Source organism: Myxine glutinosa, chromosome 1 (assembly GCF_964187855.1).
Source record: "Myxine glutinosa chromosome 1, kmMyxGlut1.1, whole genome shotgun sequence".
NCBI classification, from domain to species: domain Eukaryota; kingdom Metazoa; phylum Chordata; class Myxini; order Myxiniformes; family Myxinidae; genus Myxine; species Myxine glutinosa.
Window position 1 is genome coordinate 328,767,205 of NC_136261.1, and position 119,437 is coordinate 328,886,641.

Consider the following 119,437-nt stretch of genomic DNA (forward strand, 5'->3'; position numbering starts at 1 on the left):
GGTTCAATATCAATTACGAGTCTGACAGACAGCTGGGTCTGGTTTCACACCCTCTATGATGTTACGTAACACTCGAGACACCTCCTGCCCCGTTCAATCAACACTCAACCCAATCAAAGCCAATGGAAATCTGAGGCAACAAACCCGGTTAGTTAGTGTATATAGGGTCTTCAGAAAGTATTGATGCCCCTTGACTTTTTTCACATTTTGTTGTGTTGCAGCCTGAATTTAAAATAGATTAAATTGAGATTTTTTTTTTGGCACTGATCTACACATTATACCCCACAATGTCAAAGTGGATTTTTGTTTTTTAGAGATTTTTACAAAACAACTTAAAACAAGAAAGAGCAATCAGAGATTTCAGACCCTCGCCAGGACATGGTTGTGTGGTGTTTATTAGCTGCTGTGTTTGTGTGGTTTATTGATGATGTAGATTTATGTTCAATCCAACATGGCTGCCAAACCACGTGACCAATGATGTCATCAATATAATTCTATATCAGTTTTTGTGTAGATCATGCTCAATAAATTTCAAACTGATCGGATCAAGTGTTCTACTAGTCTAATTATGATGTCATAATGAAGGCACTGATGACATGATGAATATAATTATGTTGTTCCCCATTGGGAGTACTGGACAATGAGACGTGTTTAAATTTTTTCCATGGAGCGGTTTCGGAGATATAGAGGTGCAATTAATTTTTCCAGGATGGCACCGGTGCCATGTGACCTATGACATCATAAGTATCATTTGAAAAATCTAGAGGAGGAGGCGCTCATATGATGAAAATTTCTTCGCAATCAGACCAACAGTTGCTGAGAAAGACACGTATACGTAAATTAAAAATGCAATTTAAAAATGCAGACACGTATACATACGCCACATGTACTCACGTAATCGATCGCTTAACCCTGCGTTTCGCTTCATGGGTGCAAGATAATGAACACATGCATGTATACAGTAATGGTAAGGACTACACTGGAACATTTACTGGAGAAAACAGTTCTGATGACACTCTTAAAGTGTTTTTAGATAAAGTTGATACTGTGGTGCTGTGTACACACGACTCGATTGCCAGAGAGGTAGGCCACAACGCGTGGATACAAACGAAAGTACTTTATTACACATTCGCTCATCAGCACTGGGTGGGCTCGACCGTAGAGCCCGCATATATGTCCCGAGGCCAAGCCTTTCCCCCGGGCGTGGCCGATCGGCCGAAAGGCGGGGCATGTATTTCAGTTCCCCGCCTGGACGCTCGCGCCACCCACTGGTGCGCGGAATTATTGACCCTTGTGCCCACCACACGCGCCCCCCCAGAATTCCCACGCACCTGAAGGGTGAGCTTGCGGGCAAGCCGGATGACCCGGCCGAAACGCCCCCTGGCGATGCGTGCAGGGCTGGGGGGTAGCGGGACGGCGGGGCTGGGGGGTGCCGGGGGGCGTCCTCGACGCGGAGGCAGAGCTGCTTGCGGGGGGTGGTCCAGATCGAGGTGGGCCGGCCAGAGGCGGTCCACGGAGATACGATCCGGGGCACCGCCGATGTCCACGGTGAAATGTTTGTCCCCGGTCTCCAGCACGTGGAAGGGCCCGTCGTACGGGGGCCGTTGGGCGTCGTGCCGGACGAAAATGTACTCCGCCGTGCGAAGCTCCGGGGCAACATGGGAGGATGGGCAACCGTGGTGTGCCGTTGGCACCGGGGCGAACTTCCGGGCGGTCTCCTGCAGGGTGGAGCGCTGTTGCGCCGCGGACCAAGGAGCCGTGGAGTCGGGGATAAATTCGCCCGGTACCCGCAGCGGTTGTCAGAAGACCAGCTCCGCCGAGGACACGCGCAGGTCGTCCTTGGGCGCCGTCCTGAGGCCCAGCAGGACCCAGGGGAGCCTGTCGGCCCAGCTGCCGTCGCGGAGGCTGGCCCGGAGCGCGGCCTTCATCGAGCGATGAAAGCGCTCGCACAGGCCGTTGGCCTGGGGGTGGTAGGCCGTGGTGCGGTGCAGTTTGACGCTGAGCCCTTGTGCCACCACGCCCCAGAGCTCCGAGGTGAACTGGGGGCCGCGGTCGGACAAGATGTCCGAGGGGGCACCGAACCGGGCAACCCACGTGGCTATGAAGGCTTGCGCCACATCAGCCGCAGACGTCACCGCCAAGGGCACGGCCTCAGGCCACCGTGTGGTGCGCTCCACCATGGTGAGGAGGTGGGTGAACCCCCGAGAGGGGGGCTGAGGTCCCACCAAGTCGACGTGGACATGGTCGAACCGACGCTCGGGCACCGTAAACGGGGCCAACGGGGCCTGGGTGTGGCGGTGGGCCTTTGCGCGCTGGCACGCGAGGCACGTCCTGGCCCAGTCGCGGACGTCCTTCTTGAGGCCATGCCAGACGAACTTCTGGGAGGCCTTCGTGCCCGGGTGGGACAGGCCGTGGATGGCATCGAAAATCGGGCGCTGCCAGCCAGCGGGCACGATGGGGCGAGGCCGGCCGAGGGAGACGTTGCACAGGAGGGCCGCGCCCACGACGTCGAACGGCACCTCAGTGACGCGGAGGCCCGTGACGGCGGTCCGCAAGGCCTGGACGCCGGTGTCGGCGGTCTGGTCCTCCGCCATCCGGGCATAGTCGATCCCGAGATGGACCGCATGCGCGACGGACCGGGAAAGGCAATCCGCCACCGGGTTGTCTTTACCCGCGACGTGACGGATGTCCGTCGTGTACTCGGACACGGCAGAGAGGTGACGTTGCTGCCGGGCCGACCATGGCTCGGCGACCTTGGCCATCGCGAACACAAGGGGCTTGTGATCAACGAAAGCCGTGAACGGGCAGCCCTCGAGCAGATGGCGGAAGTGTTGGACCGCCAGGTGGAACCCGAGCAGCTCGCGGTCGAAGGTGCTGTACCGGCGTTCGTACGGGCACAGCCGCCGGCTAAAAAACTCCAGGGGCTGCCAAGCACCACGCACCCACTGCTCGTGCACCGCGCCCACCGCGTAGTCCGACGCGTTGGTGGTGAGGGCGATCGGTGCATCGGGCGCCGGGTGCGCCAGCATGGTCGCGTTGGCCAAGGCCAGCTTTGCGCCTGCAAACGCCGTGGCCATCGGCTCCGACCAGGCGATGTCACCTTTGCCCGGCTTCCCCCGGAGGGCCTCGTGCAGGGGGCGCAGGAGCTGGGCGACGCGGGGCACGAAGCGGTGGTAAAAATTGACCATGCCCAGGAATTCCTGGAGCCCCTTGATCGTGCGGGGGCGCGGGAAACTCTTGACAGCCTCCACCTTGGCCGGTAAAGGGACGGCCCCGTGCCTGGTGATGCGGTGCTCCGAGAGGTCGATGGCGGCGACGCCGAAGCGGCACTTCGCGTGGTTGATGATCAGGCCATGCTGGCCCGGGCTTTCGAAAAGCGTGCGGAGGTGGAGCACGTGCTCCTCCCGGGACGCGCTCGCGACTAGGATGTCGTCCAGGTAGACATAGATGAAAGGTAAGTCACGCAAGACGCTGTCCATGAGCCGCTGGAACACCTGGGCCGCATTCTTCAACCCAAAAGGCATCTGCAGGAACTCAAAAAGGCCGAAAGGGGTGATGACAGCCGTCTTTGGGACATCGTCCGGTCGTACGGGGCTCTGGTGGTAGCCCCGGATGAGGTCCACCATGGAGAACACGGTCGTGTTTGCCAACCGGGCGGAAAAGTCTTGAATATGTGGGACCGGGTAGCGGTGGGGGGTGGTGGCATCGTTGAGCCGGCGGTAGTCACCGCACGGCCGCCATCCGCCGCCGGGCTTTGGCACAATGTGCAGAGGAGAGGCCCATGCGCTGTTAGAGCGCCGTACGATGCCCAGCCGCTCCAGCGTGGCGAACTCCGCTTTTGCAACGGCGAGCTTCGTTGGGTCGAGGCGGTGCACCCGGGCGTAGACCGGTGGGCCAACGGCGGGGATATGGTGCTCCACCCCGTGTTTGACGGCCACCGCTGAAAAGGTGGGCCGTGTGAGTGCTGGGAAGCTGGCGAGGAGGCGGGTAAACTCGTCCGCTGCCGGAAGCGTACAAACCAACCTCGCCGGGACGGAACCACTCAGCAAGCCGCTTGGCAAGCTCCTCGGTGAGCCGCTCAGCGAGCTGCTCAACGAGCCGCTCAGCGAACAAGCGAGCGAGCTGAAGATTTCGGCCTGGACGAGACGTCGACGCTTAACGTCCACCAACAACCCATGCGCACAAAGGAAATCCGCACCGAGCAGGGCCATTGGCACACTGGCGGTGACGAACGACCATTGGAAATGCTGCCCTCCGAACCGCAGTGAGAGGCAACGCTTCCCGAATGTGCGGATGGGTGTTCCGTTGGCGGCAAGCAAAGCGGGGCCCCGGCCCGCGGCTTGCTTGTCGGACGCAGAGGCAGGGAGGACGCTTACCTGCGCTCCCGTGTCGCACAAAAAACGACGAACAGACAAGGTGTCCATGATGAAAAGGAGGCTGCCGGAATGGCCGACGCTCATGGCCACAGGTGAGCGCCGGCCCGGTCATTTCCCGACCCGTCAAAAGAACACGGCGGGCGGCACATTCTAGTCTTGCGGCCGAACCTGGCATGGTAGTAGCACCAGGTTTGCGGCGGCGGTGGCGGCCGCGACCGCCGTGCCGGCGGCGGTGGTGGCGGCGGCGGCGGCGGTAGTGGGCGGGGCGTAGCAGCGGCCATGAGGGAAGCAGGGGACGCTGGAGCCTCCGCACCGGGATCCACCACGGCAGCACCGTACAATTTGTCGGCCTCTCCGGCCAGGGCGCGGGGTTCCGTTATTTCGGAACCGGCCAGCGCGAGGCGCACCTGTACAGGCAGCTGGCGGAGAAAAAGTGCGCGGAACAAGAAATCCGGGCGCTGGTCTCCAAGCAGGAACAGCATGAAATCCATCCGGACGGATGGTCGTGTGTCGCCGAGGGCGGGAAGGTCCAGGAGGCGGTCGGCACGTTCGACCTCCGTGAGCCCGAACGTGGCGAGGAGGAGACGTTTGAGCGCCTCGTACTTGTGGTCGCCCGGCGGGCGCCGAAGGATGGACACGACGCGGGCGGCAGTGCCGGCCCAAGGGCGGCGACCACGTGGTAGTACCGGGTCTCGTCCGCCGTGATGCCCCGGAGTTTGAATTGAGCTTCGGCTTGCACAAACCAAACGTCAGCTTGCGCTTCCCAGTACTCCGGGAGTTTGATGGCGACGGCTTTGGTAGCCATGGCGCGTTCGGGGGTCAGCGACGGCTGAACCAGTCGGGGTCACCAGTGTGGCGCTGTGCACACACGACTCGATTGCCAGAGAGGTAGGCCACAACGCGTGGATACAAACGAAAGTACTTTATTACACGTTCGCTCATCAGCACTGGGAGGGCTTGACCTTAGAGCCCGCATATATGTCCCGAGGCCACGCCTTGCCCCCGGGCGTGGCCGATCGGCCGAAAGGCGGGGCATGTATTTCAGTTCCCCGCCTGGATGCTCGCGCCACCCACTGGTGCGTGGAATTATTGACCCTTGTGCCCGCCACAATACAGCCTTAGCCAACCCCTTATATGCCAATTGCAAAGGTGAAGTGTTGTCTTTGGTGTTAAATGGCTATGCCAGAGCGAAGTGGGAACTTTCGAAGAGACTGCGAAGGAGAACTGTTCATCAGTTGATGAAAAGTTAAAAAGTCGCTTTAGTGGCCCACTCCAGAGACAAACACGCTCTATCCGATTCAATGCAGCTACAAAGAGTAGTAAAGAAAGTTAGGTGGCGAATGCAGCTTGCTTGAGTCTACTGGCACAACACCATTGTCCTACCATAATGGGTGAGCAACTGGAACTCGTTGTGAAAGACAGGTATCTCAACACGTTAAGTATCCCCATCCGTCAGTACATTTATAAACAACTGCATACACGAAACACCGGCCAACAGGCTATGTCCCTTGATTCGCTGGCTCGAACATAGGAGGCCATAAACAATATGGCTCCCACCAATATCATTTCATCTGTTGGGGAAGGTTACACCACTTACTCTTATCCACAGCCACTAGCCTTGAAACACCCCAAAGGACACAATAGAAGAGCTCCCCTTTGTACCTCTCACCCATACTTTGAGTTCACGTTTTCTCCACCCCATCGATCCCGTCACAGCGATTACTGGTTTGGGGATTTTGCTGCGCACGACCCTTTTTGTGATGACTCATATTGGGATGACACCTGCTAGGAATACACCAGATACCTGAAGCCCCATCGAGTTAATTCTCCCAGATGGCAGGGAAGTTATGACCATGTGCACTCATAATCCCATGAGGAGGGGAGGGGGGAGGGGGAAGGATAGAGATTGCCTTAGAAGAGATAGAACTGTGTAGTGTAGCATGGTTCGTGTGCGAGTAGGAAGTCACTCGATATAAGGAAGTGGGGACCTGTTAGCTTACGGATTGTGTTCGAATGTGCACGATTGGGAGGGTTTTTTTTTTTTTTTGTATACAGAGTCGAGGCTCGTGAAAGAGCTAACATTTATCAAACAAACAAATCAAACAAACAAGCAAACAAAGTATATAAAAAGGGGAGCGGTCGACAAGATGGGGAGAGAAGGGGAGGAAGCACACAAACACAACATTTGAAAGCAGGGACATCGGGAGATGTGTGGGAGGGAGAGGGCCTGGGGGGAGGCAGGATAGGTATAAAACGCAAGGACACCAAGGACTTCCAGGAAAGAAGTCGGCACCTCAAAAAAGTGGATTTGGGGTGAAATTAGTGGGGGTAGAAAAGATCAAGGTTTTGGATTGGGGAAGATAAGAGATGGTGGTGAACAGCCGTTTTAAAGACCTGGAGGGAGGAGTGGGATTGAAGAGAGTGAGGGAGTTTGTTCCAGAGGCGGGAGAAAAGAGGAATGAAAGAGTGAAGGTGAGGAGAGAGTCTTGATTTTGGCAGTTTAACCATAAGAGGGTTGCAAGCAGATCTTGTGTGACCTGTAGGAATATTTGGGGGACAGAGCCCAGAGAGAGCTGGGGGAGCAAGGCCGGAGAGGAGTCGGTAGAAGACGGTTGTGTTTGTGATAAGATAGAGAGGGAGTATAGTTAATTAAACGTGTGCAAAACCTCTTTTAAACATTCACCAGGCGTGCCGAGTGACATCTCTGAAGAACAGAGTTCGCACCAGCCCAGCAGAACGAAGCAGAAAGATATGGAATTCTGACAGTCAACGAGAGGGGGTGGGGGAGCTATGATCGTCTCCTGGAAGGGGGTGGAGTCAAACACCTGGAAGGGTGGTGGGTCATCAAGGGAGATGAGGGAGGAGCTCATAAGGGTAGGCAGGGATTGCAAGAGTATGAGAATGGGGAGGAGAGAGGTGGAGTGGTAATAGTCATATGAGGAGAATTAATAGTGTGCTGAGGAGCTCGCGGTTTTGGTGAGGGGAATTCACAGTGTGCTGGGGAGCTCGCCATTTTGGGAAGAGAATTAGGAGTATGCTGTGGAGCTCGTGTGTTTGTGAGGAGAATTGGGAAGTTCTGAGGAGAATTGAGAGGTGAGGAGCTTTAAGGAGGTCGCCCTGCCTGCCTGCCTTCGGTCCTGATGCTGTTCTCATCTCCCCTCCTCACCTTTTTGTCTGCCTGCTGTCTCTTCATCGCCTGTTCCATGCCCATCTGCCTCCTCCTCTGCTGCCACCAGAGATAAGTCGCCCGGTTTTGTCCCTCACCCCGTCTGTGCTTGTGATTGGAGAGAGAGGTGCTTTAGATTTTATAGGATTTATTTTACCTCATTGTATTTAGTTATTATTGAATTCGTTGTCTCTGGTTGTGTTATGGAAATAACCCATTTGGTTTTAAAAGAGATAAGGTCCTGGTGATTCTCCTCAGCCCGTGCGTGCGAGCATAATATCGCCATCTTTCGGTACGTCTCTACAGGAATTAAAACCGTTCGGTACATCGCAGGATTTTAACCTCCCGCCGCAACATGCTCGACGTTAGTTGAGCCGTTGATGCTACATTACTTCGAGAATGATACCTGTGGAGATGCTCACTACCCTCATGGATATGGTGAGGAGCGTCGGACACACGCTTCCGGTCAACACAGGTCTATCTCACCAGAAGACAGACCACGTGGCTATTCCCTTCGATGGAAAGGAGAGCATTCTGCCCGTAACACAAGACCATGTCAGCGAACGCCTCAATTGGAGAGAGATTCCGGCCCACATAACAAGGACCAATCCCGTAACCATTATCCGAGCCCGCAAGAATACTCGCAAGACTTAATGTGTCTTTCACTGAGGAGAGGCTTCTGTGTGGCTACTCTGCCATGAAGCCCAGATCGGTGGAGTGTTGCAGTGATGGTTGTCGTTCTGGAAGTTTCTCCCATCTCCACACAGGATCTCTAGAGCTCAGCCAGAGTGGCCATCGGGTTCTTGGTCACCTCTCTTACCAAGGACCTTCTCCCCCGATTGCTCAGTTTGGCTGGGCGGCCAGCTCTAGGAAGAGTCCTGGTTGTTCCAAACTTCTTCCATTTAAGAATTATGGAGGCCACTGTGCTCTTGGGAACCTTCAATGCAGCAGAAAATTTTTTTTCGGCTTCCCCAGATCTGTGCCTCGACACAATCCTGTCTCTGAGCTCTGCAGGCAGTTCCTTCGACCTCATGGCTTGGTTTTTGCTCTGATATGCATTGTCAGCTGTGAGACTTTATATAGACAGGTGTGTGCCTTTCCAAATCATGTCCAATCAATTGAATTTACCACAGGTGGACTCCAATCAAGGTGTGGAAACATCTCAAAGATGATCAAGAGAAATGGGAGGCACCTGAGCTAAATTTCAAGTGTCATACAAAAAGGGTCTGAATACTTATGTCAATGTGATATTTCAGTTTTTTATTTTTAATAAATCTGCAAAACTTTCTAAAATCCTGTTTTCTCTTTGTCATTATGGGGTATTGAGTGTAGATTGATGAGGGAAAAAATGAATTTAAGCGATTTCAGCATAAGGCTGCAACATAACAAAATGTGAAAAAAGTGAAGGGGTCTGAATACTTTCTGAATGCACTGCATATAATCATCTTGCAATATACAAACTATACTTTTTTTCAGCAAGTAATGCACAATCTCCCCCAACCTGGAGGCCTGGGTATTCTACAAAGTGGAACAGCATTTGCATATTGAGTCGCTGAATTGGTTCACCAATCAAAACCTGGAAGAATGTTATTTATTTGGATTTCGCAAGTATTGTGCAATGCATAACTTTCTTGTTTACGTGTTTATGAGCAGGACATTTCAAAAAGTTATGGAAGGGTTCGGATGAAACTTGGAAGACAGGTTGGATGTGTGACAAGGACAAATTGATTAGATTTTGTTGAAGATCCGAATACTAGATTTTTTTTTTGTAGTGATTCTTCACCATTGAGAGATTAACCTTCACCATTGCAGATTTAACCCTTCTTCACCAGTTTGGTCAGCCGATCAGAGATAACTTCATCTGAAATAAGTTTGGTAAGCCGATTAGAGATAACTCAACATTAAGTTTGGTGAGCCAATCAGAGATAACTTCACGTGAAATAAGTTTGGTCAGCCGATCAGAGATAACTTCATGTGAAATAAGTTTGGTAAGCCAATTAGAGATAACTTAACATTAAATTTGGTCAGCCGATCAGAGATAACTTCACGTGAAATAGGTTGGTCAGCCGATCAGAGATGACTTCATGTGAAATAGGTTTGGTAAGCCAATCAGAGATAACTTAACATTAAGTTTGGTCAGCCGATCAGAGATAACTTAACAAGAAATAAATAAGTTTGGTCAGCCGATCTGAGATAACTTACCAAGAAATAAATAAGTTTGGTCAGCCGATCTTCTTCTTCTTTCGTGTATCATCAGATGGCCAGCTAAGTGTCGTGCAGCCATGCCCTCGTCTCTGGTCCTACGTCGAAGAGGCCGGCTTCTGAAGGTGGTCTGTATAGGGGGCAGGTGGTAATTATGTGTTCGGCAGTCTGCTCAGGCTCGCCGCACTCGCACGCGGCGCTGTCTGCCAGGCCCCACATCTTCAGCGATGATTTGAAACGGCCGACCCCCGTACGTAGACGGTTCAGCAAGGTCCATTGCAGGCGTGGTAGATCTTCTCCTACGACGCCACCTCCTGGGTCCCAGATGTAGCGGTGGATGCGGGTGGGTCCGGCCGTTTCCCACACCTGCTTCGTGTCGAGGGCCTCACCACCGCCAAGCTCGAAGTCATACGTCAGCCGATCTGAGATAACTTAACAAGAAATAAATAAGTTTCGTCAGCCGATCTGGGATAACTTAACAAGAAATATATAAGTTTGGTCAGCCGATCAGAGATAACTTACCAAGAAATAAATAAGTTTGGTCAGCCGATCTGAGATAACTTACCAAGAAATAAATAAGTTTGGTCAGCCGATCTGGGATAACTTAACAAGAAATATATAAGTTTGGTCAGCCGATCAGAGATAACTTAACAAGAAATAAATAAGTTTGGTCAGCCGATCTGAGATAACTTACCAAGAAATAAATAAGTTTGGTCAGCCGATCAGAGATAACTTAATAAAAAAATAGGTTTGGTAAGCCGATCAGAGATAACTTCACTTTAAATAAGTTTGTTCGACCGATCAGAGATAACTTAACAAGAAATAAATAAGTTTGGTCAGCCAATCAAAGATAACTTAGCAAGAAATAAATAAGTTTGGTCAGCTGATCAGTGATAACTTAACAAGAAATAAATAAGTTTGGTCAGCCAATCTGAGATAACTTACCAAGAAATAAATAAGTTTGGTCAGCAGATCAGAGATAACTTAACAATAAATAAATAAGTTTGGTCAGCAGATCAGAGATAACTTAGCAAGAAATAAATAAGTTTGGTCAGCCGATCTGAGATAACTTACCAAGAAATAAATAAGTTTGGTCAGCAGATCAGAGATAACTTAACAATAAATAAATAAGTTTGGTCAGCCGATCTTCTTCTTCTTTCGTGTATCATCAGATGGCCAGCTAAGTGTCGTGCAGCCATGCCCTCGTCTCTGGTCCTACGTCGAAGAGGCCGGCTTCTGAAGGTGGTCTGTATAGGGGGCAGGTGGTAATTATGTGTTCGGCAGTCTGCTCAGGCTCGCCGCACTCGCACGCGGCGCTGTCTGCCAGGCCCCACATCTTCAGCGATGATTTGAAACGGCCGACCCCCGTACGTAGACGGTTCAGCAAGGTCCATTGCAGGCGTGGTAGATCTTCTCCTACGACGCCACCTCCTGGGTCCCAGATGTAGCGGTGGATGCGGGTGGGTCCGGCCGTTTCCCACACCTGCTTCGTGTCGAAGGCCTCACCACCGCCAAGCTCGAAGTCATACGTCAGCCGATCTGAGATAACTTAATAAGAAATAAATAAGTTTGGTCAGCCGATCTGGGATAACTTAACAAGAAATATATAAGTTTGGTCAGCCGATCAGAGATAACTTAATAAGAAATAAATAAGTTTGGTCAGCCGATCAGAGATAACTTAATAAGAAATAAATAAGTTTGGTCAGCCGATCTGGGATAACTTAACAAGAAATAAATAAGTTTGGTCAGCAGATCAGAGATAACTTAATAAGAAATAAATAAGTTTGGTCAGCCGATCAGAGATAACTTAACAAGAAATAAATAAGTTTGGTCAGCAGATCAGAGATAACTTAATAAGAAATAAATAAGTTTGGTCAGCCGATCTGGGATAACTTAACAAGAAATAAATAAGTTTGGTCAGCAGATCAGAGATAACTTAATAAGAAATAAATAAGTTTGGTCAGCAGATCAGAGATAACTTAATAAGAAATAAATAAGTTTGGTCAGCCGATCAGAGATAACTTAATAAGAAATAAATAAGTTTGGTCAGCCGATCTGGGATAACTTAACAAGAAATAAATAAGTTTGGTCAGCCGATCTGGGATAACTTAACAAGAAATAAATAAGTTTGGTCAGCCGATCAGAGATAACTTAATAAGAAATAAATAAGTTTGTTCAGCCGATCTGGATAACCTGACATGAAATGCATTGCAAAATGTAAAGGGAACTGCATAACTATATCAAGTATCAGCATATTGGAGCGGTTGCGGTATGCGGTTGCAAAAGTGGTGACCAAGTAGTGACATGCTGTAATCGTGATATTTTGACACTTTCCTTTGCAAATCTGTGTCTAGATTGATAAAATGCCACAATTTCTCTGCATTCATAATGAACATGATCCAAGATTACACTTGTAAGAAGTTACTCAACAATTAAACTTCCCCATAAGTCTCAAGTATAAATAACACTGTCGGAGGACATCACACACTTTCTGAAAATGACAAGGATGATTGCTCTGCTATTCGGGCTGGTGCTGCTGGTGACGATGGGAGGTGAGTGATTCTTCAGGTAAAAATTAAACATCCTTGTTTATCTTCATATCACATTTCTTATTTCTCATTTCCATTTCCCTTAAACCTCTTTAGCATCTGTTCGCATCAATGATTGGGATGGAGTGATGAACTATAATTGTCCACCTTCTCAATCGATCAGTCTCCTCCAGAGGTAACTTTAAATCATGAATAATAACATAAGTTGTTATTACAGAGTTCCTTCTGTAGATGTCGACCCTTGCGATATTTTATGACAATTAATCATTCTTCAAAGTCGTTATCAACATTTTCTTATCAATGGCCTTTGATGCTCATAAATAATCTTCAGAGGTTGATTTTGCTATTCGGTTTTGAAAGACACTTTTTGCTCAATACCTGTTTTGATAAACATTTATAGATTTGGACAGTTGTTGTTGTTGTTGTTTCGTATGTAGCCTGTGGCTGCTGGTTGCATCATTTTTCTTGAAGCGCGTTTGTGCCGCTGATGCAGTGCCCCAATTACCAGTGAGCTGGTACTCAATTTTCCGACCTCGGATGGATGACAGTATGAGTCAAGTCAACCCTCCCAGCATTAATTCAACAATCGACCTGGATTCAAACTCAGCATCCGAGGATCCCAAGCCGGCACCCTAACCGTTAAACACCAGGCTTGTCTGGGGCTATACAACAACAACAACAACAACAACAACAATTGTCGGATTGGTGCTTTACTTGTAGATGGGATGCATGTTGTATTACAAAGTTCCCTGGATGGACATTCAGCTGGGTGTCTTGTCTACCTCAGCATTCACTGGTCGATATGAAAGATCCCACAGTGTCTTTTTACGATGATTAGGAGAGTTATCACTGGCACCCCGGGTAAAATATAAACGACTGCCCAAATAACCTTCAGTCAATAATCAGGCCTATACGGCCGGTTCTTGAAAGACTTGGGCCAAATACCTCCCCCGGCCGACCCCACAATAATGGGGGGATAATTAGTACCGTAAAAGGAGAATCTACCGTATAAAACACAATGTCAGTTTGTGTGTTTGTACAGATGCCTGTCTCTCCATCTGTCCCCCTTCATTGACCTTTAACACCCGTTAAAGGTCAATCTTTTAACACGAATCTGCATTCACTATGGTCTATTTTTGATGATAAAACAAACTTGAAAAACATTTTCCATAAAAGAGTAATTACATCTCTTCTATTGGAATTGTCGACGGTGGCTTGCAAACCGAGCCTCAAGGGCGGTGGACAGAAAGGTTTTTTGAAATACCTATAAATACAGGGTGCAGGGAGGTGAAATTCGCTGCACATGATGTGCAACATGCGCAGAGTAAACCGGTGTTCATTAACGTCCGTATGATGTGGAACAAATAAAAGAGATACGAGCACACGTTACACAAGGCCGAGGCTTCGGACTTTGGCACGCTCACGAGGCTGCACCGTCGAATAAACTGTTTCAACCCGTTATATTTGACGGACTTTGTACGAGTAAGTAATGTATTTCAGCCAATTGTAATCCCAAAGTGAGTGTTTTATTGAGGGTTTATGAAAATGCTATAAATGGTTATTTCCATCATCTATTTCACACAAACCTGCCTCACCATAATTACCTTTCTTGTATGTTTTCTATTCCAGTTATCATCGCAACGACAAAGAGGACCGAGTGTGGGATGTAAATTGCAAAACCACCTTCGGAAGAGAATCCCAGCCATTATGCTATATGACAAATTATGTGAATTCGTTTGATGAAGCAATTGTGTTTAAATGTCCCCAAAACTTCGCTATTTCTGGCCTGCATAGTTACCATGACAACTACACGGAAGACAGAAGGTAAATCGATTTTGGAAGTTGTTTCATCAGGATACTAGCGAATGTGCACGGTGAAATGGAAATTTCTAAACAGTGAATTATGTGATCATTTGTTGCTACATTCCAGGTGTTTGATACGGACATATTGTTTCCTCCGCCACCAAAGGTGGATGGAGGTTATGTTTTCACCCCTGTCTGTCTGTCTGTCTGTTTGTCTGTAAACACGATATGTCAAAATGTTGTGGATGGATTCGGACTAAATTTTGCTGAGAGGTCGTGTATGTGGCAAGGACGAAATAATTAGATTTTGGTGAAGATCCGGATCCGGCTGCAATAATTTTTTAAGTGATTCTTCAACATTGAGAGACAGGGCCAAAAACGATACTTAGCAGGATATCTCAAAAAGTTATGGACAAGTTATGACTAAACATGGGGAACGAGTTGGTTTGGTGACAAGAACAAGCTGATTCGATTTTGGTTCAGGTCCGAATCCAGATCCGGCCTATCAGTGGGACATGAAAAGGACGAATTGAATAGATTTTGTGAAGAATTTTTTTTCGAGTATTTTTCAAGTGATTCTTCACCATTGAGAGACAGGGTCAAAACGAATATATATATAATCATGATATTTCAAAATGTTATGCACGACTTGTGACAAAACTTGTTGGATGAGTTGGTTCGGCGAAAAGAACAAGCCGATTAGATTTTGGTTCAAGTCCGGATCCAGATCCGACCTTTCTGTGGGATGCAAAACGTAAACGGATCAGCCTGGTGGAGGTATGCTCTCTACCGAGTGTCGGTCTAGTTGATGTTATGATGAGATCAATGTTGATGTGGATTAAGATTGAATTGTTGATGTCGAGTGTACACCTCGAAGCTGATCTTTTTTGTACACAAGGTCCAGGCTCATGGAAGAGATAGAGCAGAATGGAAGGAACCAAATGGAAAACGGAAATCACCAACAGCAGAGTAGAAGTAAGAGTGAAAGGGAGATCACGGGAAGAGGGAAGCATAATTGGGGTGAAATAGCTGCACAAAAGCTATGTTTGGTTAATGAAGAAATAATATACAATGATGTAAGAATGCCCTCTTGCTGTGAAGAATGGGAAGAAAGGGGAACGGGAGGACACAGAGTTGCGTTCGAGAAGGAGGGGGTGGGGAAGGGGATTGAGGACTTGGGGTGGCGAGGAGGTTCAAAGATCTGAAGTGGAGAGGGGATTGACACCCTGGGTTTAGGGTTGGGAGGGGGTTGAGGACTTGTGGTGGGAGAGTGAGAGTTGAGGACTTGTGGTGGACGGAGAGGGGGGGGGGGGGGGAAGAGTTGAGGAACAGTGGTGGGGGAGTGAGAGTTGAGGACTTGTAGTGGGGGAGGAAGAGTTGAGGACTTGTGGTGGAGGAGGGAGAGGTGAGGACTTGTAGTGGTGGAGAGAGAGAGTTGAGGACTTGTAGTGGTGGAGAGAGAGAGAGTTGAGGACTTGTAGTGGTGGAGAGAGAGAGAGATCTGAGGACTTGTAGTGGTGGAGAGAGAATTTAGGACTTGTAGTGGTGGAAAGAGAGAGTTGAGGACTTGTGGTGGAGGATGGAGAGTTGAGGACTGGGGTGAGGAGGTTGAATTAATCAAGGAAAATATTTTGGGAACATGTCTGGTAACTAAACTAGAAAGCCCACTGATCGGTTGGACCTAAATCCAGACATGAACCAAAATGGAAATGGCTTGTTCTTGTCACCTAACCAACTCATCCACCTACATTGCCTTCAGAAAGTATTCATACACCTTGGCTTTTTCACATTCTGTTTTTTACAGCCTGAATATAAAATGGCTTGAATTGAGATTTTTTGTCACTGATCTACACGTAATACCTCATGATGAATGTCAAAGTGGATTTTTAAAAAAAAAATTCACTAAATAATTAAAAATGAAAAACTAAAATGTCTTGAGTCAATAGGGATTCAACCTCTTTGCAATGACACTCCAAATTGAGCTCAGGTGCATGCAATCTTCTTTGGTCATCCTCAAGATGTGTCTTTAATGTGATTGGATCCATGTGTGGCCAATTGAATTGATTGGACATGATTTAGAAAGAAACACACCTTTCTATATAAGGTCCCATAGCTTACAGTGCACGCCAGAGCAGAAACTCTTCCATGAAGTCCAAGGATATGTCCGTACAACTCAGATAGAATTGTGAGGAGGCATAGATCTGGGAAAGGTATTTTTTTATTACAGAAGAAAGTTGACATTGCCCTCTTACAAGAGACCCATGCCAACGACTGCTGTGTCGCAGAGTGGTGTAGGCTCTTCCCCGGCCTGTCCTTTTTTAGTAACGGTGACTCCCATAAAGGCGGTGTCGCAATAATTCTTAGCCCCTCCTTTTCGCCTTCATCGCTTAAATTCGACGAAATACACAAGGGATCCCTAGCATCCCTAGAATTCCACTACTGTGGAAAATTCTATACTATTTTTAATATCTATGCCCCAAGTACGCCTGTAGCTCGGCGAGTTTTTTTTTAATGACCTTGGGACACACCTAACGTCCCTCGACAGCCAAAACGCCCTAAAAAACCAAGACAATCATGTTTGTATTGGTGGAGATTTTAATTGCACCCTCCAACCCCAACTAGATAGGAACAGTGCAGAGCCCCATCCTGCCTCCACAATCCCTCTCACCAAATTTTTAAAACAAATGAATTTGACAGATATATGGCGGGTACAGCACCCATCAATCAGGCAATACACATGGTGTCGGTGCATTCAGGGTAATATTGTACTTGCTCGCTTGGACAAGTTTTATATTAATCCTCCACTTGAACGCATCGTTCTGTCATCCAAAATTTGCCCATCAGGATTCTCGGACCACAGCGCAACATTTCTCAATTTCTGCCCCCTGCCCGAAACACAAGAGTGCTTTTTGGAAATTTAATAACTTACTTGATGATAGTACCTTTAAGGACATTTTTCCGGAAATTTGGAATATTCTAGTTGCCTCCCAAGGGAATTTCTCAAACCTCAGACAATGGTGGGATAATGCCAAAACGCACATCAGACTATTCTGCCAACAATATCGTGTGTATGGTGTTCAAGAGGAAAGAAAAACCACAACCTTACTTGAAGATGAAATCCTGGAATTACAGGAACAGCTTCAGGGAACTGCAAGTGTGAGCTACCAGGAAATGAGGCAACAAATTCATGGAAAAACGGCCTTACTGAATTCCATATCCGAAAGGCGAGCACAAAATGCTTTATTGCGCCTGAAGATGAGGTACATACACGACCTTGATGCTCCAACCAAATTCTTCTTCAGCCTTAAAAGGGGGGCCTCTTCGTCAATGATTACACGCTTGCTCCATGATGGGGAACTCCTTTATGAAGATGGCAGAATCAGGGAATGTGCCCAGAAACATTTTAAACAATGGTTTATGCGGCATGACATTAACCAGGATGCAATATCGGAACTTGTTTCTAACCTTCCAACATTGGCGGAGGATCAGAAGCAGCAGTTGGAGGATCCTCTTAGGTTACCTGAGCTCACCGCTGCCTTGAAGGCCTTGGAACCTGATAAAGCCCCTGGACTGGATGGGCTGACTAGCGAATTTTTCCAGTTTTTTTGGGACGCCATTGGACCTCACCTACTGCGGGTATTGAATGAATGTTTAGAGGATGGACAACTGCCGTGGAGTTGCCGGAGAGCAGTCACCACCTTAATTCCTAAGAAAGCGGACACCCAACTTATAGAGAACTGGCGTCCTATTTCTGTTTTATGTACGGATTATAAAATTTTAGCCAAAGCCTTGTCTAATCGAATGAAACCTTTTATGAATGTACTAATAGGAGAACATCAATCCTTTTGTATTCCTGGACGTACTATTTTTAATAATATCTTTCTTATCCGTGATACCATTCGGTTTTGTAACAATTTTAATATGAATGTTGGTCTGTTTTTTATTGACCAAGGAAAAGCCTTTGACTGTATTGACCACATGTACCTTTTTAGAGTTTTAGAGAATTTTGGGTTTGGACCTATTTTTATCTCGTACGTTAAACTTTTGTATTGTAATATATCCAGTGTTCTTAAAATTAATCAAGTATTGTGTAGCCCCATTGCTGTACAACGGGGAGTACGGCAAGGTTGCCCGCTATCTGGACTTTTATACTCTCTTGCCATCGAACCTCTTCTGCTCCAATTACGTACGCACATTTCTGGCTTCACTGGATCAATTCTTACCACACCGCTAAAAGTCTCTGCCTATGCAGATGATGTCTGTATTTATATAAAAAAATAGTGCTGACGTCACTGCGGTGGCTCAGGCACTAAAAACATATTGTCAGGCTTGTTCAGGCCAGGTGAACTGGAAGAAGAGTGAAGCCCTTTGGATAGGACCTGGAGATTGCCCGCCAATTGTCCTACCAGGAGGAGTGAACTGGCAGAAAAGTGGCATTAAATACCTCGGTATTTTCCTAGGAGACAACACCTTTGAGGAGCAGAACTGGGTGGGATTACCGGACAAGGTAATGGCAAAACTGGCCCACTGGAAAGGACTTCTTTCTCAACTTTCGTACCGCGGAAGAACTCTCGTCATTAACAATCTTGTCGCCTCTATGCTATGGCATAAGATGATATGCCTACAACCGCTCGGGAGCCTTCTTATTACACTGCAAAAGAGCATTGTCGACTTTTTCTGGAGCGGGAAACACTGGCTCCAACCCCCCGTGGCATACTTACCACTCACTGAAGGTGGCCAAGGTCTTATTGATATCCGCAGCCGGATTATGGTCTTCCGGCTTCATATCGTGCGCCAACTTGTATATGGAGATGAAGCCCTACTCTGGAGGCCTCTGGCTAACTGCATATTGCAGCTTACATGCAAGCTGGGTTACGACCGAGAACTTTTCTTGATGAACCCTCATCAAATCGATTCATCCTTGCTGCCCACCTTTTACCAAGGGGTGATGAACGCCTGGCAAGCCCTGGCCTTTTCCCGTGAAATGGCAACATACAACATGGAAATGTTGTTGAATGAGCCCCTATGCTACAACCCCTTCCTGGAAAACAGCTTGAATAATAGGGGACTCGTTCAACGCTTTATTGATGCCAAGCTGCTACGAGTGAAAGACCTCATGACAGAGTCTGGGAGCTGCTGGCTGAGTGCTGCCGCTGTGGCACAAAAAACCGGAATAAAATCTGTTAGGATCATCTCTCGGTTCCTTCAAGGGATATCCACAACGTATCGTAATACCTGCGAGGAACTTGGCCCTTCCCCCAAGGAAACAGCGGGTGACTTCCCCAAACTCCTAGTCTTCAGCCCGCCACTTAATCTGTCCCCTGGCCTGAACAGCCCTGATGATACTGCATTATCCCTTCCCGCCTTTCCAAAGAAAACTTTGTACAACGCGTACGTTAAAATTTTATACGCAAAAACATTTTCTGAGCACCCGAGGCTTCGATGGCGGGATGTTTTACCCCCAATACCCCCCAATTGCCCCAATTGGCGAAGTTTTTATCTCTTGCCTACTCCAAAGTATGTTGGAGATATTCAATGGAAACTTGTACACTGGATTTTACCTTATAATGTTTTACTGAACCGGTTTTCTACTGCTAACTCTAATCTATGCCCTTTCTGTGCATCCATTGAAACCCTACCGCATATATACCTTGAGTGTGAACGATTGCAACCTCTTTTTACATTCCTTCAGGAACGCTTTGTGAAGCTTGGTTCCCTCTTCAATCACAATGTTTTTATTTATGGTGTTTTAGGACCGTCTTCCCTTAGAAATGTGGTTTTAATGAATTTTTTAATTGGCCAGGCCAAGTTTGCAATTTACAAATCCAGGAAGAAAAAAATGGGAAACGCTTCTGACTCGTCATATGATGTACTGCTCACCTTTAAGGCTCTTGTAAATGCAAGACTAAAGCTAGAGTACCGGTTTTTTTAAATGAACAAGAATTTAACATGTTTTAAAGAAAAGTGGGTTTTTAATGATGTCATATGCACACTTGATGATGATGATTTGATAATAACTTTTCCTTGAGACTATTTTTATTGTGTTTTGTTTCTTTATGACTGAACATAACTGATTTTTTGTACTCTTGTAATAAAAGGAAGAAACAGTCAGTCTCTCTATCTCTCTATCTCTCTATCTCTATCTCTATCTCTTTCCCTCTCTATCTCTTTCCCTCTCTATCTCTTTCCCTCTCTATCTCTTTCCCTCTCTATCTCTTTCCCTCTCTATCTCTCCAACTCTGTCGTGGCTCTGACTTCGTGAAGGCGGGGGTACACCATCCTGGATATTGTCCGGGGCTATACAACAACAACAACAACAACAACAACAACAACAACCATTATAACTATTTAGAATTACCTTTATAACCCTTTAGAATCACCCATTATAATTACCCTTTCGAATTACACTTTGCACTCGCTTTAGAATTACCCTTTATAATTACCCTTTATAATTACCCTTTAGAATTACCCTTTAGAATTACCTGTTGGAATTACCCTTTACAATCACCCTTTAGAATTACGTGTTTGAATTACCCTTTGGAATTACCTGTTAGAATTACCCTTTACAATCACCCTTTTGAATTATCTGTTAGAATCACCCTTTAGAATTAACCTTTAGAATCACCCATTATAATTACCCTTTAGAATTACACTTTGCACTCACGCTTTAGAATTACCCTTCATAATTACCCATCCGATTTACAATTTCGAATTACCCTTTTGAATTACCCTTTAGAATTACCCTTTAGAATTACCCTTTAGAATTACCCTTTAGAATTACCCTTTAGAATTACCCTTTTGAATTACCAGTTAGAATTACCCTTCAGAATTACCCTTCAGAATTACCCTTTAGAATTACCAGTTGGAATTACCCTTTAGAATTACCTGTTAGAATTACCCTTTAGAATTACCCTTTAGAATCGCCCTTTAGAATTACACTTTGCACTCACGCTTTAGAATTACCCTTTATAATTACCCATCCGATTTACCCATTCGAATTACCCTTTAGAATTACCCTTTAGAATTACCCTTTAGAATTACCCTTTAGAATTACCCTTTAGAATTACCCTTTAGAATTACCTGTTAGAATTACCTGTTAGAATTACCCTTTAGAATTACCCTTGAGAACTACCCGTTATAATTACCCTTTTGAATTACCCTTTAGAATTACCCTTTTGAATTACCCTTTAGAATTACCCTTTAGAATTACCCTTTAGAATTACCCTTTAGAATTACCCTTTAGAATTACCCTTTAGAATTACCCTTTAGAATTACCTGTTAGAATTACCTGTTAGAATTACCCTTTAGAATTACCCTTGAGAATTACCCTTTAGAATTACCCTTTAGAATTACCCTTTAGAATTACCCTTTAGAATTACCCTTTTGAATTACCCTTTTGAATTACCCTTTTGAATTACCCTTTAGAATTACCCTTTAGAATTACCCTTTAGAATTACCCTTTAAAATTACCTGTTGGAATTACCATTTAGAATTACCCTTTAGAATTACCCTTTAGAATTACCCTTTAAAATTACCCTTTAGAATTACCCTTTTGAATTACCCTTTAGATTTACCCTTTATAATTACCCTTTATAATTACCCTTTGGAATTACCTGTTAGAATTACCCTTTAGAATTACCCTTAAGAATCACCCTTCAGAATTACCTGTTAGAATTACCCTTTAGAATTACCCTTAAGAATCACCCTTCAGAATTACCTGTTAGAATTACCCTTTAGAATTACCCTTAAGAATCACCCTTCAGAATTAACCTTTAAAATTACCCTTTTGAATTACCTTTTAGAATTACCCTCTATAATTTAGTATCTTTTGCCTCAACAGTTGCTGAGAAATAGTTAGGCAGTTAAGAGGAAGCATCGTTCATTTTTTCAGGAAAGCACCAAATTTGGCACAGATGTAGTATGGACCTATACAATTGTTTTCCTGAGGGGCGCCCAAAAATTCAGAAAATTCAAAAAATCCAAAACAATGTCCTGGATGCCGTGAAAAAGGGGAGAAAACGGGTATTGATTCGAACTATAGATTCTGATATTGTGGTCTTGGCAATAGCACACTACTTTACCTACCAGTCACACGGTGTGGAGGAACTCTGGATTGCCATTGGCACTGGTAAAAGCTACCGCTACCTCGCCATCCATAAAATTGCCACCGGCCTTGGCCGCAGGAAGTCCGAGTCTAGAAAGATATGTTGCCATCCTCTATGACCGGACTACCGAGATAAAGACAGTGAATGACATGTGCCGACACTTGTTCACGAAGAAGGCAAGAACAATTGATCACATTCCCCCAACAGCAGACGTCTTCGAACAACACCTAAGACGTTCATGTTTTCAGGCTGGACACGTATGGAGTCAGGCACTTGTGCCCTACCCAGAACTTCCATCACCAGCTGATTGGGGCTGGATGAAAACAGGGACTTCTTGGACACCAATTTGGACCACAATACCACTGATACAGGAGGCATGTTCAGAGCTTACAGGCTGCCATTGTAAGTCGGCCTGTAAAGGCAACTGTAAATGCTCCAGGGCAAATCTGCCCTGCACATCACTGTGTGACTGCGATGGACAGTGCTTGTAGTACTACGCGTCTGTGCGAGAGCCTCCATCTTTCAAGTGCCCACAATATTTTAAGTTAAAACTGCAACTGTGTGTAACTTTGATTTATTAATACCATTCCATTGTTATCAGAGACCACTAAAACAATGTGTATCACTTGGAATTGAAATTTTACCTAAAATACTATGAGAGATTCAAGGAAAATGGAAACACCATGGCGGCCATCTTGAAATTAAAGATGATGGATGCCAATGTTTATGCAATTGATCCCATTGGATTCAGAGACCATGAAAACATGGGGTAAGACACTGGAACTGTGGTGTTATCGCTCATAGTAGCCGGCGAAGCCGGTGTTGTGAATAAACGCGTATGTATTATGTTGAAAACCAGATTATGTTGGATCCCTTGGCTTGAGAATTCCGAAGCTGTGACGCACCAAATCGCTCAATGGAGGCCGCCATCTTGCGGATGCGGAAGTATGCATAACAAATTGAAAAACGTTCAATAGGAGTTTGTTTCACCCGTCTTTGTTTGATTCACAATCTTATGCACCTCTAATTTGTAATTAAAATACTTTAAGGACCAACCTCGGCCTGCACGGGCCTGGTTATCTTCAACGAAAATCGTCACCAAACACCGGAACCAATGAGATGCGAGCATTTGAAAAAATATTTCAGAAACCAAATCACTCAATGGAGGCCGCCATCGTCCGGATGCGGAAGTTTGCATTAAGAAAATGAGAAAACGTTCAATAGGAGTTTGTTTCATCCGTCTTTGTTTGATTCACCATCTGATGCACCTCTAATGTGTAATTAAAATACTTTAAAACCAACCTCGTTATCTTCAACGAAAATCGTCACCAAACACCGGAACCAATGAGATTCGAGCATTTCAAAAATTATTTCAAAAAAGCTTATTACGCGTTTGGGAGGGTGAAAACTGCGTCAAATATTCTAAAATTGACGAAGAACTATTTTTTAGAAATCTCGCGGCCGTAGGGGATAGTTTTTCACGGCCGGAAATATCCGAAGTTGAGACGGAATTCACCGAATTAATCGAGAAGTAAATTTTATCAATTTAAATTTTAATCTCAGCCAGAATGCAAATGGTGTCATTTTGAACTAGGTACGGTACCTACTACACCTACCTACTACCAACTACCTAACCTACTGATGCCATAGTGATGGGTAAAATAGTGGCAAGAGGCTTTGGCTTCGCCGGCTGATTGCGGCTTTGCAGTCGGGTACTAGTGTAGAGGTTATTGAGGGAAATAGGTCACAGAGGGCGGTCATGCTGAAATTCAATATGGCGGCCACCAGGGGTTCTGAATTTTTGGGCGCCCCTCAGGAAAACAATTGTATCGGTCCATACTACATCTGTGTCAAATTTGGTGCTTTCCTGAAAAAATGAACGATACGCCCTATTTTTCGGTTTTAACCGCCTAAGTAGAAGGATGTACTACAGACGAGGAAGTTGAAATTGATAATATTGTTGACAAGTGTTGTATCAATAAGTATAATTCGGAGTTCTATTTTAAATGTTCCATTGACTAATATCCCACTGGCTTTGGATTCGCACAGCAAGGCACGAAAACTCATTTTGTCAAGATTAGAACCAGATTGATCAGGAATCCAAACTCCAGTGGTGTTGAGTAATCATGGAGATAAATGAGATGCTGCTTACTTTCTGCTGTTTAATTAACTAGGGCATGCCCGTACTATATATATATCTAAAAGTATATCCCCCCCCTCTATTTACATGCAATGGTTTGGTCCAAAGCGAACGGCTTGCGAGTACGGTGACAATCCCCCCCCTCTATTTACATGAAATGGTTTGGTCCAAAGCGAACGGCTTGCGAGTACGGTGACAATCCCCCCCCTCTATTTACATGAAATGGTTTGGTCCAAAGCGAACGGCTTGCGAGTACGGTGACAATCCCCCCCCCCCCCCCCCCTCTATTTACATGAAATGGTTTGGTCCAAAGCTAACGGCTTGCGGAGTTTGGTAAAGAAATCGCCATCGCGTGCACAAACGCGCAGGAAAGCGAATGAATCGCAAATTAGTTTTAATTAGTTTTAAAACATAGTTTAACGCCCGAGCGAGTTTAACGCAATCGCAAATCGCATCGCAAAGCGAAAGAATCGCAAATTAGTTTTAATTAGTTTTAAAACATAGTTTAACGCCAACATAGCGCCAACATAGTTTGCCGACGGGAAATAAATGAATACGCTCTCAAATGTGCCGTCCGAGGCAGAGTCTGTTCGCCACGTTCGGCACACGTGATAGCTCGCTGCTCTCTGATTGGTTGAATCGTTTTTTGGACATAGCTCGGTAACTACTTCTCCGATTAATATGAAACCTTGAAAAGGCACATCCTCGGGTCCCCAGCAATATACCTGGCAAGTTTCAAGTATATCGGACCGGTAGTTGTCGAGAAACAGCGGTCACAGACAAACATACAAACATACATACATACATACATACATACAAACATACAAACATACAAACATACAAACATACAAACATACACACAGAGATTACTGGAATTATAGATAGATAATCCCACAAAAAGTATCATCTCCTTCTTCCTCTCCCTAACACATAAAAACAAGTATTTTAATTTGTTACTAATGCTGATTTTTTTTTTTAATGGTCTTAAGCTCATAGAGGATCTGGTACATATATGGCAGACAAGATGAAGACATTGGTAGACACAAATGTTACAGCATACTTTTGCAGGAGTTGCAAGGATATTGTGAGACAATGGAGAAACATATGGTACGTGAACCTCGATCCCCTGAATTGTGAAACTAAAACGGTACTTGGTAGAGCACATACCTCCACCAGACAGAACGGTTTACGTTTTCTATCCCACTGATAGGCCGGATCTGGAGCTGAACCAAAATCTAATCGACTTGTTATTGTCACCTAACCAACTCATCCACCAAGTTTTGTCATAAGTCGTCCACAACTTTTTGAAATATCATGTTATCTATCGTATCATGCTATGATCAAAAGTTCAGGTGGGACTGCAAAAGGATAACCGACAGGTTCAGTAGTTTATTTCCTTATTCTGTGTATTAGGTTAAGGCCTTGTCTTCCATTAAAATGACACTCCATTGCACCAAGTGAAATAGATAGATCCCCTTTCATTCCCATTCCCAAAAACCGCAATTGCCAACTGTTCCCTCCGCGACTCCATTCGCCACGAGGTAGGCTCGGAGAAGAAGGGCGTGTCTCCACCTCGTCATAGAGGGGAGGAGTGAGCCAGCCCCGAACAACCAACCAAGCACAAGGGGTTTGGTTTGAGAGGGCGGAGGAAGAGCGATCGAGGAGGTTCGCGAAGGTTGAGGGGCGGGGCCTATATAACCCGCCGCGGGACGCTCCCCAAGCAGATGAGCTTTTACAGAGATGAGTTCTGAGTTCTGCAAAGAGACGAGCTTCAGAGAGAAGTGCACAAGGAGGGAAGAGAAGCAAAAAGGAAGCCTTTAACAGAAGTGCGCAAGGAGGGAAGATAAGCGAGAAGGAAGCCTTTAACACAAGTGCGCGAGAGAAGCGCGGGGAAGCCTTGAGAGAAGTGCACGACGTCACCCTGCTCGCTCCCAGCCTGACGAGGCCCGGTTTGCTGTGCGCCCTGCAAAGCCTTCCAGCTTGTGGTCCGAGCTGAACCTTCCTCCCGGTCCAGCCAATCGTTCCTGCCTCCATTCCCCATTCGCGTGAGTTTGTTCTGTTTGTTCTGTCCTGGGTATTTAATTAAGTTTGTATAAGCTGGTGTTGGGACCTGGTGTTGGGAGAACCCTGGTGTTGGGCTAGCGGCTAGGGTGCCGGCTTAGGATCCTAGGATCCTGGGTTCGAATCCCGGTCGATTGCTGAATTAACGCCAGGGGGGTTGACTCAGCCTGTCATCCTTCCGAGGTCGGCAAATTGAGTACCAGTTCACTGGTAATTCCCTGTTTGTCGTTAAAGGCGGCAAAAATGGTTGGCGTCAGGAAGGGCATCCGGCCGTAAAACATTGCTTCAAAAAGGGGACCAAAAAACAACAACAACCACGGTGCCCGAAAAAGGCCAACCCCCGCTTTGCGGGGAAAAATGGCCTCTAAAGGTGGTTATATCTAAAGGTGGTAAGCTAGTAATTTTCACTGTGTCACCTGCTTTTTCCATGTTCCCTGTATATAATTTTGACTGCTCCTTTTGCTTGTGTGTGTAAATAATAAATCCCGTTACTCTTCTGTACATCTTCTTCTTCCTCTTTACATTCGGTTGTTTTAGAGGTTTCCACATTGAATATCTGTGGCGCGATCTGGCCAACGTTCGGGAATCGGGTGAATCGGGGAAACTGTTCGGCCGCGGTGCCTCCGCTCGGCAAACCAACATCCTTAACCGCGGACCGTAACAATATCATACGACAACATTAAACACACAACAGGCATTTTAAGGCCATTTTCCCTGCTATAGCGGGGGTTAACCATGCGGTCCCCATGACAATCTTCTCCATTTTTCTGTATTTTCTACATCTCCCCTTGTTAACCCCCTTTAGCCAAGTCTTTCTCGGTCTTCCCCGTCCTCTACTTCCTTCTACATTCATTTCCATCACTCTTCTCAACCAGTCACTTTCATTCCTTCCTCAACACATGACCAAACCATCTCAACCTGTTCCTCTTCACAGAATCTATCACAGGCTCTATTCCCATCATCTTTTGCAATTCATCATTTGTCTTCCTCTCTCTCAACGATACTCCACACATCCACCGAACCATTCGCATTTCCACCCTTTCCAGCCTTCGTTGCTGCTCTACGTTCATTACCCATGTCTCGCTCCCATAAATCGTAACACTTCTCACACGTGCAGCATACACCTTTCCATTCAGCTTCAACGACACTCCCCTCCTTGTCAGCACGCCACTCAGTTCCCGAAACTTCTTCCATGCACATCTCACTCCAGCAACCATTGCCAAGTCTGATCCACCTTCTCCATTCAGCATGATTCCGAGGTCGCAAAATGCTTTCACACCTTCCAGCTTCACTCCGTCTCCAAGATCCAACTCAACATTTTCTCCATCTGCAGCTCCCTCTGTGCACACCTTACACTTGAATGTAGCTGCCACACTGGTTAATGACCCTCTCAGACCACTACATTTTTGATGAACCCACTCATCGCACATTGTACATTGAATGGGGTTCACTCCGACACCCTTCCTGCACACAGCACACAGCCACTTCCCAGTTCTTTCCACCTCCCCACATGCTTTACCACTTGCCATCACCTTTGTCTTTCCGATATTCACCATCAGACCTTTTGTCTCCATACATTCCTTCCACTTGTTCATCTTCTCCTTCAGTCCATCCATACTTTCCACAATCAACACCAGATCATCTGCATACAACAACTCCCACTGTAAACCCTCCTCTACATTCTGAGCCAGCACCTCCATCACAGCTACAAATAGTAGTGGACTTTGTACCGACCCCTGATGCAGTCCCACCTTCACCTCAAACTCACCACTGTTCCAGTCCTTCGTCCTTACAGCTGTGCGCCCTCTTTCGTACATTGCCATCACTACTCTGATCAACCAGTTGTTATACTAAATACTCAATTCATATCATACTAAAACAAGCATTGAGTATTGCACTGCAATACATGTCCCCTACCGGCAGTCTGTCGTCCGGAAAACTGTTGGGGAAATTACCAAGGGTTATTTACCCACAGGTTCTGAATCTTTCCCAATCGCTAATTACCTCAGGACAGGCTCACCTGTGATTCGCACTCGGGACTTCGATTTATACTCCTTGCAGACAGGTCAGCAGAAGCACGAGAAAATAAGTTGTTGATAAAGAACCTTTCGAGTCGCTAAATATCAGTAATTTATTATATTTTCCGGTTCACGATCAATGATTCATGTGTATATATATATGTTGCTCGGCTTGGCTCCACCCCTCTCGAAAGCACGCGCTGTGTCGCGCTGTTGACGTTCGCAGACGAGGCTGAGGGCGCGCGGTGCGGCTTGAGGAGAACTCTGGAATAAACAAGAGATATCCTTTAAAAAACATTTTTTTCGTTTAATTAATGATATCTGCCAAACCACGTGCCCTATCGCAAATTCAAAAGTACATTTTAGTAGACTGACATGCAGAACAGATCTGTGAAGTTTCCCCTTGATCGGATCAAAAATGAGGGAGGAGCTCGCTTTTAAAGGTTCATGCTTAAAAACGTCATAACTCTGAAACCATGTGATGCATGACGTCATGCTCGTTGACTTTTTTGTTCGTCATGGGTATGCGATTCTACCTGCAAAGTTTGGCCTCGATCTGTTCAGCTGCTGCAGAGAAAAAGGTTTTTTTTCGTGTTTTCACGAAAAACAATATGGCGGCCGAAGCACGTGACCCGTGACGTCATAATTACCATTAAAATATTGTACAGACCGAGTCCCCCCTACGGTGAAAATTTGATCTCAATCGGTCCTATTATTGCAGAGAAAATCTTTTTTTAAAGGAAATTAAAACTTAAAATGGCACTGAGTTAATGATCATCAGAATTGTCAGAATTCCCAAAGTTCAAAGTGCCATAACTTTGTTAAAAATGATCGAAACGTCGTGAAGTTCGAACTTGACCTGTAACTTATCATGAGGAAACCATATGCCAAGTTTGAAATCATTAGCATTAAGCGTTTAGCAAAAAAAGTCCGGAAAACTGCTCTTTGCGTGACGGACTGACAGACTGACGGACTGACGGACGGACGGGATGGCGTGCAAACGTCTTGTCCCCTCCGGTGTGCACCGGTAGGGGACTAATAAGGCAATTTTCTCTGTGAATGCATGTGTGTGTGTGTGTGTGTGTGTGTGTATATATATATATATATATATATATATATATATATATATATATATATATATATGGCTATTTCCACAATAAATGGTCATTTTGACGGACCCTACTTTGAAGTGTATTCTTGACTGGATATGTTGGTCGAAGAATGTGAGCTAAATTCTGTTTGAGAGCACATGTAATAAAGTTATAATGGAAAAAAAATCATCGCTGAGTCGTGCCTCGTTTCATTTGTGTGGGAGTGTAAATACTAATGAACAAGCATTCTGAGTATTGCGCTGCAATACATGTCCCCTACCAAAGTTCAAAGTGCCATAACTTTGTCAAAAATGATCGAATATGCAAATTTATGCACGGTTGATGCTGGTTTTCAAACTTGATCTGAGGTATGCTGAGACACGTGTGTCACGCCTCGCCTCGTTGATAAGCCCGCAAGGTCGCTCCGTGGAGCGACCTGCACGTATTGCACTGTGTGAATTATATAAATTATTACCAACTCAGTCTGAGGTACTAGCGATTCAGGAGATATCCATTTTTTTATGGCACATTGGAGAAGCCAATGCAAGGTTTCTTCTTCCTCAGCTTGTCACAACTCTGTCGAATGCGATCTAGTTAAAAAAGTCAGAATTTGACCAAATCTGTTTTATTCGTTTGTTAATATACCTCAGCTATTGACAAATCTTAAATTAGAATTTTATTTGAGGTTAAAATGACTGCGACAGGTCGTGTCCAACGATGCTTTCAGTCTGTACATGTGATAAATAATATTAAATCCGCACACTTGCCGCCTCTTCTTCTTCACGAAATAACAACTTCTAGCTTCCAGACCGTACATCTAATCTTGAAATTTTGCACACTTGTTACTCTTCATGACTTCTACTAAAGTATGAAGTTTCATGTCGATCAATAAAGCGATTCATGAGATATCCATTTTAAAAATATTTTCGTTTAATTAACGATATCTGCCAAACCACGTGAGCTATCGCAAATTCCAAAAGGACATTTTAGTAGACTGACATGCGGAACAGATCTGTGAAGTTTCCCCTCGATTGGATCAAAAATGAGGGAGGGGCTCGGTTTTAAATGTTAATGCTTAAAAACGTCATAACTCTGAAACCATGTGACGCATGACGTCATGCTCGCTGACTTTTTTGTTCGACATGGGTATGCGATTCTGCCTGCAGAGTTTGGCCTCGATCTGTTCAGCCGTTGCAGAGAAAAAGGGGTTTTCGTGTTTTCACGAAAAACAATATGGCGCCCGAACCACATGACCTGTGACGTCATGATTACCATTAAAATATTCTACAGACCGAGTCCCTCCTATGGTGAAAATTTGATCTCAATCGGTCCTATTATTGCAGAGAAAATCTTTTTAAAAGGAAATTAAAACTTAAAATGGCACTGAGTTAAGGATCATCAGAATTATCAGAATTCCCAAAGTTCAAAGTGCCATAACTTTGTCAAAAATGATCAAAACGTCGTGAAGTTCGAACTTGATCTGTAACTTATCATGAGGACACGATGTGCCAAGTTTGAAATCATTAGCATTAAGCGTTTAGAAAAAAAGTCCGGAAAACTGTTCTTTGCGTGACGGACTGACGGACTGACGGACTGACAGACTGACGGAGGGACGGCGTGCAAACCTATAGTCCCTTCCGGTGTACACTGGTAGGGGACTAATAAAATGTTACTAATTCGTAAGTGTGTTGTCCGTCAAATTGTTACGTGGGTAATATCATGTCATTCCCAAATCGGTAAGCATGGTGAGCACCGCTGCACAATCCATTGAAACACGGTTTCTTAGCAGACCTCGCTTACCCACTACCAGCATCACAAAACAATCGCTAGTTCCATGGGAATCTCGGCACTACGATCTGTCCAATGTGTTACATGGGTAAGCAATTACGTGAGTAATGTTACTGAGTTTTATTGATGGCTTAAATTAAAATGGGAAGTGGTAAAAACATCCAAAAACATTGCTCTCGTTTCATACCAGTCCTCTTCAACCACGACAAATATGCTGCATTCCCAAATTCACTACATCTCATAAAAAAAATCCCTACCCATACTACGAAAAGAGACGGTTTCCATCCTCACCACATCGGTAATCTCGCCACGTAACGGACGACGGAACAGGCGATTTACAAAGTCGGCCTTATTTGACATTTGTGAACGGAAGGTATAAGCACCCCTGCATATTTTGTTGCAAGCATAAAATGTGTACATCTTCCGACTATTTTACAACTCTGCTGTCTTACTCACGCAATATTTTTACGGACATGCGTTACGTGGGTAATGAAGTTTTGCGGTCTCCCAAAAAAAACTATGAAACAGAAATAGATTGAACTCTAACTGAATTGAAAGAACTGACCGTAGTGTTCAACAATAACTAAAATAATTATCACCCAGATTTCAAACAGGGCCAACCTGAGAGACATGAACATGATGTACAATACAACAGTACACAAAAAGTGCTTTCTGTATCACACTCTTTCATACAATATACTCCCACACAAATGAAACGAGGCACTACTCGGCGATGATTTTATTTCCATTATAACTTTATTACATGTGCTCTCAAACAGAATTTAGCTCACATTCTTCGACCAACATATCCAGTCAAGAATACACTTCAAAGTAGGGTCCATCAAAATGACCATTTATTGTGGAAATAGGTGTGTGTGTGTGTGTATATATATATATATATATATATATATATATATATATATATATATATATATATATATATATATATATATATATATATATATATATATATATATATATATATATATATATATTAGGGTGGTGCTCAAAATAATTTTTTTTAAATATTTACTGGGACATGGCTTTATGTTGTTCCTTTTGTTCCAAAATGAAAAGACACCAAATATGAAAGCAATCTGATTTTATTTAGGGGTGCCACATCAGCCTTCAAACTAAAGGTGTCTGCAAAACTTTTCTATATATGGATCGAAAGCAAAACCAGAAGTTTGTTTTATGAAAATCCACCCTCCACTCACTTTTTGTATTCTAGCAAACACAAGTTACAATAGCTGCACAAATAGCACTATATTGCTATGAAAACTCAAATTCAATGATGACAATCCAAATGTTCAGTTCATAAAATGAAGAGACACCATATCACATAATATTAAAAAACCCAAATATAATGAGAAATGTAACTCCTATTTCTGGGCCTGTTTCACCACTGTTGCCTTCCTGGCATCGGGGTACATCTTCCTGTGAGCAGCAACAACTTGGAGCAGAGCTTGCTTTTGCTCTTCATCCTTTGTAAGGAGCTTATTGTAGTCTTGTATCAATGCGACACCCCTTTCTGCCCTGTCGTTCACCACGACTAAGCCACTGGCGGCTTTCTTTGCTTCCTGAAAGCTGGTTTCCTGCTCCCATGAACCAGGATCCTTATCCATCCAATCAGTTGGGGTCCCTAGGATGCTGAAGAAATGCTTGGTGTGTTTTGTTATGAGGCCAGCGATTGACAGGGCGGTTCCTCGTTTGATAGCTGGTCTCTTTGGAGAGGGGTTTTCACCGTCATTTTTCAATGCTTCAATCATATTGATCTTGCTTTCTTTGTCAATTCTGGTGTCAAAGAATGCAAATTCCACTAGTACTGGGCTCATGTACCACGTGTGGCGGCCAAGTGCCTTCAAGGCTGCCTGAGCCATTTTCTGATTGATTTGTTCAAACTTTTCCAACTTCTTGAAGAGGTTAATGTCATTCAGGGGAGCCTCAATAGCTTGTGGAGCCCGAAACCAAGCCTGTACATACACAAGGCAGACAAAAATGTTGAAGGCTCGGAGTTCTCTCGCCTCTCGAAGTGTCAAGTGGAACTCTGACCGAAACATGAACACCTGTAGTGAATATAGTGCTTTTGCCATCCATCTGGCTCTGTGCATTGCTCCTGGAGCCATGATCCGGATTCCACGAGGTGGGATTCCTCCCATGTAGATGACAGTCAGTTCTAGGAGTTCACGATAATCATCTCGTGGCTGCTGATCTTTCAAACACACAAGAGCAAATTCCAGAGCTTCATCCATCATGTCATTGTTCTGTGCAAACTCAGCTGCCATATCAGGATCTGTGAATCCATTTTTTGGTTGGTGATGGGCAATGGACGGCCACTCCGCCTGAAACCGCTTAAAAAGCTGGATGTCAGGGCCTGATGAAGGACCGAAAAGAGTGGTGAAAACATCTCCCAGAATGATTTCGTGTGCATGATGGCGGCAAGCCAAATGAATTAGTTCAGTCTGTAGCTTCTTTTCAATGAGGACAGTAGCCCCTCCACGAACACCTGAATTGCTGGCCGTTGTGTCAAAAGACAAAGCCTTCACCTTGCCCACAAGGTTCCAGCTCTTCAGTGTGTCCACTACAGCGGTTGCCATAGCTTCTCCTCCCCCGTCAGGTAACTTGGGAACATTCAACAGCTGCTCCATTCCATGGTACTGGTTGGACACAAGGATTGGAAGACGATCCACCTTCACATGCACAAAATCTCCAGTGACATCGGGAAGAAGCTTTCCATCCCAATGGACCACTAAAGGACCCTGCACATTATGATGAAATGCTTCTTTTATTTCGTCCATGGTTTTGCATCGATGCATCATGCGATTCCGCCGCACTGTCCATCGGTTCAGTGCCAGCTCTGCAGGATCCCATCCTACTGCTCTACAAATGGATGCCAAGTTGTGGACAGCCATTCGGTCACTTGTTTTCGTACGATCCAAAGAAGCTGCAACTTCAGGAGTGACAATGTTGGTAGGCCTTCTTTTCTTGGGACGAGATATCCCACCATCAGATGATGAAGAACCAGCCTGTGCCGTGGTCTCAGAATCAGAGTCTGAGTCTGTGACTTCCATAGCAGTAGCACCCTTCATGACCATTTCCTGTCTCTTATTTTCCTTCTCTGCCTTAGTCTTCTCCTTTTCTTCCCTTTCTTTCTTTCGCTTCGTTTTTGCTTCCAACACAGTGTCTACAGATCCCATTGAAGCCTTCCTCTCTGAGAATTGATCGTGAAGAAACTTCCTGTCCTCGGGGTTGGTGATTATGGCCTCCGAATCTGCATGCCTAAGATCAAACGTCTTCTCCAAGGAGGCCTTGAAGGATGCTTCCTTTTTCTCTTGGGTCGCACCACCCCGCTTTGCACCTTTTTGGAGGCTCCTCCATTCTTCATATAGCCTCTCCAAACGATGGATGCAGTGCTACTTCGTCGTTGTAGGTAGGTGAGCTTTTTCCCAGAACTTCACAACCTCTTCAATGGTGAGGGTTGCACTCTCCCGGGCAGTGCGATTCTCCTTCTTCAGGTGATGGAAAAACAGGACAAGAGATTGATGCACAGTCGGGAGCTTGGCACCTTTGATGGCATCTCCAGAAGTGGACCCAATGAGATACACATTATCCTGAGCCCGAGTTTTCAATGAAACACTGATACTAGCACATGCCATATCTGCAAAATACGCAAGAATGTGGGTAAAATCCTGTTAATTCTTACTCCACAGGGTCACTCTCTACAAAAGAGCCACAGTCAATAAGTTAGGCCTACATATTACACACTAAAAAAGCGTACCCCTGACCCCGGGAACCTGTACAAAACATGCATGAAAATTGCCCAGATAGTGATCATAGGAAGTCTCAAAACTGTATGTATAATATATTGTATATAACTATATATATAATGTATAATGTGTATTTATGTATATTTATTATTTAATGTATATTTTATGTATAAATTTAATGTATATTTAATTATAATGTATATACAGTATATTGTATAACTATATATTTATTTATTATATTTAAATTTTAATATATTATATTTATTTTTAATATATTATTTAATGTATTATATTTGTCTATATTTGTATAATTGTCTATCGTATAATTGTATATATAATGTATAATATAATATATATTATTATTATTTAATGTATATTTACTATATATTTATTTTTAATATTATATTTAATGTATATATATAATTATGTATTTATTTTGTGTATATACAGCCCAAAAAATGGGAATTCCTATTTTTGCATGGGGAAAAATTCATCACTGATGTGGCACCCCTAAATATTATTGGATTCCATTCAAATTTGGTGTGGTTTCCTTTGACACCAAAAGGAACAATAGACCATGTCCTGGAGAAAATATGCATTTTGATTTTTTGAAGCCCACCCTAAGATATATATATATATATATATATATATATATATATATATATATATATATATATATATATATATATATATATATATATATACACTCAACATCAAAATAAACATCAAATCTTTAGAAAGACACTCATTGAAATCCTCCACGCAAAAATGAAAAATATTTGAACACAGAGGTAAGTTCAGCTATCTTTACGAAACACATGTCAATAAACAAGAGGTTGCCTCAATCACAAAAAAGCAAAAAAGCATGAACCATATCTGGTGCAACAAAAGGGGTGGTGCAACAAAAGTCACAGCACTGCAACACAAAGGCACGCACCTGAATACATTCAAAACAATGACACAGGAATGGACACAACACTCCCAACAGTCAAGGACAGAATGACAGCAGTCCTCAATATCGTGTGTGTCCTCCCTGAGCTGTGATGCAGGCTGTACAACTCCGACGCATGCTCTGTACCAGGCGTCTGATGCGGTCCTGGGGAAGTCTGTCCCACTCCTCCTGGAAGCCTTGAATGAGCATTTGCCGATTGACAGCGGTTGATCCCCTCGATGCAAGACATCGACCAAGCTCATCCCTTAAATGCTCAATGGGATTGAGGTCAGGGGAATAAGGCATCCAAGGCATCACTTCAACACCCTGTTCCTTGAGGAAGTTGGTGGTCAGGCGAGCAGCATGGGGTCCAGCATTGTCCTGGTGGAAAACTGTGATGTCAGGATGAGCCTGGAGAAATGGCAGCAGATGAGGTCTCAAAACTTCATTGACATAACGCTGACAAGTGAGATTGCCTTCGATGACGACCACAGGTGTCCTGAAATGGGTGGAAATCACACTGGGTCCTCCCCAACGATTTATCTTGCGAATACAGCATGATGCATACCTTTCCCCACCTCTGCGCCATACCCATTGATGCCCATCAGCAGCATGGAAGCAAAATCTGGACTCATCTCTGAACAAGACTGCACTCCACTGTTGCTGTGTCCAGCGGCGATGCTGCAGACACCATCTTAGTCTGTTCCACCGATGCACTGCATTCAACACTGGACCTCTGCAAGGATGTCTTGCCACCAGGCCCCGACTTCTCAAGTGCCTCCACACAGTAGAGACACTGATGCGGTTGTTGTGGCGACCTTTTGTCACTGCAGCTGTTTGTGTCGCAGGGCGGAAGCGATCATGAAGATGCTGCAGCACAATCCAGTGGTCTTAGTTTGGGGTGGTTACCCATGGTCTTCCTCTTCGTTGACCATCATTCACAGTTCCAGTTTCACCGTAACGCCTGGCCAGGTTTAAAATTGCAGGCTGTGAGCAACCAAGACGTTGGGCAATTGTTCGGTGGCTTACACCAGCCTCAAGCATCCCAATGGCCCTTAAACGTTGTTCAGATGTCAGGCGTGGCCTCTGTATTTACTTGTTGTTTTCCCTTGTCAGAAGCCTCTAGAGTGGCTGTAGACAGCAGTAAATGAATGTCGAACCCCAAGAACTGAAGGATTTCATTATGAGGGTCATTATTTAAAGGGAAAGGTCCCTATACAGAACCACTCAAGCATGCCATTGTTGATCAACTCGGTGATTGAAGTGAAGTTCCCATTACATAATCAGCCATTACAATTGAAGAAACGTGTTTGTAAAGCTGCACATTTCAAAAAATGAAAGTGTTAAGTTTCTTTTGATGTTCAGTATATATACATATATTACCCTTTCGGTTTAGAGTTACTATATATATATATATATATACAGTCACGTGAAAAAGTAAGGACACCCCATGTAAAGTTTTGACTTTTTCAACATACAGGTATTTGATCTTCATTTCAACAATATTGATAGACAAAGGTGATATAATATAACAAATATAATGAAACATTTACATTTTGTAGTCCATTGTAGAATTTAAATGAACATAAATGCAAATTTCGCATGTGGAAAAAGTAAGGACACCTATATTTATCACTACTTCAAATACCTAAAATTAGAATCAGGTGCACCAGCTCAGGTGCAAATGATTAGAACATCGTCAGAGAGAATCTTGGAGGAACCTGTCTTATTTAAACCTCAGACATTTAGTTTGGTTTGCTCTTTGTTGTTGAAATGTACGGCGTCACCATGCCTAGATCAAAAGAGCTCTCTGAGGCCTTCAGAAAGAAGGTTAAAGATGCCTACGAGTCTGGGGAGGGATTTAAAAAGATCTCCAAACAATTTGAAATCAATCATTCGACTGACCGTAAGATCATCTACAAGTGGAGAAGATTCCAAACAACTGCCAACTTGTGCAGGCCAGGCCGCCCCAGCAAGTTCAGCCCGAGAGCAGACCGCAAGATGCTGAAAAGTCTCAGAACCCCAGAATGTCATCACGGGACCTACAGGTAGCTCTTGCCACTGTTGATGTCAAAGTGCACGAGTCTATCATTGGAAAGAGGCTGCACAAATTTGATCTACATGGGAGGTGTGCCAGGAGGAAACCTTTGCTGTCTAGAAAGAACATCAGGGCAAGACTAAAGTTTGTCAATGAAAACCTAGGCAAAGACCAGCACTTCTGGAACAATGTGCTCTGGACAGATGAGTCAAAGGTAGAGCTATTTGGCCACAGTACCAGAAGACATGTTTGGCGAAAACCAAAGACGGCATTTGACCACAAGAACCTGATACCAACTGTAAAGCATGGTGGTGGAAATATTAAGGTTTGGGGCAGCTTTGCTGCATCAGGGCCTGGGCAGCTCACCATCACAGAATCCACTATGAAACCTTCATTGTACCAGAGGGTGCTTGAGGATAATGTGAGGCCATTTGTCGGAAAGTTGAAGCTCAACCGAAGTTGGACCTTGCAACATGACAATGACCCTAAACATACCAGTAAATCCACCAAGGAATGGCTGAAAAGAAAGAAATGGAGGGTTCTGGAATGGCCAAGTCAAAGCCCGGATCTAAATCCCATCGAGATGCTGTGGGGGGATTTGAAACGAGTTGTGCATGCAAGAAACCCCTTAAACATCGCACAGCTGAAATAATTCTGCATGGAGGAGTGGGCAAAAATTTCTCCCAGTCGATGTCAGAGACTGGTAGACAGTTATAAGAAACGCCTACTTGAGGTTGTTTCTGCCAAAGGGGGCAATACCACCTATTAGAGCCAAGGGTGTACTTACTTTTTCCACTGAAGGAAATGTCATCTCTGTTAATTTTTTGTTGAATAAATTATTGCAAAGTCAATTTTTCATTGTTTTTTGTTCAATTAGATCACCTTTATCTATAGAAACTGTTTAAATGAAGATCAAATATTGATATGTCCACATATGTTTAAAAAATTTTTTTTAAACATTTCATGGGGTGTACTTACTTTTTCCACATGCGAAATTTGCATTTATGTTTATTTAAATTATACAATGGACAACAAAATGTAAATGTTTCATGATATTTGTTATATTATATCACCTTTATCTATCAATATTGTTGAAATGAAGATCAAATAGCCGTATGTTGAAATATGTTGCAAAAGTCAAAACTTTACATGGGGTGTACTTACTTTTTCACGTGACTGTATATATATATATATATGGTGCCATGCCTAAGTATTGGAACAATTAAGTCAATTTATTATTACTGCTATACACTCAAGAAATTTGGATTTGAGATCAAAATATGAATATGAGGCAAGAGAACAGGTCACCTTTCATTTATTGTATTTTTATGCATACATGTTTTACCATTGTAGGACAATATCACTTTTTATATTCAGTCCTCAATTTTAGGTAAGCATAAGTATTAGAACAAATGACTGACAGGTGTTTCTTGTTGCATTGATTGTTCACACATAAAATACCTGTGAATGTCCAGGCTTGGTTTTAGCCTTTGCTTTTCCCTTGGCAGTCTGCCTTTGGAGTCAGCAGGAATAAACCAACATGAAGACCAGAGAACTCTCTATGAAAGAAAAACAAGCAATGTATAAGCTGAAAGAATAGAAGAATTCAATTAGAACCACAGCACAAAAATTGGGCATAGCAAATACAACAATTTTGAATATCTTGAAAAAGAAAGAAACCACTAGTGTACTTCGGAATAGACAACGGCCAGGTCAGCGAATAGACAACGACAAAGGCGACACCGCAAGACGCAAATCTCTCATCAGCACCAAAAATATAAAGGCCAGATTAGGATTTGCCATGTACAGAGGTGAGCCAGTGTTATGGACCAAAGTTTTAGGGACAGATGAGACCAAGAATGCTCACTGCCTTTACCAAATTGAATTCCTTTACATTTCAATTCAATTTCAATTTCAAAAATTTCAATGACCTCCACCAACGAAGCGATAGAAAGGTGAAAGTGTTGAGAAAGGAATGAAAGGAAAGGAATGAAATGAGAGTGATGGGAAGATGGAAGTGTGGAGAAAGGAAGGAAAGGCATGAAGGAAAGGAAGAAATTAATGAGGAAGGAGGTGTGGAGAAGGAAAGTGTGGAGGAAGGAATGAATTAATTTCAAAAATTGCAATGACCTTTACCAAAGCGATAGAAAGGTGAAAGTGGGGAGAAAGGAATGAACTGCATTTGATCCGAACCATACTACCTCATGTGTGAGCATGGTCGAGGTGGTGTCATGGCTTGTATTGCTGCCTTTGGAACTGTTTCACTCATCTTTATTGATGATGGAACTAATGATGGCAGCAGCAGAATGAATTCGGATGTGCACAGAAACATTTTGTCTGTCTATGTGCAAGAAAATACCTCCAAACTCATTGGGAGGCGCTTCACCATGCAGAAAGACAATAACCAAAACTGCCAACACAACCAAGGAGTTCATCAGGGGAAACAAATGGAAGGTTTTAAACTGTCCAAGTCAGTTTCCTGATTTAAATCCAATGGAACATGCATTTCCATTTGCCAAAGAGTACACTAAAATCAGAACCGCCCCAAATCAAACAACAAATGAAAATGGCTGCAGAAAAGGCTTGGCAAAACATCTCAAAGGAAGATACCAAGAGTTTGGTGATGTCGATGGGTTGCAGACTCGATGTAGTTATTACATGCAAGGCATATGCAACCAAATTCAACTATTATATTACTTTACTTTAGTTAATCTGTTCCAATATTTATGCTTCCCTAAAATGGGGGGACTGAACATAAAAAGTGCTAAAAAGTGCTATTGATCTACAATGGTAAAACATATATTCATATAAATACCAATAAATAAAAGCTAGCCTTCTGTACTCTTGCCTCATATTCATCTTTTGATCTCATATCCAAATTTCTTGAGTATATAGCAATTATAACACATTTGAATTCACTGTTCCAAAAATTATGGAGGGCACTGTATGTATGTGTGCATGTGTACATGTATGTATTGTGATGGTGGACCATGGGATGCTCTCCTGGGACTAGTTACGAGAAGCCCGCATAAGCACTATCCTGTAGATAAATCACCTCTCTGGCAGATAACAATGATCCACCTGATGGGTTCTGTTGAGCAAAACATAAATAACATTTATCCACGTGATAGGTTCTGTTGAGCAAAACATAAATAACATTTATCCACCTGATAGGTTCTGTTGAGCAAAACATAGATTACATTTATCCACCTGATAGGTTCTGTTGAGCAAAACATAGATGACATTTATCCCCCGGATAGGTTCTGTTGAGTAAAACATAGATAACATTTATCCACCAGATAGGTTCTGTTGAGCAAAACATAGATAACATTTATCCACCTGATAGGTTCTGTTGAGCAAAACATAGATAACATTTATCCTTCGGATAGGTTCTGTTGAGCAAAACATAGATAACATTTATCCACCGGATAGGTTCTGTTGAGCAAAACATAGATAACATTTATCCACGTGATAGGTTCTGTTGAGCAAAACATAAATAACATTTATCCACCTGATAGGTTCTGTTGAGCAAAACATAGATAACATTTATCCCCCAGATAGGTTCTGTTGAGCAAAACATAGATAACATTTATCCTTCGGATAGGTTCTGTTGAGCAAAACATAGATTACATTTATCCCCCAGATAGGTTCTGTTGAGCAAAACATAGATAACATTTATCCTTCGGATAGGTTCTGTTGAGCAAAACATAGATAACATTTATCCTTCGGATAGGTTCTGTTGAGCAAAACATAGATTACATTTATCCCCCAGATAGGTTCTGTTGAGCAAAACATAGATAACATTTATCCACCTGATAGGTTCTGTTGAGCAAAACATAGATAACATTTATCCATCGGATACGTTCTGTTGAGCAAAACATAGATAACATTTATCCACCAGATAGGTTCTGTTGAGCAAAACATAGATAACATTTATCCACCTGATAGGTTCTGTTGAGCAAAACATAGATAACATTTATCCACCTGATAGGTTCTGTTGAGCAAAACATAGATAACATTTATCCCCCGATAGGTTCTGTTGAGCAAAACATTGATAACATTTATCCGCCGGATAGGTTCTGTTGAGCAAAACATCGATAACTTTATCCCCTGGATAACCTCGTGTTTTTTTTCGTTTAACTTTAGCCTACCTACTCTGGCCCGGATAATACCTTATCATCCGTGGTTAGTGACACATACATAGGTTTGTCCAATTAAAAATGGCAGACGATCGAGCTTTGTTCGACATCTGTCGGACAAACGTTGAAAGGAAATTCGCAAACGTATGAATTAGGGTGGTCCAAAAATTTGAAGATTGGATTTGCATTTGTCCACAAGCCTGCCCCAAATCCTGTTGAAGAAATTAGTTTGTGGTGAAACTTTGAGCTTGATTGGACAATATTTAGAGGTTGCTCAAAATGTTGACAAATTTAAATGAATAATAACACAGAATTTTTAGCATCATACATCAATTCATAGATAATTATCTATTTTCAATTACTCAAATTATTCATTATTGTTGGCTTGCACTTGTCTTCAATGGTATGACCAAGAGATTGTGCAAAAGCACTGGCCACAAACATAGCACGCCGATCTGAGAGATTTACTCTGTCCAGAGTTGCCACTATTGCTGGAGTGATCACCTTGATGGGAGCCTTTTTCGCCTGTTTGGCAGAAGATGGACTTTGGAGTTTGAATTAATTGTCCCCTGAATCAGAGCTTTCAATCTCAGACTCATCATCATCATCATCAACCACAGCCGATGTTGATGGAACAGATTGCATTGCTGTTAGAGTCTCAGCAGCATGTTTCTTCTTTCTTTTATCTTCATTCTCAAGCCTGATACGCTTTCTGTTCTCCTTCACTGCCAGAGTGTTGTCCACAGATCCCATACGTGAACTTGAGGGATCCTCACGCTGCATGATAAGGAATGCTTTGTCTTCTTCATTCGTCATTTTCTCAAGCGCATCATTTGGTGAGATATCGAAGAGGGATTGCAGATCATCTTTGAACATCTGCTCCTTCACTCTATCGTTTTTGAATGTCTTGGTTCTATTTTTCTTTACCAGTTTGTAGGCATCATACAACTTCAAAAGTTGGCGCTCACAGGAATCTACTCTCTGCACTGGAATTTGTGCTTTCTCCCAGTATGCACACACAGCTTGTCCACTAAGTTTGGCACTTTCACGAACTGTATGGTGTTCTTGTATGTGATGGTACACCATTTTCTGCAATGTGCGTCCTTTGGTTGGTAGTCCCCCACATATTATTTCCTTTTCAGACTTGCCCAGCAACCAAACCGTGGAAGAGCTGCGAGTTTCTGCCATCTGAAAAAAGCAGGATAAATTAAAAATGTTATTTTTTGAGCAACCTCTAAATAAGTTCCAATGGACCTCATAGTTGGTTCATATGATCTTTATTAACATAGGAACAAGGGCAGCCTTGTGGAGCATGGATTTGTAATAGTATTAAATATTACATATATCTGTGGACCACCCCAGTGTGGATCCAATGTGTCATGTATGGATGTGCAAATTTTCCCACTGTTCAAACGTGTCTCTTTCCATTTCAGGGAGTTACGTCAGAGTGCAGATGGTGCAGATGGTGCAGATGTGAAACGGGCCGGTATCCTGAGAGTTAATAAATGTATGACAATCAATCGAGTTACATTACACAATGCGCATGAACCATTTCTCCTTCACTTCTTCCGCCGAGCAATAATTGTCTCCACCACCATTGATGGCACTGCTGTGATCATCAACCATGCTTTCCTCTTCAATTTACTTTTGCCATAGTAATCCTGATAATAATTCACAGACCGGTGTCTGTGTGATTGTTTGTCGCGTAACTCCGACTTCAGTTCTGGCCCGATTACATGCAGACTTGCTACATGGGATCAGCATGACCCCAGTTAGTGTATAGAGGTGTTTTTATCTTTGCGGTCGTCTTTAGGGGGGGGGAGAGGAAGGGACGCCAATTCTCTAGGTAAATGTGTATCATGTAGCGCCATCTCCAGGTAGGAGAGGGTATTACACATCCCCATCCTTAAAAGTACCGTATTCATGTCCCCACGTTTACCAGTGGTCCAGTGCAGTTGGGTTTATTGAATTAGTAACTTGATGTTTTTGGGCATGTTTTTGCTTCATGCATGTAACCCGGGTTTTTTCATTTTATTTTCGGGATTGATTGAGGGAACTGTAAGTTGCTTATACACTACGCAAATAAAGTTATGCATCAGAAGAACGTGTTACATGCCTACAACAAGATTGCCCGTAGGGCCGTAGAATCCCGTTGATTTAACGCCAGGTGGGGTTGACTCAGCCTGTCATCCCCCGAGGTCGACAAAATGAGTACCAGATAACTGGTTATAGAGAAGCATTGCATCAGCGGCAGATGCGCCCACATAAATGATGCTACCAGCAGCCGGGTGGCTGCACACGAACCACCACCACTTCAAACAGGCCAAAATTAATAGATATATTGAAAACTCACATGGCTGGAGAAGATAATATAGTAGTGAAGGAGTCCGGACTCCAGTAGAATACGGATAAAAGGATGGCAAGGCACAAACTCGTCCGAGAAGATGTTTATTCGTAAAACCAACTCGTGAACACTGAAAAGCCCGTTTATCGGGCTGCATTATAAAGCACAACCAGAAACCGAAACCGAAAGCCACGCCTCTCAAGCGAGGCGTGCTTCGGTGGTCACGTGATCGACAGGTGTAGCTGATTATACCCGCACGCGCGGCACGCTTTGGTGGTCACGTGACCAGCCACTCTGGCGCCGCGGATCCCCGCCGGTGACGTCACTGGCTGGAGCAAGGAGATTCTGATGCTGGTCCTGCTTGGGGGACCCATGGGTCGCTACACACGCCTCCCCCCCAGAATGGACTTGGTCCAGGGAGGTCAACCTGAGGGGGGTCCGGATGACCCGACCGAAACGACCCCTGGCCAGTCGTGGGGGGGGGGGGGGGGTCCGGTGTGGTGGCGGGTGGTCGGACGGGGGGTGCAGGCAGGGGGGGGGTCCGGTGTGGTGGCGGGTGGTCGGACGGGGGGTGCAGGACGGGGGGGGCGGCCGAGGGGCCGGGCAAGGCCTCGGGGGAGGCTGCCGAGGTTCCTCGCGGGCCTCCCGAGGTTGCAGTTCGCGGGTGCAGTGCCGAGAAGGCTCGAGCGGTGCACGCGAAAAGCGGGTGAGCCAACCGAGGGGCTGGTCAAGGCCTCGGGGGAGGCTGCCGAGGTTCCTCGCGGGCCTCCCGAGGATGCGGGGCTGGTCAAGGCCTCGGGGGATGCAGTGGACGGGGGGTGGCCGAGGGGCCGGGCAAGCCCTCGGGGGAGGCTGCCGAGGTTCCTCGCGGGCCTCCCGAGGTTGCAGTGCGCGGGGGCAGTGCCGAGAAGGCTCGAGCAGTGCACACGAAAAGCGGGTGAGCCAACCGAGGGGCTGGTCCAGGCCTCGGGGGAGGCTGCCGAGGTTCCTCGCGGGCCTCCCGAGGTTGCAGGGTCGGAGAAGTAGTTGCGGTTGTAGTTGTAGGTGCGCGAGGTGGTCGGACGGGGAGTCGAAGGTGACGCCAGAGAGAGGCCAGAGAGGAGTCGAAGGTGACGAAGCAGCCGTTCTGCCAACGTCAGTGCGCGCGAAGGTGACGAAGCAGCCGTGCCTTCGGAGGGTCTTAGAATAGCTTCGCCCCTCCGGTCGTAGAGGAGGAGCCGAGCGCGGTGCGTGAACCTCATAGTCATGGCCGTCGTTGTTTCCGAAACTCCGGCATTTCGAAACCGCATTCGAAACTGCGCCCGAAGCCGTGCGGGAGAAGCCGGCGTCACCAGCTTAGGTGGCTTCCCTGGCTAGGGCGTGCTTGCCGTGTCCGTTCACAGCCCCCGCATCCGTGCGGGGGCAGTCGGGGTTGCGTGTTCAAATTCGGGGTCACCAGTGAAGGAGTCCGGACTCCAGCAGAATACGGATAAAAGGATGGCAAGGCACAAACTCGTCCGAGAAGATGTTTATTCGTAAAACCAACTCGGGAACACTGAAAAGCCCGTTTATCGGGCTGCATTATAAAGCACAACCAGAAACCGAAACCGAAACCGAAAGCCATGCCTCTCATGCGAGGCGTGCTTCGGTGGTCACGTGATCGACAGGTGTAGCTGATTATACCCGCACGTGCGGCACGCTTTGGTGGTCACGTGACCAGCCACTCTGGCGCCGCGGATCCCCGCCGGTGACGTCACCGGCTGGAGCAAGGAGATTCTGATGCTGGTCCTGCTTGGGGGACCCATGGGTCGCTACAGTAGAGTTTCTTCAAATAATAACAACTTCTGGCTGCCAGACCCTAAGACCAATCATATTGAATTTTAAACACCTGTTCTGCTCTGCGACTACGACATTACGTTGAAGTTTCACATCGATCAATGAAGCGGTTCAAGAGATATATATTTTAAAGATTTTCGTTCAATCCAATATGGCCGCCAAACCATGTGATGCATGAATTATTCAAGAGCAGCATGGTATATGCAAGGCATGGGGAACATATGTGTGACGTTTCCATTAGATCTGTTCAGCCATTCTGGAGGAGTGGCATTTTAAAGTTTTATTATTTTAAAAAATCATAGCCACCAAATCATGTGACCTATGACGTCATGGTCACGGAACTTTTTGTTTGTCATGGGTATTCGATCATGCATGTAATTTTTTGCCTCAATCTGTTTAGCCGTTTCGGAGAGAAAGGGGTTTTGGTGGTTTTGAAGGCTTTTTTCTTGTATACAAGATCGAGGTTAGTTTAAGGGCGGGCACATGAAAACAAAAAACATAAACGGACACATAAAACAATAAAGTGAGGGGGAGACAAGATGGGGAGAGAGAGGGAAGCACACAAGCACAGCAGTAGAGAACTGGGACATCGGGAGATCTGTCCGAAAGGAAGGGCTTGGGGGGGGGGGGGGGTGGGGGAGGGAAGGGGTACAAAACAAATTGACACTACAAGGAATTTCAGGAATGAAGTCGGAGATTGAAAGACTTGGATTTGGAGTGTATTAACGGGGTTAGAAAAGATCAAGGTTTTGGATGGGGGGAGATAAGAGGTGTTGGTGAACAGCTGTTTTAAAGACCTGGAGGGAGGAGTGGAATGGAAGAGAGTGAGGGAGTTTGTTCCAGAGGCGGGAAAAAAGAGGAATGAAAGAGTGAAGGTGAGCAGAGAGTCTTGATTTTGGCAGTTTCACCAGAAGAGGGTTGCTGGCAGTTCTTGTGCGTCCTGCAGGAATATTTGGGGGACAGAGCACAGATAGAGCTGGGAGAGCTAGGCCAGAGAGGAGTCGGTAGAAGACAGAAAGACCACCAACCTGCCTGTGGTGAGAGAGTGAAAGGTCCTCAGAATCAGCTTCATCGCAGGAGATTGCAATGATCCTAAAAGCTTTTGTTTAAAAAACTTTTATTTTGTTTTTTTGAAAGCTGAAGGCTTTTGTGTTAAAACAAATATGGCGGCCGAACCACGTGACCGATGACAACATTATTTTGTTTTTCTCCACCAAATTATCCATAGATGCTCAATAAATTTCATCTTGATTGGATGAAGTTTTGTACTTGTCGAATTATGACGTAAAAATGGAGGCACCTATGACATCATCATCAACATATGTTATTCCCCATGGAGAGTTCTTTACAATGAGCCATGTATAAATTTTTCCTATGCAGCGCTTTCGGAGATATAGAGGTGCAATTGTTTTCGTTTTTTTTCTTCCAAGATGGCGCCCGTACCAAGTGACCTAAGACGTCATAATTAGCATTTAAATATTCGACAAGGGGAGGTGCCCTTCTGGTGAAAATTTCCTGTCAATCGGACCAACGGTTGCAGAGAAAAGCATATTTATTCTGTGCGGACAAACACACAGACAAACAAACAAAGAAACGGACTCAAATGCAATACCCTCTCCTCTGGCGAGGGTAACGAAAACGGCACTCGGTGGAACACATACATCCGCCAGGATGAACAGTTAACGTTTTGTATCCCACTGATAGGTCGGATCCATCCGGACCTGAATCAAAATGCAATTGGCTTGATCTTGTCGCCAAACCAACTTATCAACCTAATTTTAATTCCGTCCACGTTTTGAAATATCGTGTTATATCGTTTTTGGCCCTATATAAAAAACACTCTCTAATCCGTATCACATCTTCACCAAAATCGAATCAATTCGTCCTTATCGCACACCAAACTGGTCCACCATGTTTTATCCAAATCCGTTCATAACGTTTTGAGATATCATGCAATGCATCTTTGTTGGTCCAATCTCTCTCTCGTTTGTGAAGAATCTCTTAAAAATTATATTAGTCGGCTTGGCTGCATCAATTCCTGGGGGAGCGACTGTGCTGCTTATGCTTTGTCCCCTATTACCAGTCATCTGGATCTGGAACTAATTTTGCTGAACTTTTGATACACGAGTACTCCCGCTCACTACGGGAGGGGCAGGAAGGGTCGTTCCTCTTTGGGGTATATAGATTACAGTCAATCTATGGTGTGGTGTAAAGAACATTGGGTGTGTGTTCATTTACCAAGTTTCTTGTGGAGAGATCGCCAAGTGGTTTAAGCATTCGAGCAAGCACTCCATTCAAAACCGTTAAGGAACGGCTGGCTTGGCAAGTGCTAGCTAGCTGCTTGGTAAATGAGCACAACCCGGGCTTCTCCCTCTTAGTTTCGTGTTAAACAGCAGGATCGAGTTTCAAAAGTTCGCTACGAAAAACGCCACAGTAGTGCCAGAAAGGGCGATGTTATTAACCCAACATTTGTGGGGTATATAGAGTACCGAAGATTTTCGCTCAGTTCTGTAAGTAAACCTTACTTCATGGATGTTGGGATTCCTCCAAATTTCTTCATTTAGTGTTATAAAGAGCATTAGCGACTGTTTAAAAAGCTAATCATACGTGTAGTGAAATCATATTCGTACTGAACCCGGGGTGATGCTCGCTGCTCGTTGTCACCGCTGGGGCGTGACTATAAGACCCGCTGCTGCGACGGTGCTCCGAGACTTCTCCCTTGTGACATGTTACATCGGTAGCCTCGCTAACGGTACGCCTGTATAGATATCGGGCTTGCTTGCATTGAATGATATGACTGGACCCATGAGATGTCGCATCATATACTTATTGTGTATTTCTACTTTACAGGAATGATGTGATGATCTAAATGCAATTAAACCAACCATTGGACTAAAGTTGTGCGGACCTGATTGGTTTTCCACAACACTTAATTGCATTTAAGATCCATGGCTGGCAACAAGACGCTGACGGTGTCCATCTTCAGCGCCGATCCGCAAGCCGCGGATGGAGGCTTGCAGCTGAAGCACTGGCTCCGACAACTGCAGAATCTATTTGATGAGCCTGAGACTGAACCTACGGCTGCCGCGAAGCTAGCCACACTCCACGCAAAAATCGACTACCGGGTGTACAACGCCATCGCTCAATGCGCGACGTACGACCTCTCCATCGCCGAGCTTAAACGGCTATACATAAAGGAGAAAAGCCCGGTGTACGCACGCTATTTGTTGCAAACGCGGCGGCAGCAACCCAACGAGGCGATGGACCACTATGCCCAGGAGCTCCGGCAGCTTTTGCTGGACAGCGTCAGGGAGCCACGGACACCCGCGCAGGCTCAGGATGATCGTCTTTTAGATGCCTTCATCGCTGGGGTCTCCTCCCAGGAACTAAGGCTCAAACTCTTGGAGAAGACCGACCTGACCTTCGCTACGGCACTCGAGCAAGCGACCGTATACACCGAAGCGCGGATGCAATCGCACACCTACGACCGCACGCGCCTTCTGGCGGGCACCACACTACACGCCCGGCCGGAGAGCTCCACCGCCGAGGACGCGGATCCGCTCGCTGAACTCCGGGATGCTCCGGAGGATGACCCAACCCTAACGGCTGCCGTTATGACCAGCAGACCCAAGGCCTTGCGCGGGGCCGCATGTTTTTTCTGTGGAGGGCCTCGTCATGCCCGAGTCGTGTGTCCGGCACGTGACGCTATATGCCATTTGTGCTCGCTAAAGGGACATTACGCAAAAGTGTGCAGGAAAATGGCACGCGGCTCGCGGCACATTGACTCGCGCAGTCGCGGACGCGCGGGCGCAGCGACCTTGAATGGGCTAATAGCGGAGCCCGCAAGCCAAGCCCGACACCCGGCGCCTTACCCGACTTCGAAGGGGAGGGCCCCTCTCTGCGGGCCCCTGGACGCTCAGACGTCCTTGGCGGGCGTCACCGGACAGCCACCACCGTCTCCTTCTCCATCGGGCACAAAGGCCGTGTCCTTGGCCAAACTCCGGGCCACGCAAGGGGCTTTGAAACCTCGCCAAGCCCCGACTCCTCGCGTCGTCCACGAACTAACAGCGGCCCACGCCCCGACAAAGGAGTTAAGGGAGCTTTCAAATACTACGGAGGCCTTTTGTCAAAGCGGCCAAAAATGTCATAAGGCGATTTCGAATACTACGGAAGCCTTTTCCAGCCAAAAATGTCAAAAGGCGATTTCGGATACTACGGAAGCCTTTTTCTGCCAAAAGTGTCAAAAGGCGATGTCAAATACTACGGAGGCCTTTTCTCGTCAGAATTGTCAGATTTTGAATCGCGAAACACCGGAATGCTGGGGAAAGCCCTCTGATGACGATAATGGATTCCCCATGGGCAACGCAGACTCCGGCCACGACCGCAAAACTGCTGCTGGCGTAGGATCCACCCGCGAGGCTGGTCCGACCCATTCGGGGGGCTCAGTCCTCGTCTGGCCTGGCTCAAGCCCTTATTCCCCTTATGGTTGAAGGCCATTGTGTTCGGGCCTTGGTGGATACAGGATCTACGGATAGTTTTATCGACCAGCGACTTGTGCTCAGGCATGGATGGCGGATCTGGCGATCTACGAGACGGATCTTCATGGCTTCCCAGGGGCTTCGGCTCAGCACGAAGGGGGAATGCCGATTAAAACTCGTGCTAAAGGGACGGGTTTTCCCTGATGTACACCTTATGGTTTTACCCGCATTATGTGCTGATATTCTGTTAGGACACGATTTTCTTAAGCTGCATGGACGTCTGGTAATGGAGTTTGGTGGGCCTGACACTCTTGTTGTGGGGGAGGACGACGCGCGAGCGGTGTGCGCCCTAGCGCAAATGGACGTCCAGCCGCTTTCGCTGTTCCCCAATCTAACCTCCGACTGCACCCCTGTCGCGGTAAAATCACGACGCTACTCTCGCGCTGACATGCAATTCATTGCGGACGAAACGGCTCAGCTCTTGAAAGACGGCATCATAGAGCCTAGTAGGTCGCCGTGGCGCGCGCAGGTCTTGGTGGTGCGCAGCGAGGCCCATCGCAGACGCATGGTAATCGACTATTCCCAAACGATTAACCGTTTTACACAGCTGGATGCCTACCCCCTTCCGGGGATGGACGCGCTAGTGCAACAGGTGTCCCAGTATTCGGTCTATAGCACTCTCGATCTCCGTAGTGCGTACCACCAGATCCCTATCTCTAGGGCGGATCGTATCTATACCGCTTTCGAGTCGGGGCAGCGGTTGTACCAATTTACGCGATTGCCTTTTGGGGTAACGAACGGGGTCGCTTGTTTCCAGAGAGCCATGGATGACCTCGTTGCGCGGGAGCACCTAACCGATGTTTTCGTCTACCTCGATAATCTTACGATTTGTGGATATGACCAAGGGCACCATGATGCTAATCTGAAGCGCTTCCTTGAGGTCGCGCAGCGGTATCACTTAACTATGAACGAGGCTAAGTGCCGATACTCCCTACGCACGATAGATCTTCTGGGGTACACCGTGACCCATGGCTCTGTCGCTCCGGATAAGGAGCGTCTGCGACCTTTGCTCGACATGGCCCCTCCCTGCGATCGGGCGTCTCTGAAGCGCGCCCTTGGGCTGTTCGCCCATTACTCCAAATGGGTGCAAAGTTTCTCCGCGAAACTTCGCCCCCTTGTGGCCTGCGACACCTTTCCCCTGAGTTCGGCCGCATTGACGGCCTTTGAAGGCCTTAAGACCGACATCGCCCGAGCCGCCGTGGCGACCATCGACGAGAGCGGTTCGTTCGTCCTCGAAAGTGACGCCTCGGATCAGGCCATCGCGGCGACCCTCTCCCAAGGGGGACGTCCCGTGGCTTTCTTTTCACGGACTCTTACCACCGCTGAGCGGAGGCACTCGTCCGTTGAAAAGGAAGCGTATGCGATCGTCGAGTCTATTCAGCGATGGCGCCCGTACCTACTCGGGCGGAGCTTCCAAATCATCACGGACCAGCAAAGCGTTGCGTTCATGTACGACACCTTACACGCCCAGCGCATTAAGAACGAGAAAATCACTCGCTGGCGTATCGAACTCGCCGACTTCTGTTACACCATCAAATATCGCCCGGGGAAGGATAACCAGGCCGCCAATGCCTTATCACGACCGGCTACATGTGCTGGTATCACCTCTTTGGAGGGCCTGCGGGTGCTGCATGCCACTGCGGGCCATCCCGGCGTCACGCGTTTCGCTCATTTCGTGCGGAGTGGGAATCTCCCTTACTCGATTGACGATATCCGCCGTATCTGTCGCGACTGCGCTATCTGCGCGGAAATCAAACCGCGTTTCTATAACCCTCCCATGGGGACTCTGGTGAAGGCTACCCGCCCGTGGGAACGCTTGGCGATGGATTTCAAGGGGCCATTGCCGGTGTCGAGCGGCTCTCGCTATCTGCTCACTATCGTTGATGAGTACTCGCGATTCCCCTTTGCTTATACGTGCGCGGACATGACTGCTGCCACGGTGATGCGATGCTTACAGAACCTGTTCTCAATGTTCGGTTACCCGGCCTATGTCCATACCGACCGGGGTGCGGTCTTCTTGTCTCAGGAGGTGCGCGGCTATCTGCTCCAAAATAACATTGCGTCTAGTTACACCACGCCGTACAGACCTCAGGCTAATGGGCAGATCGAACGCTTCAACGGGATTATCTGGAGGGCCGTCATGCTCCACCTCCGGACCCTCGGCCGGGGCCTCGATAAATGGGCTTGGTCGCTACCTACGGCGTTGAACTCGATCAGGGCTCTCCTGAGTATGGCAACCAACCAAACTCCCCACGAGCGACTTTTCCACCACCCCAGGAGCTCGGGGTGTATACGGTCTTTGCCCAGCTGGCTCGCTGGGCCCGGGCCGGCCTACCTTAAACGGGCGGTTCGCGCGAGCAAGTACGACCCCCTAGTGGACAAAGTGCAGATTCTCCAGGCTAATCCTGAGCATGCTCGTGTGATGACGTCTGATGGCCGTGAGACTACTGTCTCCGTTCGTCACCTTGCCCCTTGCGGGGTCGACGACCTAAGTAGGGAATCGGACGAACCGATCGAACCCATCTATGAGACTATGGCCTCTCCCGACGCTCCCATCACCGACAGTCCACTGACCCTCCCCTCGTCGAGACTACCCGGGCCCGAAGACTTGAAGTTACCCCCTTCGTCACCCGACCCTGTTGGCGCCTCTGACGCCGGGGACACAGGGATACGTGATGCCGTACCCGGGGAATTTCGGACGCGTGCTGGCAGAGAAATTCGCCGCCCGGCCCGATACGGTTGGGACGACTGATACTCCGCACCCTATTCGTGCTGACGCTCACTCGCTTTTAGCCACGCGGCCGTATAATTCTGACAGGGGGAGAATGTAGTGAAATCGTATTCGTACTGAACCCGGGGTGATGCTCGCTGCTCGTTGTCACCGCTGGGGCGTGACTATAAGACCCGCTGCTGCGACGGTGCTCCGAGACTTCTCCCTTGTGACATGTTACATCGGTAGCCTCGCTAACGGTACGCCTGTATAGATATCGGGCTTGCTTGCATTGAATGATATGACTGTACCCATGAGATGTCGCATCATATACTTATTGTGTATTTCTACTTTACAGGAATGATGTGATGATCTAAATGCAATTAAACCAACCATTGGACTAAAGTTGTGCGGACCTGATTGGTTTTCCACAACAATACGTGCTTGTGGTTTATAATAGTTTTACTTCCAGTAGCAGCTGTTGCCCCCACATAACACCGTTATAACTGTGAGCTAATTATCAAAGGTGGGCGGTCCGCTTCGAAAGTCCGCTTATCCGCTTATCCGCTGCAGCGGACTAACGTTTTCGAAGCGGATAAGCGAATCGGAACAACCCCCGGAAACCGAAGCGGATAAGCGTAAGCGGACTACCGAAAAATTAAAGCGCATCGCGATTCGCCAAATCAGCTGTTAGCCTGAGCCGTTACTCTAGAATTGTGAATATTTATTTAAGTGAATAATAAGTGAAACCCTAACAACTCGGCTCTCGCCCAATCTCTTCCCGCTCGAGTTCCGTGATGCTTGGGTAACTCTATTTCTCAGGCAGAACACGCCGCTCCCGAGCTCTGCCTCGGTCGAGCGCGTGTTCAGCTACGGGTCGGACATCCTCAGGCCTAAGAGGTCGGCCCTGGCTGCACCGAACTTCGAGGCCCTCGTCTTCATGAAGGGCAACCTCCAAATCCTCAAGAAGGCCCACGAGGTGGAGGAGGAAGACGAGGACTAGTCAACAGACTGCTAGTCTGTTGACTAGTAGACTCTCTTGTCAAAGAAAGGACGGGTAAATTGATTTTTCTTTAATGTAACTTGCATATATTAAAATTATATTTAAATTAACTGTAGCGTAGAGTAGAGTCGAGTGGAAAACTTTATTTCAATAAATTTTGAATAAATTTTATTTAAATAAAAATGTATATTTTTGATCTTAAAAGCTTTGTTTGTCTTTGTAGTAGTTAGAAATGGCTATTTAGGCTTAAAAAGCATTAAATTCCCTTTAGAAACGTCAAAAATCGCTTTTAAAACGTCGAAGCGCTTTTAAAAAATCGAATCGAAGCGGATAAGCGGATAAGCGGTAAGCGGACTAAGATTTTCGGCCGCTGAAGCGGATAAGCGAATCGGACTACACGGGCTGGCGGAGCGGATAAGCGGTAAGCGGACTTAAAATTTTCCGAATCGTGCCCACCTTTATACATACATACATCCACACATACATACATACATACATACATACATACATACACACACACGTACATACATACACACATACATGGGACATTCAAAATGCTCTCGAATTTGAGATGTAATATTCCAAGAAACACAAACGTTTATCACATTTTAATGTGTGGATACATAATTATTATCAAGGAAATAATTTCGTCCAAGTCCTGATTTGTCCTAATATTGATACATATTTAAAATTGCCGTTTCTTGGACAATTGTATCTTTTACCGTGATGTTTTTGCCCACACTGTGATTTATTCTTTGCAAAATGCTAATCAGCATATAATCAATGATGAATTCTGCACAATCCTTGCTGAAAACATTAATGTGATTTGAATTTTTTTTTGCGAAAGTTTCATCATAACTTTTATCAGCTTCTTCGAATAAAGTTGTACTGGTTGCATCATTTTTGTGTTTGAAGTCTTACTCCAAGAGATGAAAAGGAATTTGAGGTCACCTAAAAAATCTAATAAATCCATAATCTACAACAAATAAAGTGAATTTCAACGCACTGAAAAGTAAATAAAAACAAGGAGCTGATACAATCGGTCCCCCACCTTTTGGATGGTATGAGGCGTCGATCTGTGTGATATGAAAGCTAAATCTTGAACGGTTTTTAAAAATATTGCGTACACAACACAAGTTACTGAGATGGTTGACGTGGCAACATAATTCAGCCAATCACAGCTGTAATCCAATTAGGTTGAGGTAACGTCGGGAGGAATCGATATCTACAACATGAAAGGTAAAGGTTCAACGGTTTTTGAAATATTTTGTACACAAAAATATATATGGACAAATCATTGGTCAGTCGGTCGGAGCTCATTTTAATGTTCCCTGTCTCCGACCATGTCGGAGGCGTGACGGAAAATAATGTGTCTGAGAGATTAGGACATTATTACCTTCGCAAAAGCGGAAGGTTATGTTTTGATCGCTGTGTATTTATTTGTATGTCTGTGTGTGTGTGTGTGTATGTTATTCGCATAACTCAAAAAGTATTCAACCGAATTGCATTTGGTGGGATGATTGGTTATTATACGGGACACATTTGATTAGATTTTGGGAGCAATCGGGTCAAAGGTCAAGGTCAAGGTCACGAAAAGGTCAAAATCGTATTTTTACCATAGCGCGGTCAATTTTTATCCAATTGGCATGCAACTAATGCCAAAATGTTCAGAATTCAATGCCCGATCTTGTGATATACGACATGACCCAGTGAAGACATTACCCTTGTTAGCGGTTGGGGGTCAAAGGTCAGGGGGGTCACGCCCTTGCAAAATGTGCGTTTTTTGTCATAACTCGGTCAATTCTTATCCGATTTGCATGAAATCAGCACCAAACTGTTCACTGTTCTGTTCCCTACACTCCCATGCCAAGTACAGAACAGTAGCTGCGGCGAAGGTATGCGCTCTACCGAGTGCCCGTTCTAGTTGAACATTAATCCCTGTCTGTTCTCGGTCTCTTATAAATAAATGGCTCTGATCTTACAGAGGGGGTAAACAATATAGTCCTCTAAATATTCGATCCAACAATGAGAATTTCTGTATGTTGGTGTGATTTTTCGTTGTGATTGATCAGAATCGTCAATGATGACCATATTGTTCCTGAGGGCCTTTGAATTTAGGGAAAGGATTGAAAAGTTGGCGGAGACGGAAGGTCAAATGAATGAAAAGCACTCATTGATCCCGATGAAAATCGCTCACAAGTGTTTACGGAATAAATCACGGTCTTCTCTCGGTTTCACCAATGTAGTTCTTCCTGCAGGAGAGGGGAAGGGAGGAAGAGGAACAGGAGAGAATGCAGGATGTAGGGAGGACAGGATGAGAAGCAGGAAAGAGAATATTAACCTTCACCATTGAGAGATTAACCTTCACCATGGCGGATTTAACCCTTCTTCACCAGTTTGGTCAGCCGATCAGAGATAACTTCATCTGAAATAAGTTTGGTAAGCCGATCAGATATAACTCCACATTAAGTTTGGTCAGCCAATCAGAGATAACTTCACTTTAAATAAGTTTGTTCGACCGATAAGAGATAACTTAATAAATAAATAAGTTTGGTAAGCCGATCACAGATAACTTATCAAGAAATAAATAAGTTTGTTCAGCCGATCAGAGATAACTTAACAAGAAATAAATAAGTTTGGTCAGCCGATCTGAGATAACTTATCAAGAAATAAATAAGTTTGGTCAGCCGATCTGAGATAACTTATCAAGAAATAAATAAGTTTGGCAAGCTGATCAGAGATAACTTATCAAGAAATAAATAAGTTTGGTCAGCCGAACAGAGATAACTTAACAAGAAAGAAATAAGTTTGGTCAGCCGATCAGAGATAACTTATCAAGAAATAAATAAGTTTGGTCAGCCGATCAGAGATAACTTAACAAGAAATAAATAAGTTTGGTCAGCCAATCTGAGATAACTTAACAACAAAGAAATGTTTGGTCAGCCGAGCTGGATAACCTGACATGAAATGAAGACTATAGAATTATAACCAGGCTAAGTCACATTTTAGTCATTTCGAGAAAAACGCGAAAAATATTTTGAAAAACGTGAAAAACGTGAAAAACGGGGAAAAAAAAAAAAAGTGACAGCCTGGTTATAATTCTATGGTCTTCAAATGCTTTGCAAAATGTAAAGGGAACTGCATAACTATATCAAGTATCAGCATATTGGAGCGGTTGCGGTATGCGGTTGCAAAAGTGGTGACCAAGTAGTGACATGCTGTAATCGTGATATTTTGACACTTTCCTTTGCAAATCTGTGTCTAGATTGATAAAATGCCACAAATTCTCTGCATTCATAATGAACATGATCCAAGATTACACTTGCAAGAAGTTACTCAACAATTAAACTTCCCCATAAGTCTCAAGTATAAATAACACTGTCGGAGGACATCACACACTTTCTGAAAATGACAAGGATGATTGCTCTGCTATTCGGGCTGGTGCTGCTGGTGACGATGGGAGGTGAGTGATTCTTCAGGTAAAAATTAAACATCCTTGTTTATCTTCATATCACATTTCTTATTTCTCATTTCCATTTCCCTTAAACCTCTTTAGCATCTGTTCGCATCAATGATTGGGATGGAGTGATGAACTATGATTGTCCACCTTATCAAACGATCAGTCACCTCCAGAGGTAACTTTAAATCATGAATAATAACACAAGTTGTTATTACAGAGTTCCTTCTATATAGATGTCGACCCTTGCGATATTTTATGACAATTAATCATTCTTCAAAGTCGTTATCAACATTTTCTTATCAATGGCCTTTGATGCTCATAAATAATCTTCAGAGGTTGATTTTGCTATTAGATTTTGAAAGACACTTTTTGCTCAATACCTGTTTTGATAAACTTTAATATATTTGGACTGTTGTTGTTGTTGTTGTTGTTTCGTATGCAGCCTGTGGCTGCTGGTTGCATTATTTTTCTTGAAGCGCGTTTGTGCCGCTGATGCAGTGCCCCAATTACCAGTGAGCTGGTACTCAATTTTCCGACCTCGGATGGATGACAGTATGAGTCAACCCTCCGGGCATTAATTCAACAATCGACCGGGATTCAAACTCAGGATCCGAGGATCCCAAGCCGGCACCCTAACCGTTAAACACCAGGCTTGTCTGGGGCTATACAACAACAACAACAACAACAACAACAACAATTGTCGGATTGGTGCTTTACTTGTAGATGGGATGCATGTTGTATTACAAAGTTCCCTGGATGGACATTCAGCTGGGTGTCTTGTCTACCTCAGCATTCACTGGTCGATATGAAAGATCCCACAGTGTCTTTTTACGATGATTAGGAGAGTTATCACTGGCACCCTGGATAAAACATAAACGACTGCCCAAATAACCTTCAGTCAATAATCAGGCCTATACGGCCGGTTCTTGAAAGTCTTGGGCCAAATACCTCCCCCGGCCGACCCCACAATAATGGGGGGATAATTAGTACTGTAAAAGGAGAATCTACCGTATAAAACACAATGTCAGTTTGTGTGTTTGTGCAGATGCCTGTCCCTCCATCTGCCCCCCTTCATTGACCTTTAACACCCGTTAAAGGTCAATCTTTTAACACGAATCTGCATTCACTATGGTCTATTTTTGAGGATAAAACAAACTCGAAAAATTTTTTCCATAAAAGAGTAATTACATCTCTTCTATTGGAATTGTAGACGGTGGCTTGCAAACCGAGCCTCAAGGGCGGTGTACAGAAAGGTTTTTTGAAATACCTATAAATACAGGGTGCAGGGAGGTGAAATTCGCTGCACATGATGTGCAACATGCGCAGAGTAAACCGAGTGTTCATTAACGTCCGTATGATGTGGAACAAACAAAAGAGACATAAGCACACGTTACACAAGGCCGAGGCTTCGGACTTTGGCACGCTCACGAGGCTGCACCGTCGAAAAATTATTTCAACCCGTTATATTTGACGGACTTTGTATGAGTAAGTAATATAGTTCAGCCAATTGTAATCCCAAAGTAAGTGTTTTGTTGAGGGTTTATGAAAATGCTATAAATGGTTATTTCCATCATCTATTTCACACAAACCTGCCTCACCATAATTACCTTTCTTGTATGTTTTCTATTCCAGTTATCATCGCAACGCCAAAGAGGACCGTGTGTGGGATGTAAATTGCAGAACCACCTTCGGAATAGAATCCCAGCCATTATGCCATATGACAAATTATGTGAATTGGTTTGATGAAGCAATTGTGTTTAAATGTCCCCAAAACTCCGCTATTTCTGGCCTGCATAGTTACCATGACAACCGCCGTGAAGACAGAAGGTAAATCGATTTTGGAAGTTGTTCATAAGGATACTAGCGAATGTGCACGGTGAAATGGAAATTTTAAACAGTGAATTATGTGATCATTTGTTGCTACATTCCAGGTGTTTGATACGGACATATTGTTTCCTCCGCCACCAAAGGTGGATGGAGGTTATGTTTTCACCCCTGTCTGTCTGTCTGTTTGTCTGTAAACACGATATGTCAAAAAGTTGTGGATGGATTCGGACTAAATTTTGCTGAGAGGTCGTGTATGTGGCAAGGACGAAATAATTAGATTTTGGTGAAGATCCGGATCCGGCTACAATAATTTTTTAAGTAATTCTTCAACATTGAGAGACAGGGCCAAAAACGATACTTAGCAGGATATCTCAAAAAGTTATGGACAAGTTATGACTAAACATGGGGAACGAGTTGGTTTGGTGACAAGAACAAGCTGATTCGATTTTGGTTCAGGTCCGAATCCAGATCCGGCCTATCAGTGGGACATGAAAAGGACGAATTGAATAGATTTTGTGAAGAATTTTTTTCGAGTATTTTTCAAGTGATTCTTCACCATTGAGAGACAGGGTCAAAACGAATATATATATAATCATGATATTTCAAAAAGTTATGGACGACTTGTGACAAAACTTGTTGGATGAGTTGGTTCGGCGAAAAGAACAAGCCGATTAGATTTTGGTTCAAGTCCGGATCCAGATCCGACCTTTCTGTGGGATACAAAACGTAAACGGATCAGCCTGGTGGAGGTATGCTCTCTACCGAGTGTCGGTCTAGTTGATGTTATGATGAGATCAATGTTGATGTGGACATGGCCTTACGATTGAATTGTTGATATCGAGTGTACACCTCGAAGCTGAGTTTTTTTGTACACAAGGTCGAGGCTCATGGAAGAGATAGAGCAGAATGGAAGGAACCAAATGGAAAACGGGAAACACCAACAGCAGAGCAGAAGTAAGAGTGAAAGGGAGATCACGGGAAGAGGGAAGCATAATTGGGGTGAAATAGCTGCACAAAAGCTATGTTTGGTTAATGAAGAAATAATATACAATGATGTAAGAATGCCCTCTTGCTGTGAAGAATGGGAAGAAAGGGGAACGGGAGGACACAGAGTTGCGTTCGAGAAGGAGGGGGTGGGGAAGCGGGTTGAGGACTTGGGGTGGCGAGGAGGTTCAAAGATCTGAAGTGGAGAGGGGATTGACACCCTGGGTTTAGGGTTGGGAGGGGGTTGAGGACTTGTGGTGGAGGAGTGAGAGTTGAGGACTTGTGGTGGAGGGGGAGGGGGGGAGAGTTGAGGAACAGTGGTGGGGGAGTGAGAGTTGAGGACTTGTAGTGGGGGAGGAAGAGTTGAGGACTTGTGGTGGAGGAGGGAGAGTTGAGGACTTGTGGTGGAGGAGGGAGAGGGGAGGACTTGTAGTGGTGGAGAGAGAGTTTAGGACTTGTAGTGGTGGAGAGAGAGAGTTGAGGACTTGTCGTGGTGGAGAGAGAGTTTAGGACTTGTAGTGGTGAAAAGAGAGAGTTGAGGACTTGTGGTGGAGGATGGAGAGTTGAGGACTGGGGGGAGGAGGTTGAATTAATCAAGGAAAATATTTTGGGAACATGTCCGGTAACTAAACTAGAAAGCCCAATGATCGGTTGGACCTAAATCCAGACATGAACCAAAATGGAAATGGCTTGTTCTTGTCACCTAACCAACTCATCCACCTACATTGCCTTCAGAAAGTATTCATACACCTTGGCTTTTTCACATTTTGTTTTTTACAGACTGAATTTAAAATGGCTTGAATTGAGATTTTTTTGTTACTGATCTACACATAATACCTCATGATGAATGTGAAAGTGGCTTTTTTTTTGAAAATTTCACAAAATAATTAAAAATGAAAAACTAAAATGTCTTCAGTCAATAAGTATTCAACCTCTTTGCAATGACACTCCAAATTGAGCTCAGGTGCATGCAATCTCCTTTGATCATCCTCAAGATGTGTCTTTAATGTGATTGGATCCATGTGTGGCCAATTCAATTGATTGGACATGATTTAGAAAGAAACACACCTTTCTATATAAGGTCCCATAGCTTACAGTGCACGTCAGAGCAGAAACTCTTCCATGAAGTCCAAGGATATGTCCGTATAACTCAGATAGAATTGTGAGGAGGGATAGATCTGGGGAAAGGTATAAAACAATTTCTCGAGTGCTGAAAGTTCCCAAGAGCACAGTGAGCCCCATCATTAGGAAAAGGAAAGAATATGGAACTACCCAGACTCTTCCTAGAGCTGGCTGTCTAACCAAACTGAGCAATCGGGCAATCAGGACTTTGGTCAGAGAGGTGACCAAGAACCCAATGACCACTCTGACAGAACTACAGAATTCCTTGACTGAGATGGGAGAATCTGCTCGAAAGACAAGTCTCTGCAGCACTTAGCAAATCTAGGCTTTGTGGGAGAGTAGCCAGACGGTTTCCACTCCTGAGAAAAAGGCACCTGACAGCACACCTGGAGTTTGGTAAAAAAAAAAGTCACATGAAAGACTCTGAGAGCATAAGACAAGAGATTATGTGGTCTGATGAGACGAAAATTGAACTCTTTGGCCTGAATGCAAAGCGCTACGTCTGGCGGAAACCGAGCACAGCTCATCGCCCGTCTAACACCATCCTTGCTGTGAAACATCGTGGTGGTAGCCTCATGCTATGGGGATGCTTTTCAGCGGCAGGGACTGCGAGACTTGTAAGGATAGAGGAAACAATGAATGGAGCCAAATACAGGCAAATATTTGAGGAGAACCTGCTTCAGACTGCAAAAGACCTTAGACTGTGGCGAAGATTTATGTTCCAATGGGACAATGATCCCAAGCATACAGCCAAAGCAACACTGGAATGGCTTCAGAACAAGAACATGAAAGTCCTTGAGTGGCCCAAACAAAGCTCAGACTTGAATCCCATTGAGAATGTGTGGAAAGACTTGAATATTGCTGTTTACTGACACTCCCCATCCAACTTTACAGAGCTTGAGCAAATCTGCAAGGAAGAATGGGAGAAACTCCCCAGATCCAGATGCGCAAAGCTGATACAGACATACCCAAGAAGACTCAAAGCTGTAATCGCTGCCAAAGGAGCTTATACGAAGTATTGATTCAGGGTTGAATACTTATGTAAATTCTATATTCCATATTTCATTTTTAATTGCTTTGTAAAAATTTCAAATAAAAAATCCACCTTGGCATTACGGGGTATTTATGCGTATATCAGTTAAAAAAAAATCTCAATTTAATCCATTTTAAATTCAGGCTGTAACAAGCGAAAATGTGTAAAAATCAAGTGGTGTGAATACTGTCTGAAGGCACTGTATCAAATTCATCCACGAAGTTTTGTTGTCATAATCTGTCCACAACCTTTTGAGATATCTTGCTATACATTGTTTTTGCCCTATGACTTAATGGTGAACTAGAACGGCACTCAGTAGAGAGCATACCTCCGCCGAGTTGGCCATATCACTTAATGGTGAAGAATCACTGAAAAAATTAAATAAGTCTAATATCCGAATCCATATTCAGATCTTCACCAAAATCGAATCCATTTTTCATTGTCACACACACAAACTGTCTAACAAGTTTCGTCCAAATCCGTCCACAACTTTTTAAAATATCCTGCTATGTATAGTTTTTGGCACGATCTCCCAATGGTGAAGAATCACTTAAAAATTTCTCGGAGCCGGATCCGAATCCGGATCTTTACCAAAATCTAATCTTTTCTTCCTTGTGACATACGATACATCGCTGCCAAATTTCGTCCGAATCCGTCCACAACTTTTTGAGATATTCTGTTCACAAACAAACAAACAGACAAACGGACAAACAGACAGGGGTGAAAACATAACCACCATCGACCTTTGGTGGCAGAGGTCATGAAGAATCACAAAACAAATTCTCTGATCTGGATCTTCATATTTACCAAAGTTGAATCAAACCGTCCTTGTGACACACCCAACCTGTCCACCAAGTTTCGTGTGAATCCATCCATAATTTTGAGATATCCTGCTCATCGAGAAACAAACAAACAAGGATGTTGTCATGCATAACACGACACAGTACTTGCGAAATCCCTAAAATAAGTTGTTGACCTTTGGTCTATGTTGACCTTTTGGCCTAGGTTGACCTTAAAAACACCAGTCTTGTATATTATAACACCAGTCTTGTATATTATAACAACAGTCTTGTTTATTTATGATCAGTATTCATCAAAATTAAATAATTAATTGTTTGTTTACCTTGCTCCTTATATTGTGATTTGCGTTTGTAAATACATGGCAACAATTTGATACTGCAGTGGCAGATTATCAGGAATGGAATATTTATTCCCGTTCTTGAGGTATTCCATGATGTTTTGATAAATCATACAGATGGCGCTTCAAGTGCTGCTCACAGAAAGGTGTGACTTTCACTTCCTGCAAATGGACGGGGTTCTTGAACGATTGGGACAGGCCGCTTCAGTGGACGACCCCATGGAATGAATTCCTGGTCGGAGTGAACAGCATTCACGATAACAAGAGAGAGTGAGTTTGGAGGGTATTATTGAATTTTATTATACTAGGGCATGCCCGTACTATATCTATATCTAAAATTATATCCCCCCCCCTCTATTTACATGAAATGGTTTGGTCCAAAGCGAACGGCTTGCGAGTGGTGACAATCCCCCCCCTCTATTTACATGCAATGGTTTGGTCCAAAGCGAACGGCTTCCGGAGTTTGGTAAAGAAATCGCCATCGCGTGCACAAACGCGCAGGAAAGCGAATGAATCGCAAATTCGTTTTTATTAGTTGTAAAACATAGTTTAACGCCAACATAGTTTGCAAACGTGAAATAAATGAATACGCTCTCAAATGTGCCATCCGAGGCAGAGTGTGCCCGCCACGTTCGGCACACGCGATCGTTCGCTGCTCTCTGATTGGTTGAATCGTTTTTTGGACATAGCTCGGTAAGTAATTGTCCGATTAATATGAAACCTTGAAAAGGCACATCCTCGGGTCCCCAGCAATATACCTGGCAAGTTAAAAGTATATCGGACCCGTGGTTGTCGAGAAACAGCGGTCACAGACAAACGTACAGACAGACAGACAGAGATTACTGGAATTATAGATAGATATAATTCAATGTGTATAAGCATAAGTTATGGTGCATTCTACCTTCCCCTCCTTCTTCCCCACATCACTGTATTTCTCGAAGTCTACCTCTATTTTGTCCCTCTCCCTGGTGTCCCCTTCCTTTCCCCTCTCTTTCTAGTCTTCTTTTCGTTCTGTTTTGTCCTGATCCGTTCTGTGTTTAGCTCTTCCATGAGCCTCGACAATGTATAGGAAAAAAAATACCGAGTTTTTATTTCATTTCCAGGTGAAAAGTTTAATTTGAAAATAAATGATGATTTTTCGTTGAATCGAACTGACGTTTTTCATTCTGTTGTCGTTTTTGTATCCACAGAGATCGTCGCTGGAAATTCCAGTCATGCAAGATGCAAAAATAAGAATAACGAAAAACAATTAAAAATGCTTGATAAGTTGTTATACCTTTGCAAGCTTTAATACAGGGTGGGCCATAAAAAGGTAAATGACACAAAAAATCGTAAGTCAATGACCAGTGACAGATATACAATATGAATTAATGTGAAATTTGTAAAGAAAAACCCCAAAGTGAATCCGCCCAGCTTTGTGTGTAATCACACAAGTGCAGCACCAGCGTTTCTATAATTCACATAAAAGTGCTTTCAAACACCTCACCCCATGAAGCTGCACACTGAAAACAACAAGCAACAAAACAAGCCAGCAACAAACTAAACAAGTTGGTACAAAACTGCTTTGGAATCAACATCCAGTACCAAGCATGAAGCATTTAGAGTTTAAAGCTTTCAAACTTTCACTGTTACTCACGGAGCAGTAGTAAACATCCGCAAAGTAAATTGCAGCACAAGTGTTTTTACACAAATTGTTATAAAGTTTGAAATATGTGATGATAATTATAAATAACAAAAAAAAAAAACCTTTGGAAGGTTTAATGTTCAAAACCAACATTAAAATAGCACTTTAACATTCATCGCACTTACGTGCTGCCATTTTTAGGTCCACCCTGTACAACCAATACTGCTGTACTTTCTTCAATAATGAATTTACCAAATGTATTCTTTTTTCAATCAATTTCTTCCACCAACCTAAGCCAACACTTCCCACACATACATACATCCACACATACATACATACATACATACATACATACATACATACATACATAATACACACACACGTACATACATACACACATACATGGGACATTCAAAATGCTCTCGAATTTGAGATGTAATATTCCAAGAAACACAAACGTTTATCACATTTTAATATGTGGATACATAATTATTAATCAAGGAAATAATTTCGTCCAAGTCCTGATTTGTCCTAATATTGATACATATTTAAAGTTGCCGTTTCTTGGACAATTGTATCTTTTACCGTGATGTTTTTGCCCACACTGTGATTTATTCTTTGCAAAATGCAAAACAGCATATGAATTCTGCACAATCCTTGCTGAAAAAATTAATGTGATTTGAATTTTTTTTTGCGAAAGGTTCATCATAACTTTTATCAGCTTCTTCGAATAAAGTTGTACTGGTTGCATCATTTTTGTGTTTGAAGTCTTACTCCAAGAGATGAAAAGGAATTTGAGGTCACCTAAAAAATCTAGTAAATCCACAAACTACAACAAATAAAGTGAATTTCAACGCACTGAAAAGTAAATAAAAACAAGGAGCTGATACAATCGGTCCCCCACCTTTTGGATGGTATGAGGCGTCGATCTGTGTGATATGAAAGCTAAATCTTGAACGGTTTTTTTAAATATTGCGTACACAACCCAAGTTACTGACATGGTTGACGTGGCAACATAATTCAGCCAATCACAGCTGTAATCCAATTAGGGTGAGTTAACGTCGGGAGGAATCGATATCTACAACATGAAAGGTAAAGGTTCAACGGTTTTTGAAATATTTTGTACACAAAAATATATATGGACAAATCATTGGTCAGTCGGTCGGAGCTCATTTTAATGTTCCCTGTCTCCGACCCTGTCAGAGGCGTGACGGAAAATAATGTCTGAGAGATTAGGACATTATTGAACATTAATCCCTGTCTGTTCTCGGTCTCTTATAAATAAATGGCTCTGATCTTACAGAGGGGGTAAACAATATAGTCCTCTAAATATTCGATCCAACAATGAGAATTTCTGTATGTTGGTGTGATTTTTCGTTGCGATTGATCAGAATCGTCAATGATGACCATATTGTTGCTGAGGGCCTTTGAATTTAGGGAAAGGATTGAAAAGTTGGCGGAGACGGAAGGTCAAATGAATGAAAAGCACTCATTGATCCCGATGAAAATCGCTCACAAGTGTTTACGGAATAAATCACGGTCTTCTCTCGGTTTCACCAATGTTGTAGTTCTTGCAGGAGAGGGGAAGGGAGGAAGAGGAACAGGAGAGAATGCAGGATGTAGGGAGGACAGGATGAGAAGCAGGAAAGGGAATATTAACCTTCACCATTGAGAGATTAACCTTCACCATGGCGGATTTAACCCTTCTTCACCAGTTTGGTGAGCCGATCAGAGATAACTTCATCTGAAATAAGTTTGGTAAGCCGATCAGATATAACTCAACATTAAGTTTGGTCAGCCAATCAGAGATAACTTCACGTGAAATAAGTTTGGTAAACCAAGCAGAGATAACTTCATGTGAAATAAGTTTGGTCAGCCGATCAGAGATAACTTCATGTGAAATAAGTTTGGTAAGCCAATCAGAGATAACTCAACATTAAATTTGGTCAGCCGATCAGAGATAACTTCACGTGAAATAAGTTTGGTAAGCCAATCAGAGATAACTTCACGTGAAATAAGTTTGGTAAACCAAGCAGAGATAACTTCATGTGAAATAAGTTTGGTAAGCCAATCAGAGATAACTCAACATTAAATTTGGTCAGCCGATCAGAGATAACTTCACGTGAAATAAGTTGGTCAGCCGATCAAAGATAACTTCACGTGAAATAAGTTGGTCAGCCGATCGGAGATAACTTCATGTGAAATAAGTTTGGTAAGCCAATCAGAGATAACTTAACATCAAGTTTCGTCAGCCCATCAGAGATAAATAACTTCATGTGAAATAAGTTTGGTCAGCCGATCAGAGATAACTTCACTTTAAATAAGTTTGTTCGACCGATAAGAGATAACTTAATAAATAAATAAGTTTGGGAAACCGATCAGAGATAACTTATCAAGAAATAAATAAGTTTGGTCAGCCGATCAGAGATAACTTAAAAAGAAATAAATAAGTTTGGTCAGCCGATCAGAGATAACTTAACAATAAATAAATAAGTTTGGTCAGCCGATCAGAGATAACTTCACTTTAAATAAGTTTGTTCGACCGATAAGAGATAACTTAATAAATAAATAAGTTTGGTAAACCGATCAGAGATAACTTAACAAGAAATAAATAAGTTTGGTCAGCCGATCTGAGATAACTTAACAACAAAGAAATGTTTGGTCAGCCGATCTGGATAACCTGACATGAAATGAAGATAATAGAATTATAACCAGGCTAAGTCACATTTTAGTCATTTCGAGAAAATAGCGAAAAATATTTTGAAAAACGTGAAAAACGGGGGGAAAAAAAAGTGACAGCCTGGTTATAATTCTATGGTCTTCAAATGCTTTGCAAAATGTAAAGGGAACTGCATAACTATATCAAGTATCAGCATATTGGAGCGGTTGCGGTATGCGGTTGCAAAAGTGGTGACCAAGTAGTGACATGCTGTAATCGTGATATTTTGACACTTTCCTTTGCAAATCTGTGTCTAGATTGATAAAATGCCACAATTTCTCTGCATTCATAATGAACATGATCCAAGATTACACTTGCAAGAAGTTACTCAACAATTAAACTTCCCCATAAGTCTCAAGTATAAATAACACTGTCGGAGGACATCACACACTTTCTGAAAATGACAAGGATGATTGCTCTGCTATTCGGGCTGGTGCTGCTGGTGACGATGGGAGGTGAGTGATTCTTCAGGTAAAAATTAAACATCCTTTTTTATCTTCATATCACATTTCTTATTTCTCATTTCCATTTCCCTTAAACCTCTTTAGCATCTGTTCGCATCAATGATTGGGATGGAGTGATGAACTATAATTGTCCACCTTCTCAATCGATCAGTCGCCTCCAGAGGTAACTTTAAATCATGAATAATAACATAAGTTGTTATTACAGAGTTCCTTCTGTAGATGTCGACCCTTGCAATATTTTATGACAATTAATCATTCTTCAAAGTCGTTATCAACATTTTCTTATCAATGGCCTTTGATGCTCATAAATAATCTTCAGAGGTTGATTTTGCTATTCGGTTTTGAAAGACACTTTTTGCTCAATACCTGTTTTGATAAACATTTATAGATTTGGACAGTTGTTGTTGTTGTTGTTGTTTCGTATGCAGCCTGTGGCTGCTGGTTGCATCATTTTTCTTGAAGCGCGTTTGTGCCGCTGATGCAGTGCCCCAATTACCAGTGAGCTGGTACTCAATTTTCCGACCTCGGATGGATGACAGTATGAGTCAACCCTCCCGGCATTAATTCAACAATCGACCGGGATTCAAACTCAGCATCCGAGGATCCCAAGCCGGCACCCTAACCGTTAAACACCAGGCTTGTCTGGGGCTATACAACAACAACAACAACAACAATTGTCGGATTGGTGCTTTACTTGTAGATGGGATGCATGTTGTATTACAAAGTTCCCTGGATGGACATTCAACTGGGTGTCTTGTCTACCTCAGCATTCACTGGTCGATATGAAAGATCCCACAGTGTCTTTTTACGATGATTAGGAGAGTTATCACTGGCACCCCGGGTAAAATATAAACGACTGCCCAAATAACCTTCAGTCAATAATCAGGCCTATACGGCCGGTTCTTGAAAGACTTGGGCCAAATACCTCCCCCGGCCGACCCCACAATAATGGGGGGATAATTAGTACCGTAAAAGGAGAATCTACCGTATAAAACACAATGTCAGTTTGTGTGTTTGTACAGATGCCTGTCCCTCCATCTGTCCCCCTTCATTGACCTTTAACACCCGTTAAAGGTCAATCTTTTAACACGAATCTGCATTCGCTATGGTCTATTTTTGATGATAAAACAAACTTGAAAAACATTTTCCATAAAAGAGTAATTACATCTCTTCTATTGGAATTGTCGACGGTGGCTTGCAAACCGAGCCTCAAGGGCGGTGGACAGAAAGGTTTTTTGAAATACCTATAAATACAGGGTGCAGGGAGGTGAAATTCGCTGCACATGATGTGCAACATGCGCAGAGTAAACCGGTGTTCATTAACGTCCGTATGATGTGGAACAAATAAAAGAGATACGAGCACACGTTACACAAGGCCGAGGCTTCGGACTTTGGCACGCTCACGAGGCTGCACCGTCGAATAAACTGTTTCAACCCGTTATATTTGACGGACTTTGTACGAGTAAGTAATATATTTCAGCCAATTGTAATCCTAAAATAAATGTTTTATTGAGGGTTTATGAAAATGCTATAAATGGTTATTTCCATCATCTATTTCACACAAACCTGCCTCACCATAATTACCTTTCTTGTATGTTTTCTATTCCAGTTATCATCGCAACGACAAAGAGGACCGAGTGTGGGATGTAAATTGCAAAACCACCTTCGGAAGAGAATCCCAGCCATTATGCTATGAGACAAATTATGTGAATTGTTTTGATGAAGCAATTGTGTTTAAATGTCCCCCAAACTTCGTTATTTCTGGCCTGCATAGTTACCATGACAACTACACGGAAGACAGAAGGTAAATCGATTTTGGAAGTTGTTTCATCAGGATACTAGCGAATGTGCACGGTGAAATGGAAATTTCTAAACAGTGAATTATGTGATCATTTGTTGCTACATTCCAGGTGTTTGATACGGACATATTGTTTCCTCCGCCACCAAAGGTGGATGGAGGTTATGTTTTCACCCCTGTCTGTCTGTCTGTCTGTTTGTCTGTAAACACGATATGTCAAAATGTTGTGGATGGATTCGGACTAAATTTTGCTGAGAGGTCGTGTATGTGGCAAGGACGAAATAATTAGATTTTGGTGAAGATCCGGATCCGGCTGCAATAATTTTTTAAGCGATTCTTCAACATTGAGAGACAGGGCCAAAAACGATACTTAGCAGGATATCTCAAAAAGCTATGGACAAGTTACGACTAAACATGGTGAACGAGTTGGTTTGGTGACAAGAACAAGCCGATTCGATTTTGGTTCAGGTCCGAATCCAGATCCGGCCTATCAGTGGGACATGAAAAGGACGAATTGAATAGATTTTGTGAAGAATTTTTTTTCGAGTATTTTTCAAGTGATTCTTCACCATTGAGAGACAGGGTCAAAACGAATATATATATAATCATGATATTTCAAAATGTTATGCACGACTTGTGACAAAACTTGTTGGATGAGTTGGTTCGGCGAAAAGAACAAGCCGATTAGATTTTGGTTCAAGTCCGGATCCAGATCGAACCTTTCTGTGGGATACAAAACGTAAACGGATCAGCCTGGTGGGGGTATGCTCTCTACCGAGTGTCGGTCTAGTTGATGTTATGATGAGATCAATGTTGATGTGGACATGGCCTTAAGATTGAATTGTTGATGTCGAGTGTACACCTCGAAGCTGATCTTTTTTGTACACAAGGTCCAGGCTCATGGAAGAGATAGAGCAGAATGGAAGGAACCAAATGGAAAACGGAAATCACCAACAGCAGAGTAGAAGTAAGAGTGAAAGGGAGATCACGGGAAGAGGGAAGCATAATTGGGGTGAAATAGCTGCACAAAAGCTATGTTTGGTTAATGAAGAAATAATATACAATGATGTAAGAATGCCCTCTTGCTGTGAAGAATGGGAAGAAAGGGGAACGGGAGGACACAGAGTTGCGTTCGAGAAGGAGGGGGTGGGGAAGGGGATTGAGGACTTGGGGTGGCGAGGAGGTTCAAAGATCTGAAGTGGAGAGGGGATTGACACCCTGGGTTTAGGGTTGGGAGGGGGTTGAGGACTTGTGGTGGTAGAGTGAGAGTTGAGGACTTGTGGTGGACGGAGAGTGGGGGGGGGGGGGGGGGGAAGAGTTGAGGAACAGTGGTGGGGGAGTGAGAGTTGAGGACTTGTAGTGGGGGAGGAAGAGTTGAGGACTTGTAGTGGGGGAGGAAGAGTTGAGGACTTGTGGTGGAGGAGGGAGAGGTGAGGACTTGTAGTGGTGGAGAGAGAGAGTTGAGGACTTGTAGTGGTGGAGAGAGAGAGTTGAGGACTTGTAGTGGTGGAGAGACTGACTGTTTCTTCCTTTTATTACAAGAGTACAAAAAATCAGTAATGTTCAGTCATAAAGAAACAAAACACAATAAAAATGGTCTCAAGGAAAAATTATTATCAAATCATCATCATCAAGTGTGCATATGACATCATTAAAAACCCACTTTTCTTTAAAACATGTTAAATTCTTGTTCATTTCAAAAAACCGGTACTCTAGCTTTAGTCTTGCATTTACAAGAGCCTTAAAGGTGAGCAGTACATCATATGACGAGTCAGAAGCGTTTCCCATTTTTTTCTTCCTGGATTTATAAATTGCAAACTTGGCTTGGCCAATTAAAAAATTCATTAAAACCACATTTCTAAGGGAAGACGGTCCTAAAACACAATAAATAAAAACATTGTGATTGAAGAGGGAACCAAGCTTCATAAAACGTTCCTGAAGGAATGTAAAAAGAGGTTGCAATCGTTCACACTCAAGGTATATATGCGGTAGGGTTTCAATGGATGCACAGAAAGGGCATAGATTAGAGTTAGCAGTAGAAAACCGGTTCAGTAAAACATTATAAGGTAAAATCCAGTGTACAAGTTTCCATTGAATATCTCCAACATACTTTGGAGTAGGCAAGAGATAAAAACTTCGCCAATTGGGGCAATTGGGGGGTATTGGGGGTAAAACATCCCACCATCGAAGCCTCGGGTGCCCAGAAAATGTTTTTGCGTATAAAATTTTAACGTACGCGTTGTACAAAGTTTTCTTTGGAAAGGCGGGAAGGGATAATGCAGTATCATCAGGGCTGTTCAGGCCAGGGGACAGATTAAGTGGCGGGCTGAAGACTAGGAGTTTGGGGAAGTCACCCACTGTTTCCTCGGGGGAAGGGCCAAGTTCCTCGCAGGTATTACGACACGTTGTGGATATCCCTTGAAGGAACCGAGAGATGATCCTGACAGATTTTATTCCGGTTTTTTGTGCCACAGCGGCAGCACTCAGCCGGCAGCTCCCAGACTCTGTCATGAGGTCTTTCACTCGCAGCAGCTTGGCATCAACAAAGCGTTGAACGAGTCCCCTATTATTCAAGCTGTTTTCCAGGAAGGGGTTGTAGCATAGGGGCTCATTCATCAACATTTCCATGTTGTATGTTGCCATTTCACGGGAAAAGGACAGGGCTTGCCAGGCGTTCATCACCCCTTGGTAAAAGGTGGGCAGCAAGGATGAATCGATTTGATGAGGGTTCATCAAGAAAAGTTCTCGGTCGTAACCCAGCTTGCATGTAAGCTGTAATATGCAGTTAGCCAGAGGCCTCCAGAGTAGGGCTTCATCTCCATATACAAGTTGGCGCACGATATGAAGCCGGAAGACCATAATCCGGCTGCGGATATCAATAAGACCTTGGCCACCTTCAGTGAGTGGTAAGTATGCCACGGGGGGTTGGAGCCAGTGTTTCCCGCTCCAGAAAAAGTCGACAATGCTCTTTTGCAGTGTAATAAGAAGGCTCCCGGGCGGTTGTAGGCATATCATCTTATGCCATAGCATAGAGGCGACAAGATTGTTAATGACGAGAGTTCTTCCGCGGTACGAAAGTTGAAAAAGAAGTCCTTTCCAGCGGGCCAGTTTTGCCATTACCTTGTCTGGTAATCCCACCCAGTTCTGCTGCTCAAAGGTGTTGTCTCCGAGGAAAATACCGAGGTATTTAATGCCACTTTTCTGCCAGTTCACTCCTCCTGGTAGGACAATTGGCGGGCAATCTCCAGGTCCTATCCAAAGGGCTTCACTCTTCTTCCAGTTTACCTGGCCTGAACAAGCCTGACAATATGTTTTTAGTGCTTGAGCCACCGCAGTGACGTCAGCACTATTTTTTATATAAATACAGACATCATCTGCATAGGCAGAGACTTTTAGCGGTGTGGTAAGAATTGATCCAGTGAAGCCAGAAATGTGCGTACGTAATTGGAGCAGAAGAGGTTCGATGGCAAGAGAGTATAAAAGTCCAGATAGCGGGCAACCTTGCCGTACTCCCCGTTGTACAGCAATGGGGCTACACAATACTTGATTAATTTTAAGAACACTGGATATATTACAATACAAAAGTTTAACGTACGAGATAAAAATAGGTCCAAACCCAAAATTCTCTAAAACTCTAAAAAGGTACATGTGGTCAATACAGTCAAAGGCTTTTCCTTGGTCAATAAAAAACAGACCAACATTCATATTAAAATTGTTACAAAACCGAATGGTATCACGGATAAGAAAGATATTATTAAAAATAGTACGTCCAGGAATACAAAAGGATTGATGTTCTCCTATTAGTACATTCATAAAAGGTTTCATTCGATTAGACAAGGCTTTGGCTAAAATTTTATAATCCGTACATAAAACAGAAATAGGACGCCAGTTCTCTATAAGTTGAGTGTCCGCTTTCTTAGGAATTAAGGTGGTGACTGCTCTCCGGCAACTCCACGGCAGTTGTCCATCCTCTAAACATTCATTCAATACCCGCAGTAGGTGAGGTCCAATGGTGTCCCAAAAAAACTGGAAAAATTCACTTGTCAGCCCATCCAGTCCAGGGGCTTTATCAGGTTCCAAGGCCTTCAAGGCAGCGGTGAGCTCAGGTAACCTAAGAGGATCCTCCAACTGCTGCTTCTGATCCTCCGCCAATGTTGGAAGGTTAGAAACAAGTTCCGATATTGCATCCTGGTTAATGTCATGCCGCATAAACCGTTGTTTAAAATGTTTCCGGGCACATTCCCTGATTCTGCCATCTTCATAAAGGAGTTCCCCATCATGGAGCAAGCGTGTAATCATTGACGAAGAGGCCCCCCTTTTAAGGCTGAAGAAGAATTTGGTTGGAGCATCAAGGTCGTGTATGTACCTCATCTTCAGGCGCAATAAAGCATTTTGTGCTCGCCTTTCGGATATGGAATTCAGTAAGGCCGTTTTTCCATGGATTTGTTGCCTCATTCCCTGGTAGCTCACACTTGCGGTTCCCTGAAGCTGTTCCTGTAATTCCAGGATTTCATCTTCAAGTAAGGTTGTGGTTTTTCTTTCCTCTTGAACACCATACGCACGATATTGTTGGCAGAACAGTCTGATGTGCGTTTTGGCATTATCCCACCATTGTCTGAGGTTTGAGAAATTCCCTTGGGAGGCAACCAGAATATTCCAAATTTCCGGAAAAATGTCCTTAAAGGTACTATCATCAAGTAAGTTGTTATTAAATTTCCAAAAAGCACTCTTGTGTTTCGGGCAGGGGGCAGAAATTTTGAGAAATGTTGCGCTGTGGTCCGAGAATCCTGATGGGCAAATTTTGGATGACAGAACGAGGCGTTCAAGTGGAGGATTAATATAAAACTTGTCCAAGCGAGCAAGTACAATATTACCCTGAATGCATCGACACCATGTGTATTGCCTGATTGATGGGTGCTGTACCCGCCATATATCTGTCAAATTCATTTGTTTTAAAAATTTGGTGAGAGGGATTGTGGAGGCAGGATGGGGCTCTGCACTGTTCCTGTCTAGTTGGGGTTGAAGGGTGCAGTTAAAATCTCCACCAATACAAACATGATTGTCTTGGTTTTTTAGGGCGTTTTGGCTGTCGAGGGACGTTAGGTGTGTCCCAAGGTCATTAAAAAAAACTCGCCGAGCTACAGGCGTACTTGGGGCATAGATATTAAAAATAGTATAGAATTTTCCACAGTAGTGGAATTCTAGGGATGCTAGGGATCCCTTGTGTATTTCGTCGAATTTAAGCGATGAAGGCGAAAAGGAGGGGCTAAGAATTATTGCGACATCGCCTTTGCGGGAGTCACCGTTACTAAAGAAGGACAGGCCGGGGAAGAGTCTACACCACTCTGCGACACAGTAGTCGTTGGCATGGGTCTCTTGTAAGAGGGCAATGTCAACTTTCTTCTGTAATAAAAAATCCCTTACTTGAACTTTACGGACAGAGCTACATCCTCCGTTAATATTCAAGCTACAAATGGAAAAACTCATTACAGCTATAAGGAGGAGTGACCACCACTCAATTTTTTGATAGCAGTTCATTCTTAGCTTTTTGCGACCACTTCTTTAAACGGTGACGTTGGGAGGAATTGAAATTAAAAACGTGGGGCCGTTTTACCATCAGTCTTGCGGAATGTATAAAATCAGGTAGCTCCGGAAAAAAGGTTTCTATTACAACATTCCTTTTTCGGAATGTGTCCTTAAGAAACCTTTTTATCTCGGAGGGAGGGATTGGAGGGATTTCTTCTTCCTTGAGGCTACCACATTCACTAACAGAGTCATCTATATCAGATGGCTCAGATGGTGTGTCACACTGGTTTTCATCATTTATCTCCTCACCGTCATCACATCCCTCCACGTTATCGGATGGGGCATAGTCCATAGAGGGGGGGGGGGGACGGGGAAGGCATCTTCAGGGGAGGGGGGGGGGGGGGGTACTAATTTTTGCGGTTCAACCATATCAGTTTCTAGGTCAGTAGACAAGGGCGAGGATTCATCCACATCTATGTCCTCCAATACCGAGAAACTATTTTCTGTGACGAGGGACAAATCTAGGCCAGAGAGGGGGGGGCTGTCGGTTTTCAGTTGTAGGTTTTTTAAAGAGATGACCGTTTTCATCTGTTGTTTGCAGATGTCTTTTTCCTTTTGGGCAGACTAATTGAAACTCGTCCTGGTTAGTGGGAAGAGATTGCAAGGGTTTGGGGGGAGGGGGGGGGAGGGAGGACGTGATCATCGGGAGGGGATTCCCATCGGCTACCACGGCGGGAGAGGTAGGATCAGTTATAGCAGGCAACAAGCTGTGATTGGACGATGTCGCCTGGGGGGTGAGATCTATAGTTAACAGGAGATGGCTGCAATTAGATCCTTCAGTAGAGGGAGGGGCCCCTGTTTCAAGGGGAGGGGAAGGGGGTACGGCGGGGGGGTTTGGATTGGTGGTAAGAGGGCTTGGGTCGGTGGTGGACAGATTGGGATCAGTGGTGGTAAGGCTTGGGTCGATGGTGGGAAGGTTCGGGTCGGTGGTGGGAGGGCTTGGTTCGGCGGCGGGAGGGCTTGGGTCAGTGGTGGAAGGGTTTGGATCGGTGGTGGGAAGGTGGGAGGGTTGCTTATTCCCGGTTCGGAGGGGAGGTTGCACTTGTGGAGAATTCTCTTTTCGGGGGCAGTCATGCTTAACATGCCCAAATTGTCCGCAGCCAAAACATTTTAGAACGTTAGTGGACACGTACACTGTATATTCGTTCTGTTGATGTTTTAATTTTATTATAAGGTTTAAATCCTTCTGGGAATTTTTAAAAATCATAAACACTTGCCGCCGGAATGAAACCACGTGCCTTAAATCGTTGTTTCGTGACCCGAAGGGAATCATGGAGATACGAGACATGATGGTACCGTATCGGGACAACTCTTTGATTAGTACATCGTCGGATACAAATGGGGGGCAATTTGATATCACGACTTTTATCGCTGGGCTATCTAGTGGGGAAATCATTACAAATAAATCTGGATCGATTGTCAAACCCTGTTCGACAATTTGTGGGACACAATCCACGTCGGACAAAAAAATAACGATCCGCTTGTTCATCCGTGAAGCGGCAACAACCTTGTCGATCCCGACAACACGACCGGTTGCGAGGACAACGTCCTCGACACTAACCTCACGTTCCGGAGGTACACAAAAGAACCCGTGCTTACGGGTCAGGCTCTGAAAGGCCGTAAATCGAGATAGTGCAGCTGCCATGCTGGAACAGCTGCACTTACAACCCCTCCCCAACTCGGGGAGGGTGAATATATAATACAATCTTCCCTACCCGAACTCCGGGAATGGGAAGCAATCAGACCTCTCCGATTTCCCTAACTTCGGAAAAGGGAGGCAACAAAACAAACTGAAGGAAGGATAAACGAAAGGAAAAAAAAGGAAATAGAGGTTTAAGATGAAGGAGCAAACACCGATCGGGCGACGCCCAAAAACGGCGAACCCTTACCAGCAATCACCCTGTGCTCTCCGGCTCTCTCTCCCGTCTCAACGTATATGGGAATCACCAGGAAGACTCCACGAACAGGTACAAGGACACAGAGGGGGGAAAACGGGAGGGGGGGGGGGGGGGGGATGGAGCAACAACACAGAGCACTCACAGGCCTCCACAAGCAGACGCCATGACAGTACAACCAGCATACAAACGGCCAGCAGGTGGCGACAGAGAGGAGAGAGAGAGAGCTGAGGACTTGTAGTGGTGGAGAGAGAGTTTAGGACTTGTTGTGGTGGAGAGAGAGTTGAGGACTTGTAGTGGTGGAGAGAGAGAGAGAGCTGAGGACTTGTAGTGGTGGAGAGAGAGTTTAGGACTTGTAGTGGTGGAAAGAGAGAGTTGAGGACTTGTGGTGGAGGATGGAGAGTTGAGGACTGGGGTGAGGAGGTTGAATTAATCAAGGAAAATATTTTGGGAACATGTCTGGTAACTAAACTAGAAAGCCCACTGATCGGTTGGACCTAAATCCAGACATGAACCAAAATGGAAATGGCTTGTTCTTGTCACCTAACCAACTCATCCACCTACATTGCCTTCAGAAAGTATTCATACACCTTGGCTTTTTCACATTTTGTTTTTTACAGCCTGAATATAAAATGGCTTGAATTGAGATTTTTTGTCACTGATCTACACGTAATACCTCATGATGAATGTCAAAGTGGATTTAAAAAAAAAAAATTCACTAAATAATTAAAAATGAAAAACTAAAATGTCTTGAGTCAATCGGGATTCAACCTCTTTGCAATGACACTCCAAATTGAGCTCAGGTGCATGCAATCTTCTTTGGTCATCCTCAAGATGTGTCTTTAATGTGATTGGATCCATGTGTGGCCAATTGAATTGATTGGACATGATTTAGAAAGAAACACACCTTTCTATATAAGGTCCCATAGCTTACAGTGCACGCCAGAGCAGAAACTCTTCCATGAAGTCCAAGGATATGTCCGTACAACTCAGATAGAATTGTGAGGAGGCATAGATCTGGGAAAGGTATTTTTTTATTACAGAAGAAAGTTGACATTGCCCTCTTACAAGAGACCCATGCCAACGACTGCTGTGTAGCAGAGTGGTGTAGGCTCTTCCCCGGCCTGTCCTTTTTTAGTAACGGTGACTCCCATAAAGGCGGTGTCGCAATAATTCTTAGCCCCTCCTTTTCGCCTTCATCGCTTAAATTCGACGAAATACACAAGGGATCCCTAGCATCCCTAGAATTCCACTACTGTGGAAAATTCTATACTATTTTTAATATCTATGCCCCAAGTACGCCTGTAGCTCGGCGAGTTTTTTTTTAATGACCTTGGGACACACCTAACGTCCCTCGACAGCCAAAACGCTCTAAAAAACCAAGACAATCATGTTTGTATTGGTGGAGATTTTAATTGCACCCTCCAACCCCAACTAGATAGGAACAGTGCAGAGCCCCATCCTGCCTCCACAATCCCTCTCACCAAATTTTTAAAACAAATGAATTTGACAGATATATGGCGGGTACAGCACCCATCAATCAGGCAATACACATGGTGTCGGTGCATTCAGGGTAATATTGTACTTGCTCGCTTGGACAAGTTTTATATTAATCCTCCACTTGAACGCCTCGTTCTGTCATCCAAAATTTGCCCATCAGGATTCTCGGACCACAGCGCAACATTTCTCAATTTCTGCCCCCTGCCCGAAACACAAGAGTGCTTTTTGGAAATTTAATAACAACTTACTTGATGATAGTACCTTTAAGGACATTTTCCGGAAATTTGGAATATTCTAGTTGCCTCCCAAGGGAATTTCTCAAACCTCAGACAATGGTGGGATAATGCCAAAACGCACATCAGACTATTCTGCCAACAATATCGTGTGTATGGTGTTCAAGTGGAAAGAAAAACCACAACCTTACTTGAAGATGAAATCCTGGAATTACAGGAACAGCTTCAGGGAACTGCAACTGTGAGCTACCAGGAAATGAGGCAACAAATTCATGGAAAAACGGCCTTACTGAATTCCATATCCGAAAGGCGAGCACAAAATGCTTTATTGCGCCTGAAGATGAGGTACATACACGACCTTGATGCTCCAACCAAATTCTTCTTCAGCCTTAAAAGGGGGGCCTCTTCGTCAATGATTACACGCTTGCTCCATGATGGGGAACTCCTTTATGAAGATGGCAGAATCAGGGAATGTGCCCGGAAACATTTTAAACAATGGTTTATGCGGCATGACATTAACCAGGATGCAATATCGGAACTTGTTTCTAACCTTCCAACATTGGCGGAGGATCAGAAGCAGCAGTTGGAGGATCCTCTTAGGTTACCTGAGCTCACCGCTGCCTTGAAGGCCTTGGAACCTGATAAAGCCCCTGGACTGGATGGGCTGACTAGCGAATTTTTCCAGTTTTTTTGGGACGCCATTGGACCTCACCTACTGCGGGTATTGAATGAATGTTTAGAGGATGGACAACTGCCGTGGAGTTGCCGGAGAGCAGTCACCACCTTAATTCCTAAGAAAGCGGACACCCAACTTATAGAGAACTGGCGTCCTATTTCTGTTTTATGTACGGATTATAAAATTTTAGCCAAAGCCTTGTCTAATCGAATGAAACCTTTTATGAATGTACTAATAGGAGAACATCAATCCTTTTGTATTCCTGGACGTACTATTTTTAATAATATCTTTCTTATCCGTGATACCATTCGGTTTTGTAACAATTTTAATATGAATGTTGGTCTGTTTTTTATTGACCAAGGAAAAGCCTTTGACTGTATTGACCACATGTACCTTTTTAGAGTTTTAGAGAATTTTGGGTTTGGACCTATTTTTATCTCGTACGTAAACTTTTGTATTGTAATATATCCAGTGTTCTTAAAATTAATCAAGTATTGTGTAGCCCCATTGCTGTACAACGGGGAGTACGGCAAGGTTGCCCGCTATCTGGACTTTTATACTCTCTTGCCATCGAACCTCTTCTGCTCCAATTACGTACGCACATTTCTGGCTTCACTGGATCAATTCTTACCACACCGCTAAAAGTCTCTGCCTATGCAGATGATGTCTGTATTTATATAAAAAAAATAGTGCTGACGTCACTGCGGTGGCTCAGGCACTAAAAACATATTGTCAGGCTTGTTCAGGCCAGGTGAACTGGAAGAAGAGTGAAGCCCTTTGGATAGGACCTGGAGATTGCCCGCCAATTGTCCTACCAGGAGGAGTGAACTGGCAGAAAAGTGGCATTAAATACCTCGGTATTTTCCTAGGAGACAACACCTTTGAGGAGCAGAACTGGGTGGGATTACCAGACAAGGTAATGGCAAAACTGGCCCGCTGGAAAGGACTTCTTTCTCAACTTTCGTACCGCGGAAGAACTCTCGTCATTAACAATCTTGTCGCCTCTATGCTATGGCATAAGATGATATGCCTACAACCGCTCGGGAGCCTTCTTATTACACTGCAAAAGAGCATTGTCGACTTTTTCTGGAGCGGGAAACACTGGCTCCAACCCCCCGTGGCATACTTACCACTCACTGAAGGTGGCCAAGGTCTTATTGATATCCGCAGCCGGATTATGGTCTTCCGGCTTCATATCGTGCGCCAACTTGTATATGGAGATGAAGCCCTACTCTGGAGGCCTCTGGCTAACTGCATATTGCAGCTTACATGCAAGCTGGGTTACGACCGAGAACTTTTCTTGATGAACCCTCATCAAATCGATTCATCCTTGCTGCCCACCTTTTACCAAGGGGTGATGAACGCCTGGCAAGCCCTGGCCTTTTCCCGTGAAATGGCAACATACAACATGGAAATGTTGTTGAATGAGCCCCTATGCTACAACCCCTTCCTGGAAAACAGCTTGAATAATAGGAGACTCGTTCAACGTTTTGTTGATGCCAAGCTGCTGCGAGTGAAAGACCTCATGACAGAGTCTGGGAGCTGCTGGCTGAGTGCTGCCGCTGTGGCACAAAAAACCGGAATAAAATCTGTTAGGATCATCTCTCGGTTCCTTCAAGGGATATCCACAACGTATCGTAATACCTGCGAGGAACTTGGCCCTTCCCCCGAGGAAACAGCGGGTGACTTCCCCAAACTCCTCGTCTTCAGCCCGCCACTTAATCTGTCCCCTGGCCTGAACAGCCCTGATGATACTGCATTATCCCTTCCCGCCTTTCCAAAGAAAACTTTGTACAACGCGTACGTTAAAATTTTATACGCAAAAACATTTTCTGAGCACCCGAGGCTTCGATGGTGGGATGTTTTACCCCCAATACCCCCCAATTGCCCCAATTGGCGAAGTTTTTATCTCTTGCCTACTCCAAAGTATGTTGGAGATATTCAATGGAAACTTGTACACTGGATTTTACCTTATAATGTTTTACTGAACCGGTTTTCTACTGCTAACTCTAATCTATGCCCTTTCTGTGCATCCATTGAAACCCTACCGCATATATACCTTGAGTGTGAACGATTGCAACCTCTTTTTACATTCCTTCAGGAACGCTTTGTGAAGCTTGGTTCCCTCTTCAATCACAATGTTTTTATTTATGGTGTTTTAGGACCGTCTTCCCTTAGAAATGTGGTTTTAATGAATTTTTTAATTGGCCAGGCCAAGTTTGCAATTTATAAATCCAGGAAGAAAAAAATGGGAAACGCTTCTGACTCGTCATATGATGTACTGCTCACCTTTAAGGCTCTTGTAAATGCAAGACTAAAGCTAGAGTACCGGTTTTTTTAAATGAACAAGAATTTAACATGTTTTAAAGAAAAGTGGGTTTTTAATGATGTCATATGCACACTTGATGATGATGATTTGATAATAACTTTTCCTTGAGACCATTTTTATTGTGTTTTGTTTCTTTATGACTGAACATAACTGATTTTTTGTACTCTTGTAATAAAAGGAAGAAACAGTCAGTCTCTCTATCTCTCTATCTCTCTATCTCTATCTCTTTCCCTCTCTATCTCTTTCCCTCTCTATCTCTTTCCCTCTCTATCTCTTTCCCTCTCTATCTCTTTCCCTCTCTATCTCTTTCCCTCTCTATCTCTCCAACTCTGTCGTGGCTCTGACTTCGTGAAGGCGGGGGTACACCATCCTGGATATTGTCCGGGGCTATACAACAACAACAACAACAACAACAACAACCATTATAACTATTTAGAATTACCTTTATAACCCTTTAGAATCACCCATTATAATTACCCTTTCGAATTACACTTTGCACTCGCTTTAGAATTACCCTTTATAATTACCCTTTAGAATTACCCTTTAGAATTACCTGTTGGAATTACCCTTTACAATCACCCTTTAGAATTACGTGTTTGAATTACCCTTTGGAATTACCTGTTAGAATTACCCTTTACAATCACCCTTTTGAATTATCTGTTAGAATCACCCTTTAGAATTAACCTTTAGAATCACCCATTATAATTACCCTTTAGAATTACACTTTGCACTCACGCTTTAGAATTACCCTTCATAATTACCCATCCGATTTACAATTTCGAATTACCCTTTTGAATTACCCTTTAGAATTACCCTTTAGAATTACCCTTTAGAATTACCCTTTAGAATTACCCTTTAGAATTACCAGTTAGAATTACCCTTCAGAATTACCCTTCAGAATTACCCTTTAGAATTACCAGTTGGAATTACCCTTTAGAATTACCTGTTAGAATTACCCTTTAGAATTACCCTTTAGAATCGCCCTTTAGAATTACACTTTGCACTCACGCTTTAGAATTACCCTTTATAATTACCCATCCGATTTACCCATTCGAATTACCCTTTAGAATTACCCTTTAGAATTACCCTTTAGAATTACCCTTTAGAATTACCCTTTAGAATTACCCTTTAGAATTACCCTTTAGAATTACCTGTTAGAATTACCTGTTAGAATTACCCTTTAGAATTACCCTTGAGAACTACCCGTTATAATTACACTTTTGAATTACCCTTTTGAATTACCCTTTAGAATTACCCTTTAGAATTACCCTTTTGAATTACCCTTTAGAATTACCCTTTAGAATTACCCTTTAGAATTACCCTTTAGAATTACCCTTTAGAATTACCCTTTAGAATTACCCTTTAGAATTACCCTTTAGAATTACCTGTTAGAATTACCTGTTAGAATTACCCTTTAGAATTACCCTTGAGAATTACCCTTTAGAATTACCCTTTAGAATTACCCTTGAGAACTACCCGTTATAATTACACTTTTGAATTACCCTTTTGAATTACCCTTTAGAATTACCCTTTAGAATTACCCTTTAGAATTACCCTTTAGAATTACCCTTTAGAATTACCCTTTTGAATTACCCTTTAGAATTACCCTTTAGAATTACCCTTTAGAATTACCCTTTAGAATTACCCTTTAGAATTACCCTTTAGAATTACCCTTTAGAATTACCTGTTAGAATTACCTGTTAGAATTACCCTTTAGAATTACCCTTGAGAATTACCCTTTAGAATTACCCTTTAGAATTACCCTTTAGAATTACCCTTTAGAATTACCCTTTTGAATTACCCTTTTGAATTACCCTTTTGAATTACCCTTTAGAATTACCCTTTAGAATTACCCTTTAGAATTACCCTTTAAAATTACCTGTTGGAATTACCATTTAGAATTACCCTTTAGAATTACCCTTTAGAATTACCCTTTAAAATTACCCTTTAGAATTACCCTTTTGAATTACCCTTTAGATTTACCCTTTATAATTACCCTTTATAATTACCCTTTGGAATTACCTGTTAGAATTACCCTTTAGAATTACCCTTAAGAATCACCCTTCAGAATTACCTGTTAGAATTACCCTTTAGAATTACCCTTAAGAATCACCCTTCAGAATTAACCTTTAAAATTACCCTTTTGAATTACCTTTTAGAATTACCCTCTATAATTTAGTATCTTTTGCCTCAACAGTTGCTGAGAAATAGTTAGGCAGTTAAGAGGAAGCATCGTTCATTTTTTCAGGAAAGCACCAAATTTGGCACAGATGTAGTATGGACCTATACAATTGTTTTCCTGAGGGGCGCCCAAAAATTCAGAAAATTCAAAAAATCCAAAAGAATGTCCTGGATGCCGTGAAAAAGGGGAGAAAACGGGTATTGATTCGAACTGTAGATTCTGATATTGTGGTCTTGGCAATAGCACACTACTTTACCTACCAATCACACGGTGTGGAGGAACTCTGGATTGCCATTGGCACTGGTAAAAGCTACCGCTACCTCGCCATCCATAAAATTGCCACCGGCCTTGGCCGCAGGAAGTCCGAGTCTAGAAAGATATGTTGCCATCCTCTATGACCGGACTACCGAGATAAAGACAGTGAATGACATGTGCCGACACTTGTTCACGAAGAAGGCAAGAACAATTGATCACATTCCCCCAACAGCAGACGTCTTCGAACAACACCTAAGACGTTCATGTTTTCAGGCTGGACACGTATGGAGTCAGGCACTTGTGCCCTACCCAGAACTTCCATCACCAGCTGATTGGGGCTGGATGAAAACAGGGACTTCTTGGACACCAATTTGGACCACAATACCACTGATACAGGAGGCATGTTCAGAGCTTACAGGCTGCCATTGTAAGTCGGCCTGTAAAGGCAACTGTAAATGCTCCAGGGCAAATCTGCCCTGCACATCACTGTGTGACTGCGATGGACAGTGCTTGTAGTACTACGCGTCTGTGCGAGAGCCTCCATCTTTCAAGTGCCCACAATATTTTAAGTTAAAACTGCAACTGTGTGTAACTTTGATTTATTAATACCATTCCATTGTTATCAGAGACCACTAAAACAATGTGTATCACTTGGAATTGAAATTTTACCTAAAATACTATGAGAGATTCAAGGAAAATGGAAACACCATGGCGGCCATCTTGAAATTAAAGATGATGGATGCCAATGTTTATGCAATTGATCCCATTGGATTCAGAGACCATGAAAACATGGGGTAAGACACTGGAACTGTGGTGTTATCGCTCATAGTAGCCGGCGAAGCCGGTGTTGTGAATAAACGCGTATGTATTATGTTGAAAACCAGATTATGTTGGATCCCTTGGCTTGAGAATTCCGAAGCTGTGACGCACCAAATCGCTCAATGGAGGCCGCCATCTTGCGGATGCGGAAGTATGCATAACAAATTGAAAAACGTTCAATAGGAGTTTGTTTCACCCGTCTTTGTTTGATTCACAATCTTATGCACCTCTAATTTGTAATTAAAATACTTTAAGGACCAACCTCGGCCTGCACGGGCCTGGTTATCTTCAACGAAAATCGTCACCAAACACCGGAACCAATGAGATGCGAGCATTTGAAAAAATATTTCAGAAACCAAATCACTCAATGGAGGCCGCCATCGTCCGGATGCGGAAGTTTGCATTAAGAAAATGAGAAAACGTTCAATAGGAGTTTGTTTCATCCGTCTTTGTTTGATTCACCATCTGATGCACCTCTAATGTGTAATTAAAATACTTTAAAACCAACCTCGTTATCTTCAACGAAAATCGTCACCAAACACCGGAACCAATGAGATTCGAGCATTTCAAAAATTATTTCAAAAAAGCTTATTACGCGTTTGGGAGGGTGAAAACTGCGTCAAATATTCTAAAATTGACGAAGAACTATTTTTTAGAAATCTCGCGGCCGTAGGGGATAGTTTTTCACGGCCGGAAATATCCGAAGTTGAGACGGAATTCACCGAATTAATCGAGAAGTAAATTTTATCAATTTAAATTTTAATCTCAGCCAGAATGCAAATGGTGTCATTTTGAACTAGGTACGGTACCTACTACACCTACCTACTACCAACTACCTAACCTACTGATGCCATAGTGATGGGTAAAATAGTGGCAAGAGGCTTTGGCTTCGCCGGCTGATTGCGGCTTTGCAGTCGGGTACTAGTGTAGAGGTTATTGAGGGAAATAGGTCACAGAGGGCGGTCATGCTGAAATTCAATATGGCGGCCACCAGGGGTTCTGAATTTTTGGGCGCCCCTCAGGAAAACAATTGTATCGGTCCATACTACATCTGTGTCAAATTTGGTGCTTTCCTGAAAAAATGAACGATACGCCCTATTTTTCGGTTTTAACCGCCTAAGTAGAAGGATGTACTACAGACGAGGAAGTTGAAATTGATAATATTGTTGACAAGTGTTGTATCAATAAGTATAATTCGGAGTTCTATTTTAAATGTTCCATTGACTAATATCCCACTGGCTTTGGATTCGCACAGCAAGGCACGAAAACTCATTTTGTCAAGATTAGAACCAGATTGATCAGGAATCCAAACTCCAGTGGTGTTGAGTAATCATGGAGATAAATGAGATGCTGCTTACTTTCTGCTGTTTAATTAATAATCCCACAAAAAGTATCATCTCCTTCTTCCTCTCCCTAACACATAAAAACAAGTATTTTAATTTGTTACTAATGCTGATTTTTTTTTTTAATGGTCTTAAGCTCATAGAGGATCTGGTACATATATGGCAGACAAGATGAAGACATTGGTAGACACAAATGTTACAGCATACTTTTGCAGGAGTTGCAAGGATATTGTGAGACAATGGAGAAACATATGGTACGTGAACCTCGATCCCCTGAATTGTGAAACTAAAACGGTACTTGGTAGAGCACATACCTCCACCAGACATAACGGTTTACGTTTTCTATCCCACTGATAGGCCGGATCTGGAGCTGAACCAAAATCTAAACGACTTGTTATTGTCACCTAACCAACTCATCCACCAAGTTTTGTCATAAGTCGTCCACAACTTTTTGAAATATCATGTTATCTATCGTATCATGCTATGATCAAAAGTTCAGGTGGGACTGCAAAAGGATAACCGACAGGTTGTCCTTTTTTGGTCTACATTTGTGAGTTTGACCCTTGCTGGTTTGCTTGCGTCATTAACTGCTCGTCCCTTAACGCACCTTCTTCGTACTTATCACCAATGGTAAACTGAACTCTTCACGTGCACTTTCAAAGAACTTACACCATCATGTAATATGAGTTGCTGTAAATGGAGAGCACTGAACAACAGTTCACACGAAGTGTTACCTGAAAATGAATTTGATTTGAACGGTTGGCTTGTAAGGTTTCAAAGCTTGAAAGGCAACTGAAAATAAGCTGCGAAACAGGATACGCAAGAAGGCATACAAACCCTGGTTGTTTGGAGGAATTTAAGACTTGATGCATTGACAACAATGAATAAAGTGCACGCCACATTAACGTGGTACAAAACACAACACGACAGATCATTCAACAATGCAGAGCCTTGTGAAGAAATGTGTTCAGGCAACCCCCCTCACCAAACAGGTCACAGAGTGTGACCCCGTCATAGATTAAAAACATTTTAATAATCTATCATATTGTTGCGGATATGAGGATTGTATTTTTTTGATTGTGTTGTATTGTATTGTAAATTGTTATGAATTATTGCTTTATTCTGAGCCCTCCTTGCTCCAGTCTGTTGTATAAAGGTCAAAGGGCGTTCCGGTAGTTAATTCCATAAAGCATACATTGAAGGACACTATAATACCCTTGTTCAGTAGTTTATTTCCTTATTCTGTGTATTAGGTTAAGGCCTTGTCTTCCATTAAAATGACACTCCATTGCACCAAGTGAAATAGATAGATCCCCTTTCATTCCCATTCCCAAAAACCGCAATTGCCAACTGTTCCCTCCGCGACTCCATTCGCCACGAGGTAGGCTCGGAGAAGAAGGGCGTGTCTCCACCTCGTCATAGAGGGGAGGAGTGAGCCAGCCCCGAACAACCAACCAAGCACAAGGGGTTTGGTTTGAGAGGGCGGAGGAAGAGCGATCGAGGAGGTTCGCGAAGGTTGAGGGGCGGGGCCTATATAACCCGCCGCGGGACGCTCCCCAAGCAGATGAGCTTTTACAGAGATGAGTTCTGAGTTCTGCAAAGAGACGAGCTTCAGAGAGAAGTGCACAAGGAGGGAAGAGAAGCAAAAAGGAAGCCTTTAACAGAAGTGCGCAAGGAGGGAAGATAAGCGAGAAGGAAGCCTTTAACACAAGTGCGCGAGAGAAGCGCGGGGAAGCCTTGAGAGAAGTGCACGACGTCACCCTGCTCGCTCCCAGCCTGACGAGGCCCGGTTTGCTGTGCGCCCTGCAAAGCCTTCCAGCTTGTGGTCCGAGCTGAACCTTCCTCCCGGTCCAGCCAATCGTTCCTGCCTCCATTCCCCATTCGCGTGAGTTTGTTCTGTTTGTTCTGTCCTGGGTATTTAATTAAGTTTGTATAAGCTGGTGTTGGGACCTGGTGTTGGGAGAACCCTGGTGTTGGGCTAGCGGCTAGGGTGCCGGCTTAGGATCCTAGGATCCTGGGTTCGAATCCCGGTCGATTGCTGAATTAACGCCAGGGGGGTTGACTCAGCCTGTCATCCTTCCGAGGTCGGCAAATTGAGTACCAGTTCACTGGTAATTCCCTGTTTGTCGTTAAAGGCGGCAAAAATGGTTGGCGTCAGGAAAGGCATCCGGCCGTAAAACATTGCTTCAAAAAGGGGACCAAAAAACAACAACAACCACGGTGCCCGAAAAAGGCCAACCCCCGCTTTGCGGGGAAAAATGGCCTCTAAAGGTGGTTATATCTAAAGGTGGTAAGCTAGTAATTTTCACTGTGTCACCTGCTTTTTCCATGTTCCCTGTATATAATTTTGACTGCTCCTTTTGCTTGTGTGTGTAAATAATAAATCCCGTTACTCTTCTGTACATCTTCTTCTTCCTCTTTACATTCGGTTGTTTTAGAGGTTTCCACATTGAATATCTGTGGCGCGATCTGGCCAACGTTCGGGAATCGGGTGAATCGGGGAAACTGTTCGGCCACGGTGCCTCCGCTCGGCAAACCAACATCCTTAACCGCGGACCGTAACAATATCATACGACAACATTAAACACACAACAGGCATTTTAAGGCCATTTTCCCTGCTATAGCGGGGGTTAACCATGCGGTCCCCATGACAATCTTCTCCATTTTTCTGTATTTTCTACATCTCCCCTTGTTAACCCCCTTGCCCGCATTTCTTCTTCCACCACCTTTAGCCAAGTCTTTCTCGGTCTTCCCCGTCCTCTACTTCCTTCTACATTCATTTCCATCACTCTTCTCAACCAGTCACTTTCATCCTTCCTCAACACATGACCAAACCATCTCAACCTGTTCCTCTTCACAGAATCTATCACAGGCTCTATTCCCATCATCTTTTGCAATTCATCATTTGTCTTCCTCTCTCTCAACGATACTCCACACATCCACCGAACCATTCGCATTTCCACCCTTTCCAGCCTTCGTTGCTGCTCTACGTTCATTACCCATGTCTCGCTCCCATAAATCATAACACTTCTCACACGTGCAGCATACACCTTTCCATTCAGCTTCAACGACACTCCCCTCCTTGTCAGCACGCCACTCAGTTCCCGAAACTTCTTCCATGCACATCTCACTCCAGCAACCATTGCCAAGTCTGATCCACCTTCTCCATTCAGCATGATTCCGAGGTCGCAAAATGCTTTCACACCTTCCAGCTTCACTCCGTCTCCAAGATCCAACTCAACATTTTCTCCATCTGCAGCTCCCTCTGTGCACACCTTACACTTGAATGTAGCTGCCACACTGGTTAATGACCCTCTCAGACCACTACATTTTTGATGAACCCACTCATCGCACATTGTACATTGAATGGGGTTCACTCCGACACCCTTCCTGCACACAGCACACAGCCACTTCCCAGTTCTTTCCACCTCCCCACATGCTTTACCACTTGCCATCACCTTTGTCTTTCCGATATTCACCATCAGACCTTTTGTCTCCATACATTCCTTCCACTTGTTCATCTTCTCCTTCAGTCCATCCATACTTTCCACAATCAACACCAGATCATCTGCATACAACAACTCCCACTGTAAACCCTCCTCTACATTCTGAGCCAGCACCTCCATCACAGCTACAAATAGTAGTGGACTTTGTACCGACCCCTGATGCAGTCCCACCTTCACCTCAAACTCACCACTGTTCCAGTCCTTCGTCCTTACAGCTGTGCGCCCTCTTTCGTACATTGCCATCACTACTCTGATCAACCAGTTGTTATACTAAATACTCAATTCATATCATACTAAAACAAGCATTGAGTATTGCACTGCAATACATGTCCCCTACCGGCAGTCTGTCGTCCGGAAAACTGTTGGGGAAATTACCAAGGGTTATTTACCCACAGGTTCTGAATCTTTCCCAATCGCTAATTACCTCAGGACAGGCTCACCTGTGATTCGCACTCGGGACTTCGATTTATACTCCTTGCAGACAGGTCAGCAGAAGCACGAGAAAATAAGTTGTTGATAAAGAACCTTTCGAGTCGCTAAATATCAGTAATTTATTATATTTTCCGGTTCACGATCAATGATTCATGTGTATATATATGTTGCTCGGCTTGGCTCCACCCCTCTCGAAAGCACGCGCTGTGTCGCGCTGTTGACGTTCGCAGACGAGGCTGAGGGCGCGCGGTGCGGCTTGAGGAGAACTCTGGAATAAACAAGAGATATCCTTTAAAAAACATTTTTTTCGTTTAATTAATGATATCTGCCAAACCATGTGCCCTATCGCAAATTCAAAAGTACATTTTAGTAGACTGACATGCAGAACAGATCTGTGAAGTTTCCCCTTGATTGGATCAAAAATGAGGGAGGAGCTCGCTTTTAAAGGTCCATGCTTAAAAATGTCATAACTCTGAAACCATGTGATGCATGACGTCATGCTCGTTGACTTTTTTGTTCGTCATGGGTATGCGATTCTACCTGCAAAGTTTGGCCTCGATCTGTTCAGCTGCTGCAGAGAAAAAGTTTTTTTTTCGTGTTTTCACGAAAAACAATATGGCGGCCGAAGCACGTGACCCGTGACGTCATAATTACCATTAAAATATTGTACAGACCGAGTCCCCCCTACGGTGAAAATTTGATCTCAATCGGTCCTATTATTGCAGAGAAAATCTTTTTTTAAAGGAAATTAAAACTTAAAATGGCACTGAGTTAATGATCATCAGAATTGTCAGAATTCCCAAAGTTCAAAGTGCCATAACTTTGTTAAAAATGATCGAAACGTCGTGAAGTTCGAACTTGACCTGTAACTTATCATGAGGAAACCATATGCCAAGTTTGAAATCATTAGCATTAAGCGTTTAGCAAAAAAAGTCCGGAAAACTGCTCTTTGCGTGACGGACTGACAGACTGACGGACTGACGGACGGACGGGATGGCGTGCAAACGTCTTGTCCCCTCCGGTGTGCACCGGTAGGGGACTAATAAGGCAATTTTCTCTGTGAATGCATGTGTGTGTGTGTGTGTGTGTGTGTGTGTGTATATATATATATATATATATATATATATATATATATATATATATATATATATATATATATATATATATATGGCTATTTCCACAATAAATGGTCATTTTGACGGACCCTACTTTGAAGTGTATTCTTGACTGGATATGTTGGTCGAAGAATGTGAGCTAAATTCTGTTTGAGAGCACATGTAATAAAGTTATAATGGAAAAAAAATCATCGCCGAGTCGTGCCTCGTTTCATTTGTGTGGGAGTGTAAATACTAATGAACAAGCATTCTGAGTATTGCGCTGCAATACATGTCCCCTACCAAAGTTCAAAGTGCCATAACTTTGTCAAAAATGATCGAATATGCAAATTTATGCACGGTTGATGCTGGTTTTCAAACTTGATCTGAGGTATGCTGAGACACGTGTGTCACGCCTCGCCTCGTTGATAAGCCCGCAAGGTCGCTCCGTGGAGCGACCTGCACGTATTGCACTGTGTGAATTATATAAATTATTACCAACTCAGTCTGAGGTACTAGCGATTCAGGAGATATCCATTTTTTTATGGCACATTGGAGAAGCCAATGCAAGGTTTCTTCTTCCTCAGCTTGTCACAACTCTGTCGAATGCGATCTAGTTAAAAAAGTCAGAATTTGACCAAATCTGTTTTATTCGTTTGTTAATATACCTCAGCTATTGACAAATCTTAAATTAGAATTTTATTTGAGGTTAAAATGACTGCGACAGGTCGTGTCCAACGATGCTTTCAGTCTGTACATGTGATAAATAATATTAAATCCGCACACTTGCCGCCTCTTCTTCTTCACGAAATAACAACTTCTAGCTTCCAGACCTTACATCTAATCTTGAAATTTTGCACACTTGTTACTCTTCATGACTTCTACTAAAGTATGAAGTTTCATGTCGATCAATAAAGCGATTCATGAGATATCCATTTTAAAAATATTTTCGTTTAATTAACGATATCTGCCAAACCACGTGAGCTATCGCAAATTCCAAAAGGACATTTTAGTAGACTGACATGCGGAACAGATCTGTGAAGTTTCCCCTCGATTGGATCAAAAATGAGGGAGGGGCTCGGTTTTAAATGTTAATGCTTAAAAACGTCATAACTCTGAAACCATGTGACGCATGACGTCATGCTCGCTGACTTTTTTGTTCGACATGGGTATGCGATTCTGCCTGCAGAGTTTGGCCTCGATCTGTTCAGCCGTTGCAGAGAAAAAGGGGTTTTCGTGTTTTCACGAAAAACAATATGGCGCCCGAACCACATGACCTGTGACGTCATGATTACCATTAAAATATTCTACAGACCGAGTCCCTCCTATGGTGAAAATTTGATCTCAATCGGTCCTATTATTGCAGAGAAAATCTTTTTAAAAGGAAATTAAAACTTAAAATGGCACTGAGTTAAGGATCATCAGAATTATCAGAATTCCCAAAGTTCAAAGTGCCATAACTTTGTCAAAAATGATCAAAACGTCGTGAAGTTCGAACTTGATCTGTAACTTATCATGAGGACACGATGTGCCAAGTTTGAAATCATTAGCATTAAGCGTTTAGAAAAAAAGTCCGGAAAACTGTTCTTTGCGTGACGGACTGACGGACTGACGGACTGACAGACTGACGGAGGGACGGCGTGCAAACCTATAGTCCCTTCCGGTGTACACTGGTAGGGGACTAATAAAATGTTACTAATTCGTAAGTGTGTTGTCCGTCAAATTGTTACGTGGGTAATATCATGTCATTCCCAAATCGGTAAGCATGGTGAGCACCGCTGCACAATCCATTGAAACACGGTTTCTTAGCAGACCTCGCTTACCCACTACCAGCATCACAAAACAATCGCTAGTTCCATGGGAATCTCGGCACTACGATCTGTCCAATGTGTTACATGGGTAAGCAATTACGTGAGTAATGTTACTGAGTTTTATTGATGGCTTAAATTAAAATGGGAAGTGGTAAAAACATCCAAAAACATTGCTCTCGTTTCATACCAGTCCTCTTCAACCACGACAAATATGCTGCATTCCCAAATTCACTACATCTCATAAAAAAAATCCCTACCCATACTACGAAAAGAGACGGTTTCCATCCTCACCACATCGGTAATCTCGCCACGTAACGGACGACGGAACAGGCGATTTACAAAGTCGGCCTTATTTGACATTTGTGAACGGAAGGTATAAGCACCCCTGCATATTTTGTTGCAAGCATAAAATGTGTACATCTTCCGACTATTTTACAACTCTGCTGTCTTACTCACGCAATATTTTTACGGACATGCGTTACGTGGGTAATGAAGTTTTGCGGTCTCCCAAAAAAAACTATGAAACAGAAATAGATTGAACTCTAACTGAATTGAAAGAACTGACCGTAGTGTTCAACAATAACTAAAATAATTATCACCCAGATTTCAAACAGGGCCAACCTGAGAGACATGAACATGATGTACAATACAACAGTACACAAAAAGTGCTTTCTGTATCACACTCTTTCATACAATACACTCCCACACAAATGAAACGAGGCACTACTCGGCGATGATTTTATTTCCATTATAACTTTATTACATGTGCTCTCAAACAGAATTTAGCTCACATTCTTCGACCAACATATCCAGTCAAGAATACACTTCAAAGTAGGGTCCATCAAAATGACCATTTATTGTGGAAATAGGTGTGTGTGTGTGTATATATATATATATATATATATATATATATATATATATATATATATATATATTAGGGTGGTGCTCAAAATAATTTTTTTAAAATATTTACTGGGACATGGCTTTATGTTGTTCCTTTTGTTCCAAAATGAAAAGACACCAAATATGAAAGCAATATGATTTTATTTAGGGGTGCCACATCAGCCTTCAAACTAAAGGTGTCTGCAAAACTTTTCTATATATGGATCGAAAGCAAAACCAGAAGTTTGTTTTATGAAAATCCACCCTCCACTCACTTTTTGTATTCTAGCAAACACAAGTTACAATAGCTGCACAAATAGCACTATATTGCTATGAAAACTCAAATTCAATGATGACAATCCAAATGTTCAGTTCATAAAATGAAGAGACACCATATCACATAATATTTAAAAACCCAAATATAATGAGAAATGTAACTCCTATTTCTGGGCCTGTTTCACCACTGTTGCCTTCCTGGCATCGGGGTACATCTTCCTGTGAGCAGCAACAACTTGGAGCAGAGCTTGCTTTTGCTCTTCATCCTTTGTAAGGAGCTTATTGTAGTCTTGTATCAATGCGACACCCCTTTCTGCCCTGTCGTTCACCACGACTAAGCCACTGGCGGCTTTCTTTGCTTCCTGAAAGCTGGTTTCCTGCTCCCATGAACCAGGATCCTTATCCATCCAATCAGTTGGGGTCCCTAGGATGCTGAAGAAATGCTTGGTGTGTTTTGTTATGAGGCCAGCGATTGACAGGGCGGTTCCTCGTTTGATAGCTGGTCTCTTTGGAGAGGGGTTTTCACAGTCATTTTTCAATGCTTCAATCATATTGATCTTGCTTTCTTTGTCAATTCTGGTGTCAAAGAATGCAAATTCCACTAGTACTGGGCTCATGTACCACGTGTGGCGGCCAAGTGCCTTCAAGGCTGCCTGAGCCATTTTCTGATTGATTTGTTCAAACTTTTCCAACTTCTTGAAGAGGTTAATGTCATTCAGGGGAGCCTCAATAGCTTGTGGAGCCCGAAACCAAGCCTGTACATACACAAGGCAGACAAAAATGTTGAAGGCTCGGAGTTCTCTCGCCTCTCGAAGTGTCAAGTGGAACTCTGACCGAAACATGAACACCTGTAGTGAATATAGTGCTTTTGCCATCCATCTGGCTCTGTGCATTGCTCCTGGAGCCATGATCCGGATTCCACGAGGTGGGATTCCTCCCATGTAGATGACAGTCAGTTCTAGGAGTTCACGATAATCATCTCGTGGCTGCTGATCTTTCAAACACACAAGAGCAAATTCCAGAGCTTCATCCATCATGTCATTGTTCTGTGCAAACTCAGCTGCCGTATCAGGATCTGTGAATCCATTTTTTGGTTGGTGATGGGCAATGGACGGCCACTCCGCCTGAAACCGCTTAAAAAGCTGGATGTCAGGGCCTGATGAAGGACCGAAAAGAGTGGTGAATACATCTCCCAGAATGATTTCGTGTGCATGATGGCGGCAAGCCAAATGAATTAGTTCAGTCTGTAGCTTCTTTTCAATGAGGACAGCAGCCCCTCCACGAACACCTGAATTGCTGGCCGTTGTGTCAAAAGACAAAGCCTTCACCTTGCCCACAAGGTTCCAGCTCTTCAGTGTGTCCACTACAGCGGTTGCCATAGCTTCTCCTCCCCCGTCAGGTAACTTGGGAACATTCAACAGCTGCTCCATTCCATGGTACTGGTTGGACACAAGGATTGGAAGACGATCCACCTTCACATGCACAAAATCTCCAGTGACATCGGGAAGAAGCTTTCCATCCCAATGGACCACTAAAGGACCCTGCACATTATGATGAAATGCTTCTTTTATTTCGTCCATGGTTTTGCATCGATGCATCATGCGATTCCGCCGCACTGTCCATCGGTTCAGTGCCAGCTCTGCAGGATCCCATCCTACTGCTCTACAAATGGATGCCAAGTTGTGGACAGCCATTCGGTCACTTGTTTTCGTACGATCCAAAGAAGCTGCAACTTCAGGAGTGACAATGTTGATAGGCCTTCTTTTCTTGGGACGAGATATCCCACCATCAGATGATGAAGAACCAGCCTGTGCCGTGGTCTCAGAATCAGAGTCTGAGTCTGTGACTTCCATAGCAGTAGCACCCTTCATGACCATTTCCTGTCTCTTATTTTCCTTCTCTGCCTTAGTCTTCTCCTTTTCTTCCCTTTCTTTCTTTCGCTTCGTTTTTGCTTCCAACACAGTGTCTACAGATCCCATTGAAGCCTTCCTCTCTGAGAATTGATCGTGAAGAAACTTCCTGTCCTCGGGGTTGGTGATTATGGCCTCCGAATCTGCATGCCTAAGATCAAACGTCTTCTCCAAGGAGGCCTTGAAGGATGCTTCCTTTTTCTCTTGGGTCGCACCACCCCGCTTTGCACCTTTTTGGAGGCTCCTCCATTCTTCATATAGCCTCTCCAAACGATGGATGCAGTGCTACTTCGTCGTTGTAGGTAGGTGAGCTTTTTCCCAGAACTTCACAACCTCTTCAATGGTGAGGGTTGCACTCTCCCGGGCAGTGCGATTCTCCTTCTTCAGGTGATGGAAAAACAGGACAAGAGATTGATGCACAGTCGGGAGCTTGGCACCTTTGATGGCATCTCCAGAAGTGGACCCAATGAGATACACATTATCCTGAGCCCGAGTTTTCAATGAAACACTGATACTAGCACATGCCATATCTGCAAAATACGCAAGAATGTGGGTAAAATCCTGTTAATTCTTACTCCACAGGGTCACTCTCTACAAAAGAGCCACAGTCAATAAGTTAGGCCTACATATTACACACTAAAAAAGCGTACCCCTGACCCCGGGAACCTGTACAAAACATGCATGAAAATTGCCCAGATAGTGATCATAGGAAGTCTCAAAACTGTATGTATAATATATTGTATATAACTATATATATAATGTATAATGTGTATTTATGTATATTTATTATTTAATGTATATTTTATGTATAAATTTAATGTATATTTAATTATAATGTATATACAGTATATTGTATAACTATATATTTATTTATTATATTTAAATTTTAATATATTATATTTATTTTTAATATATTATTTAATGTATTATATTTGTCTATATTTGTATAATTGTCTATCGTATAATTGTATATATAATGTATAATATAATATATTGTTACAGACACGACTTTGATGTTAAGGTGGGCCGAGCGGAATGGCCGTCGTGTCCGCACAAATTACCCGACTATACTCGACGTTGACGAAGTCGCGCGATGCTGGCTCAATAAGAAAAAGAAGACACCCGGCTGGATTACAATAACACAATACGACACCAGGGGTTCAGTTCTCAAGACCTCCGGAGGAGGTTATATTAAGGCGGAAAGGTCAGATTACAGGGGCTAGAGTTATAATCACAGAAAGACAGGCACTTAGACACACTCTTATATTAACCCCGGACAGACGACAGACAAACGGGACAAGGCTGACTCACACGGGGGTTGATGGAAAGGACAGGCGGGGTAGCGATGGCTCCAGGTGCACCTGGGCTCAAAGGTCAGAATCGACTCGGTCCGGTCCAGAGATGCGGGGAGGTCGCAGCGCTCGGATGGCGTCTTGTCTGCTCAAGCTGGGGGCGCATCTCTCTCAGCGCTCGCAGGTGGCTTTCCTTTTCCAAGCTGGGTGCGCATCTCACGTCACATCCGGCGCGGGGCCGCGTATATCCGGCGGGGAGTGACACGCCCTCGGCTCGTTAGCTCCGCCTCGTGGAATCGGCACGTTGCTTCTCATTGGGTGCGTGCGGGGGGTTTACCAGGCTCCGCCCTTGACGAGGAGCTGACAAGGAGCCCCTTCGTGGTAACCCCGTGGAGCGCATGGTCTATGGCGCTAATCGAGCCGGTGTGAGGACGCATCCTCCCCCGCTCCGCCGCCATCTCCTCTGTTGTTGTTGTAATTGTTGGGGAAGAAGATGGAAGGAGGTATGGGAAAGGTCCTAAACTCACTACTGATGCCATATAATCACATTCTGGTGCAACGAAGAGTCATAATTAATGGAGACGAGGCCTTAACTGACATAGAATAAGAATAACTAGGAAGATGTCCGAAAGTTGTCTACGTGTGGTGCGGTGGACCTGGGCACGACATTTAATGGGGGAATAAGGGGAAGGTCGGCTCTACTGATTGTTATTTACATGCAATGGGACTAGGGAATGGGGGATCGGGGAAAGTTGGGGAGTATTGGAGAAAATAGGGGAATATTTACAAGCGGATATGGAGGCCAAATTCCATATTCGCAACAATATATTATTATTATTTAATGTATATTTACTATATATTTATTTTTAATATTATATTTAATGTATATATATAATTATGTATTTATTTTGTGTATATACAGCCCAAAAAATGGGAATTCCTATTTTTGCATGGGGAAAAATTCATCACTGATGTGGCACCCCTAAATATTATTGGATTCCATTCAAATTTGGTGTGGTTTCCTTTGACACCAAAAGGAACAATAGACCATGTCCCGGAGAAAATATGCATTTTGATTTTTTGAAGCCCACCCTAAGATATATATATATATATATATATATATATATATATATATATATATATATATATATATATATATATATATATATATATATATATATATACACTCAACATCAAAATAAACATCAAATCTTTAGAAAGACACTCATTGAAATCCTCCACGCAAAAATGAAAAATATTTGAACACAGAGGTAAGTTCAGCTATCTTTACGAAACACATGTCAATAAACAAGAGGTTGCCTCAATCACAAAAAAGCAAAAAAGCATGAACCATATCTGGTGCAACAAAAGGGGTGGTGCAACAAAAGTCACAGCACTGCAACACAAAGGCACGCACCTGAATACATTCAAAACAATGACACAGGAATGGACACAACACTCCCAACAGTCAAGGACAGAATGACAGCAGTCCTCAATATCGTGTGTGTCCTCCCTGAGCTGTGATGCAGGCTGTACAACTCCGACGCATGCTCTGTACCAGGCGTCTGATGCGGTCCTGGGGAAGTCTGTCCCACTCCTCCTGGAAGCCTTGAATGAGCATTTGCCGATTGACAGCGGTTGATCCCCTCGATGCAAGACATCGACCAAGCTCATCCCTTAAATGCTCAATGGGATTGAGGTCAGGGGAATAAGGCATCCAAGGCATCACTTCAACACCCTGTTCCTTGAGGAAGTTGGTGGTCAGGCGAGCAGCATGGGGTCCAGCATTGTCCTGGTGGAAAACTGTGATGTCAGGATGAGCCTGGAGAAATGGCAGCAGATGAGGTCTCAAAACTTCATTGACATAACGCTGACAAGTGAGATTGCCTTCGATGACGACCACAGGTGTCCTGAAATGGGTGGAAATCACACTGGGTCCTCCCCAACGATTTATCTTGCGAATACAGCATGATGCATACCTTTCCCCACCTCTGCGCCATACCCATTGATGCCCATCAGCAGCATGGAAGCAAAATCTGGACTCATCTCTGAACAAGACTGCACTCCACTGTTGCTGTGTCCAGCGGCGATGCTGCAGACACCATCTTAGTCTGTTCCACCGATGCACTGCATTCAACACTGGACCTCTGCAAGGATGTCTTGCCACCAGGCCCCGACTTCTCAAGTGCCTCCACACAGTAGAGACACTGATGCGGTTGTTGTGGCGACCTTTTGTCACTGCAGCTGTTTGTGTCGCAGGGCGGAAGCGATCATGAAGATGCTGCAGCACAATCCAGCGGTCTTAGTTTGGGGTGGTTACCCATGGTCTTCCTCTTCGTTGACCATCATTCACAGTTCCAGTTTCACTGTAACGCCTGGCCAGGTTTAAAATTGCAGGCTGTGAGCAACCAAGACGTTGGGCAATTGTTCGGTGGCTTACACCAGCCTCAAGCATCCCAATGGCCCTTAAACGTTGTTCAGATGTCAGGCGTGGCCTCTGTATTTACTTGTTGTTTTCCCTTGTCAGAAGCCTCTAGAGTGGCTGTAGACAGCAGTAAATGAATGTCGAACCCCAAGAACTGAAGGATTTCATTATGAGGGTCATTATTTAAAGGGAAAGGTCCCTATACAGAACCACTCAAGCATGCCATTGTTGATCAACTCGGTGATTGAAGTGAAGTTCCCATTACATAATCAGCCATTACAATTGAAGAAACGTGTTTGTAAAGCTGCACATTTCAAAAAATGAAAGTGTTAAGTTTCTTTTGATGTTCAGTATATATACATATATTACCCTTTCGGTTTAGAGTTACTATATATATATATATATATACAGTCACGTGAAAAAGTAAGGACACCCCATGTAAAGTTTGGACTTTTTCAACATACAGGTATTTGATCTTCATTTCAACAATATTGATAGACAAAGGTGATATAATATAACAAATATAATGAAACATTTACATTTTGTAGTCCATTGTAGAATTTAAATGAACATAAATGCAAATTTCGCATGTGGAAAAAGTAAGGACACCTATATTTATCACTACTTCAAATACCTAAAATTAGAATCAGGTGCACCAGCTCAGGTGCAAATGATTAGAACATCGTCAGAGAGAATCTTGGAGGAACCTGTCTTATTTAAACCTCAGACATTTAGTTTGGTTTGCTCTTTGTTGTTGAAATGTACGGCGTCACCATGCCTAGATCAAAAGAGCTCTCTGAGGCCTTCAGAAAGAAGGTTAAAGATGCCTACGAGTCTGGGGAGGGATTTAAAAAGATCTCCAAACAATTTGAAATCAATCATTCGACTGACCGTAAGATCATCTACAAGTGGAGAAGATTCCAAACAACTGCCAACTTGTGCAGGCCAGGCCGCCCCAGCAAGTTCAGCCCGAGAGCAGACCGCAAGATGCTGAAAAGTCTCAGAACCCCAGAATGTCATCACGGGACCTACAGGTAGCTCTTGCCACTGTTGATGTCAAAGTGCACGAGTCTATCATTGGAAAGAGGCTGCACAAATTTGATCTACATGGGAGGTGTGCCAGGAGGAAACCTTTGCTGTCCAGAAAGAACATCAGGGCAAGACTAAAGTTTGTCAATGAAAACCTAGGCAAAGACCAGCACTTCTGGAACAATGTGCTCTGGACAGATGAGTCAAAGGTAGAGCTATTTGGCCACAGTACCAGAAGACATGTTTGGCGAAAACCAAAGACGGCATTTGACCACAAGAACCTGATACCAACTGTAAAGCATGGTGGTGGAAATATTAAGGTTTGGGGCAGCTTTGCTGCATCAGGGCCTGGGCAGCTCACCATCACAGAATCCACTATGAAACCTTCATTGTACCAGAGGGTGCTTGAGGATAATGTGAGGCCATTTGTCGGAAAGTTGAAGCTCAACCGAAGTTGGACCTTGCAACATGACAATGACCCTAAACATACCAGTAAATCCACCAAGGAATGGCTGAAAAGAAAGAAATGGAGGGTTCTGGAATGGCCAAGTCAAAGCCCGGATCTAAATCCCATCGAGATGCTGTGGGGGGATTTGAAACGAGTTGTGCATGCAAGAAACCCCTTAAACATCGCACAGCTGAAATAATTCTGCATGGAGGAGTGGGCAAAAATTTCTCCCAGTCGATGTCAGAGACTGGTGGACAGTTATAAGAAACGCCTACTTGAGGTTGTTTCTGCCAAAGGGGGCAATACCACCTATTAGAGCCAAGGGTGTACTTACTTTTTCCACTGAAGGAAATGTCATCTCTGTTAATTTTTTGTTGAATAAATTATTGCAAAGTCAATTTTTCATTGTTTTTTGTTCAATTAGATCACCTTTATCTATAGAAACTGTTTAAATGAAGATCAAATATTGATATGTCCACATATGTTAAAAAAAAATTTTTTAAACATTTCATGGGGTGTACTTACTTTTTCCACATGCGAAATTTGCATTTATGTTTATTTAAATTATACAATGGACAACAAAATGTAAATGTTTCATGATATTTGTTATATTATATCACCTTTATCTATCAATATTGTTGAAATGAAGATCAAATAGCCGTATGTTGAAATATGTTGCAAAAGTCAAAACTTTACATGGGGTGTACTTACTTTTTCACGTGACTGTATATATATATATATATATATATATATATATATATATATATATATATATATATATATATATATATATATATATATATATATATATGGTGCCATGCCTAAGTATTGGAACAATTAAGTCAATTTATTATTACTGCTATACACTCAAGAAATTTGGATTTGAGATCAAAATATGAATATGAGGCAAGAGAACAGGTCACCTTTCATTTATTGTATTTTTATGCATACATGTTTTACCATTGTAGGACAATATCACTTTTTATATTCAGTCCTCAATTTTAGGTAAGCATAAGTATTAGAACAAATGACTGACAGGTGTTTCTTGTTGCATTGATTGTTCACACATAAAATACCTGTGAATGTCCAGGCTTGGTTTTAGCCTTTGCTTTTCCCTTGGCAGTCTGCCTTTGGAGTCAGCAGGAATAAACCAACATGAAGACCAGAGAACTCTCTATGAAAGAAAAACAAGCAATGTATAAGCTGAAAGAATAGAAGAATTCAATTAGAACCACAGCACAAAAATTGGGCATAGCAAATACAACAATTTTGAATATCTTGAAAAAGAAAGAAACCACTAGTGTACTTCGGAATAGACAACGGCCAGGTCAGCGAATAGACAACGACAAAGGCGACACCGCAAGACGCAAATCTCTCATCAGCACCAAAAATATAAAGGCCAGATTAGGATTTGCCATGTACAGAGGTGAGCCAGTGTTATGGACCAAAGTTTTAGGGACAGATGAGACCAAGAATGCTCACTGCCTTTACCAAATTGAATTCCTTTACATTTCAATTCAATTTCAATTTCAAAAATTTCAATGACCTCCACCAACGAAGCGATAGAAAGGTGAAAGTGTTGAGAAAGGAATGAAAGGAAAGGAATGAAATGAGAGTGATGGGAAGATGGAAGTGTGGAGAAAGGAAGGAAAGGCATGAAGGAAAGGAAGAAATTAATGAGGAAGGAGGTGTGGAGAAGGAAAGTGTGGAGGAAGGAATGAATTAATTTCAAAAATTGCAATGACCTTTACCAAAGCGATAGAAAGGTGAAAGTGGGGAGAAAGGAATGAACTGCATTTGATCCGAACCATACTACCTCATGTGTGAGCATGGTCGAGGTGGTGTCATGGCTTGTATTGCTGCCTTTGGAACTGTTTCACTCATCTTTATTGATGATGGAACTAATGATGGCAGCAGCAGAATGAATTCGGATGTGCACAGAAACATTTTGTCTGTCTATGTGCAAGAAAATACCTCCAAACTCATTGGGAGGCGCTTCACCATGCAGAAAGACAATAACCAAAACTGCCAACACAACCAAGGAGTTCATCAGGGGAAACAAATGGAAGGTTTTAAACTGTCCAAGTCAGTTTCCTGATTTAAATCCAATGGAACATGCATTTCCATTTGCCAAAGAGTACACTAAAATCAGAACCGCCCCAAATCAAACAACAAATGAAAATGGCTGCAGAAAAGGCTTGGCAAAACATCTCAAAGGAAGATACCAAGAGTTTGGTGATGTCGATGGGTTGCAGACTCGATGTAGTTATTACATGCAAGGCATATGCAACCAAATTCAACTATTATATTACTTTACTTTAGTTAATCTGTTCCAATATTTATGCTTCCCTAAAATGGGGGGACTGAACATAAAAAGTGCTAAAAAGTGCTATTGATCTACAATGGTAAAACATATATTCATATAAATACCAATAAATAAAAGCTAGCCTTCTGTACTCTTGCCTCATATTCATCTTTTGATCTCATATCCAAATTTCTTGAGTATATAGCAATTATAACACATTTGAATTCACTGTTCCAAAAATTATGGAGGGCACTGTATGTATGTGTGCATGTGTACATGTATGTATTGTGATGGTGGACCATGGGATGCTCTCCTGGGACTAGTTACGAGAAGCCCGCATAAGCACTATCCTGTAGATAAATCACCTCTCTGGCAGATAACAATGATCCACCTGATGGGTTCTGTTGAGCAAAACATAAATAACATTTATCCACCTGATAGGTTCTGTTGAGCAAAACATAGATTACATTTATCCACCTGATAGGTTCTGTTGAGCAAAACATAGATGACATTTATCCCCCGGATAGGTTCTGTTGAGTAAAACATAGATAACATTTATCCACCAGATAGGTTCTGTTGAGCAAAACATAGATAACATTTATCCACCTGATAGGTTCTGTTGAGCAAAACATAGATAACATTTATCCTTCGGATAGGTTCTGTTGAGCAAAACATAGATAACATTTATCCACCGGATAGGTTCTGTTGAGCAAAACATAGATAACATTTATCCACGTGATAGGTTCTGTTGAGCAAAACATAAATAACATTTATCCACCTGATAGGTTCTGTTGAGCAAAACATAGATAACATTTATCCCCCAGATAGGTTCTGTTGAGCAAAACATAGATAACATTTATCCTTCGGATAGGTTCTGTTGAGCAAAACATAGATTACATTTATCCCCCAGATAGGTTCTGTTGAGCAAAACATAGATAACATTTATCCTTCGGATAGGTTCTGTTGAGCAAAACATAGATAACATTTATCCACCGAATAGGTTCTGTTGAGCAAAACATAGACAACATTTATCCATCGGATAGGTTCTGGTGAGCAAAACATAGATGACATTTATCCCCCGGATAGGTTCTTTTGAGCAAAACATAGATAACATTTATCCACCTGATAGGTTCTGTTGAGCAAAACATAGATAATATTTATCCACCTGATAGGTTCTGTTGAGCAAAACATAGATAACATTTATCCACCTGATAGGTTCTGTTGAGCAAAACATAGATAACATTTATCCATCGGATACGTTCTGTTGAGCAAAACATAGATAACATTTATCCACCAGATAGGTTCTGTTGAGCAAAACATAGATAACATTTATCCACCTGATAGGTTCTGTTGAGCAAAACATAGATAACATTTATCCACCTGATAGGTTCTGTTGAGCAAAACATAGATAACATTTATCCCCCGATAGGTTCTGTTGAGCAAAACATTGATAACATTTATCCGCCGGATAGGTTCTGTTGAGCAAAACATCGATAACTTTATCCCCTGGATAACCTCGTGTTTTTTTTCGTTTAACTTTAGCCTACCTACTCTGGCCCGGATAATACCTTATCATCCGTGGTTAGTGACACATACATAGGTTTGTCCAATTAAAAATGGCAGACGATCGAGCTTTGTTCGACATCTGTCGGACAAACGTTGAAAGGAAATTCGCAAACGTATGAATTAGGGTGGTCCAAAAATTTGAAGATTGGATTTGCATTTGTCCACAAGCCTGCCCCAAATCCTGTTGAAGAAATTAGTTTGTGGTGAAACTTTGAGCTTGATTGGACAATATTTAGAGGTTGCTCAAAATGTTGACAAATTTAAATGAATAATAACACAGAATTTTTAGCATCATACATCAATTCATAGATAATTATCTATTTTCAATTACTCAAATTATTCATTATTGTTGGCTTGCACTTGTCTTCAATGGTATGACCAAGAGATTGTGCAAAAGCACTGGCCACAAACATAGCACGCCGATCTGAGAGATTTACTCTGTCCAGAGTTGCCACTATTGCTGGAGTGATCACCTTGATGGGAGCCTTTTTCGCCTGTTTGGCAGAAGATGGACTTTGGAGTTTGAATTAATTGTCCCCTGAATCAGAGCTTTCAATCTCAGACTCATCATCATCATCATCAACCACAGCCGATGTTGATGGAACAGATTGCATTGCTGTTAGAGTCTCAGCAGCATGTTTCTTCTTTCTTTTATCTTCATTCTCAAGCCTGATACGCTTTCTGTTCTCCTTCACTGCCAGAGTGTTGTCCACAGATCCCATACGTGAACTTGAGGGATCCTCACGCTGCATGATAAGGAATGCTTTGTCTTCTTCATTCGTCATTTTCTCAAGCGCATCATTTGGTGAGATATCGAAGAGGGATTGCAGATCATCTTTGAACATCTGCTCCTTCACTCTATCGTTTTTGAATGTCTTGGTTCTATTTTTCTTTACCAGTTTGTAGGCATCATACAACTTCAAAAGTTGGCGCTCACAGGAATCTACTCTCTGCACTGGAATTTGTGCTTTCTCCCAGTATGCACACACAGCTTGTCCACTAAGTTTGGCACTTTCACGAACTGTATGGTGTTCTTGTATGTGATGGTACACCATTTTCTGCAATGTGCGTCCTTTGGTTGGTAGTCCCCCACATATTATTTCCTTTTCAGACTTGCCCAGCAACCAAACCGTGGAAGAGCTGCGAGTTTCTGCCATCTGAAAAAAGCAGGATAAATTAAAAATGTTATTTTTTGAGCAACCTCTAAATAAGTTCCAATGGACCTCATAGTTGGTTCATATGATCTTTATTAACATAGGAACAAGGGCAGCCTTGTGGAGGATGGATTTGTAATAGTATTAAATATTACATATATCTGTGGACCACCCCAGTGTGGATCCAATGTGTCATGTATGGATGTGCAAATTTTCCCACTGTTCAAACGTGTCTCTTTCCATTTCAGGGAGTTACGTCAGAGTGCAGATGGTGCAGATGGTGCAGATGTGAAACGGGCCGGTATCCTGAGAGTTAATAAATGTATGACAATCAATCGAGTTACATTACACAATGCGCATGAACCATTTCTCCTTCACTTCTTCCGCCGAGCAATAATTGTCTCCACCACCATTGATGGCACTGCTGTGATCATCAACCATGCTTTCCTCTTCAATTTACTTTTGCCATAGTAATCCTGATAATAATTCACAGACCGGTGTCTGTGTGATTGTTTGTCGCGTAACTCCGACTTCAGTTCTGGCCCGATTACATGCAGACTTGCTACATGGGATCAGCATGACCCCAGTTAGTGTATAGAGGTGTTTTTATCTTTGCGGTCGTCTTTAGGGGGGGGGAGAGGAAGGGACGCCAATTCTCTAGGTAATGTGTATCATGTAGCGCCATCTCCAGGTAGGAGAGGGTATTACACATCCCCATCCTTAAAAGTACCGTATTCATGTCCCCACGTTTACCAGTGGTCCAGTGCAGTTGGGTTTATTGAATTTTAAGCAGTAACTTGATGTTTTTGGGCATGTTTTTGCTTCATGCATGTAACCCGGGTTTTTTCATTTTATTTTCGGGATTGATTGAGGGAACTGTAAGTTGCTTATACACTACGCAAATAAAGTTATGCATCAGAAGAACGTGTTACATGCCTACAACAAGATTGCCCGTAGGGCCGTAGAATCCCATTGATTTAACGCCAGATGGGGTTGACTCAGCCTGTCATCCCCCGAGGTCGACAAAATGAGTACCAGATAACTGGTTATAGAGAAGCATTGCATCAGCGGCAGATGCGCCCACATAAATGATGCTACCAGCAGCCGGGTGGCTGCACACGAACCACCACCACTTCAAACAGGCCAAAATTAATAGATATATTGAAAACTCACATGGCTGGAGAAGATAATATAGTAGTGAAGGAGTCCGGACTCCAGCAGAATACGGATAAAAGGATGGCAAGGCACAAACTCGTCCGAGAAGATGTTTATTCGTAAAACCAACTCGTGAACACTGAAAAGCCCGTTTATCGGGCTGCATTATAAAGCACAACCAGAAACCGAAAGCCACGCCTCTCAAGCGAGGCGTGCTTCGGTGGTCACGTGATCGACAGGTGTAGCTGATTATACCCGCACGCGCGGCACGCTTTGGTGGTCACGTGACCAGCCACTCTGGCGCCGCGGATCCCCGCCGGTGACGTCACTGGCTGGAGCAAGGAGATTCTGATGCTGGTCCTGCTTGGGGGACCCATGGGTCGCTACACACGCCCCCCCCCAGAATGGACTTGGTCCAGGGAGGTCAACCTGAGGGGGGTCCGGATGACCCGACCGAAACGACCCCTGGCCAGTCGTGGGGGGGGGGGGGGGTCCGGTGTGGTGGCGGGTGGTCGGACGGGGGGTGCAGGCAGGGGGGGTCCGGTGTGGTGGCGGGTGGTCGGACGGGGGGTGCAGGACGGGGGGGGCGGCCGAGGGGCCGGGCAAGGCCTCCCGAGGTTGCAGTTCGCGGGTGCAGTGCCGAGAAGGCTCGAGCGGTGCACGCGAAAAGCGGGTGAGCCAACCGAGGGGCTGGTCAAGGCCTCGGGGGAGGCTGCCGAGGTTCCTCGCGGGCCTCCCGAGGTTGCAGTTCGCGGGTGCAGTGCCGAGAAGGCTCGAGCGGTGCACGCGAAAAGCGGGTGAGCCAACCGAGGGGCTGGTCAAGGCCTCGGGGGAGGCTGCCGAGGTTCCTCGCGGGCCTCCCGAGGATGCGGGGCTGGTCAAGGCCTCGGGGGATGCAGTGGACGGGGGGTGGCCGAGGGGCCGGGCAAGCCCTCGGGGGAGGCTGCCGAGGTTCCTCGCGGGCCTCCCGAGGTTGCAGTGCGCGGGGGCAGTGCCGAGAAGGCTCGAGCAGTGCACACGAAAAGCGGGTGAGCCAACCGAGGGGCTGGTCCAGGCCTCGGGGGAGGCTGCCGAGGTTCCTCGCGGGCCTCCCGAGGTTGCAGGGTCGGAGAAGTAGTTGCGGTTGTAGTTGTAGGTGCGCGAGGTGGTCGGACGGGGAGTCGAAGGTGACGCCAGAGAGAGGCCAGAGAGGAGTCGAAGGTGACGAAGCAGCCGTTCTGCCAACGTCAGTGCGCGCGAAGGTGACGAAGCAGCCGTGCCTTCGGAGGGTCTTAGAATAGCTTCGCCCCTCCGGTCGTAGAGGAGGAGCCGAGCGCGGTGCGTGAACCTCATAGTCATGGCCGTCGTTGTTTCCGAAACTCCGGCATTTCGAAACCGCATTCGAAACTGCGCCCGAAGCCGTGCGGGAGAAGCCGGCGTCACCAGCTTAGGTGGCTTCCCTGGCTAGGGCGTGCTTGCCGTGTCCGTTCACAGCCCCCGCATCCGTGCGGGGGCAGTCGGGGTTGCGTGTTCAAATTTGGGGTCACCAGTGAAGGAGTCCGGACTCCAGCAGAATACGGATAAAAGGATGGCAAGGCACAAACTCGTCCGAGAAGATGTTTATTCGTAAAACCAACTCGGGAACACTGAAAAGCCCGTTTATCGGGCTGCATTATAAAGCACAACCAGAAACCGAAACCGAAACCGAAAGCCATGCCTCTCATGCGAGGCGTGCTTCGGTGGTCACGTGATCGACAGGTGTAGCTGATTATACCCGCACGTGCGGCACGCTTTGGTGGTCACGTGACCAGCCACTCTGGCGCCGCGGATCCCCGCCGGTGACGTCACCGGCTGGAGCAAGGAGATTCTGATGCTGGTCCTGCTTGGGGGACCCATGGGTCGCTACAGTAGAGTTTCTTCAAATAATAACAACTTCTGGCTGCCAGACCCTAAGACCAATCATATTGAATTTTAAACACCTGTTCTGCTCTGCGACTACGACATTACGTTGAAGTTTCACATCGATCAATGAAGCGGTTCAAGAGATATATATTTTAAAGATTTTCGTTCAATCCAATATGGCCGCCAAACCATGTGATGCATGAATTATTCAAGAGCAGCATGGTATATGCAAGGCATGGGGAACATATGTGTGACGTTTCCATTAGATCTGTTCAGCCATTCTGGAGGAGTGGCATTTTAAAGTTTTATTATTTTAAAAAATCATAGCCACCAAATCATGTGACCTATGACGTCATGGTCACGGAACTTTTTGTTTGTCATGGGTATTCGATCATGCATGTAATTTTTTGCCTCAATCTGTTTAGCCGTTTCGGAGAGAAAGGGGTTTTGGTGGTTTTGAAGGCTTTTTTCTTGTATACAAGATCGAGGTTAGTTTAAGGGCGGGCACATGAAAACAAAAAACATAAACGGACACATAAAACAATAAAGTGAGGGGGAGACAAGATGGGGAGAGAGAGGGAAGCACACAAGCACAGCAGTAGAGAACTGGGACATCGGGAGATCTGTCCGAAAGGAAGGGCTTGGGGGGGGGGGGGTGGGGGAGGGAAGGGGTACAAAACAAATTGACACTACAAGGAATTTCAGGAATGAAGTCGGAGATTGAAAGATTTGGATTTGGAGTGTATTAACGGGGTTAGAAAAGATCAAGGTTTTGGATGGGGGGAGATAAGAGGTGTTGGTGAACAGCTGTTTTAAAGACCTGGAGGGAGGAGTGGAATGGAAGAGAGTGAGGGAGTTTGTTCCAGAGGCGGGAAAAAAGAGGAATGAAAGAGTGAAGGTGAGCAGAGAGTCTTGATTTTGGCAGTTTCACCAGAAGAGGGTTGCTGGCAGTTCTTGTGCGTCCTGCAGGAATATTTGGGGGACAGAGCACAGATAGAGCTGGGAGAGCTAGGCCAGAGAGGAGTCGGTAGAAGACAGAAAGACCACCAACCTGCCTGTGGTGAGAGAGTGAAAGGTCCTCAGAATCAGCTTCATCGCAGGAGATTGCAATGATCCTAAAAGCTTTTGTTTAAAAAACTTTTATTTTGTTTTTTTGAAAGCTGAAGGCTTTTGTGTTAAAACAAATATGGCGGCCGAACCACGTGACCGATGACAACATTATTTTGTTTTTCTCCACCAAATTATCCATAGATGATGCTCAATAAATTTCATCTTGATTGGATGAAGTTTTGTACTTGTCGAATTATGACGTAAAAATGGAGGCACCTATGACATCATCATCAACATATGTTATTCCCCATGGAGAGTTCTTTACAATGAGCCATGTATAAATTTTTCCTATGCAGCGCTTTCGGAGATATAGAGGTGCAATTGTTTTCGTTTTTTTTCTTCCAAGATGGCGCCCGTACCAAGTGACCTAAGACGTCATAATTAGCATTTAAATATTCGACAAGGGGAGGTGCCCTTCTGGTGAAAATTTCCTGTCAATCGGACCAACGGTTGCAGAGAAAAGCATATTTATTCTGTGCGGACAAACACACAGACAAACAAACAAAGAAACGGACTCAAATGCAATACCCTCTCCTCTGGCGAGGGTAACGAAAACGGCACTCGGTGGAGCACATACATCCGCCAGGATGAACAGTTAACGTTTTGTATCCCACTGATAGGTCGGATCCATCCGGACCTGAACCAAAATGCAATTGGCTTGATCTTGTCGCCAAACCAACTTATCAACCTAATTTTAATTCCGTCCACGTTTTGAAATATCGTGTTATATCGTTTTTGGCCCTATATAAAAAACACTCTCTAATCCGTATCACATCTTCACCAAAATCGAATCAATTCGTCCTTATCGCACACCAAACTGGTCCACCATGTTTTATCCAAATCCGTTCATAACGTTTTGAGATATCATGCAATGCATCTTTGTTGGTCCAATCTCTCTCTCGTTTGTGAAGAATCTCTTAAAAATTATATTAGTCGGCTTGGCTGCATCAATTCCTGGGGGAGCGACTGTGCTGCTTATGCTTTGTCCCCTATTACCAGTCATCTGGATCTGGAACTAATTTTGCTGAACTTTTGATACACGAGTACTCCCGCTCACTACGGGAGGGGCAGGAAGGGTCGTTCCTCTTTGGGGTATATAGATTACAGTCAATCTATGGTGTGGTGTAAAGAACATTGGGTGTGTGTTCATTTACCAAGTTTCTTGTGGAGAGATCGCCAAGTGGTTTAAGCATTCGAGCAAGCACTCCATTCAAAACCGTTAAGGAACGGCTGGCTTGGCAAGTGCTAGCTAGCTGCTTGGTAAATGAGCACAACCCGGGCTTCTCCCTCTTAGTTTCGTGTTAAACAGCAGGATCGAGTTTCAAAAGTTCGCTACGAAAAACGCCACAGTAGTGCCAGAAAGGGCGATGTTATTAACCCAACATTTGTGGGGTATATAGAGTACCGAAGATTTTCGCTCAGTTCTGTAAGTAAACCTTACTTCATGGATGTTGGGATTCCTCCAAATTTCTTCATTTAGTGTTATAAAGAGCATTAGCGACTGTTTAAAAAGCTAATCATACGTGTAGTGAAATCGTATTCGTACTGAACCCGGGGTGATGCTCGCTGCTCGTTGTCACCGCTGGGGCGTGACTATAAGACCCGCTGCTGCGACGGTGCTCCGAGACTTCTCCCTTGTGACATGTTACATCGGTAGCCTCGCTAACGGTACGCCTGTATAGATATCGGGCTTGCTTGCATTGAATGATATGACTGGACCCATGAGATGTCGCATCATATACTTATTGTGTATTTCTACTTTACAGGAATGATGTGATGATCTAAATGCAATTAAACCAACCATTGGACTAAAGTTGTGCGGACCTGATTGGTTTTCCACAACACTTAATTGCATTTAAGATCCATGGCTGGCAACAAGACGCTGACGGTGTCCATCTTCAGCGCCGATCCGCAAGCCGCGGATGGAGGCTTGCAGCTGAAGCACTGGCTCCGACAACTGCAGAATCTATTTGATGAGCCTGAGACTGAACCTACGGCTGCCGCGAAGCTAGCCACACTCCACGCAAAAATCGACTACCGGGTGTACAACGCCATCGCTCAATGCGCGACGTATGACCTCTCCATCGCCGAGCTTAAACGGCTATACATAAAGGAGAAAAGCCCGGTGTACGCACGCTATTTGTTGCAAACGCGGCGGCAGCAACCCAACGAGGCGATGGACCACTATGCCCAGGAGCTCCGGCAGCTTTTGCTGGACAGCGTCAGGGAGCCACGGACACCCGCGCAGGCTCAGGATGATCGTCTTTTAGATGCCTTCATCGCTGGGGTCTCCTCCCAGGAACTAAGGCTCAAACTCTTGGAGAAGACCGACCTGACCTTCGCTACGGCACTCTAGCAAGCGACCGTATACACCGAAGCGCGGATGCAATCGCACACCTACGACCGCACGCGCCTTCTGGCGGGCACCACACTACACGCCCGGCCGGAGAGCGCCACCGCCGAGGACGCGGATCCGCTCGCTGAACTCCGGGATGCTCCGGAGGATGACCCAACCCTAACGGCTGCCGTTATGACCAGCAGACCCAAGGCCTTGCGCGGGGCCGCATGTTTTTTCTGTGGAGGGCCTCGTCATGCCTGAGTCGTGTGTCCGGCACGTGACGCTATATGCCATTTGTGCTCGCTAAAGGGACATTACGCAAAAGTGTGCAGGAAAATGGCACGCGGCTCGCGGCACATTGACTCGCGCAGTCGCGGACGCGCGGGCGCAGCGACCTTGAATGGGCTAATAGCGGAGCCCGCAAGCCAAGCCCGACACCCGGCGCCTTACCCGACTTCGAAGGGGAGGGCCCCTCTCTGCGGGCCCCTGGACGCTCAGACGTCCTTGGCGGGCGTCACCGGACAGCCACCACCGTCTCCTTCTCCATCGGGCACAAAGGCCGTGTCCTTGGCCAAACTCCGGGCCACGCAAGGGGCTTTGAAACCTCGCCAAGCCCCGACTCCTCGCGTCGTCCACGAACTAACAGCGGCCCACGCCCCGACAAAGGAGTTAAGGGAGCTTTCAAATACTACGGAGGCCTTTTGTCAAAGCGGCCAAAAATGTCATAAGGCGATTTCGAATACTACGGAAGCCTTTTCCAGCCAAAAATGTCAAAAGGCGATTTCGGATACTACGGAAGCCTTTTTCTGCCAAAAGTGTCAAAAGGCGATGTCAAATACTACGGAGGCCTTTTCTCGTCAGAATTGTCAGATTTTGAATCGCGAAACACCGGAATGCTGGGGAAAGCCCTCTGATGACGATAATGGATTCCCCATGGGCAACGCAGACTCCGGCCACGACCGCAAAACTGCTGCTGGCGTAGGATCCACCCGCGAGGCTGGTCCGACCCATTCGGGGGGCTCAGTCCTCGTCTGGCCTGGCTCAAGACCTTATTCCCCTTATGGTTGAAGGCCATTGTGTTCGGGCCTTGGTGGATACAGGATCTACGGATAGTTTTATCGACCAGCGACTTGTGCTCAGGCATGGATGGCGGATCTGGCGATCTACGAGACGGATCTTCATGGCTTCCCAGGGGCTTCGGCTCAGCACGAAGGGGGAATGCCGATTAAAACTCGTGCTAAAGGGACGGGTTTTCCCTGATGTACACCTTATGGTTTTACCCGCATTATGTGCTGATATTCTGTTAGGACACGATTTTCTTAAGCTGCATGGACGTCTGGTAATGGAGTTTGGTGGGCCTGACACTCTTGTTGTGGGGTAGGACGACGCGCGAGCGGTGTGCGCCCTAGCGCAAATGGACGTCCAGCCGCTTTCGCTGTTCCCCAATCTAACCTCCGACTGCACCCCTGTCGCGGTAAAATCACGACGCTACTCTCGCGCTGACATGCAATTCATTGCGGACGAAACGGCTCAGCTCTTGAAAGACGGCATCATAGAGCCTAGTAGGTCGCCGTGGCGCGCGCAGGTCTTGGTGGTGCGCAGCGAGGCCCATCGCAGACGCATGGTAATCGACTATTCCCAAACGATTAACCGTTTTACACAGCTGGATGCCTACCCCCTTCCGGGGATGGACGCGCTAGTGCAACAGGTGTCCCAGTATTCGGTCTATAGCACTCTCGATCTCCGTAGTGCGTACCACCAGATCCCTATCTCTAGGGCGGATCGTATCTATACCGCTTTCGAGTCGGGGCAGCGGTTGTACCAATTTACGCGATTGCCTTTTGGGGTAACGAACGGGGTCGCTTGTTTCCAGAGAGCCATGGATGACCTCGTTGCGCGGGAGCACCTAACCGATGTTTTCGTCTACCTCGATAATCTTACGATTTGTGGATATGACCAAGGGCACCATGATGCTAATCTGAAGCGCTTCCTTGAGGTCGCGCAGCGGTATCACTTAACTATGAACGAGGCTAAGTGCCGATACTCCCTACGCACGATAGATCTTCTGGGGTACACCGTGACCCATGGCTCTGTCGCTCCGGATAAGGAGCGTCTGCGACCTTTGCTCGACATGGCCCCTCCCTGCGATCGGGCGTCTCTGAAGCGCGCCCTTGGGCTGTTCGCCCATTACTCCAAATGGGTGCAAAGTTTCTCCGCGAAACTTCGCCCCCTTGTGGCCTGCGACACCTTTCCCCTGAGTTCGGCCGCATTGACGGCCTTTGAAGGCCTTAAGACCGACATCGCCCGAGCCGCCGTGGCGACCATCGACGAGAGCGGTTCGTTCGTCCTCGAAAGTGACGCCTCGGATCAGGCCATCGCGGCGACCCTCTCCCAAGGGGGACGTCCCGTGGCTTTCTTTTCACGGACTCTTACCACCGCTGAGCGGAGGCACTCGTCCGTTGAAAAGGAAGCGTATGCGATCGTCGAGTCTATTCAGCGATGGCGCCCGTACCTACTCGGGCGGAGCTTCCAAATCATCACGGACCAGCAAAGCGTTGCGTTCATGTACGACACCTTACACGCCCAGCGCATTAAGAACGAGAAAATCACTCGCTGGCGTATCGAACTCGCCGACTTCTGTTACACCATCAAATATCGCCCGGGGAAGGATAACCAGGCCGCCGATGCCTTATCACGACCGGCTACATGTGCTGGTATCACCTCTTTGGAGGGCCTGCGGGTGCTGCATGCCACTGCGGGCCATCCCGGCGTCACGCGTTTCGCTCATTTCGTGCGGAGTGGGAATCTCCCTTACTCGATTGACGATATCCGCCGTATCTGTCGCGACTGCGCTATCTGCGCGGAAATCAAACCGCGTTTCTATAACCCTCCCATGGGGACTCTGATGAAGGCTACCCGCCCGTGGGAACGCTTGGCGATGGATTTCAAGGGGCCATTGCCGGTGTCGAGCGGCTCTCGCTATCTGCTCACTATCGTTGATGAGTACTCGCGATTCCCCTTTGCTTATACGTGCGCGGACATGACTGCTGCCACGGTGATGCGATGCTTACAGAACCTGTTCTCAATGTTCGGTTACCCGGCCTATGTCCATACCGACCGGGGTGCGGTCTTCTTGTCTCAGGAGGTGCGCGGCTATCTGCTCCAAAATAACATTGCGTCTAGTTACACCACGCCGTACAGACCTCAGGCTAATGGGCAGATCGAACGCTTCAACGGGATTATCTGGAGGGCCGTCATGCTCCACCTCCGGACCCTCGGCCGGGGCCTCGATAAATGGGCTTGGTCGCTACCTACGGCGTTGAACTCGATCAGGGCTCTCCTGAGTATGGCAACCAACCAAACTCCCCACGAGCGACTTTTCCACCACCCCAGGAGCTCGGGGTGTATACGGTCTTTGCCCAGCTGGCTCGCTGGGCCCGGGCCGGCCTACCTTAAACGGGCGGTTCGCGCGAGCAAGTACGACCCCCTAGTGGACAAAGTGCAGATTCTCCAGGCTAATCCTGAGCATGCTCGTGTGATGACGTCTGATGGCCGTGAGACTACTGTCTCCGTTCGTCACCTTGCCCCTTGCGGGGTCGACGACCTAAGTAGGGAATCGGACGAACCGATCGAACCCATCTATGAGACTATGGCCTCTCCCGACGCTCCCATCACCGACAGTCCACTGACCCTCCCCTCGTCGAGACTACCCGGGCCCGAAGACTTGGAGTTACCCCCTTCGTCACCCGACCCTGTTGGCGCCTCTGACGCCGGGGACACAGGGATACGTGATGCCGTACCCGGGGAATTTCGGACGCGTGCTGGCAGAGAAATTCGCCGCCCGGCCCGATACGGTTGGGACGACTGATACTCCGCACCCTATTCGTGCTGACGCTCACTCGCTTTTAGCCACGCGGCCGTATAATTCTGACAGGGGGAGAATGTAGTGAAATCGTATTCGTACTGAACCCGGGGTGATGCTCGCTGCTCGTTGTCACCGCTGGGGCGTGACTATAAGACCCGCTGCTGCGACGGTGCTCCGAGACTTCTCCCTTGTGACATGTTACATCGGTAGCCTCGCTAACGGTACGCCTGTATAGATATCGGGCTTGCTTGCATTGAATGATACTAGGGCATTGCCCGTACGTGGGTGCCCGTTCCTTGCCAAAAAAAAAAAAAAAACGCTACCCGTACGCTCTACCCCGCCCGTACGCCCGTAAACAAAAAAAACAACGCTCTTCGCTTCCGCCCTTCGCTCTGACTGAATTGGGAGAAATAATGCGCATAAGAAATCGAATTACGAACCGTAATGGCGGTCAGCTCGTAACGCGCTCAGCTCCGCTCGCTCTCACATCGGCCACGCCTACGCAACAAAGCGTTCTGTGATTGGCTGCCGGAAATGAAGTCTTCACTGTCCGGAAGTTCGCAAATCGCAGTTACGATGAATCGTTTTAATTTAATCGCAGTTTGAATTCGTTTTAAAACATAGTTTAACGGCAACATAGTTTTCCAACGTGAAATAAATGAATACGCTGTCAAATGTGCCGTCCGAGGCAGAGTCTGATCGCCACGTTCGGCACACGTGATAGCTCACTGCTCTCTGATTGGTTGAATCGTTTTTTGGACATAGCTCGGTAAGTACTTCTCCGATTAATTTAAAACCTTGAAAAGGCACATCCTCGGGTCCCCAGCAATATACCTGGCAAGTTTCAAGTATATCGGACCCGTGGTTGTCGAGAAACAGCGGTCACAGACAAACAAACGTACAAACGTACAAACAGAGATTACTGGAATTATAGATAGATGACTGTACCCATGAGATGTCGCATCATATACTTATTGTGTATTTCTACTTTACAGGAATGATGTGATGATCTAAATGCAATTAAACCAACCATTGGACTAAAGTTGTGCGGACCTGATTGGTTTTCCACAACAATACGTGCTTGTGGTTTATAATAGTTTTACTTCCAGTAGCAGCTGTTGCCCCCACATAACACCGTTATAACTGTGAGCTAATTATCAAAGGTGGGCGGTCCGCTTCGAAAGTCCGCTTATCCGCTTATCCGCTGCAGCGGACTAACGTTTTCGAAGCGGATAAGCGAATCGGAACAACCCCCGGAAACCGAAACGGATAAGCGTAAGCGGACTACCGAAAAATTAAAGCGCATCGCGATTCGCCAAATCAGCTGTTAGCCTGAGCCGTTACTCTATAATTGTGAATATTTATTTAAGTGAATAATAAGTGAAAC

The 119,437-nt window shown here is 44.4% G+C and overlaps 2 protein-coding genes across 4 annotated transcripts; both read left to right on the top strand.

Annotated features, from left to right (window-relative positions):
- The first annotated feature begins 12,192 nt into the window (after positions 1–12,192).
- On the top strand, positions 12,193–66,525 carry LOC137419508 (hemagglutinin/amebocyte aggregation factor-like). Of its 3 annotated transcripts, none has more exons than XM_078769763.1 (5): positions 12,213–12,296; positions 12,390–12,468; positions 13,923–14,117; positions 64,266–64,418; positions 65,339–66,525. In XM_078769763.1, the coding sequence occupies exons 1-5, from the start codon at positions 12,242–12,244 to the stop codon at positions 65,379–65,381; spliced, it is 525 nt and encodes a 174-aa protein (XP_078625889.1). In that variant the 5' UTR covers positions 12,213–12,241; the 3' UTR covers positions 65,382–66,525. The 3 variants fall into 3 exon arrangements, with proteins under 3 accessions (XP_078625888.1, XP_078625889.1, XP_078625890.1); XM_078769764.1 differs by lacking the exons at positions 12,213–12,296; positions 12,390–12,468; positions 13,923–14,117 and adding exons at positions 57,883–58,047; positions 58,141–58,219; positions 59,677–59,871; XM_078769762.1 differs by lacking the exons at positions 64,266–64,418; positions 65,339–66,525 and adding an exon at positions 43,608–43,927 and having other exon boundaries at positions 12,193–12,296.
- A 2,341-nt stretch (positions 66,526–68,866) lies between these two features.
- LOC144889481 (uncharacterized) lies at positions 68,867–108,618 on the top strand. Its single transcript, XM_078769760.1, has 4 exons — positions 68,867–68,946; positions 69,040–69,118; positions 70,565–70,759; positions 107,950–108,618. The coding sequence occupies exons 1-4, from the start codon at positions 68,892–68,894 to the stop codon at positions 108,170–108,172; spliced, it is 552 nt and encodes a 183-aa protein (XP_078625886.1). The 5' UTR covers positions 68,867–68,891; the 3' UTR covers positions 108,173–108,618.
- Positions 108,619–119,437: the final 10,819 nt, after the last annotated feature.

Excerpts from the sequence above, each read along its gene's own strand:
- LOC137419508 (XM_078769762.1), top strand. The coding sequence starts at position 12,242 with ATGACAAGGATGATTGCTCTGCTATTCGGGCTGGTGCTGCTGGTGACG. Across the intron at positions 12,469-13,922 it reads TCGATCAGTCTCCTCCAGAG|TTATCATCGCAACGACAAAG; the intron begins GTAACTTTAAAT and ends TTTCTATTCCAG. Across the intron at positions 14,118-43,607 it reads AACTACACGGAAGACAGAAG|GGAGTTACGTCAGAGTGCAG; the intron begins GTAAATCGATTT and ends TTTCCATTTCAG.
- LOC144889481 (XM_078769760.1), top strand. The coding sequence starts at position 68,892 with ATGACAAGGATGATTGCTCTGCTATTCGGGCTGGTGCTGCTGGTGACG. Across the intron at positions 69,119-70,564 it reads TCGATCAGTCGCCTCCAGAG|TTATCATCGCAACGACAAAG; the intron begins GTAACTTTAAAT and ends TTTCTATTCCAG. Across the intron at positions 70,760-107,949 it reads AACTACACGGAAGACAGAAG|GGAGTTACGTCAGAGTGCAG; the intron begins GTAAATCGATTT and ends TTTCCATTTCAG.